At 41.6% G+C, this 121,896-nt stretch overlaps 2 protein-coding genes across 7 annotated transcripts; one reads left to right on the top strand and one right to left on the bottom strand.

Moving 5' to 3' along the window:
- The first annotated feature begins 4,123 nt into the window (after window positions 1-4,123).
- Window positions 4,124-66,830, top strand: PDK3 (pyruvate dehydrogenase kinase 3). Of its 6 annotated transcripts, XR_012830832.1 has the most exons (12): window positions 4,124-4,249; window positions 27,884-28,025; window positions 37,525-37,596; window positions 45,354-45,538; window positions 47,685-47,774; window positions 51,425-51,502; window positions 53,652-53,728; window positions 54,955-55,056; window positions 55,680-55,790; window positions 60,768-60,881; window positions 62,006-62,331; window positions 66,387-66,830. XR_012830832.1 is itself a non-coding variant. In XM_075705069.1 (11 exons), exons 1-11 carry the CDS (start codon window positions 4,144-4,146, stop codon window positions 62,147-62,149), a joined length of 1,221 nt encoding a protein of 406 aa, XP_075561184.1. In that variant the 5' UTR covers window positions 4,124-4,143; the 3' UTR covers window positions 62,150-62,457. The 6 variants fall into 6 exon arrangements, 5 of the variants coding, with proteins under 5 accessions (XP_075561184.1, XP_075561191.1, XP_075561201.1 ...); XM_075705069.1 differs by lacking the exon at window positions 66,387-66,830 and having other exon boundaries at window positions 62,006-62,457; XM_075705076.1 differs by lacking the exon at window positions 66,387-66,830 and having other exon boundaries at window positions 51,425-51,508; window positions 53,658-53,728; window positions 62,006-62,457.
- Window positions 66,831-79,768: 12,938 nt separating this feature from the next.
- On the bottom strand, window positions 79,769-110,099 carry PCYT1B (phosphate cytidylyltransferase 1B, choline). The gene is made up of 8 exons (XM_075722697.1): window positions 109,983-110,099; window positions 97,243-97,342; window positions 95,659-95,775; window positions 92,319-92,470; window positions 91,294-91,372; window positions 87,932-88,074; window positions 85,607-85,795; window positions 79,769-79,975 (listed from the first exon to the last, which is right to left on the bottom strand). The coding sequence occupies exons 1-8, from the start codon at window positions 110,097-110,099 to the stop codon at window positions 79,769-79,771; spliced, it is 1,104 nt and encodes a 367-aa protein (XP_075578812.1).
- Between the last annotated feature and the right edge of the window lie 11,797 nt (window positions 110,100-121,896).

Raw genomic sequence — 121,896 nt, 5'->3', positions numbered from 1 at the left:
GTTTTTTCTGTCATCTTGTAAAGTGTACTTCGGGACTATAATTCTCTGTGTGAATATCCCCTGAATAACTGTTGTTGGTTACTATTATTGTTAGTGTTTCAACTGTATTATACCCATTCTCAAGGAGTGCTTCTGAACTTTAAGATATAGGGATTACAGTAACTTCAATATAGGTGGGGTTTTTTTTTTGTTAAAAAAATTACTATGAATTCCACGAAGTCAATGTGTCTAGAAAACACTAATAACCATGTTTTCTTGGTTTACAGTTTAACATTCCTTTTCCCCTCCTCTGACATCCATACAAAGAAGTTCATTATGCTGAATCCCCTGCAGCTAGTTTATAGACCTACCGAGTATTCTGCAGTGAAGAAAAACAAGCTTTGCTAAGGAGATTACAGCTCTGGTGTTTTAACGATCTGAAATGTTTGCTGTGAATAAATCTTAATTGGATAAAACATTGAATGCAAAAGCTTTGCTTCCTGAAAATGGAAGTCCGTGTAATGCAAAGGTCCTGAAAGAACAAGATCTGAAAATGTAACAAAAATGTGACCGCCAAATTGTCCAGATGATGTTCTGCTACAAATTTCTATATGAGTAGTGAATCTCTAATCATAACCAAGCACTAAGAAAACTCAAGCTTAGGGAGACCTTTCTTTTCCAGTAACTTATTTTTCTGACTACTAGTCATACAAGTCTTCCTTATTCATCCCTGTGGCTCCACTGAATTAATGTATAAAGACTACTTACATGCATAGAGCTTAAGCAGCAAAGGCTCTTCAATGGATGCTTTGCCATTAGGGGACAGCCCCTCCCCATCACAACCAAAGCACAAAACTAGGGGAGGCCAGTTTTTAAATACCGGTGTGGAAGCCAGTGGGAAGCAGCCAGGACTTAAAACTTCGGAGGGTAGGAAACACCAAAAAGCTTTTGGTTCTGTAAATACGCTCTGCATCAGATCCCCTGTTTTAGGGAATCACTCTGCAGCAAAACCTGCTATTGCTTCTCAAAGTTTCTGTGGTTTGTGAGTCAGAAGCATTGATTTTACACCAACTCCTATGCAGAAAACAAAAAAAAAAAGGCAAGATTGGCTACTCAGATTCAATTACCCATCTCCTTTGTCACAGTGATGACCCAACAAAAACTGATTCGATGTGTCAGGGTGCCGTGAAGACTGGGGCTCCCCACGGCGGGGTCCGGGCAGGGGCAGCTGGGCTGGGTGGTGCCCTCAGGGCCAGGACACCCCGGCCATCTCGTTCTCAGCGTAGGGTGCTGGCAAGCGTCCACACCAAGACCCCAATTCACTTACAGGTGCCGAGGTTTCCGATTGCCTGCATGCCCAGCATTTTTTAACTGAACGGGGACTAAGATGTTCCGGCTGCTAAAGGGCCACGTAAAACTGGGGCATCTTTGACCCCTAGCCTCCTTCTAGTTATTCTGGCTTTGAATTAAAATGAAAATAATGAAATATAATGAAAATAATACCCTTGAAAAAAGGGAGATGGTAAGCACCCAAGAAGTTCAGCAGCATTAGCTGTGTTATCAATGTTGTAATTAACTCTTCCTAAGAGGCAAATCCTTTCTTCCCTGCACACCTGTAGAGGCTCTTTATCATATAAACAAAAATTCAAGGAGGCACTTGCGGAACAAGCTGCAGAAGCATTTCTGCACCAGATGTGTGCTGAAATACGTAAAGGCAGCACGTATGAGGTATGAGAAATCCAAATAGACGGAAAACCTGCTCTTAGCAAAACTCAGCTTATACTTTAAGTCTATTGATCCCAGTGACATTTTCTGTCTTGCATGGTTCATGTCACTAACTTCTTTTTATTTAGGTGGATTGTTTAGGAACTAGGTTTACATATATGCTCGTTCCTGTCTTCCTTATCTATCTGCATTTTATGTTCTCTCAAGCAAGTCTTGCAGTCTTCTTATGCACAAGTTTAGGCAGAGTTGTTGGGTGAGTCTGGGATTCATATTTGTCTTAAGTGTGTGTATGAGCAGTTTTCAGAGAATTCGATCCATTGGTTACATCATCAGTTTCTCCAGTGTTGAGAGAAGCTGTCAAGAGTCCATTTGATGGGAATAGCACACCTCTGTTTTCCAGTGACTTGGCTCACATCTTCATTATGGTTTTAGTCCATATCAGCATAGTAAAATAAACAATTCCAATTTTCACATGGGCTGGTTAATATAGGTTTAAAAAAATTCCCAACAAAGCGATGCTGTGACACAGTTTATATTGCAAAAAGGATTTGTGTTTAGAAAGACAGCTCAGTAGTTAACTGTTGTCTTGCTATTTTTTGAGGCAGAAGTGAAATCACACTAGGATTATTTAAAAATGTGAAGGGTATATAAAATCAAGTGGCTTAAATTTTGACAATGTATCATTCCTTGAAGTTGCTAATTTCATCTTAATTTGGGGAAACATTGTTCTGTCTTTAACACAAAATATTATTTTCTGCCAGATAATTGTGCAACTCAGTTCAGCGTTATGCTACAGATAAATCAAAATCAAATCATGAAGAGTATATAACAAAAGTTTTAAACCAATTTTCCTCATCTGCCAAAAAAGCTTCAAAATTAGAGGACATATTTCATTTTGTCAGCCTTGATTACATGGCATGCCTCTTCAAGGCGGTCATTTCTATAACCTGCAATTGAAGTGATTTTAAAACGTTTTCCAGCTATTAGAAGCTATTTTGTACATTAGGTCAGGATTTCTCAATCTCAGATTCTATAAGGACAATCACGATGGGAAGGATGGAGAGAGACTTTCAGTAACTGAAGAGTACCTGTTTCTTTTGTGAGTCAGTTATAAAATTAATGTTATCTTGTACGTGGCTGAAGTTTATATTGAATACATTGGAGAAAAAATAAAGGCATTTGTGACCAGTTATACTAAATTCATTGGAGGAAAAAAAAAAAGGAATTTATGACCGGTTATTTGTCATAAATGTACCTAAACCACATCATAGCAAAGTGGGAAAAAATTAACAGTGATTTCGTTCAGTGGTACATTTTTGCTCTCGAATACCTGGCTTCACTTTTGTTTTGAGCAATCAAAATTAATTTTAATTGTGTTCAGGTGCTTCCTCTGATAAAAATGAACTTTTCAGGCTAAGTATTATCAAGAGGATAAAAATGGACTTTTCAGGAAATTCTAAGTATTATCAAGAGTTGAAACTTGACGGACACTGGACACGGACTAGCCTCACAGGGAGTACAGGGTTGTAAGAGATTCAGTAGGGCCCCAGCTACAGCCATGGTAGGCCTCGTCTTACGATATGGTGGAGTCTTCCCCCTTTAAACCTTCCTCTCTCCATTGCTTAATTCTTGCTGTGTTACGTAAAACGAAGGTGGCCTTTCTTCCGTCGGTCTCACACAGACTGTAAAACCCCCTGAACACTGATGCCGTTAAGGCTACATTGCAGGCTGAAGCCAATCGCGCACACAACATTCGATGGCCTGGCAGACAGGTTAACGGACGCAGCGCATCAACTCCACGTGCCAGCCCAACGCTTGCAGCTGAACGGCAGCGGGTGGGAACGGGCTGCGCCGGGAAGATGCCGGGGGCACCCCGCCGTGCGGGGGCAAGGCTCTGTCCCCTCTCTTTAGCCGGGCTCTCCCTCTTTCCCCACCAAGGGGCCGGGGCCGGGGCCGGGGCCCGGGCCCGCTCCCCCTCAGCGGCCGCCTCACGCCGGCCCCGCCCCCCCCCCCCCCCCCCCCCCGCGGCGACGCGCCTGCGCGTTAGGGCGCGCCGGCCGTTGGGAAAGGACGGCGGGCGGACGGCCGGACGGCACGCGCCAGCCGCTCGCGCCCGCCCCGCCCCTCCCTCCGCCGGCGGCCGCGTGCGCGTGCGCCTGGCCGGGGGGGGGGGGGGAGGGGGCGGGAGCGCGCGCGCGCGGAGGGCGGGCAGCGGAGGGGCGGTTCTTTCCGCTCGCCCCGCCCACAACGCCGCTCGCCCCGCCCCCCTCCCTCCCGCCGGGCCGGGCCGGGCTGGGCTGGGCCGGGCCGCAGAGGGCGACGGGCGCCGCCGGGCCAGGCGCTCCCCTGGCATGAGCGCGGGTGGCTGCGCCGCCGCCTCCCCAGCGCCCTAGTGCCGTGCCGGGGAAAGCAGCGGAGCGGAGCCGGGCGGGCCGCGCCATGCGGCTGTGCGGGGCGCTGCTGAAGAGCCCCATCCCCAAGCAGATCGAGTACTACTCCCGCTTCTCCCCCTCGCCCCTCTCCATCAAGCAGTTCCTCGACTTCGGTGAGTGGCGGGGCCGCCCGCCGCCCCGCCCGCCGCGGCAGCGGGGTGGGGGGAGGCGGGGGTCACACCGGCTCTCCCGGCCGCGCAGCAGCGGCGAGGGCCCGCCCGCGGCGGAGGCCGGTGCCTAGGCCTCGTCTCCTCGCCCAGCATCTGGGCGGCGGGGCCCGCCCCGGCGTGCGGCCTGGGGCGCCGCGGGGGCGCAGTGGCGGCGGGGGGCGGCCGGGCCGCTGCGCGCTGCCGCCGTGGGGCCGGCCCGGCTCGGCTCGGCCCGGCCTGGCCGGGCGGCGGCTCCCCCGCCCCGGGAGGCCCCGCAGGCTGGCGGGGGCCGTCGTGTGCGAGGCGGGCGCCTGCCTGCGGTGACAGCCGGCTGTGCGCGGTCGTCGGCAGCCGGTTGTAAACACCAGCGCCGCTTGGCCTGGGCGCCTCGGCCTCCCCGAGGGGAGGTGGCGGGAGGCCGGAGGGGACGGCTCGCCTCTCTTCCCTTGCCTTATTCCTCGACAGCAAGCTCCGTGGGGGAGAGCGTCAAAACCGGGGTTTCTGGTCTGAAACTTTGTGCGCTTAGCGACTGAAGGAGAGAGTAAGTTACTGATCCGGAATGTGAAAATTTTAATGTGCCACGCAGAGATCGGCTTGCTTAGACTTCAGGCATGAACTCTGACACTACTTGTGTAGGAGACCTGTTCATGGAAAAGTCATGTGCTTTAGGAAGAGCTGCTGATGAATAAATAGCATTTTTTCTTTTCAGAAGCACTGGACTGAAACCTGGGAATGGTTTGTGTTGCTGTTAGAAAACTGATGTTTTGATCTAGATAAAAATAAACTTCTCCTATTTGTATCGGAGGTTATTTGGCTCCTGCTCTCGGACACAGGAGTTGTCTAGATTTTATTATCCTATGAATGTTGCCAGTAGAGTAAATATAAAGGCCGTGTGTGACACCGTGACGCTTAATAGAATGTTCCTTCATTCCCGTAGTACACTAAAGATACAAGAAGGCAAAAATGAGCCAGTGGTGTTAAGCTAGAAAGTGATTAAAAGTGGAAACAATTGCACGTTTATGGCAATGGTATTAGTGAAAGAATGCTGCAAGTATTAAAGAGACAGCGCTGGGCTTGCTACCACGTCTCAGTGAGACAGGGTTTTCTACCATCTTAAAAAACAAAACAAAATCACACCTCATCCTGTGTTACATTAAAAGGAGAACCTGGCTAGAACCCATGCTTTCTTTCTCTGGTCTCTGCTCACATGAGTCTGTTCTCACTTCCGCACCCCTTCCTTTGCTGCTGTGCTTCCCCTACTGTGGCATTTGTGCTCCTTGTGCCATGTCTTTATGTACTGGCAAGAGCAGTGGCCTAAAACTTAGAATATCTTCATTTTAGTTCAGGCACTAAGCAAATCATTTCACCATCGTCTGTTTGAAAGTTGGGTTTGTAAATTGTTGCTGGGGAAATACTAATGTTTGTGAGGCTTTTCAGTTGCGACTAGAGAGGTGTAAAGATTTCAGTCTTTGTTTTAATGACTTGGCTGATCTGGCAAAACTTTGCTTTTTGGTAAGGATTTCTGCCGTTCTAAGTTGTCCCTGCAGTACTACTTGCTTTTGCACATCTCTTGTGTAGCAGCCTTTTAGTAATGCTTTTTTTTTTTTTTTTTTTTTTAACCTTGTAGTATCTGTATTACTTCATGGTTTGAATAGTGTGTCGTGATTCTCCGGGAAGAAGTAGTTTCATTTTATGATTTTTCAGCCTGGTTTATGTTAGTGGAAATGAAGAGAGTGAGAACGGTATGTTACAGCCTGGCCAGCCCTGTTCTTTGGATGTGCTCCAGTCTGTTGTCACTGGATGTGTCTATGGAATCCTGTGTGCGCGTAGGCTATATATTTAAGTGTATTCATGTCTTAAGACTGACAGGAGACTATATAGTCTTTGACATTTAAAACCTCTGAAGAAAAAAATGCCTACGGTTTAGGCTTCTAAGATCACCAGGAGTTTCCAAGATTAGTAGTCTTACATTGCATCAGCCTTGCTAAAACTATCAGCTTGATCTTAATAAGCCTTATGGGCCACTTAACACAGCCACTTACTTTCTCTTTAGTGCCTGTGTTTACTTAGGAGACCTCCAGTAGGAAGATGGCAGCAGTTTAATCCAACAGATGAAAAACAATGCAGTTACTTAACTTGTGTGATCCTAGGTGTTGATGGCTTTGGGTAGTTTGAAGGTCTGTTGGAGACTTCAGAGGCCCAGAGGAGAAATAGACAACAAAGCATAAGATGTTGGTGCAAGAATTTTACCGTTCGAGGCATGGAAGGTCTGTATCAGGGAGCTATGTTACTTCTACCTGAACTACCCAAAAAAAGAATTTGCTGGTGGCATAGGACACAAGTATTCAAGAGGGCAAATATGCCAGGCATAAGGAGCGTGGTACTAAAGGTGCAGTTCAGCTGTGTTTGCCTAGCTTGACTGTTTGATGGGAGGAAGACACTCTGTTTTGTAGTCAGCTTATAGAGACTATCTAATGTCTCACTTAAAAAGACATGTTTTTTTTTTTTGTTGAGCTACATAAATGTAGTGCTTGTGTTACAAAAAGATGTCTAAATTTTCAACAAATGTTGAAGAAGAATAAGCCCAAAGGAAATGTGTGAATAACCCTCTCACAGCAGTCTGTGATTTTGTTGTCTGATGTACATGTGTTTCTTGTATTTAAAAAAAAAATAAAAATAGGCGTTTGTACTTACTGCAATTCACATTTTTTTTGGAGAAGGATTTTTTACTTCATTTCTGACTATTGAAACTACAATATGGTCTTTATGTCTTCTTTTTTATATTGGTTATATTAGTTTAGACTAAACTGGCTTTAAATTTGTCTCTGCAAAATCCTGTTGAGCAGGGGAAGAGAAACTATATTTCTCGTGGGCTGAAGAGTCTCTTCAAACACAGTAGGCAATGTATACTGATGTACAGCTTAGGCTTTTTTTTTTTATTACTGAGTAACTGTGGGTTGTATGGAATACAGTTGTGTGCATAGTGGGGCTGTAGAGGCTTCTATCATTGGAAAGGAATAGAATTAAGGAAGATTATTTTAAAACTTTCTTATGTAGCTTAGTTCAGTTAATTAAACCACTATAAAAGACAGTTTGGCTGTTGAAGCTAACTCACTAGTATTAAAAACCTGTGAAACAAAACAGAAAGCAATACTTCAAGCAGTGATTCTCAGCTGTTTTTTCTAGCTGAGTCCTATTTGTGTCTACATACCATGTTCTGCCATATGTGTTTTACTTTCTGCCAAGCTTGCAGCTATCTTTGTAGCTGCTGCAACTGTGTAAGAGGTTACTGCGTCGTGGGCTTGGGACCTCTGTGTCACAAACGATGAGTGCTCAGATTGTCTGTGCTGCTTTTTCTTTTTTCTGTGAATATTCTTCTTGAATACTGTTCATTTAATTCCTTTCTTACACAGTGCATTTCCCAAGATTCTTGTGCAATCTCATTCCTTTCCAAAAGAATGACCTTCTGTAAATGTGTTTTAATATTAAACAAGGTCAAAACTTGTTTATGTTAGCATGTCATTCTAGGCTTGTCCAGGCCTCCATAATTATTCTGGTCTGGAAAAAACAAAACCAAAACCAAACCCACTGGATTCAGCTCTGGAAGTTATTTTGGTAGATTTCCAAGTGCAGGCATTCCTAAATGACCCAGTCTGCTAGAATTACTAAAATATCTTTTCTGAAATAAACTTGTAAGCAGAGATGTAGTTTAACATTCAGGTACATGAATCTTTGTACACTTTTGGGGCTAGACTGTTTGGAGAAAAAAAATGCCCGTACTGGAGATCCATATTTTGTGTCAGCTCTGATGCAGCATCTCAATTTAGATTTGCTTCAGTGTGCAGTGCAGACCTTGGAGGATGACAGGTTAATCCCAAATAGCCAATAATATTCATCAGCAACTACATACATGGGTAACCAATCGGTCATGTATGCCTGGGGAAAGTAAATAACCCATCAGACAGGTCTGTCTGAGGAAAGTAGAGTTTCTATGTCTAGGGGTGTCCTGCCATTTAACGAAAGGTGCAGAGAGGCTTGGGCTCATTCTGCGGGCGCTACAACTGGCTTGGTAAGGGCTAGGTGTGAGCCAAAACCCTTACAGCCGTAGTAGCGCTGAACTGTGCCCCAGCTAGCAAGCTCCGTGCAACTGCTTGGTTTGGGTCATGTTGGGGTACCTCAGCTGACGCTAAAGATATTAACAAACGTTTCATGAAATGAATGGTTGTACTGAAAAGGTTACATATAAAATAATGAAGCACAAATAAAGACAGGGGTGAACCAGAAATTGCGTAATCCTTTGATCTTGCATGAAAGAGTCATTTGAAGTTGGGCTAGTGCTATATTGTGAATGTATGCCAGTATACTGTACTCATGTAGTACTCTCATTGCTGCTGCGCAGCTGATGGAATGCCTGAGACTTCTCCGAGTCTGAGGTTGTCAAAAACACATACCATGTGCTTTTGGAGCTTGTTTGCTACTGAAGCTATCTCGGCCAGTTGACCTTAGCTATATTCTAGCCTTTTCTGTTTTAAGTCTCAAACTAAATGTTTTGGATGAATTTTGTAGCTGTGAGGTTAAACTTTGCTTTGGGTTAGCTCTTTGTACGTATAGGTAAAACTTAACAAAATGGCACTCACCCCTTGTTATTTGTCATATGTTAATGTTCATATACCACATAGTTACTAATGAATTTGGACAAAAAAAGTCGTGTATATACTTCAGATAGAAGGTAGCGAATCATAGTGAATTCTTGTTGTGGAACGTGGCTTAGGAGACCCTGATTCTGTAGGTTGCAATCAAAATATCTGTGGCAACTGCTACAGCTACTGGCATTGAAAAATATTACAAAGGTTGTAATTTTGTAATCTTACTGTACTGTGAATAGCTGAGCATGCAGCAGATAATCACAGTGAGTGCATGCAGTTTGGGAACTGTTGTGTCCTGGGGCATAGCTGGAGGAAAAGATGAGCAATGGATCCTCCCCATTTTTAAATATCACTTTTGGTATGAAATTGTTTAGTTTATGTGGTACCTATTAAACTTACCTGTCTTGAGGCAACTTGTAGGCCTTTTCCAAAACTGATGTAAACAGTAAGCCAGGTATTGGCATTGCTGTTGATTGCTGTCAGTTGTATGTGCAGTATTAATGGTTGGACTGGATGATCTTAAAGGTCTTTTCCAACCTAAACGATTCTGTGATTAGATCAGGTTTCTGCAAGAAACTGGATGTTTCTGGATGTTGTCTTATTGGCAGCAGGCATGCTTCAGCACTGGAACTGACAGTGTGCCATTGAAAAGGTAGCTAGCAGATAGACTTTGAACAAGATGTGGGAGCAGGAAAGTAGATGTAGAAAGCAGCCTTATGTCTCCAAACATAATTATTAATCTTGTGATGGAAGATGGCTATTAAAAGATTTTTCACACAAGAAGATATTGGAAGTTTTTTTTTTTTTTTCTTTAAACACAACATTGGTGGAGAGACATTGTGTCTAAGACACTCAGAAAGTTTAGGGCTAGAAGATACTGTTAAATAATTACCTGCTATTTATTGCATGCAGCTGTGCTTTTTCTGCTGCTGTCTGTGCATTGACCTTAAAACCTTACGCTTGATTTAAATGCATCTTCAAAAAAAATTTCTTCTTAACATGAATGTTAAGCATTGGTATGCTAACCACTGAATCGGATCAGAAAGATGAATGCTAGTCAGACATTACTGCCTTTTATTTTCATCTGACTGGCTTCAGCTTCCAGCCAGCAATTTTGTTACAGCTTTTGTTGATAGGTTGGGATCCTTTGATGCATGGAATTTTTTCACTGTGAGGTATTTGTACTTGTGATGGAATATTTTGTCTTGATTTTGTAAAGCTAAATACATTCTTTAAATGAGTTATTTCAAGCCTCATGAAAATACCATGGAATTAACTCTTTTGTCTTTTCCAGGATTTTCAGTATTACTCTTTAAAAAGTGTCTGTTAGAGCTTTAAATAGAATCCTGATAAGAGTTTTGCCTAACGCTGGAATAGAATCATTTTACTACTCTTTGGTTTTTACCTTGAAAGACTATCCTTTTGTCACAGTGAAAGGTGGATTGTCTGTCTGCTTTTGTTCTTGAATTATTTTGGGGTTATTGCTTTTCTGTATTCAGTCCTTCTTTCTCTAGATCTTAGCATGGATGAAGTTTGCATTTCCTAATATAAAAAGGGGTTTCTTTGAATGGGGGGAAGCACAGCAAGTAGCTGGAAGCCTTTGTGTGATGCAACTGTTGTTATTTATAACCTGTTACTGTTTACAACTGTGCCAGTCTCTGGCAGGCAGTGATATTCCAATACTATATATAATATTGAAGGTTTTTATTAGGCCTAATATTGATTGGTGTGAAGGTCTGGAAGAGTCATTGTGGTTAGATAACTTTGTTCAGCCGTCACTATTGAACTGTGATGTGGTAGAGATATTTTTGTGTCTGTGTGGGAGTACTATGTAGTATTAGATCATGGTGATTTTCATTATCTGTATCAGTCACTTTTGGAGACTGTTTCAGGGATTAAGTGTGCTTGCTTGATAGTCACTTTTTTTTTTTTTCCAGAAAAGGTTTGTTTTCAAATTTTATGCTGCTAGTTAATTCTTCGTAAGTACAGTTCGGCAAAGTTCTCAAGAAAAATGTTAGCTTTGGTTTAAATTTTTAACCATTTTCATTATGCAATAAAGGAACACTTCATTTCTATAAGTAATTGAGACTTCATATATTCTGAATTCAGTATTGTAGTATAGTTATAGTACAAATTCCATAAATTGCTGTGGATCACCAAGACAGTAGAATTTTTTTGGGGGGGGGGGGGTTGTTATAAAGGTCAAGCACGGGAAATCCTGCCTTCAATAGGTGATTTGACTGGCCACTTCTTGCCTGTAAGCACAGGCTAGTAGTGTGCAAGTGAGTATCCCCCAACTGATGAGATTGATTGTGTTTTGTTTCCCTAAACAGCAGGAAATGTCTTGGTCTGTGTTCTGTTTGTCTTTGGACTGACCAAAGGTGCTGCTGCAGTCCTCTGCCTCCAAGTGCTTTGAAAGGGAGATGCATACATATATGTGTATTTTTTGCATTTTTTTGCTGATGCTGATGTGGTGTTGAAGCAGACAGTGGAATGTCTTTTGGTGAAAGAAGGAAGACAAGAATGCCTAATCTGCATGAAGCAGTAAACAATGTTTTGGATTTTTGTTTTTGTGGGTTTTGGGTTGTTGGTGGGTTTTTTTTTTTTGTTGGCAAGTAACAGAGGTGATAGAGAATACAGCTTGACAGAAGTTGGGAACTTGACAAATCTACTTTCTGGAAGGACAAAAAGATAGGAATTGCAGTTCTTGAAGATCTAAGAATGTTTGGGACACCTTTTTTTTTCCAGAAACTGGTAGAAATTGTTGAAGTGTCTGCTTTAGACTAGATTTGGACTAATAAGGAGGTGCTTGAAAATCTGAAACTTAATCAAATTTTGATGAAAACGATAATGAATTGATAGCATTCCTTCCCCTCAGGAATTGAAGAAATGACAGCTAGTGATTTTAAAGTAGCGTAACTTCTACAAGCTAAGGAAATAGGTAGATAGGGTCTCTCCTAAGACATAAGGAATATAAGATGATCTGTCAACTTCTGAAAGAGAAATTCTGATGCAGGCAGAAGAGAGCAGTAGAGCAGTGTTAGGAATTCCAGAAATACTGTTCATTAAAAAATAATCATAAGAAAACTGGAAACAAGGACATATATCTTGGGCTGCAGTACAAGTAACAGTGCAGGTGAAAAGTCAGGGGATAGAAAAGCAGAGAAAAAGATGCTGAGATAATTTATAGTAATTGGGGGGAATGCTGAAGTATAGAGTTTACTTGATTAAGTACATAATGATAAAGGCTACTGAATTCATCTTTGCTTTGATCTTCAGAAAAAAGATAACTTGTATCCAGAAACTGAAAGGAAATCACAACTGCCCCCTGTCCCTGATACAAATTTTGGGTAAGTTGAAGTATGTTTAGATCCTCTTGTCTTCGTGGGTGCCAGCAGAAGTAAGCCAGTGCTGTGTTTGGTTGAGTAGCTGACCACTTTCTTCTGCACATGGGAGCGCCTGGTGCAGCACAGCTGTTGCTTACAGGCTTCATGGAAATAACCGATGGTGATGGCCCCAGGGCTGTGGAAGTGGGAAAATACACTACTTGCCTTTTAAAGAAAAGGAAGAGAAGGATACTAGAATAAGTAAGGTTGACTGAAGTAGCTGAAACAATGATAGAGCTAATAATGAAGTAATGCATAGATAAAGCACCAAGAGATAATAAGGTGGTAATAATAAAGATAATAAATTGTGTTGAGGCAGTCTGATTTCCAGGTTAATCTGATGTTTGCTAAGGCAGTAGCAGTAGATGCTGTACCTGGCTTTTGATGAAGTTTTGGCATAGTCCCATGTGAAATTCTTAATTAAAAAAACCCACGAAAAACTATGGAATAACGAATAATAATAATGAGATTGCTATATAGTTGATACGCAGTGTTCTGGTGGGTTGACCCCGTCCAGCAGCTGAGCGCCCACGCAGGTGCTTGCTCCCCTCCTCCCACCCCCCATTGGGATGGGGGAGAGAAGAGGAAGAACAAAAGTGAGAAAACTTGTGGGTCGAGATAGAGACAGTTTAATAAGGAAGGAAAGAGGAGGAGAAAGAAGGGATGCAAATGCCGTCACTGGCTGCCTCCCCCAAGCAGGCCGATGCCCAGCTGGTCTTGGTGTAATGGCTGTCTTGGGAGACAGAGCCACCTAGTGTTTTCATTGCTGGGCATGACGTCATGTAACGTGGAATATCACTTTGGCCAGCTTAGGCCAGTTGTCCCAGCTCTATCCCCTTCCAGCCTCTTACCCAGCCCCAAACCTGCTTGCTGGGGTGGGGGCTGAGTGCAGGAGAAAGAGAGAAAGCCTTCATGCTGTGCAGGTGCTGTTCAGCAGTAGCCAAAACACGCGTGTGTCATCAGCACCTGTGGTCACAGACCCGAAGCCCGGCACCTTATGGGTTGCTGTGAGGAAAGCTGACCCCATCCCAGCCAGACTCAGCACATGTGTTTATGACGAACACTCTGCGTTTCACTGGTAGTGACTGATCTTCGCAGTACTGTTCTGTGGAGAGTGAGTAGTATTTCTCCAGTTCCCTGTGGTCCAAACCAATATAATCCCTAATAGAATTTGGCATAGATTTAGGAATTGTTTTATCTAATTCCATAGCTGCTATATTAAAGCAGCTTTTCTTGAAGCCAGTTCTCCTTAATATATTAGTGTTTTTTAAAAGCCACCTTTTTCCCCAAATTGCTAAAGTATTTTATAGGCTGATACTTCTCCATTTTAAAATATGTTTATGATTTTGTGTGTGTTCCTGGACTCAGTTATTTAACTGAGTCCAGTTACTCTTCTTGGAATAGTAGGTTGAAAGGACGGATTAGGGCACTGAACTGTGACTCTGAGATGTACAATTTTTCTCCTTTTCCTGACGCTTTGTGTGTTATAAGAGACTATTATATTGACCCCTTTTGTCCTCTGAACCTTTCTATGTGAATGTGACATTGCCTCATACATGTTTATTTGCCCTGTTTGTTTAAATTATTTTCTTTGCCTGGGAAGAGGCTACTTTTATTCTGTGTGTGTGTGTATATATATATAAAAACAGTCACATCAGTTTGTAGTCAATGTAAAAGAAGTCACACAGTAGTATAAATACTTTCACTGACTTTATTCCTTAAGATAATACTTGTGCAAATTTTAGTTGATATTTTTCAGAATTAGGTTTAAGAATGTGTAACTAGAGAAAGAGGCAAAGTAAAAAAGCTACAAAATTACCTTTTCCTAAAAATAATTTACATTTTAACTGCTACTTCATTCTTTTAGTCCTTGTTTATGCTTTTCTTAAAGATTTTATAGACTGGATAAATACATTCAAACCCTGGTAACTAGCAGTGGCATAGAGGAATCCTCTAATCTTTTTTGCAGTGTGGTTTGTTGATCATCAAAAGCATTTTGTAACAAGATGGTTAACAGTCTGATACATTTCACATCACTGAGACTGAAGGGAAACTGGACCATGTGGTATTGGCAGTATTTTTATGTAATTGGTATTAACTGTGTGAGTGCTTGCTCATAAATGTTAATTTTATTTATGCGGGGGATTTAGAATATCTTTCCCTTTGGCATGTTGACAGGGCCTAAAGGATAAAGCAGAGATTTGTATTTTTCTGGAACAGTTAGTGGGAATTGTGGAAGTTTTCCATAAAGGTTAGGGAAGGAAGTTGTGAAAGCTGTGAAAGCTTAGGGAGAGTGTTAAAACTTTTTGGAACACTTAATTATAACCTTCAGCGTGAAATAGATCTTCACCTTTTATGGGAGGAAAAGGTGATTATAAGCTCAAAGTAGCAAAATTAAATCTTTTCTGGTCAGTTTATTGTAACAGAATCTGATCAGAGAGCAACAAATGGGAATAAAGTTTCTTTGGCTCGGTGTTCTAAGCCTCATCTACATTTAAAAAAAAAAAAAAGTTGTTTTAAATTTGTTTTAAAATTTTGAGTCTCACCAGAACAAACCACTAAATTTGTTTTGTCCAGGATCTCCTGTTTGAAAACCACAGAACCCCTTTGCAGTGTAGGCCAGGGTTGACGTGCTGCGCGGTACGTGCACCTCTCTCCTGCTCTCCGGCTATTTCCTGCTTCGGTCTCAGGAGTGTTAGTGGAAGAGGAGCTGATGTAGTCTGAAGAGCCACCTTCTTTTAGAGGCTCTTTCCGCTTCGTTAGCGGGGGAGCCTTTGGGTTGTATGGGTAGCTCTAGGATCAGGAACCTGATCTGGGCCATGGTTTCTCCTAAGAACGTTGTGGCTCTTTGGCTGTCATGTACTGTGGGAAGCACCTGTGATACGGGAAAGACAAAGCTTAGCTGCTAAAATGATTCGTCTGACTTCCAGCCTGCTCCCAAAATGTCCAAGGGAAAGACAACCTTGGGCCTACATGAGTTGGTCTGAAAAATAATACAGCCTGTGAGTAATTGCTTGAGCACCTCTGCATTAAACTTCCTAGGTCCTTTTGATTACAGTGCTTTCTCTTGGCAAATACTTTAAAATACTCAAAAAGTTATTTCATTAGAACTGAGTGGTGAGCAGGTAAATATTAGTTTTAGATGAGAGAAGCTTATTTTAAAAATTCATGTTTTTATTTTAATTTCATAGAATCGTTTAGTTTGGAAAAGACCTTTAAGATCATCCAGTCCAACCACTAACCTAACATTACCAAGTCCACACTAAACCAATCAAGGGTAGACTAGACTAAACCATGTCCCCAAGTGCCACGTCTACCCATTTTTTGAATGCTTCCAGGGATGGTGAATCCACCACCTCTCTGGGCAGCCTGTTCCAATGCTTGACTACCCTTTCTGTGAAGAAATTTTTCCTAATATCCAATCTAAACCTCCCCTGGCGCAGCTTGAGACCATTTCCTCTCGTCCTATCGCTAACTACTTGGGAGAAGAGACCAACACCCACCTCACTACAACCTCCTTTCAGGTAGTTGTAGAGAGCGATAAGGTCTCCCCTCAGCCTCCTCTTCTCCAGACTAAACAACCCCAGTTCCCTCAGCCGCTCCTCATAAGGCCTGTGCTCCAGACCCTTCACCAGCCTTGTTGCCCTTCTCTGAACACGCTCCAGCACCTCAATGTCTTTCTTGTATTGAGGGGCCCAGAACTGGACACAGTATTCCAGGTGTGGCCTCACCAGTGCCGAGTAGAGGGGGACGATCATTTCCCTGCTCCTGCTGGCCACACTATTGCTGATACAAGCCAGGATGCTGTTGGCCTTCGTGGCCACCTGGGCACACTGCTGGCTCATGTTCAGCTGGCTGTCAACCAACACCCCCAGGTCCTTTTCAGCCAGGCAGCCTTCCAGCCACTCTTCCCCAAGAATAATTTGGGTTGGTTTATGTAATAAGTGGTACTGGTTTACAGCTTTTACAAGTGGTTGTCTGATAAACCATTCTTCTTGAGAGAGAGACAGACATCTTCCCTTTCAGTGAATGGGAAGGCTGTGGCTTTGAGAGTTACAATTAATGCTTGCAGTTTGGCTAAGGCTTTGACGGATATACAGGGTATTCTGCATCTGTAAATTCCTTCTGTTTATCTGTTCCAGTTCAGTAGTAAGTTAAGCTGCTTTCCAGCACAGTCATTCGGAGGACTATTTATTTGAAACAGGCTCACTGGAGTTCACAAGTTACATATTGTAACTTATTACATTATTATTACTATGTTATTTATTATTACATTACTGTATAGCTAATGTAATAATAAATGTAATGATTTTGTCCATGTTGAGCTGTCCAGTTGTGCTAATGACAGCTGTTTGATATTTTGTCGTTAATCTGCATTTACTGTGAACTGACTTTCTCTTGGCACGAGTGGTATTCATCTGTACGGCCACAGTAATACACATAAGACATAAACAAGCTGACTCTTTCAGATATTTTGGAAATAAGTGGAGATAAATATATTTTTCTATGTACAAATTGAAGAGTAGTTATACTCAATTTAAATTTGAACTTCTTAAGTTGCAGTCTAGACCTTTGGCTTGTCAGTGGGATTTGGTCTGGTCATTTAGACAACAGAATCCAGGCTAATTTCTCATTAGTGAATGGTATCCTGAAATCTTCCTTTGGAATAGAAAGTAAATGGTGCAGTTGGCCTTGCAGTCAGAGTGCTAGAATCTGTTAGTTGAATTGCATAAATCAGAAATGGTTTATTAAGCTCAACTGTTTCTGTATTTCAGCTCTGGTAATTTATCTGTATGCTGTGTCACATGACTGTTGGATAGTTTAACTGGAAAGTTAACTAGCATGTGAGCTTGCTAGTTTGGATTGCATTTAGCGATGAAATAGCGCAGAGTGGAAATCAATGGTCGTACAGTGTTAACTACCAGATTCTCATCTATGAACGTAAATGATCTAGATTGAGAAGACTCGGTGTACCTCTATCAATGTGCTTTCCCTTAGACTGCAAAGGTGCAACTAGTAATGGGAATTGGACTGAAGAACAGAAACAAGTTATGTGGGGAAAGCTTACTTGCAGACCCTAATTCCTCTGGCTTTAGCTGGTTTTCTGGCAGTAGTCGTTTAACAAAACTTAATTGTTCAGACTCCATAAATGTGATACATTTATTATAGTTCAGTAAGATCTAAAAATATTTTCCTGTCCTTAATTCTTCAAGTTTCATTTTTTGAAACTTGAGAGTTTCTCCAGTTTCCTTAGTGACAGAGAATTAGTCTCTTAATATGCTGATCATATCTGCCAAGTGAAAGCATGTGCTTAAAACAGGGCACTTTAGTGAAAAAATTGTAGGTGTTGGTGGAAGTAGCCTTAGAGAGCAGTGATGGAACTTGGGCTGGAGCTTAGGTCTGGGATTTCTAAAAACCAGGCTGAATATGTAAGGTTAATGTAGGTGAGATCCTTAAATTTGGCCATCTGCTGGCTAGCTGTGTGGACCAGCTGTACAGGTTGTGGTTGCTATCCTGTAGCACAGCGTGGTAGGTTGGAAAAGGGAATCCAGTTTCAACGCACAGCTTGCTTAGAGGCAGCCTGTGGTAGTGAGTGAGGGTCAGCAAGAGTCAGCATCTCCAGTAACGTCGTGTGTGTTCTTTTTCCCTTTGCTTCATCATCTTCATTGGGTTTTACAAAGCCCTGTCTTTTACCAAACAAACCAGCCCTGTATGCTTTTTGTGGGATTGGTATTTTTAGTGGTTGGTGAGATAAATACCTAGAGAGTATGCTGAAAATGTCTTTATTTCTGTTGGGGAATAGGAATGGCTTTGGAGTTGGGATTATGGGTTTGTTTTTGTGGGGGTGTTTTTTTGTAGCTTTTTTTTTTTTTGTAGCCACATTTATTGGGTTTGTGCAAGCGTAGCTTGTTTGCCTTTTAATATACAGCCCATGCTCCTGAAATGGTGTATAATCAGTGGAATTCATTGGTCCTTCTTTAGTTCTGTTTTCCCAGCCTCAGCAGCAAATTGCTAGTTTTGGCCTTTGCTCAGCCCACTCTCATACCTTGATCTTTTTGCATATTCTTTTGATGATTTCTCCATCCCTCTGCTTCACTTTTTTCCTGTTTGTTTGTTTTGTTTGCCTGTACAAGAGCTAAAAGGTATTCTGGAAGCTCAAGAGAAGAGAGTAGATATGGCTGATCACTCCTGCCTTCCTGTTGTTCTTCCTTTATTTTGCCCTAGCTAAAAGCAATAGTAGTAGTTTCACAGGGATAGGAGGTCAAAGGCTTCTGATCTTGTTTTTATGGATTCTGAATGGAGTCCCTCCTTTCAGGCATACAACAGGTGGGACTTTGCTGCTTTTGAGTCTTAAAGTAGTGCGGTATCTAGTGTCTCAGCTCAGTGTTAGATACATAGTGGAGGGAACTAGACCTCTGGGTGCAGTGAGAAGACTAAGAGAGCACTTAGTTTCTTCTTTTCCTGTCTCCTCTGACGGATAAGTGTTAATACTCAGAAACTACTGATGCTTTTATGATGTGACCCCAGCAGTCCAGTACCTGCTAGGGATGTGACAGCCGTACTAGGTTTTTGAAGTAGGTGACTTTGATCATCATCTGTGAAGGACTGCTACTGTAGTCTGTTCTCAAATGGGTATTTCATGAGTGTGGGAATCTGGCAGCTGAGCTGAGAGCATTTCATAATGTTCTGAAGGCACCAGAGTTCATGGTCTCATGCTGAGTTTCTGCCGCCTTCTGCAGCAAAATCAAGGTTTGTGTACAGCCTTCTGTATGGAACTCATCCTTTTGTACCCTGAATCTTGGACAGCATAGTATTGCTCTGGCAATTTGTAGAATTTGCCAGAATTGAATCGGGGTCTGCTGCATGTGTGTGAATAGCCTCTACATTGTTTGTGCCTCGTCGCAGGACACAGAGCAAAAGTTTTCTCTAGGTCCAGCTTTGCGAGAGTTGTCTAATTCCATCACTGCAATGGAAGGAACTGAAAAGATACTTGTTCAGAGGGAGCACTGTGATGAATGTTCATTCCTTCCAATTGAAAAATATGATCCCTAGAGCCTGAGTGGGCCTTGTTATCAAAGTTACATTTGTTTTCCAGTTCTTAGCACTATGGGGTAAAAGGTGAAGGAGAAAAACAGGGAAGAGATGAGTAAATGTTCAGGGAAGAGTTGAATCCCAGAGAGGGGAAAACAGATTAGTAGAGAAAACTGTCTGGAAGTAGAACTCTGCTTCCTGAATTTCCTTTGGATTGAAGGTCCACTGGTGATAATATTGATGTATAACCCTGAAACATTCCACTTTTAATCTTTTCCCATCTGATGGTATTGCATTTAGAAGACTTAATGTGCTCAAGCCTGGTTTTGTAACTTACATTATCTTGAACCTTGAAGCTTCTAGATCATGTTTTATTTTTACATTTTTCTCATCCTTTTTTTTTTTCCTCTGGTACCTGTCTAATTGAATAAACGGCATGATCTATTTTTGGTGGAAATGTCTAACACCTTTTCACATCTAGGAACATTTATTTTAATATTGAATGCCACCTTCTGGGTGAACTTTTTATGAAATCTTAATGTCTTACTGTCTTATTTAAATAAGTTTACCTATATACTCAACTTAAACTTGAGCAAAGACAGTCAAATGAGTTCTTCATGTGTGTCATACTTCACTGCATAAGCAAATCCACCATCATTTAGAGACACACTCTCTCTCTCATGGATGGTGACCATTCCAAATGCAGCAATGTTTGTGTAGGTACCATTTCTGCTGTATTGTTACGAACCCTGGCTTGTTTCTATCTTGTGTAGGGCTGTTACATGGAAGGTTGTCCATAGAATATTCTTCACTGGCTTTAGTTTGATGTAAAGTCCAGGAGATCACTGCTTAGATCCTTGCTCGACTAATGTATTTTCTCATTTTCACTATGGTGAAGGCTGTACCTGTTGTCAGTCTGTTACATTGACTTGTACTTAAACAAAAGAATCTGAAGATTGGCATCACAATCTTTCTTTGGTACTAGGTTTGAACTGAAGATTTGAAGGTGGCAGAGAGGAGGCCATGAATATGCTTTTCTATATGAGTTTTGTATAGGGTGACTGACTAACCCAGACAGGTAAGATTGTTCAGAAGATTGAAGATGGTAGAGCATTTATTAAACCACCTCTTTTTTTTAAACCTTTTTAAAGACCTACTGAGCAGACACTTGACATTTCTTTCAGTTTTTGTGCTAGGTATGCATCCAGTAGTAATAATTTGAAATAATTTGAAGATTACTTTCTTCACAAATATCCTGCTTTTTATTGCCATCTTTCTGTCCAAGTAAATTCTATTGTATAACTTAATTTATGCAATCTGTGCTGCATTTTTACTAACTCTGACTTGCTTCAGAGTTCTCACTCTTTGCTTGTTTCTCTCCCTGTGTGAAATTGCACTGCTTTCTTTTTGCAGGTGATTGACAAGATATGTGGTGATCATTTTCTTCCTCTTGGGTCATGAGAGAATTAGGGCTACAAAGAATGTTAGGCAGTGTTCAGTCTAATCTCCAGTTCAGAGACTGAATCAGCTAGTTTAATGTAATTTTGGGCAGATGTCTAACTTCACTAGTAAAAGAGATGGCAAAAAACGAGAGCCGGTTGCTGTCTTTTACAGTGTTTACCATCAGGAAGCTTCTGTCAAATTATGACTTGAATCTTCTGCAGTTTAAGTCCGATACTTCTTTGGTCCTTGAGGGACTAGGTTACTGCTGCCTCCTCCGTAGTGAACTGTGAGCCTTTGAAGAGTGTTGCTGTATTCTTTATCTATTTCTTCTTTGGTAAATCGAGTCAGATTCTTTCATTCCTTTGTCACAGACTGTTTTACTGTTGTGGTCATCTGGATTTCTGCTTGGTCCATCTACCCTTTTAGCAGATGCTCAGAAATTGATGTAATTTACCAGTGTTGAGTAGAGTGGGTTATTTACATGTGCTTTCCCTTCATCCTTGTCCTGGTTTCATCTGGGATAGAGTTAATTTTCTTCCTAGTAGCAGGCATAGTGCTGTGGTTTGGATTTAGTAGGAGAATAATGTTGATAACATGCTGATGTTTTTAGTTGTTGCTAAGTACTGCTTATGCTAGTCAAGGACTTTTCAGCTTCCCATGCTCTGCCAGGTACACAAGAAACTGGGAGGGGGCACAGCCAGAATAGTTGATCTAAACTGACCAAAGGGCTATGCCATACCGTATGATGTCATGCTCAGTATATAAACTGGGGGGGGTTGGCCATGGAGCAGCAATCGCTGCTCGGGGGCTGTCTGGGTATCGGTCGTCGGGTGGTGAGCAATTGCATTGTGCATCACTTGCTTTGTATATTATTATTGTTACTATCATTATTATATTGTTATAATTATCATTACTATTTTACTTTGTTTCAATTATTAAACTGTTCTTATCTCAACCCAGGAGTGTTTCTCACTCTTACTCCTCTGATTCTCTCCCCCATCCCATCGGGGCAGGGGGAGTGAGGGAGCGGCTGCGTGGTGCTTAGTTGCTGGCTGGGGCTAAACCACGACAATCCTCTTTGGTCAAATTCTGGGTTAAGTTGTAAGCACTGTAAGTATGATCTGGGAGTTTCTTAATCAGCTTGAAAGTGTAACTTTCATTAAGAAGTGTAAAAATCTGAAGATAATCTAGCCTCTTGACCCTGAATTAAAATCTAGTCCCTTAGAAAACAGAATTACTTTATAGGGTTATTTTCTACCATGAAGAGTAGTGCGGGGCTGCTTTGTATCCTGCAGCAGAGCAGATTTATAACAAAAAGGTAGTATGCTGTATGGTTTGTTCTTTATGTTGCCTTAATGTGATACTCCTCATTGAAGGAAACCTGTTTCAGTGCCTGATTTAAGAATTTGGTCTACAGAGTTTTTCCACTTAAAGCAACAAAACTGAATTATTGTTCAATTGAAATCAAGTATTGCTGTATTACAGACACTGGGAAATAAATGTTGATGGTGTGTGTAAAATTGTGAACCCTATATATCATGTGATATCTTTCTTTTTGGCTTTGTGGATAGGAAGTGTTTCACTTTGAGCGAGTCCTCTAATACTTCCATTTTCAATTTTTTAAAAGCATGCTTTTAAAGAGATCTATTTGCTTTGTGTGTTTCTGGGTATATAAATGTATATGTATGCAATAAAACAGATGCTGTCCACTAGAATGTCCTTTCTTGGCTGCTCTGCCTGCATTAAACACTGATTAACAAGTTGGGCAGAAGGAGTTTTAATGAAGTATAATTAATTCTAGAGATTACTCGCATACTCAATGAAAGGGTCAAATTTGCAATGCTGGTAATATATCTGTCCTGCATTCTTCACAAAGTTGTTAACAAAGCAAAATACTGTTTAATTCTTCTGTGGAACTCTGTCAAAGTTTTATCTTCACAAAAATCAATGCAGAACTTCTGAAAACTGAAATAATTGTGTTTCTGATGCACTGTTCTGAAAGGCTTTTCTTTTCTAAGGCAGAATCTTAGGTGTCTAACAGCTTATGTACCTCAGAAATGTATTTAAAATCTTTAACAGCTAATCAGTTTGAGATGAGAACAGTTATTCCTGATGGATACCTCCAAAAGTGTTGGAGTTTTTTCCTTCATTTTCATTTTTTCCATTAATATGTTCAGGACTAGTTAAACTATGCAATGAAATTCTGTTGGCTTTTGAAAGGATCTGAAGACTTGGACTGTTGTTCTGTGTTCTCACAGGTAGCAAGATATTGGAGGGTGATCTGGTACACAGCTTACTGAAACATTTCCAACAGATATGTAGCTAGAATCAGTCAATTCAAGAAGCAGGATTCAGACTTTTTGGTAAGCTGTAGAGGATCCAAGACTTCCAGGTGCTGTCGTTTCTTGGGCGTTCTCTCCTTTCTAGTATTTCTAATCTCTCATACCTGGCATTGGGAACTTCAGACTCTTTCTTGAGTTGATGCTTCTTTCATGGGTATAATGTAGCATGCAGGCCGATCCACAGATGGGGTGCTAATATTGGAAACCTATGTAGCTGCCAGTTTAAGGAAATCACTTTTTTAAGCTGTTTTTCTTGAAATGAAAATCTTCCCTAACTTCTGACTTGCAGAAAATTTTCAGTATCTTGAAGTATCCCTCTAAAACTTTTAATCTGCTTTAAAATCTTTAAAAAAACCAACCAAAATGCCTTAAAATCTTTTAAAATGCTTTACTTTTAAGTATTAAAACCACAAGTTGAACAAACAACTTTTTGTTGTGCTCGTTCATTACTAGTGCTTGAAGTCTAAATTTAAGTATTTGACAACTAAGCAGAAGAACATCATATATCATTACTGAATCTGTAGAAAGAAACTGCCATGCTATCTCAGCAGATCAGTCTTCGTTTAAAAGAAAATGAATATATGTTTTTATTGAAACACTCTTTGGGATGAAATGTTAACCTAGCCTTTATTCAAGTAACTCAAACTCAGCATGAATATAAAAGTTGCGCAGAAATCCTTAGTTATTAACGGTGTAATATTTTAATGGAGGCACATCCAGCATTCAGAGAAAGTTGAATCTAAAACTTTGAAAAAGTCTTTGGTGGTGGGTTAGCTGTTTTTAATATGAACATACTCATTTTACTTAGAAAAATGTAGATGGAAAGCACTAGTAAAGAAGGTGAGACAAAAATAACCTTGATTAATAACTAACAGTTAAATAATGAGGAGTAGTGGACTGTAAAAGTGAAGGCAAAGGCCTTCCCGTGGGTTTAATATCAAGGTGGGAATACTGCATAGATAATCTTATTACAAACTTTTCGGTCTAGCAGTGTAGATTCTGTTTTGTCATTAGTTGAACAGTGAGGTTGCGCTTCCCCACCGTGGAGCTCAGAGTCTGTTGCTGGCCATTGATGGCAGGATGGCTGTTCTGAGGTGGACCCCACAGCATTTTGTTTCTTCTTAAGCCTTGAATACTTTTCCTATTTATATCTTGTCTCTGGAAGAAACTTACGCACAGTATTTAACCAGTAGTTGCACTGATGTCTGTAGGACTCCTCAAGACAGTAAAATTACACATAAAATATGTATGTGAAGCTTTTTCTTTATGCCACTGATCCTCACGTTGCACCTTCTGACCAGACTCTTCTGCAGTATTCCTGTAGTTCAGCGATTCAGTGATTTATAGGTGAAAATTCATGACTCCTCAGAGTTAAAAATGAACGTTAACTTCATACGATTTAACAAGATAGCATAAAGCTGTATTTGCAATGCATTGCTTAAGTGTAAAAGCAGTGGGCCTTCTGTTAGTAATTCATAACAAAAGCTGTACTCCTAGTATATTATAATGCCGTGCTAGCATTATACTTCCGTGTCATTACATTCTGCCTTGAAGTCTGCTGCTACTGTTGGTCTTCAGTGCACCGTAATTAAACAACTCTGACACAGCAACCCCTGGTTTTGGAAATAAAGCTAAACACAGTCCTTGATGCCTAATGCAGTGTAGTCTGCACTAGGGCGTAAGAATACTGTATTCTTTCTTCTATTTGAATTCGTACAAAGGTAAGCAGGTCATTGTTTTATATATTTGTGTTATTAACTTCTTGGGGGCTGCAGTATAAATAAAGGAGAGATTTTTCGCTTTAAGCCTGAGAGAATGACTTCAAATTCCCTTGAACTGAAACTGATGGTTTTAAACTGGCTTCAGCCTACGGTGTTTAAGACAAAAGCCTGATTCTGGCAATGTGTATTGATGCAGCTGGACTGATAACAAAATCAAGAAGGAATGCTGTACATTTTGAAAAAAGATGTAATGAATAAAGCAAAAATAAAGGCAACCTATGAAAAAAAAAATTATACCTGACTGTAGGCTAAACTGGCAAAAGTGGCATTACAGCTTACTAGAATGCTGTTTCTGGAAAGATCTTTAGAACTTAAGAGTTAGTTGTGTATGATAAATTAGACTAAGAAAACACCTAACTTATAAACTCAGTTTTTATTTTTGTACTTAGTAGGATGTCCCTCATTTTGATGAATGTGGTTGTACAGGTATTGCTGTGAGGAACAGCAGCCAAGGAACAACTGTTAGGACCCAGGATGTTTTTTGCTTTGAAAGCTGGAGGATATCTAATTATTGCTGATGCTAGTAAATAGCCATTCTCTCTTCCCATGCACGTGCTGTTTGGCAAGCAGATAACTGACTGACCTTATGACTCCAACTCTGTGGAGGCTCTTGCAGAAATTGCATACAGCTAAGCAGCTGATATTCTGACCGTGTTCCCCAAACCAAAAAGATATACTGAAGTTATGGTGAAGCAAGCCTTCGAGTTAGGCAGGCTTGAAACAGAACTGCCTTTCAGGCTCCTGCACCGAGCATGCAAAAGGACCCCAAAGGGCTTTGTGTCTTAAAACGTAGCTGTACGTCAGAGCAAGGCAGCTGCTTGGGAAAGAGACAGTTTAGAACTGCAGGAGTGAGGCGGATTGAATAGAGATGTGCCCTTGCTCGTGGGAGGAGAGGCGGCGAGTCTCTTCTGCCAGTCCTGCTTTCCAGTCTAGCAGCTTTTGTTGGCTGCCTTGCAGGAACCCAGGGACTGTGTCCGTGAAGGGCCCCGTGCTCTTTCACAGACTCCCGCAGGCTGTGGGTTCTTGTGCACCGTTTCCTCATTCTCAGTCTGGGCTGTCTTTCATTCCTTCTGGTTCTGATTGCCTAGAAAATAACTCAACTTGCTCTCAGTCACTCTTGGGAAGAAGCAGTCGTTGTCTTTGTTCCTGAGAGTTTTTCCAGCCCAGAAGGTGTAGGGTGAGCTGGTCGGAGAGTCTCTCCTGCTGTCCAGCCACAGTCTTCCTGGAGCCCTACTGTATACAATGACTTGTGAACAAGCAAGTGTGTATCCTCTGTAGTAGGTGAATTGGTATCTAACTTAATTGAACAGTTGAACTCTGAAATCATTACTGTGCTTCACAGAAAACAACAATGTAATGTCTTCTTTCCTCTGTCTAATTTTGACAGGATATGTGTATTTGTAATTGAAGATGTGCAAATGCAAATAAATACAATAGGTCCAAACTTCTGCTGGAAGAACAATAATAGAATTGCTGACACTAATAGAATTTCATGACCCACTGACTGATGATACATAAATGAGCAAGAAAAAATGGAAACCCTAATCCTTCCTCCATATTCCCCCAAGCTTGTGTTACAGTTTGGGAACTAATCTATCAATGCATGCGACCTATGCAAAAAAGGTGAAAACTGTGCTGTTCAGCTGATTATAATGGGACTGTCTTAAAAAATATCATCTTGATTGTGCTGGTTGCATTGTACTTGAGTCTTTCAAATTGCAAATCTCTGTGGTTATGTGCCTAGCAGTGCTTTTAACACTTTCTGGTTTGCTTGAACATAATATAGCTTAGCTCTTGTATTATGCCTTCACTCACAAATTGTGCAAGCGGTTGTACTGGTTATCATCACAAAAGACATATGCTGTCTTTCTAGACAAAAGCAGAATACTGACTGTTCATTACAAGTAAAACATGGATTTTTTTTTTTTCAATTTTAATTTACCTGGACTCTTTAGATATTAGTTTTGGTGGGGAGTTCCTCCACTTGTGAAGCGTTGCAAAATACAAAAAAGTATGTCCAGTCAGGTCTGATCTTCCCTCTGAACTATTTGGGCAAGAGTCTTAACATCTTATACTTTCAAATAGTTGTAGTTAAAGTTTTACAGGTATCTCCAGTAACTAGTTTAGCTTAAGAATGCTATTAGTCATGTCAGTCTTCCGGTTCGTGTAGGGTGGCTCCAGAAAATTATCACTGTTCCAACTAGGTCTGCAGCAAAGTATTGTTATTTTGCTGGATCCCTTTTATTTGCTTTCTGACTGTTTGGGGTTTTTATTTTATTTCATTTTCAAAATATTGTGCTGGATAAAAATCTGTTTTAAAAGTGAAAGTCCAAGACAATCTCAGCTGCAGCTTTTCCAAATGCGAATGTGGTGATGAGCACTGCACTTTCCTTCTAGGTGGCTACTGAGCATCTTGTAGGCTAGTCCTAGGAGGGATGATGATCTTTGCTGGTCTTTCTAGGTGCTGCTGAAATGTTTTAAGTACTTAGGAGGTTTGAAGAGCTTGTGACATGAAACATCAGCCAGCTGTTGCCGTTCTGTTTTGTCCCTTAGTTTTCACTCCTTACCCTCTGTGTGCAGCACACACTTTTTAAAAGCTTGCTTTAGTAGAAAAGTCGTACTGATAAAAGCTAGTATTTTGGGGTCTTATTTCCAGCTAATATCAAGTGTTTGGTACTTGTTGATTTTTATTTATAGGATTTTTTTATTTATAGGAGAGAGGAAGAGATGATGCGAAATGAGGAAGAATGTCAGATAAAAGGGGTTAGGCTCTAGGAAGGTAAAAGTATAATATGTGTTGTGGGAGTGAGAAGGAAGTGAAGGTGGGTACTGAAAGAAATTATTTTAAAACTGTTTTTACTTCTACAAGTGGTTTGTTTGGGTTTTTTTTAAAAGATCTTTTAGCACTGGGAAGTCTAAAATTTGATCTGCTGCAATGGACATCTGTGTTTTTCCTTTCTTCTAACAGGTCGTGACAATGCATGTGAGAAGACATCATACATGTTTCTGCGGAAAGAACTTCCTGTGCGACTAGCTAACACCATGAGAGAAGTCAATTTGTTGCCTGATAACTTACTTAACAGGCCTTCAGTTGGGCTAGTACAGAGTTGGTAAGTTTTAAAAAAAAAAGTGGATAGAAAAATTAGTGTAAAACTAACACTAGGTGTGTTGCTTTACTTGCAATTCAGCTTGAATTGTCTTGAAGTCTGTTTTCTGCTTTGAATTGTTTATAATGCGTGTTTATTGTGAAATTAATTTTAATTTTCTTCTGTCTAATTTTAAGTAAATACTCTAATATGGATCTTAGAGATAAGAATTTGTAAGTTAGTAAAAGCATACTGTTGTCTCCCAGATAAGTAGAATCAGTCAGTAACTTCCAAGAGCAAGCTTTTTAAATATTCCTTACTGTATTGCACCCATGACTTCTTGAAATAGCTGTTCTTTCTCCTTATTCTTCCTATGTCAAAAATACTGAAAGAAAATTTAAACCTTGTCTGTTCTTTTCATTGCTAAATCTTTAAAAACATAACCTGGTATTCAGAGGAAGTTATGGAATGCGACAAAAATCTGGTGTCTTCCAGTAAGTAACATTCTCCATTGTAATAACTAGTGTACATCCAAAGTGATTCAAAGTCCTGTCATCTTTTCCGCAGTAATTAATTTCCAGCATTTTCTACTTGCATGTTCAGTGAGGTTTGGAGACTACTGCCTTGAATGTATTAAGCTCTAAAAAATTGTTGTTCATGGGGTATTTATTGTCTCTCTGCCTGCAAACATTTGATCCAAAGAAGTTATGTAAAAATAGCTTTGCAGTATACAACAAACTAAACAGCTTATCTAACTGTAACAGCAACTAATGTAGGCTTCTGTTAAATTCAGTCATAGCCCCTGAGCCAAGAAATTCCATGTTGACTGTACGTTGACTGCTGGATTTGGTCTCGTATTTGTCAAGCTCCATGCTTAGAAAACATAAATCAGGATGTGTGATATTGCGTACTTTGGTTTAAATACGTTTGTCTATGAAAGGTGATACTAGCTGTCTTGATGACCACTTCAAACGTAGTGATTAAGTGCTTCAAATAAATGTAAATGCTGTGGAGCCACACAATAACAATCACTTTGTGGCTAAGTGGCAGCTTGCAAGGTTTGGAGGCTTGTATCATCTGTCTGATGTTACCGGAAGCTGTTATGCCAAATGGGAAAGAGTGGATAATATGCCGGCCTTTTAGGCTTTTCTGATCTAGATGACTTGCGAAGCTGTCTTTAGTGAAATGTGGACAGATAGGTAAACGAAGAAAAGGAAATAATTTTTCTGTAGTGACTCTACAGCATAATTCTTCTAGTCCAAATATATATTCTGTGCCATATACTTCTGCCCTGCAAATACAGAGTCAAGCAACATTTGGATCGCTTCTGCCAAAGGAACTGAATGGGTGTTTAGAGTGGATGCCCCCTTCAGAATTTTTGCTTAGAGGTTTGAGGACCCATGGGATGACTTCTGTGGCTACAATAGATACTACTGATTTTAAAAAAAAAAAAAAAATTCTTGAGTGTATTAGAATATGTAATGACTGTAAGATACTTGTCCACATCATATATTTTATATGATAATGTGATTTGCACTATCACAGCTGTAGACTGATAGTTTTCTGTTAAATGTGCCAAAATATCAGATGAAGAAGTGATGAAGAAGTTCAAGTGGACATCCAACCCAGAGATGGAAGTTTGAAATAAAAATGTCTGTCATAGTGTTCTTCTAATTTTGACCCTCAGTTAACTAACAATTTTTGTGGAAAGGAATATCTTCACTGAGATTATGTAAGAATATTTTTGTGATCTTAAGTCAGAAGTAACAAAAGTAACTGTAGTATGTTGCTTTACTGACTATAGATGTGGACTTTAAAGAGCTTATTTCTTATTTTTCTGTTTAGAGGTTTTTAATTGCTTTTTTAGACATTTACCTGTAGATTATAAGTCCTAGTGATATACTGGTGATGAACCTTGGGCAAAATTTACTGGATCAGTTAGCTTCTAAAAAGACCAAAACAAAACAGCTTTATTAACTTCAGTGTGAATGACCTTGGGTATTATGCATCTATGCCGATAGCAGGTTTTGAAACATACTTATGATTTCTTAACCTAAAGTTTAGACATATATAGAGAGAGATTTCTGAATTTTATGCAGTAGAATAAATAAATATAAATTTAGCTGTTCAGCTGTTTTGTGAACTTGTAAAATGAAGAAACCTCTTCTTGATGCACTTGTTTGATACTTCAAGAAAGAATTTTTTTCAGATCAGATTTCATGATCCTTTATTTTTACTATGCCACTGGTTGAGGAAACTTGACAATTTATTAATATGTGAACAAAAAATCTCATGTACATTTACCACAAGTGAGCAAAGGCTTAATTTAATGCATTATTCGCCTTAATCTGTTTATTTCCTAATTTTCAGTGATTTAGGTACTCACCAGCATATTTTATTTATTTATGCTACCACTTTGCACTAGAAGCCTATGTTTTTATGCACTTTTGGTGAAACTCCAAATTAGCTGGAGCTTTAAAATTTGAGTTCCTAGTCTATTCCTTAATGTCAGCATGCCAAAAAATACAAAAAGCTTCTAATCTTTAAAATAGGTTTTATTACACTTTTAAAGTAGAGTAAGGTGGCTCTGTAAATAGATGGAACTTAGGTTTAGTGGAGTAAGAAAACAAATTAACCATGCCTACTGTACAGCATGGATCCTTTCCCATCAGTCCTCTGTCCAGCTAGACAGTGACATTCTGGATTGCATGAATTTCCTAGTCCGTTATAGGTCCCTTAGGAAGCAACTTCATCTTGTCACTTCAGGGAATATGCTCCCTGCTGCAGGTGAGCCCTGTTCTCCTCTCAGTTCTCTAATCCATCTTCATGGTCATGCTGTAGGCACTTTCCTTCCTGTATCATGCTCCTTGACTGCACTGCACTGCCTAACAGATTTTACCACTGATTGCTTGATTGCTCTCAGGAAAGGTGCACTTTTTTTTTTTTCCCCTCCTTCCTTTCTGGGTTCCTTAGCCTGACATGTGCAGCAATGAGGATAGGGAAGACAGCTGTCCTTCCTTTGTGCTACTCAGCTATGCTTTTCTGAATAAAGCTGGAATTACCCACAGAGTGAACTATGAACGAAAAAAAAAAAATAGTTTTGCGTTTCAGTCTGTGCAAAGGTAAAACATTAGCTCTGTCCCAGTTGGAGCTTATAACTTAGTTTATGTGTATGTTTTGCATGGAGTAGCAAGGGAAGGACCAAAGTGAATCAAAATAATAATACAGTTGATATGTTCTGGCTGTGAACTGCGGTGATTCCAAGTAACAGAGAGATCAACAACCAGCGTGCTAGGGATCAGCAACTTATTTTCAGTTTTTCAAAATCAATCAGCAACTTCTAGTTCCAAAGAAGTGGGCCTTTTTTAGACCAGCTTTGTGAGGGTACTCTCTAGCTAAGTGCACTGCAGGTAGGATATTGAACATGTGGCAGATTGCATAATAAAGGATATCATCACTAATGTGATATGATGAGGGAAAACAGTTACAATAAAACCTTATAATGGATAAGGCCAGAGCTTGTAAAACATCTAAAGTGAGTGTGAGGTTTGTACAATATGCTACTCAGTTATGTCTAAAATTCACATTTTAATTAACCCTGACCAAATTTCTCTACTTTTCTTTAGTACTTTTCCCTGGAAAAGGCTATAAATTTCCATTTATCTGCTTGGAAAGACCCATTAGAGAAATCAGTACAGTTTGCAGGTTAATAGTTGGTTTTCCTCTATTCTTTACGTTCAGACTATGCTAACAAGATTGTGTTACCATGGAGATATGTTTTGTCTTTTCGGTGCTTGGTGTTAGAGAGATTCTAAAGGAAAATCTTAGGAAATACACATAGGGAAAAAGCAAAGGTGTCTTGCATGAGGGTTTGTTTTTTTTTTTTTTTAAAAACAAACAAACAAAAAACCAAACAAAAAAAACCAACCCCAAACCTGGAGTTGACATTATGGCCATTTACAGTGATTTCATGTATGAAATGTGCCATTCTAGAATTATTGCATTTGGCAGACTAACAAGACTTCAATCTACCTGGCAGTAATTAACAAAAGAGCAAGGCTAAAGGGTGCTTGAAACCAAAGAGCTTGCCCAGTGAATTGTAGTGTATTGTGATAAAAAATGAAACATCAGAAAGGCAACAGATTTGAAAGGCATAGGCTTTGATTTCTGCTTTTGATGACTCAGCGAAGATAGCAAAATATAACTGACATTGTCTTTTTTTTGTCTATGCTGGGTTTTGGGGGTTTTTTTTGTAGATATGTGTCCTGTATAGTTGTATTCATTTACTAATAATATAGCAAGTCATCTGTTATTCCTGGTACTTGTCTCCTTTATTCTAGCTGGCTGGTAATTGTGTGTGAAGTGTGTTTAAAACATCACAAGGTCTTGCTTTTCAGTGCTTGATAAATCCTGTAGTTACTACCTTCATTTATCCTTGTCTGCACCCACAGTTCAAATCAAAAGAAAATTCAAGGAAATAGATGAATTGTATAAAAGGGGAAGAACCTTTTTTTATACACACTAGCTATTACAGGAGCGAACTGCATTGCTGACTGCTCACCATTAAGCAGATTGTAATGGTTGTGGTGAAGATAATGTTGTGAATTATTTATTACAGCTAACCAGAGTTATAAATTTCCTTTTAAACAAGTTTTTACTTAATCTCTTTGATTTTGAGCTGTTTGGGAGGGAGCGTGGGGGGGTGAATTTTGTGTAAAAACTGGGAATCACAACTGGATGAATGGAGACGACATATAGCCCTTGCAGCTCTCAGTTTTTATTTAGAGACTTGGGATAATATGCAGGGTCTTACAACATCCCAGGTTGGGTGACATATAGTGGTAGGCATTGGACAGTGGGTTAGATTTGTTTGACGTAAAGTTACTTTTTTTCTAGCTTCAAGGGATTGGAAGAAATAGTAAAAGTGATGGAAGAAATTTGAGTAACTTAGATTTGAAGTTAATAACCTTTCCTCTGAGCTGGTCCCTCTAACTTGGTGGATACAGTGCTTGTACTAATGAACTTGACTTCGAACGTTATATCAATTTACTTTAGAATCAGAAAGAGACATCTAAATATTGTTGATAACTCTATCTAAAGGGAAAAGCATTACCTCTTTCCATAGTTTCTCCAGCACCACAGAGATTAAAGAGAAATTACTTCAGCATATTTATGAATTTCCTTAGAGCATTTAGTTTGTGTAATTTTCCTTTGTTTCAGAAACTCTCAGTTCCTCCTTGGTGCTGTGTTGAGCCTGCAGCATAATGACCTCAGAAGCTGTTCTGCCTGCTGGTTGTGCTGAAGACTGGTGACCACGTTTGGAAGCTTTTTTTCTGTTTGAGACATGCTTTAGTCTTTTTCTGACTGAGACAGTTTTCTGCACAGTTACTTCCTGCGTTAGATGAGAGAAACACTTGGCCTGATACTCTAGTAGAACTGCCGATCCTTCAACACAGGAGTAGCGATGTTGGATTATTCCAGGGGCTGCAGTCGTAGGACCAGAGTACCAATAAGCTAACAAGAGAGTACAAATCTCAGTACAGCATACCAGTAACGGCAGGCAACCAGTCAAATCCACACAGCACAAAAATCGGGTATTGGCTACCTTCAGTACCAGAAATACTCATTGCTGGTTTATCCTCAGCATCAGCACAGGATTGCTGATGTTCAGGATTTCTGGTAGGAGGTCTGTAGTAAAAAGCACCTGCTGTGTTGCTTCTCAAGTGTGGTAGTTGCCCTGGATCTTCAGAAACAGGACTTTCATAATATTATATGATGACAGATGGGGGTGAGCAGCTTCCTAATAACCTCCTCTGACTTGCTTTGCCACGACAGAAGCTGTCACTTCTTTCATGACATAGATTTATTGAAGCATCTTTTATATGGGAAGAAGCTGAGAGCTGAATATCAGCAAGCTGTCTGGACTCTTCAACCTGAAGAAGAGAAGGCTTGGGGGGGCAGGTATTATCAGTGTGTATAAATACCTAATGGGAGAGAATGAAGATGAGGGAGCCAGACTTTTTTCAGTAGTGCTTAGTGACAGGACAAGAGGCAATGAATACAAATTAAAGCACATGAAATTCCATCTGAACATAAGAAAAAAACTTTTTTACAGTGAGGGTGATCAAACACCACAAGAAGGTTGCCCAGAGAGGCTGTGGAATTTCCATCTGTGGACATATTCAAAACTCAACTGGACATGGTCCTGGACAGCCTGCTCTAGCTGACTGTGCTTGAGCAGGGAGATTGGACTAGATGATTTCAAGAGATCTCTTCCAGCCTAAATGATTCTGTGATTCTGAATTTCCTTGGAAAGCTGGCTTGCAGCGCTGGATATTCTGGGAGGCAGAAAGGGCTGTTGCCTTTATGAAAATGGGTGTAGAAGAGTGGACTGGGGGTGTAGGGGGGGAAAAAAAGAGAGGGCAAGGGAAAGAAAAAAAAAAAACCCAAAAGTAAAGGCCTCCACAAAACAGGGAGGATGGCAACAGAAATTAAAGTAGGAAGGGAAAGGATTTCAAACGAGGAGGAAAGTTTGAAAGGATAGGAGAGGGGAGCATGAAGAGTACAGGGGTGGTTGTTGGCAAACTTGCTGACCTCTACAGCATTTGGTCTTTTATGTAACATGAGAAACACTTTACTGTGTGGAGGGTATTTGTGACAGTCCACAGGTCTCCTGGTGTGTAATGTCCCTGTGCTGGAAAAATCACAGCATTTTGGCCCACCCACTAGTTCAGGTCATGATGGCTGCCTTGGGTTTCACACATTTGATGCAGATCTACAGCAGCTTTCAGTTTCTTCTTTTAAGAACCTGACTTTCTGAGATGTGCCAAAACCACTTTGCAAATATAAGCAGTGTGGATTAAGTGAAGGTTATTGGGGGTTCATTCCAAAACCATACCACAGGTTTAGATAATAAATAAAAATGCTAATGTAGACCAAAAGTCCAGAAAGTCAGTTTCCTCTTTGAGACAATTATGGATTGAATGACTTAAATATGTTCTCATCACCCATCAAGGCAACGGTGAAGGAGGTAGCAAAGACTGGTTGTGGAGTGTCACATATTTACTAGAGGCAGAGCAAAAATTGGGTACAGGAATGGCTCTTAAGTATTGCTTCTACATGGCATTGCCTGGTTTGGCGAGAAGTCAAAAGCTCGTCTTACTGCCTCCATAGAGCCAAACTGATGACACCCTGAATTGCCTCAGTGCCTTGTCCACCACTTTCCCATCTTTCATTTTGGAGTTCCTTTGCTGATTGTTTATTACTGTGCTTTGCTCACTGTAATAATGGTACCTTTTTTCCCACCCTGTACCCACGATTAACTTGATTGACCTTGATTCATAGAGGCAGATGATGTTGAAGAACATGTACCTCTTTGAAACAAAGGAGTGAGGGTGATGATAATTTATTATGTGTTAAGTCTTGCAGGTGAAGCAGCTGAGTTCAGAGAGTAAAGCAGCTTTTTTCCAGTGAGAATTAATAAAAGGGGAGTGCATGCAAGGACACATTCTCAAAGGAGATTAGTTCTCATTCACTCTTTCAGAAACTCAGTCCCTCCTCCAGCAGACAGTCCTGATGATTCTTCCCGTCTCTCTATCGTCCACATCATGTATACTGTCCCTGCATAGTTAGAACTGCTTCAGTATCTTTCTAACTGCTAAATGTTGCACTTTGCAGGAACTCATCTTCAGTGGGTAGTGGGCTATGGCTCCTTAAGTTACTGCCTGTTCCCTGAAGTGACCCTAGACAATTTCTTGAATTCCTGGGAGTGTGGTGTGATGGGTATTCTAAATGGGTACTATCTCTTAGCAGTGTAAAAGAACATGTTTTAAAATAAGCAGTACTAGAGACATCAGCTACTTCCCAAACTTGCAAGTGACAAACATTTGGGGGATTTCTGTAGTCATTTGTGACTATTGCAAGAGGGCAAAAGCAGGCAGAGGGACAGGAGCTAGTGTTACTGTGCTGACCATGTTGAAAATGTCAGTCTCCCTGGAGAAATGTCGCAGCGACCTGTGATGTTTGCAGCTGAAATGGGTGGTGGAGCAGCAGCATGTGGTTCTGGAGGGAGTTGTGTAGGCAGCAGTGCTGTCTTAAGCTTTGCTGTAGTTTGAAGATGTAGGGTGAAGTTTCATAGCCTGCTTAAGCTGGTCTTAACATGGAACTGCTGCCAAAAGAGACTTTATTAAAATATGAAGTTGTCCAAGCTTCAGTGACTGGGATCGGCCTCATAGGCAGTGAGCTTACGCGTAGACCATTCTGTTGAGCTGATCTAATGGGCTGCTGCTACTGAAAGGGGAAAGGCTTGGTCACTTGTTTTGCTTTTTCCTTATGTAGGCTTTACGGTTATCTTTTATCTCGTGCTGGCTTTAGCTGGTTAGACCTTTCTATGAGTTGTTTTCATGTGCAAGAATGATTAAAAAACTCAAACAAACCTATCTGGCTGGCTGTTTCGCCACTGCAGGGAGTTACAGCTGTTGACGGACACATCTGATTAGCATTGATGTTATTGTAGGGTAAGTGGCGGTGCTTAACCAGGAGTGAGGGGAGGGCAAAAGGGAGAGGAATGACAGCTCCTTCTGGTAACGTTGAAACCGTAACTTTTACGTGTGTGATTGATACCTTCTGTGATTTACTTCAAGAAATAGGTCCCAATTCTGTAATCTTTAAAGCTACATCTATACTGCTAAATGCACCTGCTTCAGGGGGTGATACCTGGTCCTCAGGCCCAGTGGTGCGAGGTGGTGGCATTTATACTGGTGTTGGGCTAGTTTCCTACGGAACGGGTTGGCTGTGTTCATGTTGAGTGGTACGTTGCCTTAAATCATCTTTGGGTCCTGTATGGTGCTTCTGTGGCTCTAAGCCTCAGTTCATATCTCATGTGTGCTGAATGTCTGAACTAGAGAGCTGTGTTGTGTTTAGAGCGGTGTTTTTACAAAACCGGGGGTTGTGTCACAGGGCCTGAGGTACAACGTGAGGATATGTGGGAGTGCATGAAGGGGCGTACTCTGCTGGAGTGCTGTGGTAGGACCAGCTTGGTGCAGCCTTGTTAGCATGCCTTCTGGGGAGTGTTCCCTGGAGCTTTGTTTTGGGAGGAAGGTTGGATCCCTCTGTGAGAAACGTGGGAGCAAATTAACATCTCTGCGAAGGGGATGACCTGGAAATCAAGACCCAGGGATGAACTAAGTTACCTGAAATTACAGACCTACCCAAAAGGAGGGTTTGCTCCTGTTAACTTCAGCTTGACTTGTATATCAGTTTTCCTGGATAGTGGACTGTAGGGTCATAAACAATACTTTTTAAAATCAATATAATATATTGTAGTTGTTTAAAATCAATATAATATATTGTAGTTGCTTTCTTTCCTTTTGTTGCAGCGTTCCACTTCATTTTAGCCTTTGCAGAGAACTGTGTACTATGCTTCTGTTGTTTCAGATGAGGTTGTAGTCTTAAGATTAAAAAAAATTCAAAAGTAATGTAGGTTTAAGTATTTTAACTCCTTTATCATTTTTGCTTATTTCAGGTACATGCAGAGTTTCCTTGAGCTTTTAGAATATGAAAATAAAAGTCCTGAGGATCCTCATGTTCTGGATGAGTGAGTAATTTGTTTTCTTGTGGTGGTTCATTTTCAAATAATCTGTCTCAAAAAACAAGTGGTTTTGTACTGCGGGATAACAGTGATCTTATTTGTAACATAGAATTTGTGCAACAAAGGCCAAAATGGTAATGTGGAGCAAAATATAGGAATCAAAGTGCTTTTGAACAATGTATTTTGCATTTATACGGTCTGATAGTTTAAAAAATGGCATGAAATGCTTCCTCCAAGGCTGTATTGAGAAGACAACATGCATGTGAGAATGTACTTGTGTATCAAATACTTATGACTAAAAGGTCATTTTAGTATACACTGAGCTTAGTACTGTGTTGTATATAATGTATATTAACTCACTAATACTTTGAATGTTTTCAGTTTGAAAACATTAAATGTCATTGTTTTTACGTAAAAGCTTTTTAATGGACTTGAATTATTGGTGTTCACCTACCTCATTGAATAATATTACTTAAGTTTTGAGAAGAAAGGAAAGCTTAGCCAATTTTTTTTATCAACAAAATCATATTAAAATGTTTCCTTGAGATTTGTATGCATAAAACAGGAAAAAAACCCCACATGTAAGTGAGAACAACAGGTGCAACATATGCATCAGAGACTTAAAACCAAAAAAACCAAAACATGCCCCCCCCGACCCCCAACACTAAGGTCTGTGGTTACCCTGTACTGTATAGCAGTCTGCTTTGTTTCAGGAGATTACTTCTTGCAAGTTTTTTTGTTCCATTGATTAGTTATCTTAGGGTAGCTTGTCTTTTAAAGTTCAATTTCTTCTTAAGATCTAGAAATCGTGCCTGATCAAGCAGTGCTTTATAGGAAGTGTTTCATAAAACATCTTGCGGTCCAACAAATGCTCTGTTTGTGCAAGATGTGGCCTGTGCTGTTCAAAAATGTTTTGTCTTCGCTAGTTTCAGATACACTAACTGCTATGTTAAATTAAGTAAGGGTTTTACTAGGTGATGCATTTTAGACTTTGTGCTCTTTTGGTTGTGGGCATGTTATCAGAGATCTTTACACTTTATTTTTTAAGTATCAAGCAATACGTGCAGGAGAAACTGAAGTGCATGAGTACCAAATTCCCTGCGTGGCATGACTGTAGAAGGAGCTGTAAGGATTATAGACTGGCTGAGTGAATTGTAGTGCTATTGAACAAGGGGAAAGTAACTATTTTCTCAGTGCAAGTCGTAAGCTGGGATGCTGTCTTCAGTTCTGGGTACTAGCTATTAAGAAATTAAAACACATGTGGTCAGTATTGATGTAAAAGCACTAGAGACTTGGATAGTTCCACCTCTGAATAATGTTGAAAGCATTTGTTTAGACTGGCAAAAAAGAGATTGAAGTGCAAGACACTGGAAGTCTGAGTATGCTAAAAAAAAAAAAGTCACTGTAATAAAGGATGATTGGTTGCTCTAAGTGAAGAATTGGATAATTAAAAAATGGATGACTGTAATAGAAGTTGAGAATTGTATACAGGGCAAAAAGTACAAATTCTAATATTAGTGAGAACAGATGGAAAAAGACCATTTCGGAAGGCTGTAGAGCATCCCATTTTAAAAGCTTTTAAGAATAGATTAGGTAGCTTTCAGTGATGTTCTAGGCATGCTTATTCTGTAGTGGATAAATGAGATGAACTTTTCGACTACCTCTAGGTGTTACATTTTGTGATTCTGTATTTACAGCCTGTTTGCTGATGGGACAAGAATTTCTCTTTGTGACTAGCAGTAAGTTTTCCTACTGCTTGACTTAGAAAAACTTTTTGAGTGGGATTAAGTTACCAAAACTTAGGTGTCTGTTGCCTTTTGAGATGGCATAAGCTGTCCTAGACATCTAAGTGAGCCTGGCAAGTGTAACACAGGTCCTATTAAGCCTATAATGTCCTGGATGTGCAGGTGGAGGCAAGGTGGTTATGTAGCTTCTGGAACCATCTTAGATGTTCTGTATTTAGGTAACTGTATTTCAGCTTTTTATGGACTTCAGAGGTTCAAGGTAGATCACAATATATGTATTTTTAAAAAGGTTGATGAACAGTTTTCTTGGAGATCTGTTAGTCTGTTCATAATTATCAAATTATCTGATGCTGCCATATGGATAACATGCATTCTTGATACTGTTTCATGGCAATTAGAAATATTGTTTGAGATGCTCTATATTAGTATGACATACCAAATATTTGATGATGAACCAAATATTTACTCATTCAATATAACTGTTTGTTAAAATCTTTGAAATTTTGCAATTATTGTATTATATGTACTTAAGTACATATAATAAGAATGTTGGGAATTTTTTGCTACCTGCTGAGGTGATGTCCAGCTAGGAACTTTGACAGTAAGAGTTGTCTTTTATACTGAGTTTGGCCTGTGAAAAGAAAAGAAAGACATGTTACCTGATTAAAGAGCAAATTTGTTCTTCTTGACAGCATTGGACGGGCTACCTAAGATTAGAAAGTCAGATTTATTTTCCTGCACTTTGCATGTCGTCTATTCCTAACTTTCTGAAGGCTATGCCATTTAACTGGATATTGAGCTGTAGTTAGCTATTTTAATATTCTTTGCAAACTACATCTTTCAAAAATACTCTTAACTATGTCCATACTTACCTTGTAATAACCTACAGACAAATCTAACAAATTTCTCAACTCCTGTAGCAGGAGTTGCTGCTCCTGCAACTCCATGTTGCTGCTCTCTAACCCTGTCCTACTTTTATGCCTTATCGTCAGGGGAGAAATATCGGGAACTCTAGCAGTTAATGAACTACATCTCAGTGGAAAAAACTACATAGCTGAGTTCACTCATGTTTACATGACACCTTTCTATTCTTTTGTAATTGCATGTATCATTTAATTTGAGCCATTATCTGGGACTTTGTGGGTAGTGTCTTTAGGGATGCATGAATAGGAATAGTACTTCTCTTCAGCCTGATTGGGTTGCTTAGAGAAGGACACATGGAAGTTCACTCTACAAGCTGTGTCTGCTCCTTTGAACCAGAGCCGTTCTTGTCCTAGCCGTATCTGCGGTGTACGTCTTTGAGTACCTTGGATATAGTAGCATATGAAGAGGGGTTGAAGCATGCTTCATCTCTTGGTTCCTCTCAGCTGTCTTGTTCCTGCATTGAGCGCACTGTGGAAGCATGCATATTACATATTATATACTTCATATTACAGAAGACCCAGTCTTCTGTAGAAGACTGTGCAGAAGACCCAGTCTCCTTTGGTCATAGTAGCGCCCTTGTTAGTGCCCTGTGTGGTATCAGATGGCTTGCACATTTTATGATGGCCCCCATCTCTTCTTCCTTTAGCTTAATTAGTATCACAAAACGCGAGGCTTGCCTGGGTGGAAATAATTCTGCCCTAGTACCACCCTAGCAGCTTTTGTTTGGAGCTGAACGTGGTGTCCACGTCAAGCACTCAAAAAACAGAGCAGCTAATTTTTGGAAATTGAATGAGTGCCTTGGTAGTCTGTTTGTCAGCTGGGGTGGACTTTAGTTTCTGTTATGGCAAATCAAGGTAACAGTAGCACAGCAGAGGAGGGGAGCTAAAATGATCTTTTAAAGAGGTTTGATATCCACAGAATGTTGGCAGTAGTTCTTCAAGCAATGCTTTCTAAAATGATGAAATGACTTGATGAGTTGAACATAAAACTGTCCCAACTATTTCTGTTATATCTCTGCTTGTCTGGGAGCCTGCTCTGGTATTCGCAGAATTTGGGCTCTCTGAGGAAACCATTTTATGTATCAGTGTTACAGGATTATAGATGTTACCCGTGTACTGGCACAACTGTCTATGAAGCCATGCAGTGAAGTGAATTGGGAAATTGATCTAGCGGAAAAATAGCCTACTTTCAGCCCTATGGTCCCTAAACTGCTGCTACCCCATGTGGCCAACAAAGATAGACAGCAGTGCCAACGCAGTAGAGAGGGTGAACGGTTAGGAGTAAATGCAGAGACTAAACTAAAGCTGATGTTTTTCAGAGTGGCCCAACTTATTTCTGCTCTTAGTGTATGAATTTGAGGACAGATGTATGTTCATGAGTGTTACCTTTTTATAAATGCTGGACAAAATCCTTCAAAGGGATTTTTTGTCTCAGCATTTCTGTGATGAAGAGGCTCAGAAGTGCCTCAGTTTCTTTATTACATTCTGTTGGTTAGCAGACCTTATGAAGACTTACTGCAACATCACCGCATTACTGTCACTGTCAGTAGTATGGGCATACGCCAAAAGGTCAGGTTACTTTTGCATTTTTGATAACACAAATATCAAGCTGCAGAGCGGTCAGGTGGAAGTCTTTCCACAGTTCTGTCAAACACTACGATTGCAGGAGTGTTAAGATAAGGTGTCCACGCTTGGTAGAGGGTGTAAGCTGGCAGAAGTGTTGGAAATTTCCCGTTGTGTCAATATGCATCCGGATAAACACACAAGAGGCAGAAGTTGTTTTTAAAAAAGTGAAAGGTTTGTAAAATGTGCTCTTCGCATGTACTTTTAAAGAACACTTACTCCACCCCCTATGCCCATGAGTTTTTTTGCTGATTTTTTCTTTGTGGCCCTCTTGTGGAAAGGGGTGTGGGGGAGTGTCCTGGAACTGAGAGCAACTGGGAGTAGTAAGCTGCCAGTATGTCTAGAGATAACACGCACACAAGAAACTTAGTAAACAAGAACTAACTTTCCTTTCTGCAACACTAAGATTAAAATAGTGATTCCATTAGCAGTTTGAAATAAGTAAATATTGGAGTAGATTTGATTAAGAAGGTGCCATGTTGCTACTTTCAAGCAATGTGAAATGCTACTTCAGTTAGTTTAGCACTTCAAAAGTAGCTGCACTTTCTAGTAGAGGAATCTTTCGGAGTGTGAACTTGTACCTGTCTTTCTGGTGATTATCAGCTACCAGCTAGCACCTCTTTAAAAAAGAGCAGCCAATCAAAAAAACCCCATTGCATGTCTATTTTTTTTTTTTCAGTCTCCTCATCACTTTCTTGTGTTTAATCTTTCAGATAATACTATCCATAAGAGACACACAGAAAAAGTTCCCTTTGTCTTTATATTGATTTGCTTATGACTTCTTTTCTTGTACTGTGATGATAGATCAAAACAGAATAATATATACAGTTATTAGGGAGTTAAATAATAACTTGTGTTGTGACATTCATTAATTGTCTTTGCAGAAGTCTATAAGCTTAATTTATTTAACAGCAATGGTAATGCCTTAAATATTCTTTTGTTAATACAGAAGCCACTGAAGCTCACGTGACTAAAATAGCTTCATATTAATAATTTCTCGTCTGTCAAACCAACTGCATTGTTTATTCATTGTGGTTTTGAAAATATGATACACTGAATTTTGAAAAAACAATCATTGCTAAATAAAATTTTCAGAGCTATTCTGGAGTATTTCCACCCCCAGCTAATCCCATGAGCATTTTAAAAATTACTTGATATGGTCTCCCACAGTTGAGTACAATAAAACCTTTGTGTGTTTCAGGGGTGTGTGGGGTGGGAGGTTGGTAAGGAATGACTGGTAAGATTAAGGAAATATGTTTTGATTTCTGCCCTGCTGCTTTGAGACGTGCCTGTGTACTTCATGCATTTGGTCCTTTAAAAGCATCTGCTTGATGGAAACACTTGAATGAACTGAGTTATCTTTGAAGATGGAACGGGAGGTTTGTCATATCACTGCAATAATGAAGAATTCCTTTATTGTGTGTATTGCACACTAAGCTTCAGCTATGATTTGCTGGTCTGTAGCATATAAACCTCCTAGCCCTTTGTTTGCCCTTTGGCATGCTCTGTGCATTTAAGCACTTTGGTAGTGGGGTGTCAGTGAACAGTTTGCCCTTGTGGAGCATGTAGGCATCATGTTGTATATATTGTGGGTAGTGGCGGTATTTAAAAACAAATAACAAAGCTGTTGGCAAAGAGCAGTTAGTGGAGTGTTGTCAGTTGTCTTTCCAATGTGATTGTAAACGTTGCTTCTCAGCTCTGTTTTTAGCTAGTGTCTTGTTGCTCTGAAACAGAGAAGCAGTATGAGTACAGTCAGGCACTAGTGTTGTCTCAAAAACTAGCATCAGATCTCAGTGGTTACAAATCACACAGAATCAAGACTTGATAAACATAAAACGAGTCTACAAACCTTTAAACCACTAAAGTATTTTAAGCTGTCCAGTCAGCAAGATCAGTAAGTAAGAGAACAGTCATTCTGTACTGTGATATTATTTAGGTTGGGGAATTAGGCAGTTAAAACTTCCCCTTTTCTATGCAACAAAATAGTGGTGAAAGACTACTGACCTGTTTGTTAACATAGAGGCAAAAACTGGTGGTTAGGCTGAGGATGATGAAAAAACTATTAAAAATGAATGCTACATTCCTTTGGAGCTGTCAATGTAGAGTGGGAGAAATAATTTTAAAAGTGTATCACTCATTAAGAATGATACGGTGTACTATCAAATGATTGTCTGTGCTAAGTGGTTATGAAAAGGAAGGAAGCATCTGCTTTAAATGTGGTGACTAAATGGTAGTCTTTTTTACTTTTGGTGGTCTGAATGTTTTTTTTCCCTGCTCATTGCAGGGGGATTGGACTAGATGACTATTAAAGGTCCCTTCCAACCCAAACTATTCTATGATCCTATGGTTCCTTCCTTAGCTAGTGTATATTCTACTTTTGATAAAAATAATTAGTGCGTTTCAGTGTTCATTATAAATCTACTGAGAATGGTTTGCTGTTGATGTTTTTTTTAAAAAGGATGTATAGAATTGCAGATACAGGCATAAGCTGAACAAGTCTCCCAGCTATGCTTTCTTTTGAAAGCTGCATTTCACTCTGTGCTTTTTTTTAATAATGTCATGTAATCATTGTGGTGTTAATAATCATTTAATATTAGAGAATGTAGCAGAGTTGAGTAGTACTGATTTTCCATGTCTAGGCTTTAGAAAGCTATTAATAATATTTCAAGTATGTATGAGTTTGCATGGCAGCGGGGGAAGATGAGCACTTTGGAGATCATAGGTGTTGAGCTGCCTTGGCAGGAGAAACAAAAATCCTCCAAGCCGTTTCAAACTAAGTGCGTGCTTGTTAACAGGGGCTTGTTAAAAGCAATGGAAGTGATACCCTAAAACTTCCCGAGCTACCACAGAGCAGAGCCCGTCAGAGCACCGTTGTATGCGCTCTGCCATCCAGTGGTGTAAAAAGAAACTGAACAGAAGTCACACTGACAATAATTACCTGTCCTGATATTCAGACTTACCAGAATAGATGCCAGGTAAAGGAAATGCATTCAAAAGTTACGCTGCATGGACTGAGGTGTTGGGAAGAAAGTATGAAGTGTAAAACCTCTCAGGAAATTATGAAGGGCAGTCAGGTTGTTTTTCCTGAGTTTCATTTCCAATCTCCCAGCTACTGTAGGTTGAAGAGAATGAGTGTTGCCATGGTGCATATGATTGCAATAAAAGAAAATATTTTGTTCGTCATTAGTGGCAAAGAGAGGTTTAATTTAAAGGAGTGTTTTGGGGAGGAATAACTTAATTTGATGCCCTAAATATTTCACAGATCTCGTGAGTGAGAGGTTGACCAAATAGTTCTCTTTAAATAGGTTTGTTCAGCTACTGCTGTTTTTTTATTTTCTGCCTCTGATATTTTGTTGTTGACTGGGAGCGATAGTAAACAGATAAAATGGTTATGCTGTGGAGAGTTGAAAGCAGAAGTGTTTTCAGTTTAATTATACTTTTAACAATCTGTTTCTAATTTTGTTTCCTCTAGCTTTTTAGATGTTTTAATTAAAGTCAGGAACAGACACAATGATGTGGTTCCAACCATGGCGCAAGGGGTGATTGAATACAAGGAAAAATATGGCTTTGATCCCTTTGTTAGCAGTAACATCCAGTATTTTCTAGATAGATTCTACACCAACCGCATCTCTTTCCGTATGCTTATTAACCAACACAGTAAGTAATTGCTCTTTTCATCTTTGAGAACTCATTGGTTATTGCTTGTAAACCTGAAGCCATAGCTTTGTTTTGTTTTGGTTGGGTTTGGTTTTTTTTTTTCATACTCATCACTAATTCTTAATAGCCTGTGCTAATTATGGTAAAAGATGTACTGGCAACTGGTTAATTTGGTACTTCACAGTTATCAGAAATTAATCCAAAACACCAGTACACTTTCTTCTAGGTTTGTAGGGCTTTGTCAGTGTGGCTGTCGCTTTTTAATTGTGTCGGCAGAGACAGCTTGCATAGCGATACATGAAGTATTTTTAGATAGTAGTAGAGTAGCTGCATCTTTCAGCTCACAAATGTCTCAACATAGTTTGTAGAGCTGACATTTATTTCATAAAGAACTGCAAGGATGCCATCAATTTTGAATAGATTATGCGCTATATGTATTTTTATTGATGTTTTTTCAGCAAGTTATCTAGACTTTGTTGCTTCTAAAGAGGTTGAGTATTTCTAACTTGTTTTAAATTATATCCCTTGTCTCCCTCTACTTCCTATTCGCTATTTATGAATAAATGCTAGAATTAGTCATCCTTTGTCATTAGGTTGTTTCATTTGTTGTTACTAATAAACTTACTTTTTTATATTTGTATCATAGAGTGAAAGGAGTTACTTGCACAGCTTCTATTAACCAGTATGTGCAACCATGCAGAAAGTGATCTGTATAAAGTTAAGGACAATCTTGTGATCTCTTTTAGTGTATCTTGTACCTCTGTAGCTCTAGAGCTTCATTCTCTGCCCAGTATTCTGCTTTCATGAGCTTTTAGAAATTGTAGCACACTACAGATAATGCGGATGCTAGAGTACTGTAGTCTAAGGTACAAGTTGTGTGTCTTTCCAGTAACCTTTTATGTGACTAGCGAATGCCTTGCTGTGTGTGTGCAAATGACTTCCATGTCACAAAGCATACAAAATGAGATAAATGTGCAGCTTATTCTTTACTTGTACCTGAGCAGACAAATGACAGACATAAAACCAAGTTAAGTTAAAAGGCTCTCACAGAAGAGTTCTAGCAATAAGTAAAAACATCCTAATAAAATTATTGGGCTGAGCGTTAGCATAATTTGCACTAATTCTAAAATATGAAACTTACTTCATTGAACTGAAATGGCTTTTCCTGCGGACACTCTTATTTAACTGGTTGAAATTTAAAATCACTTATGGATACTTAGAGTTTAATTAACCTTGTACAATTTCTCTATGGTAAGCAATGTTAGTGATCCATCCATGATGGCAAATACTAATCTTGAAGCACTGATGAAGAAGACAATTGGAAAGCAGAATGCAAAAACAGGTTTTTATGAGCTTACATTTGTTTCATACATTACTGACAGACTGTTTCTTACAGTGCAGTTCTGCAAGGTGCAGTGTGCCAGTGTATTAGCTCACCATGACCAGAATAGGAAAAGCTTTCAGATCTTGTCTTTTGCCTACCTCATACTATATCTGTTTCATACAGAGTTGACTAACTTGCTAAAATAGCAGAAAATCACTTCTGACAAAAAGTGTAAAACCTTTCTACTACTTTGAGAGCTAAACTCTCAGTGCAGGATCTGGTGAGTGCCAGATCCTTGTGCAAAGGAGGGAGTGGGGAGCATACTGCTGAGTGTCAGGGGGAAAGTCGAGTGAGTGAGACCTCTGTGCCAGCTGTGAAATTGCAGCTTAGGTGAGTGTAAAAGGCTTTCAATGCTGTCTTAGAGTTCCTCAGTCATTTTTACTATAACACTTTCATTGTTGTGAGTGCTGCTGTTGCGACATAATGGTATGAATGAAGCATTTTACATTTTAGTTTTATCTAATTTTTGATAGTCCAGTTTGAAATATAAGTTTTCACCTTAACCCTCCTACACCACTATTCACTGTTTCTGTATTAACTAGTCTTAGCTACTAAAAATGAAAAAAAAAAGGGGGGAGGGGGGAGCGAGGAGAAGAGCAGGGAGGCAAGTAGTCTTCCTAAACAAGGATTCTGGCAATTTGCTAAAGTATCTTTTTACAAAATGATGCACTATCCAGTAAGTTTCAGATACCATCAGATTTAAACTTTCTGGGCTGCCTCAGGTGTAATAGACAATTCACTGCCATTTCTTTTTCTCTTTAGCACTTCTTTTTGGCGGAGATATTAATCCTGCTCATCCCAAACATATTGGAAGTATTGATCCTAATTGTAATGTGGCAGAGGTGGTTAAAGGTAAGGTGAAGTTAGTATTTTTGTTGATTTACCCCCCCCCCCCCCAACTTAGAATATGGATAAATACGTTATTGAGATACAAAAGACTGAATGTAATTTAAATTAATTTCATACAATGAAAAAATGGAAGTTCTGCAATTGCTTACAATAAAGCCATGGGCTTAGTGAGGCTTTCTAATGTCTTCGTTATTGAGAATGGAGAAACCTTTGGTATGTTAACAGAACTAAGAAAATAAATGAATTTTTTAATAACTTTAATCTGTCCTTTTAAATATCAGATTAAGTATTTAAGTGTTTTGTTAAACTTTAGATGTTTTCTTCCCTAAAATACTTAGAAGCAGGTTCTCACGTACTGCTTTTTTTATCTGATGCTGGTACTAAAGAAAATTGAGAGTAAGTGAAATTATCCAATTTGTTTAGTTAGGCCTTTCAGTAAAATGTCCTCAGGTGTACAGATATTCCAGTGAAACTCCCTATTTTACTATGTGCATCTGATCATATCACAGCCTGTTCTCTCTTATGCAGAAGACATGTATGTGGTGGTTGTACTTAAATGATCTGGCACAGTCACATTAGAAATCCTGTTTGTGTAATAAATCCTGTTTGCTTAATGTTGTGAATGTCCATATGCTTTCGGAATGTTAGTAAGTAGGCATGAGGCAATGCTGTCTGCTTCAAGAACTTGTTTATTGAAGGTTCACACTCTGGGTGTGTCTATTTACAAATACAGATCTTGCTGTAGAGTGAATTCCACCCTCTATCCTTTACTGCTGTTTGTGCAGCTACAAGAGGGGAAGAATGTATTTCTCCACTTTCTCTCAGCCTTTGGTGAAGTAAGAGGGAGAACCTCCTTATGTCAGACTTTGACCTGCATGATAGCTTGCTTCATAATGTAGATGCTTTTTACTGTTATGATGGCTTCTTGGCTTCTAGCCCTTTTTGGGTCTAAGGTGGTCTTTTTTTCAGCAGCTTGCTTTTCTTTTGATTGATCTTACTCCCTTTTAACCTCAGCATTGTATATGTTACAGTTGTGTTATTTATTTAGATATACCTTCTAATAGCAATGTTTGCATCTATTTTGATCATCAAATCCATAGTTACTGCCTTGGACAGAGGAGTGCATAGTGTCAGAAGGTGCTCAGTCCAGTTTTCAAGCCAGTATCTAAAATAGATCTTCCACATCTGAAGAAATAATCACTAACAAAACGAGGGCATCATAAACAGTATCCAGTGTTGTCTTTCTCAAAGAAATGAAATGTTCTTAGAGACAGAGCCTGTCTGGAGTCAAGGTGATCGAGGCCATTTCCTTGTAGAATTGGTGGAGGGGTAAATTCACAGTTTGTATACTCTGCTAGCTCCAAAATATTCTAGTTCACAGGCAGCATTCTGAGCAATTTGTCTGAGTTAAGATGTTGATTTTGGCACTGTATGGGCAGCTACAAGCTCTGTATGCCCTTCAAACACTGAAGAAATGATTTAAACAGTCAGTTCTTACTTCAAGGAGCTCCACTGAGTGTTGTGTCTGACTGCCTGTGATGGGTCTCTGTATCTCACCAACTGTCCTACAATAAGATTTTTTTGAGCTCACAGCAAATCCAGGTGTGTTCTTGGAGCTGGGATTTTAGAGGTACTGATAGATTCTTCACTCTTGTTGCTACATACCTCCAGCCATGACATGACAAGTGCTTTGAACTTTGCAGTCTCTTTTACAGTCTTAGGACTCTGCCAAAGAGTTGGCTTTCAGAAGAAGGTAAAATGTAAGACTGCACTGAGACTCTGTTTGACACAGTTTTGCTCAGGGCTGGATATTTTACTGGATCATGAAGGGATAGTGCCTTCCTGTTCATCTCAAGGGTGTTAGGGTGCCTACTTCTTGAAAGTGGATGAGAGATCTACATTAAATTTAGGGAGTTTAAACGGATTTATTCAGGGCCTCCTTGTATTCTCAAGGTTTGCATAATGGCTGTATCTGCTCCACATCTTTTGGTTTATTCGCACACAGTTACTGATTTGCTTTTCAGAGGCCTTGAAGTTTTTCTCTGCAGTAAGAATCCAACTCCTGCCCCTTGGATCTGTATCTAATTTTCACTTCTATGATGTAAACTCTTTGAAATGTGCTAACATATTCCTTTTTCCATGTAGATGGCCTTATGGTCATACTAGCTACATTGCTATCTTCAGCTTTTGATGACCGAGTCAAGATTGTGGCTGTGCTTCTTATCACCCTTTTTTTCTAAAGCACAGGATTACTCCCAAGACCATCACAAATTCTGAGATGATCTTAGAATATCGTGTAAGTGTAGGTATTCCTGCATCTTTTTTTCCTAAATTATGCACCTCGCAGGCTGAGGTTCACTGTACAGCTTGGATATTAAGCAGGATTTTGATCTTTTTTCTAGGGCACGTTGTATTGTGTTAATGACAGGACCCTTTTAGAAAGTCTCTGGAGCTGACCATCTTGACACAAAAGATTCCTACTGGATAGCTGATTTTGTGAGACATTCCCAGGACTTGATCAAGAACATTTCCAGTGTTGATTAGCTCCATTTTACTAGACCTCAAGCAGCATTTGTCAGCCTTGTGTAATATGTCCAGCCTTGCAGATGTCAGAACAACTGATATAATTTTTTTTTTTTCAGATAACAGGGCACACTATAGATTATTTCTGTAGACATCTTGAAGGAGAACAATTATAGGTAACCGGCCCTTTCTGGGGACTAGTGATTTTTACTTTTTTGTGTTTGTCACATAGCTCCAACTCTTGGCAGTGACTGTTTTGTTTTGTAGTGTCACTTTGGACAGGAGGAAGAAGATACATGTAGGGTGAGGTCAAATGCAATTGTTATGGTATCTTAGCAAATTTCTCTCTGTCTGCAGAATTGCCCATCTGTTTATGTGCTTGCTCTTAGCCTGCACTTATTACGAGGAAGCCACTTTTGTTAAGGTAGCTTAAGCAATATGGTTAGAACATCTCGGAGTTTGTGGTTTCTCTTTAAGCTAACAATTGCTGCTTTTTTCTAAAACACTTTTGCAAATGAGGTACCAGTGAATATTTAGAACCACTAAGAAAGCTTTCAAACAAAAGATGACTTAAACTTTCTTGCTGTATTTTGACAATACATAAAGCCTGATTTAGATTATGGGGAGGCTTTTTTTTTTATTTTGGCTCCATAGGAAAGAATGAAGAATCTTAAAGATTCCAGCTTTCCCCCCAAAAGACCTTGAAAATAAAGTATTGTAAACAGTATCATATTTGGAAGAACTGAATTTATGGTTGCAATGTCATCCTTTTTTATTTGAGATGGAAAGAACAAGCATTAAATTGTGATTGGGACATGACAAATAAGTAGATATTATGGTCAGCCTAAGATTATACCCTTTTGGTTTTCAAGCCCTGAACAAAGACAAAAAATAGCTTGCCTTTAGTAATCTGCTTTTGTTTGTAGAGCTTTAAATAGAATTTGCCCTTTCTTGACAATTGGGCTATAAGCATACAGAGAAAAAGGGATTAGAATGGATACCAGTTTCACGCTTGTAAACTAGTTAATAAAATAAGTGTTCTATTTGTAGTCTTTCACATACAGGATGAACTTTGCTAGTTGTCTCTAGATGATTTTGATAAATCAGTGTTCTATTCTGTTGTTTTGTAGATGCTTATGAAACAGCTAAGATGTTATGTGAACAGTACTATCTCGTGGCACCTGATCTGGAAGTTGAAGAATTCAATGGTAATTGTGAAATTAATTTAATTTGTGACATATGTAAGAAAAAACCATTTCTAATAGCTGTGATTTCTAGTTTTGTTAATTAATTGTAAGTTATAATTTGAACTCTGCAGTCCTGTATGCAGAGTTACTTTTCTTCTTCTAATGTGCCTACATGGGTACCTGAATTATAGTTTATCATCGTGACATGTTTGTTTACTACTTGATGCTGAATGCAGAGTGCTAGCTGCTGAATTTGCTGTCCCTTTAAGGAAAATAAAGTGGTCAAGAATCCTCATATCTGGGAAGGAAACACACCTGCCTTCTAATTAATCTTGTAATAGAGCTGAAATTTGTTTCATTTTGAAGTATGCTTGTAAATTCCGCTATCAGTCCCTGCACCAGTGGTGAGCTCTTCCGTGTAAGATGGCAAAATTAGAAACTTTTTTTATGTAGTCTATGCTTTAAGTCCTATCATAAACTTCTCACATGAAAATCTGTTTCAAGTTGATTGCAAAGATGAAAATTGGATGCTATGAAACTGATGAGACAGTCCTTGTCAGTGTATTGACTGAATTTCGTTCATCATTTCTATTGACAAAAGGTAGATTTTGGTTTTTTTAAAGTTAAAAAATTAAATTGTCTTGAGTGATCCTCTTGCAAATTTTGGACAGCTGTCCAAACATAAGACTAAGATGTTTCCAAACTTCAGTAGAAGAATTGCGGAAGTCTCAGAAATAGGTAACACTCAAAATGGAGTGTGAGATATATGGGAACATATGTTGCCTAAAGTACTATTTAATATTGTAGAAATACTCCTCTACACAAAGTGATATTGTCAACACTGATGCATTACTACCAGCCCCCTCTCCCAAAATCAAAGGACCTAACCTTCCCCCCTCCAAAACTGATTGATTTTAGAGCTAAAAGTACTGAATGCTGCAGCGGAGGAATCAATGCAAAATTCATTTGAAGGCCTAAGTAAAAAGATCCAGCAGTAGAGAAAACAAGTTGCTGGATCTCATTTAAAAAAAAAAAAAAAAAAAAGGCAGCAAGGAAAGAATTGTTTCTTTTAAACTAGCTTATTATCAACACGAGGAAAGCAACTTTGCATATTACTTCACAAGAGCAACAATAACATGTTTTCTACATGTACTCTATGCCTCAAACAAGTATGTATCAGTCTGCCTTGGTTTTGGTGATTCATAAGAGAATTGGAGTACAGACTGTGACAACATTAATGTAATAAAACAGCAAGTTGCCTTGCAGCTAATTATGCAGAGCATTGTTTTGGCCGTCTTCCTAGAAGTTTTCACTGCTGTGTCTCTTAAAGTAATAATTAGTATTATTGTCAGCCCTCAGTGCCAAAAAGGATGAAGTTGACTCCAGTCATGTTCTGTGTGCATCTCTTCCTGCAATTTATGAAGCAGGCATTCAGAGATTTTTCTTCAATCTGAACTGTTGCTGAGTCTGACAAGCTGTGACTGTATAATTTAATGCTAGTAGATATTTGAACGTTCAGGGATGACTGCATCTTCAGCACCAAAACTGTCCTGGAATATATTGAATGCAGCTGTATTGCTTCCTGCCAAATCAATTAGTACTCTAGCATTCAGAGCTCTGCCAAGCCATACATCTCTGCCGAAACACTAGCAACAGGACAACAGTGGAGAAACAATTCAATTATGATTTGGAATAAGAAAACTGTGATACTGTTTGAAATATGTTTTAATTAAGGGAAAATATGTAGTTGTTTTTAGAATATTTAAATGGTGAATTTTTTTAGTTTAAGAATCTTTTTGCGCAGCAAATATTATGCTTAAATATTGCGTGTGTTAAGAAAAATAAAGTTTTCCACGGAAGTGGGAAAGTTCTCTTAATTAACATACATTGTCAGTATGAAACCAACCACTGCTTAGTTGAAGTTTCATAACTAAACAAAGTCTGCTGGCATACATGTCTGAAAATCATCATTAGAATGTGTTATTTCAGGTGATAGCAGTAACTGAAATTTATGTTTTATTTCATGGAGCTAATTTTGCACTTGGAAAATTAGAACATGCTTACATACATGTCTTTGCCTACAGTTTCATGTTATTGCTGTAAATAGAAATGCTGCAAAATACTGTTTTGAAAAAAAAATAATTTGCCCTTTTTATTTTTATTTTTTTAGCTAAAGCTCCAAACAAGCCTATTCAAGTAGTCTATGTACCTTCTCATTTGTTTCATATGTTATTTGAATTATTCAAGGTAGGTTGCACTTGTTAATATTTGGAAGGGGTTTGTGAACTCAGATTACTGTTGAAATTGAGATTCTTTCCAACTGAATGCTATTTCAGTTTTCATTTCTTGAGTGCATTCTTAAACAAGTGAAAAGGGTTTGAAACTGTTAAAAGCTAGGCTTACAGCCCTCTCTTTGCCCTTGTGTACTTAAAATTTCTGTTTTCCCACTTCTCCTTTTGTGCTTTTGCAGCTGATTAACTTAAAACACTCATGATAATCTATTTTTGCAATGATGATATATTCATTACCTTGCAGTTTTCATAAGCTTGCTTCTTTATTGAGTATTTGAGGTCTGGTTAGGATCAATGTCTTTTGTTTATTGTGAAAACATCCCATATGTCTTTGAATAGTGTAAATGACATGCTTTGGTTTGTTTTTATTTGTGTTTTCTGAATAATTGGAACAACAGTGAAAATGGAACATGTGAGAGCTATTGTATGCTTTTGAATAAGATAGGTGGTCTCTAGGTGGTGCAATTGAACACTAGAAATTCAGGGGAAAAAATGCGTTTGGTCACAGAGAAACTTTTCCTAAATAATGGTATTTTGGGTTTGATTTTTGACATTTGTCAAGTATGTTCATTTAAATCTTCCCCTATTTTGCCATTTGTAACATAAGTTCTAGGGCAGAACAGGTGAGAAATGGTACACTACTTGTAGGTATGTTTTGGTACAAGTCATGAAATGGTATGAAACCACTAAGATGTAGCTGTAAGTAATGGTAAACTGTGATGGACTGGTAGTGGAAACTCTGTTAATAGATATAATAAAGTCAGATTGATAGATGGTAATTTAACAATTATGTGACCCAGGCTGAGAAAATCAAAGCTTGTTCTCTGTGGTGAACATCACTATTGGTGTTCTGCAAGGTGGAGGTGAAGGATGCTGTCATCCCTTATATATAATTACTTGATTTCACACAGAAAAAAAAAAAAACCCTTGCTTTATGTTCTCTGACTATATCAAATAGATAACAGTATGTGTAATGGAGTTCTGATGTAAAAGTTTAACTGGACAATTGATTGACTTGAAAGCACTTTTTGAATTTGTTTTAAATATGGTCTTTTCTGTCTTGCATACAAATGTAGGAAAAAGCATCTAGACTCAACAAAATAAATGCAAGTTCTAAGTTGTCACAAAAAGCAAATATGGTAAAGTTAGAATCAAAGACACTGTTTTTTCTTTTATCCTCAGAATTCAATGAGAGCTACAGTGGAATTGCATGAAGGTAAGAGAGAAGTCTATCCATCGATCAAGACCTTAGTCACTCTGGGGAAGGAAGATCTATCTATTAAGGTAAATGCCTCAAAATAATATGCAGCTTACAAACCTGCTGAGTTCATAATAGTATGACCTGTAATTTGAAGAGGCAAATTAATTACTGTATCACTTCTGACACTTGCTTCATATTCATTAGAACAGAATATTTTCAGTTGGAAGGGACCTACAAGGATCATCTAGTCCAGCTGCCTGACCACTTCAAGGCTGACCAAGAGTTAAAGTATGTTATTAAGGGCACTGTCCAAATGCCTCTTAAACCCTAACAGGCATGGGGCATCGACCACCTCTCTAGGAAGCCTGTTCCAGTGTTTGACCACCCTCTCAGTAAAGAAATGCTTCCTGATGTCAAATCTGAACCTCCCTGACTGATGCGGCTTTGAACCATTCCCTCACGTCCTGTCACTGGATACCAGGGAGAAGAGATCAGCACCTCCCTCTCCACTTCCCCTCCTCAGGAAGCTGTAGAGAGCAATGAGGCCACCCCCAGCCTCCTTTTCTCCAAACTAGACTAGCCCAAAGTCCTTAGCCACTCCTTTAATATTTCTAAAGTCATTTAGATAATGCTGCTTGAGTTTTGCAGGTTTGTTTTTTTTTTTTAAGAACATAATGTTTAAAACTCTTAACTTTTCATTCCTTAGATAAGTGATCAAGGTGGAGGTGTACCTTTAAGAAAAATAGACAGATTGTTTAACTACATGTACTCAACAGCACCCAGGCCTAGTTTGGAGCCCTCGAGAGCTGTGCCTTTGGTAAGCAATTGCAGTATATATTTGCATGTCCCTTTGCACTACGGTGGTTGTACATTTCCCTTCACTGCAATCTACTGGATCAGGTTTTCCATTGAAGAAATTGTTTATCATTAGCAATTCTATGCAGGTAAAACATATCAGGAGAGAATGGGTTCTGTTATCATCACTTAGTCTTCGGAATAGGAAATCACTTTTCTTTGTCTTGACATTATATTCTTGGAAACAAGCATGTCTGCACAAGAACAATATTTTCACAGGTTAATGGACTGGATTTTTAGTGCTGTATTACTGAGAAGGTCGATAACCTAATGAGCTCCTATTTGGTGTGTAAATTACTGTTTATCTAATTTTCCTATAATAAATGTATTGAAAAGGTGAGCCACACTGTCAGAATTACAGCAGTTGAGAAACACCTCCTGGTAATGCACAAGCTTATATTGAACTTTGAAAATTATTTTAATATAAGTTATGAACTGTAAAAACACATTTAAAAAATGTAAATTCCCAAACCCGCGTGCGATATGAACACTTTTTGGTATATTCCTGTTCAGATGGAAGTATCTCACGTAATGTTCCTTTCTGAGATGTATTAGGGTCAGACTTCAAACAAACAAAATTTCCCCATAGTTTCTTCTAAGCAGGGAATTATTTCAGTGTTGAATGTGTAGATTCTTCTAGCAAGCATGACTTTTAAAATTATTACTAAAATTAAATTATTACTTCCAAATTATTTTATTAAATTACATATTGGCTCACTGTGATAAGAATGATATAGCTACTGTTCTATCTGACTGGCTTTCAGTAAGTGGATTAATACTGGTACTGTATTCTTGCCTCTTCTCATCTTTGTTCTCTATTGCTTCTGATGCAATCCTTTATCTTCAAGCATGTCAAGAAAAAGTTGATTTTTTTTTTTTGAGAAATTTCCTTTCCCTATTTAGGAACACTCTCATCTAGCATGTTCTTAAGTGATATATTCCCTGCCTCCCATCCCCCCACCCCCCCGATACTTCTGTGCTTGAAGTGCCTTCAGGCAGCTGATAAAATGTGGCGCAGAGAGTATGTGACTATTTCTGATATAATTAACTGAACTGAGTGTGAAACCAGTTCAGAGTGGTTCAGAGATAATAAATTTCCTTTTAGATTTTTAGCAGAAAGTCTTTATGGTACTTAGTCCACAGTTCATAACACTGTGGCACGTAAGCATACTGCATTGTTTTCACCAGTGTTTGATGCCACCGTGGTAGGTGTGAAACCCAGTTCTGTGTCTGCATTGACTTGATATTAATCCTTCATGGCTCCTACCTCTACAACACATCTTAGTAAATATGTTTCAAACTTTTGCTTCTTCATAGAAAATCTTCTTGAATAGGATGAGTGATAGGGAACAGGCCTTAATTAAAATATAAACTTTTTCCTTTATGTCAAGAATGGTAGAATACTTCTTGATTCATAATCTGCCCTTGTTCTGTCTCACTTTTGATCAGCAATTTATTGTATCAGCCTACAAGGATTTCCTAAAGCTTGTTCTCACGATAAACTTATACCTTGATTACCAGTTGTATTCACTATTAAAATGTCTCTTCCTTTGTGGCTCTCTGATTGTAAAATGTGTTCATTTTAGGATTGACACTATTCTTCCCCCCCTCCCCCCCCGCTTCTTTACCAATGCATTCCTGTGTTTTATTTCCTCACCTTCAAGACCTCTTACTTTGATTCTGTGGCCTTTATACTTAGTATTCTTTTACTGTACCCCATTTTCAGGCCTTGTTTTCCTCTTCAGTCTGTATGTCACTGTAGTCAGACCTGCAAAGTATCCCCCTCTCTTGTGAACCTGGCAGCTTTTGCCCTGAGAGTCTGACCAGTGCCTGTACATGACTGAATGTCAAGAGGAGTTGTTAAGCTCTGTTATTTACACATGTGTGCAGAAAGAAAAAAGTCAAGAACTAGGAGTCTGTGGCATATGTTTCCACTAAGAGGAAAAAGAACTTAGCAGTGAAGCTTGGCACATTATGTGTTATGGCCCAGATCCAGTTATAAAAACAATTATGCTATACTTTGTACGTCAGTCTAGAAATAAAAGTCCTTCAGCAGAAATGTTCCGCATAAATCCTCTTCAGGGTCTGTACAGAAGGAGAGTTTCTTTATTGTTTAGTGCCAAAGACCAAACCACTTAAGAATTATGGTGCTCCAGAAGGTAGGTAGGTCTGTGCTTGTGTCATTCTTGACTTAGATAATATTCTAAACTAAATTGCAGTGCAGTGTAAATAGACATATTTTTCTGTTCTAACACTCCCTCCCCTTGTTATACGATCCCCTATCTAGTTTATGAAATATTCATGGGCTTAGGGAGTGGAAGAGAAGGATCGTCTTGTTGATTGGTGAAAATTATTTCTCGGTGTCATTGCAAATGTTGTTTAAAAACTGCTGAGAAACCTTGTTACCATGGCAGCATTTGGATTCTAGCAGGTCTTGCGTTCATCTGTACTGCTATACACATAGTGGAAATGTTAGAAACACATGGTGATGTTTAATGATAATTAGGTTTTCTTAGAGAATGTAGTGATTCTCTGGCAGCATTTGTCTATAGCGGGAGAAATGTGGCTTAAATTAGGTTGAATTAAACCTGTAGATGCTAGTAACAGAAATTTAATAATTTCCTATCTGTATAATGCATACTGTAATATTTAATGAGAAATTTGCTCTAAAAAGCTTTCCCTTCTCAAGGCAGATGTGCTGTCATTGACTATATTCTGTCCTCCAGGTCAAGCACAGACCTATGTAGTAATCACTTCTTGTTAACTGTCTTTTGCAAAATAGACCTTTTGCAAGGTCTTGCCTTAACAAGGTACTCATCTGGGATCTGTTGTCTTCATATTTCTTAGAAGTTATCTGTTTTGGAAAATACGTTGAAGACAATGTAGAGAAGAGACTGACAGGAAATTTTTGGAAGAGGGCAGTATGTAATAATTATGTGGGCTAGCACAGAGCGTAAAAAGATTTTCTTGGAAGGAACAGGAGGCAAACAGAAGTCGGGCATGGGTTTTAGGGAGGTGTAATTCTGGAGAGACAAAAGTATAATGTGTTTTCAGGATTGCTTGATACTGCCCTTTAACTTGAGCTGTTCTGGGGGTATGTACTATTGGTTGCTGTGCTTTTTAATTTCTGTAATGTATTTATTGTCTGGTCTCCAGAAAAGATGTAAGTCAGCTTTTGGAATTTTTTTTTTTAGTTCTTGGTAAGACAGTCAAATAACTTCCATTTTTTAGAGGTTAAGAAAGAAATGCATCTAGGTTCAACACCAGATATTTGAAAGCGATGCAAGTGTGTCTAATGCGAGTCTCTGAGAATTACGTTTTTAAAGCATATTGTTTGAAAAAGTGCAGCTAAGCAACTGTTTTAACTGTGGAAATGGACACTAATAACTATGACAAGTGGTGTGAGTAGAAAAGGGCATCTTTGGCATTTCTGTTTCTCATTTTGCTCAGAAGAACTGAGTGAGCAATTCTAACCAATTTAAGATCACTAAATTTAGGCTTCTGTAAAAACAAGGCAAAGAGGTCAAAAGATAATGTAGAGACAGTAGATGACAGCAAGAGAATTTGTGATGGATACTGTAGTACAACATTCTTTAATGTTTACCCCTCCCTCATGGGATTTCCTATAAAGTGATAGCATATATTAGCTGTGTATATTGCTCGTAAGTCCTTCTTCTTAGCCTTCTCTTTTTTTGTATCATTTTGGGGCTTTGTTTTTAAGATTCAGGGCATGATTCTCAGTTACCTGTCAGGTTGCCTTTGTAGAAATACTACGGTGTAATGAGTTTATTGATTTTTCTGAAAACTTTAGGTGTCTAATTCTTGTAATCCACCCTTACGGAACAGTTGTATTACTCCATTGCCTTGTATATCCTTGTTTTCAAATGCTTGTGTGTCTGGAATCCTTCCTTTATTGCTCTGGATAGTCCTGAAAAATGCGGGGGGGGGGGTGGGGTGGTGTGGTGTGCGTGTGTGTGTGTGTCAGGTGAATAATCAGCCACTGTGATTCTCAGCACATACTTGGTCATCTGGAAGAGCCGATGTGTAGACCAAAATCTTGCTCCCTGGCTGCAGTGGGAGAGGCTTGGAGTTTTTTATAATTCTTTCTTACAAGAGTGGGTTGGAAAAGGTGTCAAGTGTTGACCTTGTTGCAGCTATGGTTATGAATATTAGTATTGTAAACTTAAAATCTAAAATTTGTACCTGTCGAGTCTACTATGCTTTGAAAATTATGTGGTCTGTACAGGGTCTCAGTCCTCAGTAGATCATTCAGTGCTGTGGAATCCTGATCTTTTGTTAGGTGGGTAGGCAACAGCGAGGATTATTTGCTGTGTATTGTTTTGTATGTTGTCTTCTGCAGTAGTCTTCTGATCTCTATTGCAGTATGGCATCAGCAATCACTTAATAGTGTGACCTAGATGAAGTACACAGAGTTGTCTCTGGCTTTCTTGTGCAGTCTCCTAAGTGTGGAGACATTTGAAAAAAATAATCCCAGGCTTGGGGGAGAAAAAACATGCTGTCAAAAATCTGATTTTTACCAAAGAAAGAATGGAATATTATAGCAATGGTAATCCTGGTGAGAAAGCAGTAGAGAGTATCAGTTTGCCTTGACTGGAGGCAGCATGTACTGTATGTTACACCTACTCGACTCTTTGAGAAAATGCAAAATGGACAAAGTAGTCCTAGCAAAGGACTCTGATATTTTTTTCCTTTTCTGTACTTAAACTAAAAAATTATGCCTAGGAAAAAAGGAGGTTTCTCAAAATGCTGAATACCAACTTATAGTGTAGGCTGAGTAGTAAAGGAAAGCTTGAGAAGTAATTTGATGCAAATCTAATATTTAGGTATCTTCTGTTTTATAAATTATTGCAGTCATCTGTTGCATTTTTTTTTTTAAACTTTCAATCCTGTTTTTCTTTTTGTTTTCTTGGTTTTGTAGGCTGGGTTTGGCTACGGCTTGCCAATTTCTCGTCTGTACGCTAGGTACTTTCAAGGTGACCTTAAACTCTACTCAATGGAAGGCGTTGGTTCAGATGCTGTAATTTATTTGAAGGTATGAATTTGACCTTTTTATAAGCTAGTAATGCAGTGCAATTTGTTTATAGCAGGCTGAATAACTGAACTTTTCACTCTTCAACTTGTTTTCAAATTTGTAATTGCTATCTTTGTTATATTTTATCTAAATCAGTTACACAGAATCCTAAAAACTAAGGCTATAAATGCTAACCCGGCACTAATACTAGTTAGTTTGCTTTGATTTTGATTTTTTTTTTTTTAAGTCCCCTGTGTTGGATCTTTGCATTTTGTTAATCCGTCATAAGTGCTGAATTTTCAAAGAACTCTGTGTTGAGAGATAATTTTGGTTAATACTTTTTGATTCTAAAGGTTTTGACCCCAGTAAAACTGAGAAGACTATTGACTAACTCCTGACTAGTACACTTGTTTTTTTTTCTACACAGTTCTTGACCTGTGTGCAATAGAGTGTATTGATCCTGTTGTCATTTTTTGGGAGATCCCAGGCTACTCAGGGACTTAAGGTTGAAACTAACTGCTTGAATTTCATCAGGGATTTTAAAAAAATATAGCGTGTAGCTCGTGTGCAGGTCGTTGACTTAGCGTTGTCACTGTGTCTTGCTGTATGTAGCGAGTGAGTTGTGGAATCCTGTGCTAACTTTTAGTTTCTGATGGGTTTAATCCTCTGCATGTATGTGTGGAGGGAAAAGGCATGGTCTTTCTCAGAGGAAAAAGGCATGCTAATGGACTGAACTAGATCAGTCGTCACAGATCAGTGTGCTGACAGAGTCCGAGTCTGTTGAAGTGAAATGTTGAAGTAAAGTAGCTGTCTGCCCTGTGTCAATGACAAATCTCCTTAAAATGTTTTTGACCAAAACTTTTTTTCTTACTATCTTTGTAGACATCACTCCCTGCAAAGAAGGGAAATATTTTAAAGTGCTATTATTTTCTTTAACTTTTACTATGACTAGTACTTTGACTACGACTAGAGCAATTAGTCACAGCTAAAGTGTTCTCAAAGTAGTGTTGTGACATGTAACACTTGGATAATTGAGACACTTGTTTGATGCAGAAGCTGTAACTGTAGAACTCTCTCCAGGGTATCTTCTTGCTCTTGCTATCTCTAATGATATCTTATCATTGCTTTTTTTTTTTTTTCCATAGGCCCTTTCAAGTGAATCATTTGAAAGACTTCCTGTTTTTAATAAGTCAGCATGGCGACACTACAAGACCACACCTGAAGCAGATGACTGGAGCAATCCTAGCAGTGAACCAAGGGATGCTTCTAAATATAAAGCTAATCGATAATTTGCCACCTTTTGTCTCTGTTGGAGATGACCTCTGCATCCAGTATAAAGTCTCTGCTTTGTTCCAAAATCCTTCAAACCACAATAGCTAATTACTTCCAAACAAAGACCTAATCAGGGCATTGAAAAATACTAAGAACAAAGTGATGATTGGGACTTAAAGGAAGGCACTAAGCACGTTTGGTATGTGAATCCTGTCTACTTCACGAGAATATGCTTGGTTGCTTCAGTCATGCATTGACAAAAGGGATTGCACTGTGATTGCACTTAAGAATACAATGTTGTAACAAAAAAATTTGAAATGGCCAATTTTTATTCCAATATAAGGATTGGCAAGATGCGCAGAATCCCTTTAGATGGTGAATAGTATCTTGCACAGCAATATGGTATAAGAGAAAAATTCTAATGTAGTTAAACATATGCTTTGAAAATCCACTCTTTGCTGCATTTTATATTGCACAGTGTCACCTGTAACAGAAAATCCTTTTGAGCTCTTCAGATCTCGTATCTAATGAGCTTATAAATGCATCGTTCTAAAAAGGGTTGTGCAGCTTTAAACTGATGCTTTCCCCAAATTCCCAAATGCATTTGTCAAGTGCATACAAAAATTATGTTGTTTTAAGACATTGGGACTTCCACTTCCTGGTATGCACCTTAATGATTTTCTTGACAAGCAAACACAGAAATGCATTTCTATACATTTTTCCTTGTTTTGAGGAAATATCATAAGTAGTTAGATCATCTCTCCATGCAAGAAATTCTGTCAATACAGGGGCAGGGAGTAATTCAATTTCATGTTTATTGCCTATCATTTTTGGGAGATTGGGGAGGGGGGAGAAATGCTGAAAGGCCAGACAGCCAGTCATACAAATGAATTTGCCTTAAGAGTGTTGGTTGCTTGGAACCCGATTAGTTTAAAACCTGTAAATAGTTTGCAAAGTTATTTATATATTCAATGTCTGACTATAGTCTGGTAACCTGAATTTGTAGTGTATATAAAGATGTTGTACACCAGCTTTTGGAAAGTGTCGTTGGTCTCAATACATGAAACTGGAAATATCGTAGAAATGGGAGGGACAAAACACAGCTGGTACACAGCTGGATTTAAGGGGGAAAAAAATCAAAGAGAAAAAACCTAAGTATTTTCCCCTTAAATTTGTTGTAAGGGTTATTGCTGACTATTAGGAAACTGTTACTCACCAACAGTCTTTGCCAAATACTGTTTCTGATACTATGGCCTTTCAGAAAAATTTGTGAAATTTAGTTCTGGTGATAACCTAGCCATGGGAATAAAGGAGATGAGTCTTAAGCAACTCTGATGCACCCTCGGTTTCTCTTAGGTGTTTTGATATTTTTTTAAAAGATATTGCAGATTTTAGCGTGGAAAAACAAAACTTGTTTACTAAATTTGTGGGGGAACTGTCCCTTTTGTCCTCCCAATATTTATTTTTATAAAGAACTGATCTATTGGGTAAACAGGGAAACACTGGGGAATTCTTAGGTATTTTTAAACAAATCTTAGTTTGACTTAACGATAGTCCTTTGCACTTACATAGCACGCTTCATCAAAGGATTGCAAAGTGCTTTGAGCAATAAATTTCATATAGCCCCATTTCTGAAGAGTCGGAGTCCTTGCCTTGCAAACCCTTACTCTTATCTGTTGCAGTCAGTTCAAGAATTTGTGAGTAGTTCATGAGTTTGCAGGGCTTGAGGTTCTGTGGGCTTCACTAGGCTGTGCAGTTAGGCACGTTGGAGCACCGGGTTGTTTTAACGCGTGCTCGTACACGTCTCTGCAGAGTGCTGCCGTGCTGCTCGGAGGTGGAGACGCCAGGACAGGTGCTGAAGGCTGGCTGACTTGTCAGCTGGTGAGCGGTGCCCTGCTGAGCCCCCTCTGCCAGCGGGTAGGAAGAGGGAGCACGCTGAAGAGAAGTCCTCTTCTGTTCCCAAACCGGACTCGTTTGACCCTGCCGAGGGGATCTTTGCATGGCACAGTGAGGGTGTAACGCGTGTGGCCTCCAGAGCAGTAATTTCCCACAACTGCAGGCACTGCTGCAGTGAGAAGGCAAATTGCTATTCAGGAGATACAGCTATGCTGCTGGGGTGAAATCAGAGTAACAGTATGACTGAAACACCAGTTGGAAGTCACATCTACTAAAATTTAGTCACTTAACTTCTGCCCTCACCCGTAACTTCTTGCTGTTTTTTAAATTCATTTCAAGTTGTGTATTTTTTTTTTTTTCTAGTAATTGCAGAGGAGGTCTTGCTTAAAAATAGAAATTTGTGTGAAACTAACATTCTCCCAGTTGCGTGTGGTCAGTTTTTCCTAGAATATTACCTAAAACATTCCAAGGAATAAGGTGGTTTGTATGAGAAGCAGAGTTTCAGCTTTTGTTGGAAATCGTATTTTGAAGTAGCAGATCCTGACCTAGTGCTTCTTTTTGGCTATCTCCTTACACATGAAGAGGAGAGGGAACAGAAAGAAAAGAAAGGATGCAGGCATATTGAACTTGTTTTCATGAAGTGAATGTAACCATGAAAGCTGAAGATACCGTGGAGGATGTTACGGGATATTAGTCATTTCACTTTATTCACAAAAACAACTGGCTGGCTTTCAGGACTGAAGTGCTCTAGTACTTGAAAACCGAAGTCCTCTGAAACGGCACCTATTTCCAAGAACCCTGAGCGTGTACGAACAGCTCAAAGCAGGAAGGTAGAGCCCAAGGAATGCATTTTCTTTCCATTTCCCAAGGTCTGTTCATGGGCATTATGGTGAATATGAGCGAGAAGCAACTTTTCTCCTCTCCAGCCTCCTCTAGGCAGCCTGTGCTTTAGTGGAGATCCCAGGTATGCCATAAATTCCTCTTCACTCATTGTCCTCATGCCATGTTTCTACACAGGTCTATTAGTCTGAAAACCATGTTAGGAAACAACAGCAGCAGACCTTCAATTAGAAGAGTTTTTCAATGGGTATGCCTGAAAAATGAGAGTGGATGGGGTTTTAATATGGCTAGTTTAACTACTGATACTGATCTTTTTTTCAGTTACTTCTGCCTTTGATTGGAGTCTGTTAGAACTATTTGGTTTAATATCTTGGGGCTGTTAATTCCAAATTTCTGATGAATTAAAAGTATACTTCTTTTTTTATGGATTTCAGATGTATGGCCTGCTAACGCATGTCTTGAGTTACAGGACACATAAATAGAAAAAAATGTTTTCAGTGAAAATGCTTCGTATCAGTTGTGTTTAGTGATTAACAGAAACAAACTGAACATGAGCTGTTTGCTCCTTGATTCTTCCTGAGAATTTACAAACAACTTCTGTGTGTCATAGTGTAGCAAATGGTTTAACTTTTTTGTCCAGTGTGCATTTTTCTAGTGTGCGTGTCTTGAACGTAATCTAATAATCCCCTGCCTAGTTTAATATTAAGAGATACTGAAGTACCTCCAAATCATATACATATCTGTGCTCCCGGCTTTTCTAGGCTTTGTTCTGAGGCTAACAAGGGGTCTTTCAGAGTCAGCGCTTGATGAGAAATATTCAGAAGATACTGAAATGCTTCTTTTACAACTCAAATGCACAGTCTTTGCCTCTGTACTTGACTGATGACCTAGGATAGTACTGAGAGAGTCTTTGTCCTGCTGCAGTTTGTGCTACCTCCTGGGCAGCGTTTAAAGCAGGTCCCTTGACACATGCTTAAAGAATATGGATATTAATCGTAGTGTTCTTGGAAAACTCAAGCTACTTTTTGGCTATGTAAACTACGCTTGCTGCTCCAACTGGATAACATACTTTTCTTTGTCCTCAGTGGCATGTAGCATTTTCTTTGAAACAGCTGTTCACTTTCTCCAAAAAGTGAGCAAGAGTGATCTTTCAGTGTAGTGCAATCTCCTCTTTGCTTCCACCCAAACTTAGTATTTAGGGTGAAATCTGGACCTCATTGACATGGAAGACATTCTCCCCCCTATCCCTTAATAAGCACTTCTAGATCCTTATGTGTTAGGTGCTGCAAAGTGCAAAGTGGTCTTGATTGATGTAAATAGTTTTGTAGAAAACAGCCTAAATGTTTATTGTTAGGATTTATCTCTTGAGGATAACCAGGTCCGATTGTGTGGTGTTCAGTTTCCTTGCATGTTTCCTCGGTTGCCATATAGATGTTGTGGTTTCTAATAGCTCTTCATCTCTTCTTCCTGATGTACTCACCTGCCTATGAATTAATATATGTAAATGTGTTTTTGCAGAACTTAAGAGAATATGATGGCACATGACAGAACGATATATTACTGAGTTCAAAGGTGAGTTTATTCGTAAATGAGGAACGTAGTTATAAATTGTGTAGTGACTTCACAGCTGAATCTTGCAAATACTTGCACAAGTAAACCATGTGTGAGAGTAATCCCACTTAAATGAATCGGTTCTCAGGATCAGGACTTAAGCTGTTGACGTGAATTTGAAACAATGAAGATTTGTGTAACTGAAATGGCTTTCTAATTAAAAATAAATACGAAAATTTAAGGTTCACGTGCTTTAATTGCAGTAATATGTTGCCTTAAAAGATCTCAGAAATTGGCATAGAGAACTTGTTTGTTTCTTAAATCTAGAGATTTTTTTTTACGTAGTATCAGTAGGACTGATATGTTTTGCGATAATTCTGACATTGTCAAACTAGTATTAATTGCTATATTAAAATGTTTCCTTTGAAATGAATACTGCCAAGAGGTGCCAGATTGAGAGTCCTTTGAAGTTCATACCCTCTGTAGATGGTATGAGGCGGTGGCAGGGCATGTTGCCACGCGGTGCGCTGTGGGTGCTCTCAGCTGGTCAGCAAGGACTGTCCTTACGCGAGGGACCTGCTGGCTGTTTCACGCTTGCCGTCTCCGATGAGCTGTTAACAGTGTGCTAAACGTGTATGGGGTTTTATGATGCACGTTTCTGACGTGGGTGGAAATCAAGCCAATTTGTTCCCAACATCAGTTATGGGACAGAACTCTTACTGGTGAGCTGACCTGTATTGCACCTGGCATCCAAGAGGGAAAGAGGTCTCGTGTTGCCTTTCCTCTGAGGTGGCAGCATTTGAATCAACTGAACCTATAATGGAGGAGTGGGAGGCTAATTTTTCATGAGATCACTTGGTGATGTTTTCATTTTGAGTCTTCTGTAACTTGTTTTGGAATTGTTTCTAGTCCAATACCCGTGTATCTAATTTGTGTATACTCTTAATTTTCCTTTTTTCTTTCCGTTGCTGACAAATAAAAATATGTAAAAACTACATGATGACATTTTCAAGGGACTGTTTCAGTTTCACACACTGTGGAGCTTAGTTTGTGATTTGGCAGCCCAAGGTCAACTTCACACAGAGGAACACCCTCAGAGAGCTGCAGTTGGGAGCTCAAAGTAATTTTAGATAAAAGTGTTTTTCTTGCCTGTTTTGTCACAAAGCAGGCTGCAGTCTTCTATGGAAACATACATTTGAGTGTCTCCATGTCCACCCCCTCCCCCTTATTGTTAATATCTCAAGCATAATTTATTTTTTAAGTGGGCTCTAGAATTATATATAAATGCAATTGCGTCTGTGTTGTATTACTCTGAATTTTCCAGTATATTTAATCTGATCTGGTTTGTATCAGATTTCCAGGTGGATTTTAAGACTTTAAAACTTTTAAAGTCTTTCATAAACATGTTTTATTCCTGTCAGGTTTAAGTCTTTATGAAATGCTTATTTTCACAAGAAACTCAAGTTTTCATTCTGAAGTTACCTTTCAGTGATTCTTGTGGCGCAAGACTTGATTTGTTTTTAAAAAGACAAAATCACATGCTAACATAGCTGAACTTCACAACTCTTGATTTTGCTGTTATGCCAAGGACCTGGTATCAAAATACTTACAAGACAGCAGTTGTATGGAAAATAAAATTGCACTTCCTAAGAATTTTTTGGCTAATTGTGTATCTGAAGATGTCTCTTTCTACAAAATAATGGAACTGCAAAAGCATTTGTGGGAGACTGGCTTCTTGAAAAACTAGGCACTACAGAAATTACTCTGGGTCCCTCACTTCTGCAGATATTTTTTTCTATGTTACTCCTTTCTCTATACAGATAAGCTCCCTGGTTTCTGTAGGTTTGTAGCTAGGCGGAGGTGGGGGGGTGGGGAAGGCAGGAGCTGTAGGTGGGAATGTGTACCTTGAAGTATTTTGGGATAAAACTTAATTTTCTCTTTTGTAGTCTTGAGAAAATTGGGTTAACCTAGTGGCTCTTGGTTTAGTCTCTCTTTTGAACTAGCATTCGTTGCTGTTCCTCAGAACATTGAGGTAAGAAAAGTTCAGGCCACTTACCTAGAAACGGCTGTTTCTGAATAACTGCCTAAAATAGAACGTCTGTGGCAAGGATCCCAAATTCTCCTTTTCTCACTTTCATAGAGGAATCCAGAAACGGTTGTAGTTTAGGAGCATTAAGTTGAAATAATTATAAATTCAACTTATCTGGCGTCTGAGAACTTTGCCATTTGAAAATATGAAGTAATATTTCAAAAAATGAGTTTCGTTTCATGTTCTCCAAATTCTTGGTTTTGAGGGAACACACAGGTTTATAAGCAGAAAAGGTCTTAGCATTAGCAAAACCTAAGAGCTGAATTTTGGTACTATGCAGACGCTATGTGTGTTTCAAACTTTGCTTAAATTTAGCTCGACTGTTGTGGTTTCACTAACCATTTTGCTATGTAAGCATATAGGTGATTTTTTTCTTTGGTTTTATAGCCCTATTTATAGTTGATCAAGACTTAATAATTTATTGGTTTAATATATCAATGCAAGGAACAGAAGGGAGTATTTAAGCCCTTGAATCATTGTTGTTACTGTGGTAGGAGCACAGCACTTCAGACTGCTGGTTTACGGAAATACGGGATTTAGAGGGACCAAATTCAGTGAGATGCTGGAGGTAGGGATTGAGCTACCTGTTCTGGCAGTGCTGACGCTTCCTCTGAAGTGAATAGAGGTGAAGCCTACAGCTTTAGCCACTTCCCAATACTTCTGTGGAGTATGACATCTCCTTTAATGTTCAGTATTATTAAGGATTGCCTCTAATGCATCCTTGCTTCCCGGAGTTTCTGATTTTCTGACACTGAAGCAGCAGAAGCTCCTATAGCGGTTTAGAACCAAAAGCGAGTTATTGGATTTCTGAAACTCTGGTATCCGATTGATCTCGGTACATCGGCACGGTTTGTCACCACATGTTGTTTTCTTTGGTTTGGATTTGGGTTTTTTTCTGCTATGTAAATCTCCCTAAAGCTAAAATTTCCTGAATTATTCTTGACATTTGAAAAGTCTTGTACAATAACACCCAAGGCTTCTACTTTGGAATTTCTTCAACTTTATGGAAAGTTTTATATGCATTTGTAACTTACTAAAGAAAATGAAAAAGAAAGTTTCTTACCAGGAAATTCCAGAGCAGGAAAATGCCTGGAGACCGAGATTTCTTGACTCATTAACTTTCTCATTAAGTAATAAATGACACTCCAGTTGATCAGAACTGTTAGAACTGAAATCTAAGTTTCTTTCTGATGAAGAATTTAGTTTAAAACTTCAGATGAGAAGAAATCTCTGTGGTGTACTTCCTCAGTGCTCACCACTTGCCATGATAGGATATTCACAGGAGCCGAGTGGTTAAGTAAGCAGCTCAAAATTGCAAAATCCATCAGCACGTACTGCATAATATTTGACAGTAGCTGTCTGTAGAATGTGAAGCAACTAGTTTCAGCAGCAGCAGCAATATAATGAAGATTTATGGCTCTAGGACACAGGCTTATGTGGGAGAACAATTTGTAATAAGGGATCAGTTTGTCATTATACATTCATGTCTCTTTTAGATTGTCGTAGACTCATTCAGTACTTAAATTTGTTACTTTCAGTGGAAACAAATCTTGCAGTAGACAGTTTTTAAATACAGTCAAGCATACAAAACATGTCAGGCATGTTTAATAGGAAAAATTAAGGGGTTTTTTTGTCAGATTAGTTTATATTCATCATCTAACTCTGAGGCTGTTTTTACTTTTAGCTTTTGAGCTATCTCCTCTAGTGGTAAGAATAAAATTAAGTGAGTTTAGTAAATAATGCCTGCTCTATTTTGTCTAAGAGCATCAGCCATGCAGAAAACTTGTTACAGCAATCTGAAGACCCTTCTCCATCTAATGGCTTGGATAATTTTTTTTTGTCTTTGGCCCAAACTGTCCCCCTTTGTGTCTTCTAGTCCAAAGGCAACAGGCAGGTCACTTTGCTGCTACTAGCATGCAACTAGGAGACGCGATTTGAAAGTTGTAAGATGATTTTCCTTCTTGATCGGCTACTGTGGATTCTTTTCTTGAAATTAATAAACGAGCAGGCGCCTGCAAGTACGCCGGTTTAAGACTTTTCAGAAGGACGCTTCAGTTCTGCCAGCTTTCAAGGTCGCACGTTGATCTGTGTTTTGGTATTAGAAAGCTTTCAAAGGGACAGCTTCATGAACGTTGTCTTGTGGTTACGGGGACTGACGCCGGCTTGCACTGTTGTGAGATGGAAGTTGTTAAAATGTAGGAGCCATCCTGGCAGGCTTGAGGGCGCCGGTGCGCGTGGCTTCCCCTGTGCCTTCTGTGAGCACCTTCCTTGCCTGTTTCGCCTTGCTCTTTATTCTTGTGTTAATAAATCTCTTCGTAGACATAAGAATACGTGATAAAATCCTTGGGGCTGTGGAGGACCAGCAGTTAAGGCATGGGCAGTTTTGCATTCAGGCAACGGAACCTGGGTTTTTGTGCGTGCGAGCTGTGGCTGTGTGGTAGTTTCTATGTCTGTAGATGTTGGTGGACTAAAGGTTAAGTTTTACCACCAGGGAGACAATATTCTTTCCTTCTTTATTTTCAGATATGGGTGTCCACTTCAGTAAACGCGTGTCCGTTGTCAGTACGATGCAGTGTGCTTGAAAACTGCCTGCTACGTTATGCGCTAAGTAAAATAGCCAGGACCTGTACGTTATAATGTACGCGTTTACCAGCTTTACAAAATATTTCGCAAACAGCCGTTTGCGATGGATGAAGAGGTTGGAGTTCTGGTATATTTAAATACATTTTGTCTTGCTGTTACTCTGTGGACTTAATGATGGAGAATGCCGGCATGCTAAACACCATGTTTTACAGCAAGAGAACTGAAGTGTCCAGATTTTTTTTTTTTTTTAATGGCATATGAACATATTTTATCAAGGTGCTCAAATATATAATTAATCTAACTTTTTGTTTAAACAGTTGAACAGTTGGGTAAAACATGCAAAAAGATCACCTTGGGCACTTCCCTGTAAATATAATTTCATTCAGCTAATGGGTGAAGTCAGTTCTGCAGATGGCATGGTAGTACCACCTCTCTTTGCATAATGGCCAACTGCGTTTTAATTAGCTTCTGTGTAGTTTATGTTCCTAATGACAAATTGACTTGAATTCCCAGAAACTGGAAGTCGAAAGGTGTGAGAATAGAGGTGCTTGACCTCATGGCATCATTTTTTCTTGCATTTCTTTAAAAGATGCAGACTGTCAGCTTGCTGGTGTTTCCTGACTGTTCTCCATGTTCTCTGTGTGTCTATGATACAAGTATGTGCTGTGGGGTGCTTTGAAGAAAAGGTACTTTGAGGGGGGAAAATAAAAGAAAAAAATTAAACCACCCAAGGTTTGCTACACTCTTTGGATTAATGTTTAATTTGGAACCAGCTATTTTGGGGGGAATCTTGTTAGTTCTTATACAGGATATGCCTTATGCAGTTTTCTGTTTGCATGTGAACACTATGAATATTTAAAATGTCCTTTTTGTTATTTTCTGGAATAAATGCAGTCATTTGGGAGATGCCTTTTAGATAACTGAAGGGGATAAAACCCAGAAATTTTTCTCTAAGGGACAGTTTCATATTTTGTTTTGGCATTTGGTTTTTAATCATGTATTGTAGTGGTACAAGCCCAGGATACCGTTAAAAAATGAAACTGGTTAACTTTTAAACTGGTGATACAAAATATCTTATAGTATGGCCAAGTAGCAAAGTAACTGGGTTCCTACTATTTTTATGCATTAGTTTCGAAATGAAAAAGCTAGAGACTAGTATGCTAAAACAACACAACCCTGTTGGTATTCAAAGCTAGTCACTTGTAAAGAGCAGGTTATAATTAATCTACTTTTCTTAAATGGATAATGGCTTTGCAGTTTGTAGTAACTTTATTTTGCAGAAACCCAGGGTTTGTTTGTAGGGAAATACGATTAGAGAATGATAGAATAGAGTTAAAAAGTATCACAGTGTGCTGATAATTTATTGTAACAAAGCTGTTTCTAGAATTTGAAATAGGTGCGAGACTTGACGTGCACCTGCAGCCTGGTCAGTGCCGCCGGGTAGGATTTTCCCTTTGAGTGTTCCTGCCTTCCTATGCTTAGGAACAGGAATAATTGTTTTGAGATGACGGACCGTTTTCTTCTTGATTAGTCCAGTTAAACATTTTAAAAAAATAATTTACTGCTAGGTTTTGTAAATGTGAAAACTGGGTCTTACAACTGTATTTTCACTTCTGTTTACCACAGTCATTTAAAGCCAAAAAAGCCAAAAAATCTTCACATTCCTGGATCCCAGAGCTTTCCCTTGCCGGAGTTCTTGTTTGCATCTTTCTGCAAACAGGGGAAGTCCGTCACAGGGGTTTAGGGTTTACTGCACTGCTCGATCCCTGAGGACCGAGCTCGCCAGCCGGGTGCCGAGGCAGCGGCTGCCGGCCCTGAGGAGCTGCTTCGAGCCCATGGGCTCGCTCGCTGCCGCGAAGGAGCAGCGACTCGGCGCCTGGGCGCTGGCGCAGCGCGGCTCGCCGGCCCTCGCGGGCGCGTTTCTGAGCGTGAGCGTTGCTGCGCCAGCGAGTGCGTCCTCTGTGGATCAGGGAACTTCAGGCTGCTTTAAAAAGGGAGAATCCTGCTTCTTTCCCGTGGATCTGCTGAGGTCACAGTTGATGGCAGAGAATCGGGCAGAGCATGGGTTTGGGGTGTCCCCCCCTCAGGTGCGTGTCTGGGTTCCGCCAGGTGTTGTACTGCTGTGCTGTGGTTATTTAACATAGTTTGCTGGGCAGCAAAAGGAATCCCCCCCGCGCCTATGGAGATGAGGCTTATCCAAAACCTACATGTAAATGGAGAGCTGAGCTACCAAAATGGTGAGAGGAAAATGTTGTAAGTAGGTAAGTCTTGATGACTCCACACAGGTCGCTTACTTCATGGTCTGCGCTATACATGAAATATTACCAGGGAAATTTGGGATCAAGCCCTGTAACCTTTTAATCCTTTTTAGGGGACAGTTGTCTTTTCATAGGGTGAAACTGCCTTTTGACAAGGGTTAAAGGAGGCGATACTTCCAAAGGCATATTTTCCTCCTTAAATTTGTTTGGCCCTTTTTGTCTTCAGACTATATTTTGCCACGCTGCAGTATACAGAGCAGGCTCTTGCATTTGTGTGAAAGGCAAATCTGCCTTACTTAGCTTATGAACTTGCAGTTCACCGTGTCTCATTGAAGGGCGGATGGATGCCGTTGGAGAGAATATCTGAAAAGGGATGGAGATGCCAATTGTGAAAGAACTGTTTGAACTGAAGAAGGATATTGGCCCAACCATAAGCTGGCCATGAATAACTGCTGGCTAGGGGAATGCAAGCCTTTTATTTGAGGAACTGGTTTTAACATGGGAGCCTGCTGCACGCAGCTGGGAGGTCCAGCAGAGCGACTCGTCTTAGGGAGAGCCTCAGTTCTTGCTGGAGCCTTGGTCCCACGTTCCCCAATTAGCACAGCAAAGATGCGTTTCCAAAGGCTCTCAGCTATTTTTACTTCATTCCGCATCTGTCTCCTCTCCCTCAGGCAGAGCTGTGAGGCGTTGGCCTTGATTTCCATTCAGATTAGAAATGCTAATGCCACCTTGCGCACACTGGGAAGGGGCCTTCCTTTCGGAAGGAGAAGGGTAGAAAATATCTGGGGAACATGCGTTGTATCTTGGGAGGAAAAAAAAAAAATCTCACTTCAAAATAAGATCAAGAGTGCTTAAGATAGCCTGCTACCTGAAAGGGTCTCCACATAAGAGGCAAAGGCCTAGGTCCATTTTCTGGTCCACTTTCAGCTCTGTTTTAGGAGGAGGTCAGACGTCTGCACCAGACTCAAGTGAAACTGCTGCTTAATTATGTGCTATTGTATAGATAGGACTTTTTCCCATGATGGTTTATTATTACCCTTTTTTTTTTTTTTTTTTACAAGCAAATTTGATGCCGTGTCAAGCCCTTCCTTTCTGCTGAGCTGAGTTGGTAGGTAGGCCTTGTGTTGATTGAGGGGACCTTCTTGTTCCCCAGGGGGTTTGCGCTGCACCGAAACAAGAATCTCCTCTGACCTCAGGCTGGGCTGTACGCGGCACGGGCCACGCTTCCGAGGGTGCGTGCCCATGGGGACGCGGCACCGGGGACCCACCAAGCGGCTTCCGTTGGCAAAAGTCGTTCCCCTGAGATTTTGGAGTGGAGAAGCAAGGATTGCAGTTGAAGAAGCAAAGCCACAAGCCGAGGGGAATTTAAACAGCTTCAACTTGTTTAGTGAAGGCTTTGGAGTGGGGAAGGAGGTACAGGATCCGCCACCGAGGCTGGGCTGTGGAGCTGGTTTAGTTGCCTCGTAGTTACTCTTCCAGCGTGTGTCTCCGGCTGCTAGCTGGGCAAGGTGCGAAGCTTGTCCAGCCGCCAGACCAAGAGCACCTCCGCCTTTTATTTCAGGGGAGAGAAGGTTGAAGGTGAATAGCAGTGGTTCCGGCAGGATGATTTTGAGACGTAAAAGGGAAGGCTCAGCGGACAAGGAGAGCAGCAGCAGCGTTCAGGAGAGATGAGAATGGGCAATGCTGGGGACTTACTACAGCCATCTCGTCCTTGCGAAGCGGTCCTAGCTCCGAGCCGGTCCCCTTAGGAAGTCAGGATTCCTTTTCATGAAAAAGCATCTCATTTTCTCGTGGCTTTATTTGAAGTACCCGTTTCCTGTTGTTAACTTGGTCCACCTTCCAGCTGTCAGTACTGCTTTGTGCTACTCTAAATATTGTCTGTCTTTTGAGAATTCCATCCCTCCAGTACTTGGAAATAATTTTTAATATGCATAAAAAATTATGATCCGGGGTTTTTTAAATGTTTATCTTTCTTGAGCCTTGTGAGTTAAATCACCCCTGTGAGTGAGCTTACACAATGTTATATTTCATGCCTAAATGATGGAAGGATTTAAAACTAAGGAAATACTGTAGATGTTTCGCAAGTGCTGGCCTTGTACTGCAGGAAATCATCTCTGCTTCTGCAGCCGCATTTCAAACATTCTCCTACCTGTTTTACATAAACTCATATGAATTTACAGCAGAGACTTTCTGTTTCCAGTCGTGGTCTTTGTTAGTGTTTTCAGGGTTTCTATGGTGCAATGAAATCCCAGTTAAAAAAAAATGGAAAATGCTTTTCAGTTCGCTTTGTTCCAAATCTAAGTCGGTGCTTGTTTTGCAGTAGAGGGAGACGCTACCGCAGGGTGCTGCGGCTCTTCCTTTGCATTGCCTGGCTGGGAGGGTCCGACTCAGCGGCGGCTCCTGTTGTGCCGGGGTTTAGGTCAGGCACGTGTGGAGTCCCTGTCGTCCTTTCCCAGCCTGCGGTCGGCTGCGCGGGTCTTTGCGCGTATGGGACTGGCACCTAAAAGGCCGTGAGATTGCGGGGAGGCGTCAGTCAGACGTGGTTCCTCTCCACGGGGCTGCGGAGGCAGCTTGGAGGCAAGAGAAGCGGGACTGCAGCCGGGCTGACTTTCCTGGTCCTGGGAGCGTACAAGGATGTCTCGTATCTCCCAAGTGATGCCAGACACTGCTAAAACAGCCCCAAATCCATCTTAAGTCATAAAGCTTGTATTACGAGGGACCATTTTGGTGTGGACTCTGTACCTTTAAATAGTTCCTCTGCCATGCTGAATGACTTTGAAATTTGTTCTTATTCTGCAGTTAAAAATACCTTCAGCTTCTCCCTGCCCGAGGCAGGACTGACAATAACTAAATAAATAATTTAAAAAATCTTCTACAGCTGATGCAGTAACAATTTCTTTCTCACAGAAGGGACAAAAGGGAAGGAGCGCAGCAGGAGCATTCAGGCATCAGACTGAGCTGGAGGAAGAGTCAAGTCCAAAGGCCAGAGTCAGGAGTTGTCCCCATAGCTAATGTTTGCTGTTTTGCATAAATCTGCCACAGCCGCAACCCATCCTGGCCCACGCAGGAGCATCGCAGCTGCTGGGGACGGTTTGCAGAAGCAGGACCAGGATGGCTGCAAAAGCACTGCCCCTTTCTTCCACTTGGAAGCCAGAATTAAAATAGCGGCTCCTGATTCCACTGCGCTGGGGCAGAGGGGAAGGGAGGTCTCAAACTTGCTGGCGTCTGCTGCTGCGCCTTGCCAGCTGAGGCAGCCTTTCCCTGCCTTTACCTTGCAGCCAGAAAAATCTGAGTGAAGGTGCAGAGAGAGGTGATCCTGTCAGAGCAGAGAGCAGCAGCGGTAACTCCAGCAGCAGGACTTTGGGCAGGCCAGAGAGGCTGCTCTGGTGGCATTTATGGGGGCGTGAGGATGGGTGCTTTCTAGTGGGGTACAAAGGATGGGGGTAACAAGCACTGTGCTATCTGTGCGGCTGACGCTGGGGGCTGTGTTTTTGTCCAAAGGTGCTATAAAATGAAGGTGAGAGGCAGCAGTATCTGTTGTACACTGTTTATTTTTCATGTGGAGCTTGGCTTGATAAATAGGACTGAATTAAAGCAACACTCATAAAAAATAAAACCCAACCATGACTCAGAAGTGCAAAATTGCTCTCCACGTGTCCAGAGACAATGAGGTTCTGGTTTGCTGGAGACAGCACGTGGATATTGGTGTCTGTACCAGCAGGGCAAAGGCTTCAGCTTATTGATATCCTAAATGCAAAAGGATGTCTGGTACAGTATATGGCTTTGTCACTGGGTAGCCACGTGTGGCTCTGAGAAACAGCTTCTGTTAAGGAGAGGTCACTGGTGAGTTTTTCTCCCGTTCCTATTTACAAGTCGTGGTGCTGTCTTCCACTCAAACCACTGAACAAGGGCTGCTGAACACTAAGCGCTATGAAATTAAAACAAAAAGCAAAGGGTAGAAGCCAGGGACAGCAAAAACCTGCCCACCTCCATTGCCTTTGGACGTGGCTTGTCGTATAAACAGCACCAGTAGAGAGCAGACGGTTCCTGTGGCGGAGGAGTGGTTTGTGATGGGAAGACTTAAGACTTGCAAAGGATCAGAAAAACTAAGAAGTGCATCCCAGGTATGAAATTACAGTAACAGGTTGCCTAAGGCTGAGAAAGGTCTTAATTGCACCGCGGGCGCACAGCTGGCAGCAGCTGCACTAGCTGCGGCTCTCCCCTCGCACCTTCTAGTGAAAGCGGTAGTTCATCCTGTTCCCTGCTCACCTTTTTTGCAGCTCTGCGAGGAATGAGCTAGCTTGACTCCAGAGGACAAAGCATGCCATCAGATACTAAGTACTCGGTCTTGTGGTAGTCAGAGAATCTGCATCTGGCAAAGTGTTCCCAAAGAAAAATCAGTTACCCAGTGGTGGGAGAGGGATGAAAGCTCTAGGGAATGAACAGAGCGTGGGGCTAATTTGGTGCCTGGTACAAGGGTCTGTAATTTACCTGCCCGGCAAAGTATCTGGAAGGGAAGGAGTGAAAGGGGTTTACCTACTCGGGCGGTGAGCTGAGGATTGTAGCCTGGGGGGGACTGCTGCCAGCAGGTACTACCACCGACATGCTCTCAAGCACTCGGGCCTCTCGCTCCTTCACAGTTCTTTATTCCGAGAGCTGCTCAGAGCCTTCCCTCTCCCAGCCTTTCCTGTGCTGCCTGCGCAGGGAACCGGCAAAGTGCTGACTGGTGCTGCCCGCGGCAGGCTGCGGGCCCTGATGGGATTGCAACTCCAAGGAGCGGTGGCACAGTGCTGATTTCGCTGCTGCGACCCCCTGCCCAGGCTGCCCGGGGTCTGCGGTGCTGCCGGTGAGAGGGGCAGGCGGCGGCACCCGTTACCTCGCTGGCCTGCCACCAAAGCTGGTGCTGGGCTGGAGGGCCTCCAACGTGCCCGTGCACCGAGGCAAGCTTCGCCAGGCAAGCCTGGAGCGAAATCGCATGGTTGCTTCGCAGCCCTACCGTGGCGATGCAGGCTGGGTGTTTCCTGGGGCTTTCTGAGCTGCGGGGCAGGGCAGGGCGCCCCTGGGGGCCGGGGGTCCCGCACGCTCAGAAATCCTGGAAGTCTGCAGCCACCTCACCGGGTGCCGGCCGCGGGACTGCATGGTGGAGCCGGGCATCGGGCAGGTCTGGCTTTGCCAAGCTGGAAGGAGATCCAGGGGAGGGGAAGGCTTCACTTGTGCCACCCTTTCTGTGGTTCTCCTTGGGGCTGTGCGGGTGTCATGGGCGGAGAAAGACAATCCCTGTGCCTAATCCTGTTTAAAAGGTTTTCGTTGTTTCTTCCAACTTTTTCTCCACATTAGGGTAGGGGAATGGCCTCGGGACCCCTGCGGGGCAGGCCGTCTATGAAGACATCTTGTGTACAGTTTGACGAGAAATTGTTTAACCGGCTGAGTAGCATGTGAGGACAGCAGCACTGCCGCGCTCGTCATTTGGTGATACGCAACAGGGAGCAGCAGGGTTTCCTAGGAGGCCACATCCAGAGGCGTCAGGATCCCGTGTGTGTTTTAGAATTCACCAGTAAAAATCACCAACGTCTTCAAACTACCTATTTCCTACAACAACACGTTCCAGCTAGGGCTGTCTTTTCATTTACTTTCTCGCCTCCAAAGTGCAAAGCCAGGGAGCAAAACAGAAGTTATCAGGTAGCTGCTCAGGCACTAGGAACACGGAGAGCGATTTGACAAAGCAAATACAGCCTGACTCTTTACATACAGCCCGTACAGAGGCTTGGTCAACAAGCAGCAATCAATAGCTTGAATATATTAAATGGATTTCCACCAACTCAGCTGGAGAGCTCTCCATTTCACTGGCATGGTTTGGGGTCTGGGGGAGATTTCATTCAAAAAGAAAAAAAAAAAGTAAAATTTTATTTCCTGTTCCTGAATGTATTTGCTGCAGCAATGCCATTCCTTCATGTGCCAGAAGAGCTCAAAGTTAGCAGGGTCCGGTACAACTGCATCTTCTCCATCCACGGGCCGCAGCCGTCGCCTGCCCGTGTGCCGGGTCCAGATCGGGAGCCGACGGGGCTCCTCCCGCCAGCCCCACTCGGTGCAGAGTTCCCCGCCGACCCGGCCTGGCCACAGCAGCCATAAGCAGCAGCACATGGACAGGAACTTGCACAAAGGTGTATGTTTTTCTGTTGGTCCCCGGTACCGTGTCTGGCAAGCGCTGCTGGCTGGGCCTGCAGGCACCGCGAGGGAGTGGGGATGGGATAAGCTCTTCCTGAGATCTCACTTGCTGTGCTCCAGTCTGTTTTCAGCGTCTTCTCCCAGAGCACGTTCCCTGCTGTCAGAGATACCCCAGATGTTCCTCGCGCTTCTCCCCATCCAGCGGTTGAGTTCATAGCTTGTTCTTCTGTCTCATGGTTAAAAAAATATATATTTTACTTCTCATCCTCATCTCCCTCGCTCATGCTGCTGAGGGAGGCAGAGGCAGCTTTTGGAGAAGAGGGAGGGGAGGCTTTATTGAAGACCCAGGGTGGAGATGGAGAACGGGATGGAGAACGGCCTCGCGTAGGACTGCTGTTTGGGCTCTGCCGGGGAGAAAAAGCCTGGAGCATTCGGCCGCTTCGTTCCTGGAACATCTGCTTCTGCAAAAGCAAAGGGAAAAGATGCTCTTTGAGTAACGCACCGAGGGGAAGGTATGTCTGTGGGCGGGCAGGGGCTTTGCTGCACTGTGCCTCTCACCTGGGAGACAGAGGATAGACTTCTGCTCTGAAGCATGGCCAGTTCAGCCCACGCTTAGCCTCTGCCTCCTCTGTTGTGCTCGTAATAACCCGCTTTTTACATGACAAGGCTTTTTTCCTTAGGTAGGACACCCCTAGTGTGAGAATACTCCGTGTATTGTCCTAAGCTTGCTAGGGGGAACTCCCTTTGGACTTTTGTACGCGTCGGTCACTGTGTCTCAAAGTCAGTTTTCTGCCTGAACTCCCAATGTCCCTTGTTCCCAGGACCTTTGCCTTTTAGGGTGCTGGGACGGACCACCCATCTCGTGCTGAGCTTCCAGGCTGGCCCAGCCTTTTTTCCTCCTTCCCTTCTCAAGGGAGGCAGCCCGGTGCCTGCCAAATACTGGCAGCCACTTCGCCAGCTACCTGGAGCAGGCACCACCCAAACCCTTAAACTGAGGGTGGGAATGTCAGAGTTCAGGTGTCTTTGTTGAAAAGAGAAACACATGCAGGCTCTATGTTCTGCTTTGGGCTTTATTGTTATTTTTGCTTTGTAAAGCTGAGTAGAGGCCTGCCAGAGCCGGTAGGGTGGAAGAGACCACCTTTTCAGTCAAGCAATCTGCTACACTAAGGCAAATGCGGCTACTTGTTAGCACCTACGCGGCCTTGCGTTGGGCTGCCGGGCTGGGTTACGGGAGATCTTAGCACGTCCTGCGCGGCTGCTGCGGGCTTCATGTGGAAAATGTCGAATGCGAGTGCCTCGCTGCTGCTCCGGGGGATGGGGAACGTGAAGTCTCAACCTTGGCTGGAGTACTGGGAGTCGGATCGCAGGCGATGCTCGGCTGGAACGGAAGAGCCAGCCCGGACAAAGTTAAGTTGCCGCTCAGGTCTGAGAGCAGAATATTTCTGCAGAACGTATTCTGGGTTTGCCCGCTTGGTCAGCTGCAGTCCAGACTTTCTCAGCATGAGTTTTCGTTTTGTTCCTCCTCCCCTTCCCCCTGCAGTGACTCTGCTCTGTGATGACCTTCCTCCCAGCCGAGGAGCATGTGGCTGCCTGTCTTGCTTTTCCTCCTCCTCTTTGAAACTCAGAATTCCCTGCCAGCAGTGGGGCAAATGCTAGGTTCTCCCGTCAGGTTTCTGGTGTTTGCTAATCCCGGGGGTTAACGATTGAGCACAATTATCAAGTTTTACTACTGTTCTGTGACCTCCCTCACCCAATGTATATCTTTATCACATGGGTCTTTATTAACTTAGTTTTAGAGCCTGGATGTCGGCGCAGTGCAGAACGACAGAACAGTTCCTGCCTGGAGCCGTGCTTAGCCACGCTCTGATGCATAAAGACCCACGGCATGTAACCTACCCCTGCAGTACGCTAGGTCCAAAATAGTCAAGACTTCCTAAAATCTCAACAGTTAGCAGATGGTGGTTGCTCCTGAAGAATGGTGCCAGGAAGCATTTGGGTGGGGGAGGGTTCCTGCAGCTGAGAGCCATGAGGATGTCACCAGGGCTGGCAAAGCCCTGGAGCCTGTTGAAATTCAATGGTGGGGGTGCAAAATTTCTCTTTAGATCACAGAAACCGAGGTTTTGTTGGCTTGACTTAGTCTGTTTCATCCTCTCACTGAAGATAACCCCCAACAAAAAAAAAATCATGTTTGATATGAAATATCTTTTTCCTGGCCAAGCAAAACACTTCGACTCCCTCCTGTCCCTGGCGCCTTACCAACCACTTCAAGAAGTTCAGTGACGTTGCAGTGGTTCGTGGTGTTGTACCGGTGCTGGGGGACATCGAAGTGTCCCAGCTTGGCTGGTGTCCCACGTGGCAGGGGGTTCTTGACTGCACCTTGGGCCACATGGGCCAGGGATGGAAAGGAGAACCCCACCTTCCTGCGAAGACCCTCAGCCAGGCTGTAGGACACCCGCTTCCCGATCCCTGCTTCAGCAAAGAGTCTGTTGCTTGAACAAGCTGGTGCACTCACACCTTCAGCAGGGTAAGTGCCCAGCCAGCCCGAGTTGCCTCCTGCATTAGTGCTTTAGCCACCAGCCCGCTGGCTAAAGCCACAACTGCTGCAGGAGGTGGTGGTGGTGTAATTCGCCTGCTTTCGGAATGACTCTTCCCCTCCAGCTGTGCTCTAGCAGGGTCAGTAAGTCATGCCCTTCGCAGGCAAGGTCTTCCTAACAGGGGGGTGCTCCTGGGGCCGTTGGGTGCTGAAGAAGCAGAACAAGTGTTAGTGGCTCCCCTGAAGTGCAGGAGGGTTAGACAAGGCTTGGTGTGCTCTGGACCTTTACCAGAGGTGGGAAGATAATTTCAAAGCCTTGGTTCAAGCAAGTTCAGGTACACCCAACCGGTTTAGGGAGATAATGCTTTGCTTTTGGCAAACTTGCTACTGGGCAAAAACACTTTGCCTATTTCTGAATTTTATTGCCTACATGTTGATATTCCTTTGCTTTACAAAACAAGTGCCAGCTGGGCGTTACGGAGGACTGCTGCTTTTGAGCTGCTGATTTTTTCAAGGCCGTGCTCAGGTCCAGGCTGCAGACACACAGTGCAGCCTAAATGGCAGCCCTGGGTTCTAGTCGCAACCTGTAAGGTTCCTCTGAGCCCCCGCAGATGTCAGTTGTGCTGCAGCCATTTCCTGGCGTGCCCATTCCCGACTCCCTCTGTGCACTGAGTAGAGGGAAACGGGCCCTCGGGAGGGAGACCTCGTCTCCTCCGAGAGGGAGGTCAGCATGGAGACCCTGCCCCGTGAGGCGTGCTTTCTCTCCGCTGACCTGAGGTGCAGCTGCCTGCTCGCACGTGTCTGAGAGAAGCTGGAATGAACCCCGCTGCTTTCCGCTTCCGTGGAGCGGCGTCTCTGCCATTAGGGCCTCCGTGCCGGGCTGCGCGGTGGTCCTCTCTCAAGCCGGAACAAAAGTTTCATGCCATGTTAATCGTTGTTTCTGACCGCTCTGTGACTCTCTCGCAGAAAAAATACATGCAGGGGATTGCACAGGTGGGCAAAATTGCCAATGAATTATAGGCATCTTGACGTTTCAAAACTGACACTTTGACCTTTTTCAGAACCTGGTATTTTTTTTGTGGGTTACGTGGCCCTTACTTTTAGAAAATTGATGCTAGCATAAAGCGTATTATAATAATTAGTTGTGAAATAATAATAGCATATTAATGGCATGCAAATTACTGATCTAGGAATCTAGCATGTCCATAACGATTCCTGTACTTTTAATGTCAACATTAAAAGCAACATCTAACTAACAGTGATAAGGCAAATTAACGTTAATAACCGTTTTGACAGTAATAGCAAGTTATCGTTATTTTAAAAGTCTTTCCTGTTGCAAGGCTCAAACTGATTTTAAAAAAGCCACAACGCCTCTCAGCTCACTGTCACTGCCGCTTTTCCTACAACACACTGCAAGGAGATTTCACTCTTGTTCTTAGCAAAGCTCTCTGTGGTTGCACCAGATTTCCTACTCTGTGGTTGGGACACTAACTCAAGTCAATAGCAGGCCACCTCCACTGCCCCCCCCCCCCCCCCCCAGACCTTCGCAGAGCAGCTTTTCTCTAATTGAATTTGGTAAAATGTTTTACCAGCAAAGGGTTTTTAAAAACGCCATCACTGTGCAGTGTTGAGTGGGTAGAGCTGGAGAATGGGATCAAGGCTTTGAAATTCTTTTCCTGTCTCTGCACAGCCAAACTCATCTCACCTCCTGTGGGTTTCACATGCTCTGTTAGCCTTAGTTTTATTTATTCAGCACCTATGGCCACAGGACCATCCCACATGGAGAACACTCACCAAGCTCTATAGAGAATAACTTACAGAAAGAAGCACTCTTCACGTGGATGTGGCCGATGCAGGTAAACCTGGGCTTTTCATCAGAAGAGTTTACCCTCTTCCCCTCCCCAAGCAAAATGATACTGTCAATGAACAAATTGCTAAATAAGCTATTTGTTTATATGGCTGGGATCGGTGTAATTCAGAGAGCACCTGCCTTTGCACAGGACAGACGTAGCTGTAAGGAGATTATGAAAATGCAGTCTCTGTTCTGAAGCCTTCACAGCCTATTTTTAGGCTTTTCTCAAATGAGTGGTAATCAACATGGCAAGTCATGGTGGAGAAAAGGTGAGAACTCCAGCAAGAGGCAGGTACTACATGCTTTGGTGGCACTGAGTTGTTACATGGCTGTGACGTGGGCTACTTAATTCACCAGGGGTCTGTGAATCTTCCTGAGGGTTTGTTAATAAACAAAAATTCTGCTGAGATCCTTTCAACAGAAGGTACCTTTCATGATGGGAAGTTGTTCAGGTATGAACTGATAAAAGTGACAGGAGAGAACATTATGTGTGTTGGCTCTTTAAAAATACTCCAATAGTATCTGCTTCATGCTAGTCCTAAACTGTTTTTTCTGGCTTGCTGCCTCTATTGATATTTTGCCTCAAACCGTAATCCATGAGCAGTTAAAGCTTTGTACAAGCCTCTTGCAAAGGGTTTGCTCTCACGTGAGGAGGGAGCTGCCTGTCTGCGCGCCACAGTCTGAAAACGTACCTCTGAACCATCCTGCTGTTCTCTGGGATTTTTTGTCTAGCTCTTACTCTGCTCCCCTCAATTCACCCTGCACTGCTTGCTGCTCTCCTCTGTGTTGGAAAAGGACTGACTCCCACCAGGAAGGTCTAAGAAGGTCTCTTCAAACAAATGGTAACTTTTACATTAAAAATAAGCTTTGTTGTTGGTTCCAAGTAGCAAAGGGAAGTAGTACAAGAAAACAAAGTTTCTCAAGGTTTGGCAAGCTATCGGAACTGAAAGATGGGGGGCCAGGACTCTTCTGGGGCTCTGAAGTGTCACCAACTCACCACCCACTCCGTGCATGACTTTGGTTTGAGCCGGTCAGGCCATGGGGTTTCTCCCCAGAAGGATGCTGTTACAGACTCTCAACTGCCTTTCCAAGGCACCCGGGGACCTTTGGTAAGTGGGCTCTGTGGAGCCAGCATGTACCAAGGAGAGATTCGAAAGTGCTTCAGTTCCGCCCGAGCGTTCCCTGCAGTCAGTTAGATGAGCCTGGCCACTCGACATGTAAAATCATTTCTTGGAACTTTAAATCAGTAGTTTTCAAAGTTAGAAAATCATCATCTTCTACTGCTGAGTACAGAGCATGAAAAGAACTATTGAGAAACTTTTCAGCATCCCTGTTTCCCTCACTACCTCCAGTGTATAGTTCCTCCCTGACGTTTGTGTGGTCCCATTTAGTGCTAATGGGGAGAATAGACTGTATTAGCCTGTTTGTTTGTGTGTTGCTGTTATGCAGCTCTGCTGAATGCAGTATCACATTCAGCATCGCACCTTCACAAAAGACAGAAATTATCTCAAAGAAGCAACAGCCAGAAGTGGCAAATCCTCCCGCTGCAGTATTGGCATGCGTTATTGGATTCAGCAAGCAGGTCTGGCGTTATCTTGCTGTGCTGGCTTTCAAAACAAAGACTGCAGCAAAAGAATCTGTTCTTGATCTGCATTACAGAAGACAAATAAAAACCACTCAGACTTCCTGGGATGGCAGAATACCTACCCAGGCTCCATCGGGTCCAAACAGCTCTAAAAAGTTGCCAATAAATTCCCTGGACTTTTCTTCCCATTTCTGAATGAGGTCATGGCTCTTCTCTTCCACCTTGTAAACAAATTCCTTTGATTTTTCCTCCACATTCTTGACTTTTTCTTTCATTTTGTCCACTTGGTTTTGAAAGCGGTATTTCTTCTCCTGTTTTAAAAGTGTGGACAGAGATTAATATATAGGGACTTGGAAATAATTAGCCACTGACAATTGAGAAGAAGAAAAAAATTGCATTAATGTATCCTAATAGATATGGCCTTGGTTAACTATTCCCACATTGTTTTTATAAATGCAAATTTAACATTTGTGGAATGAAGTGCAGAAGGTACATCTTGGAAAGACAGTCTTGTGTGATTACTGTGTTTAATTTGCTACCTGAATCGTTCAATATTTTCAAACTGAATGCACTTTGAAAATTTTACGAATCTTGTGAAGGATATGAGTGAGAAATTAACAGCTCAAACTTAAGCAAAAGGCAAATCTCCCTCGGTTTTCTAGCAAACACACCCCACTGCTGACTTGCCAGCCTGGATGATAACTTGGACCAAAATGTCCCTTTGGTCAGATTTCTGTAGAGCAGAAGGAAAATTCTCTTCACCTCCAAGCCTGGCTAATGCAGGAGCTTCTGGCTGCAAGAGAAAGATGTGCATGGGCCAGTGGCTTGGGGCCAGCAGATTTGATAGAAAAGAGAGCAAAGTCCTAATTGCTAAGGCACACAGAAAAAGAGAGGGACAGGGAAGATAACGCCAGAGGGCTAACATTGGGCCAGGCTTCTAAAATACTTCAGGGTTAAAGGGCTTTTGTCCTGAAACGCTTCTGTGCTCCTCAAATGTACAGGACTCGCAGCAAACTAATGCTGTGCCCTTGAAGGTGTAATGGTCTCTGTCGAAGCACAGATCACCACAGGCTTTTAATTTCCTGTGAACTTCATTTAATGGGCACTTGGATTTACTCTTAAAACAAACACTGTTTAGGACTGAGCTGGGGTTTTTTTCTAGCTCGTGAATCACTAGAAGAACCATCTTTGCGGGCCACAAGGCCAAAATAAATCCTCAAGGTGCACCTAATAGGTGACCAAGCCTTTCTTTAACAAGGAAACAAGCACTTTTCTGTCTTGGCAAAATCCTGCATTTTTTTTATTTTGAAACACAAACAGCCTCTAGTGCAAATTAGTATTTCTGCATTTAAATTACTATAAGCTAAATAACCAAATGCCAGGAGGGACTTCAGGATGCATCAGCATCTGAGACTGGGGGAAGCATACCTTATGCAACAGTGTCTTAACCTCAGAGCCACTAAGGGGTAAATTTGAGAACCCCCAAGGCATCCTGCATGCCTTAATTTAACGGGTATTTGCAGTAAGCAGTGATCCTTCTGGATAGAGTACTTACAAGCAGGATGTTTTAGAGGTGTAGAAGACTGAAAAAAAAGCACAGTGAAATAAATATTTATGCCCTGTGATCTGTGATTCATCTGCCAGACTTCAAAATAAGAAACAAGTAAACAAAACCCTCATGAAATGACACAATTCAGTCCTTCACAAGGGGGTTTCCCAGCTCCAGAGAAGGAGGGAGAAGTCCGCCCGTGAGCCAGTCCAATCACAGGAAAGATTTCAGTAATGTGGGTTATCTTGAGGCTTTAAGACTTGAAACAGAAAATGAAGGAAAGTAAACCTTCATTTCTGTTAAGCATTTACTCCTCACTGGAGGGTAAGGTGCAGCTCTGTATGTGGAAGCTGAATAATTTGAGCCATCCTTTTAAATGGCGCTCTTGCCCTACCTATTGTGGCTCAGCTTCCTAACACACTTTATTGTCTCTTAAAAACCATTTTAGCTTCCTCTAGTAATCTCACTGCTCACTGGTTGGGTTTTTTTGTTTGCTTGTTTTTATCCTGTCACATTGTAGAGAAAGTTTGGATATCAAAATCTTTGCTCTCTGTGCTGCCTTATCACAGTGGGAATAAAGAAATTGTGTTTTGGGTGGGTGGCTGAGAAGCCTGTTGGGGGGGTGGGCTCCTTCCTAGTGTGTCATTAAGTCATGTACAGCTCAAGGAGGAAGGGGGAGCAGCAGCTTTGTCACAAAAGTGAAAGCTTAAGATGGAAATGAAGCTGCTAATTAATAGGAGCAATTAAAACTGCCCTCAGCTTACCAGTTTCTTTTAAATTAAGTTCTTCCCAGCTATTTTAAAAGCAGCAGGAGGAAGATATCCTTTTTAACCTTTACTCTACATTCAGGATCCTAGAAGAGAGTGTTTCAGAAGCAAATGCAGATCAGTGTACTTACATTTATAAAACTAACATTTAGCTCTTTGGCAGTGTATCCTCGTTGGAGGTTGCGCCGGGCGTACACATCGTAGTCCCGGACGATCCTTGTGATGATATCCGATGTTGAGATACCTTCGGTTCTCTGCGTTGGTACAAACATTCCTGAGCAAAGCGGGAAAAGAAAGCCTGCTGAGAAAGCATGGCAGGACCAGGCACTGTGGCAGGCAGCTGAGGATGAACACAAAAATGCCTGACCAAGGGTAAGAGACTCGCAATTCTGCCTGTCTTATTCCTAGTTCTTTCCTGTTGTTCCTGTGTGAGCTTACGGAAGGCGCTAGGTTTCTATACCGTTCATTTTTCTTCAAGCCTTCAGAAAGCCTAAAACTTGCCCTCTTCACAGTTCCAGCTGTGATGTGGAAGTTATTAGACTGGCAGGGGCTCCTGAGCCAGGAAGGCTAAACCTTGCAGTTGTGACAATTCACTGAGCAGTTCTTTCTATAAGCCTGGCACTTATTTAATGTTATATAAAGGAGTGGGGGGGTTGGCTTCCACTCCCGCTATTGAAAGGCCATTTGCTGCTCTCCTGTGTATTTCCACTCTCCCCTCCCCTCCTGTGCGGCACCATCTGACGGTCTTCATTCTGCTCAGTAAAACAGACTGGCCTCTGTCCTTGGCCAAAGCCAGGAAGCGCCTTCAGGTAAAAGATGCATTACAGTAACTGGAAAACACCCTGGAGGTGCCAATAGCTTGTACCAGGAAGATGAAGCGTAACGGTGGTGTGAACAAACACAGATACACCGTGGGGACTGAGGGTATCAGTCTCCATAGCCCCCATCTCGTGTCCACCTGGCCGTGTCAGTGGCTGCATAACCACTCTCCCTGCTCCGACAAGAGCCATCCCTAATAAAACTGGCCATTTATTAATACTGCTTGTATTTTCCTCAACACACCTAAGGATTATATACATATTTTATATATATATCTCAAGACAGGATCACTTAAAGCAAGTCACAAAGGCAATAACAGCAGAGTGCTAGCACACCTTGGTTTAGTAGTTAGATAGGGCTACAAAAAATTACTACTATCACTTATATGTAATTGCAACATCAAGCTGCTGCTAAGAGAGAGATGTAAGATAAGACTGGAAATGGGTCTGCAAAACAAAGTAGTGCTTTGTCTTAAAAGGGTGGTATAGCTACTGGCAAATTAATCTTCATGCGTCCACTTGAAGTAGGCAGGCATTGCTAGCTAATTTCACAGGGTTAGAAAAAGACCTGCAGGAGGAATCAAGAAGCTTTGCAGCCACTTGTGACTAAATGCTATGGGATATTTTTTCTTTCTGATCTCTAATTAATACTCTGTGAAAAAATAGATTATTTTAATCACGAGCAGAGAGGTTTCCCTGATCGTGCTTTTCAGGCTTGCAGCAGTCACTCAGGAAGCTATTTTTGGAAGCAGTGAAAACCACTTTAAGCCAGAAGCCTTTATAGGTAGGAGCTACAAGAATATATGAACAAATCCAAACCCTACCCTTGCTAAGCCAAAAGTGGAATTGTTTTCAAGTAGATGCATAAACCCATGTATGAGAACATTACCTTTAGTCACCGATTTTGCTTTCATATGCTTCGTGTGTTGGGCTGATTCATGTTTTCCAAACTAATTGTTCACAGATGTGCAGAGGTTTAGTCAGTGCACCATCACCCAGCTCACTGTTGTCCATACGCCCTCCCACCCACTGAAGGCAGCGGGGAAATGGGAGCCCATGGGAATCTACACAAGAAGTTCCGCAGTTCCCATCTGCTTCTCTGCTCCCCAACAACCCGATGTGGGAAAATGGGAGTACTGGAACTAAGGGAAATGCGTAAGTGCACAGCATTGGTCTATTTAAAACAAAACACCCTAGGAGAAATTCACTATTGGAATAATGCTGTTCTGGAGCATTAGGACTATTACAGCACTAGATCTCAAAACTTCACAAATAAGGTAACTTTATTCCCAGTTTATATGTAACAAAATTCAGCCATACAAGACTGAAGTCACTTCTCCAGCATCTCGCAGTGATGGACACGGGGCAGACCACAAGTTCCTGAAGCTGTAAGTCCATACTCTATTCTGCAGACAAAGTTTAGATTTCCCACCAGGACGTGTGTGCACTGCACCTATGCCCAACAACAGCAGAGAAGGATGTGCCAGGTTTGGACACTCTCCAGCTCAGCCTAGTAACGATGCAGTGACACCAAGGGCTCCTGTCATGTTGTCCTGTGCACTCAGCACCTTATAGAAGAAAGGCAACGTAGCTGCCTGGCCAGCATGTATGCTGTATGTCCCTTGGTGTCCTGTCCTTCCCACAGGTACCTTTGTTCCACTGCCTAGTGAAGTAAGCTGGTGCTGGCTCTGAAACTGTAAAACAGCAGTTCCCAAAGGAGGGTTGTGAGTCTGACACCACAGTGAGGTTTGCAAGTGGAAAAAGATCAAGAACTGCTGCTATAAAAAGCTTATTCTTTCAGCTCAGGTCAATACCTGGTCTACTGCTGTCATTGTACAGCTTGAGAAGGTCGCTTTGCATGACAAATTGCCATCAGGCAGATCTACTCTAGAATTTTTTTAAGCCTCCAATATACATGTTTATGCAGACCAGGAAGAGGATGGATTCGCTGGTGTTCAGGGCAGCACCTCCAGGGAGCAGGAGGAGAAAGGTATGATCGGTTCCTCCTGCACTGTTCACTGTGTTAAGACAGCTGCTGCTGGCAAACAGTGGCTTAATATTGTCACCTCGGATTTAATTCAGCTTCCTTGAACTGATGAGATACAAACTCCTGATGACTTCAGCATGGTCATGTTCAATGTAATATGGTAGTAAACCAAACTGCTAAATAGTCATGGTAAATTAATCACTCTGGTACTGATTTAAACCCTCTGCCAGTGTAGTAAAAAGAACCCTCAGTGCAAATCAGAAGTGGATCCTAATGAGTCCTGAAGGCTCCCTGTGCTTGCCCATATTCAGGACTGGGCTGTGTCAAAGAGTCACCAGTTTGCGGTTATCAACAAACCACTGAAGTTGGCTGGGCTGCTCTGGGAACTGAACTCATTTTCATCGGTTCAGAGCTCTTAGTTGAGCACCCTGAAATTGTTTAAAAAACCCAAATGGGATTCTTCTGTGACAGATCTGAATGGTTTCCTGGGGGTTATGGCAGGAATTCAGCCAAGGACATCCTTTGTGGTTTTACAAAGTGAACCTTTCTGCCGAAGTCAGCAGTACCTACCATTAGGGCGTAAGAGAATATGATATTATCTCTACTGCTACTCTTCCAGCAAAAGGCAGTAAAAGAATTTGAGCTGAGGCTGAAAAGGAAGGTGCCAAAAATGTAAAGTTGCCCTTACCTGCCTCCTTTATGTGTTTGTATACATCATCCGAGCCAGCGGAGGAGTACGGGATGTCATCATGGGCTACAAAGTCAATCTGCCAGTGAACAGAAGAAGAATCACATGCCACCATCACAGAATTTTGGTTCAGTGGGGGGTCGTTGTGGAGGATCATCTCTTTTCTCGACTTCAGCTGACTTGCTTTTGACATTCTCATCCTAAAGCGATCACCTAGAATATTGCACTAGATTTAGGCCTACAACTGCTGGGTTGTATGATCAATTATGAAAGAACAGAAAGCTTGTCTCCAGAAGCACTGGCATTAACACATCACTCTGGCTCGCTCTGTGTGTGATTCTGTAGAAAATCTAAGACAGCCGTTTCTGCTTTTATTGCTACTGGAAGAGCTCAGACAAGTGGCAAAGCCTTGGCTTTCAAAACCATGGAGGCAGGATTGTTGATTCTGCCTCCATAGGGCTGTGCGTACATAAATGTATACCTAATACTGTCACACTGTGCATTTGGCACCCAGTGATGTGGATGCTAAAATACATCCTAGTTAATTATACTTTTGTTAAGATTTATATATATTGCAAGACAGCCAATAGCACGTAAGAAATTCTATCCTGCCTTTTAGAGATGACATTTTCATGTATTTCTGGCCACTTGTTGCACCTGTTGACATTAATAAGAAACGTGCCTTTAATTCAGGACTTTAACAGAGCTTTAGTCACTATGTCATAACTTTTCTGGTTCATGATCTTCTTTCCTGAAAGTCAATTTGTGAAAAATTCTTCAGTCTTATTTTACTATTCAAAAATCCCACTACAGAAATAATTTCAGCATCCTGAGACAAAAAAGGCAAGACAAATATAACATTTTCTGACAAAGATGGAGGCAAGCAATGCTATGTACCTAATTTCAGTGACTGGAATTAACTGAATTAAATAATTTGCTCCAGTTAACGGAATTTCACAGGCTTGATGTTTTTTCTCAACTGCCAGTCTACAAAGGGGAAGGGAGGGATAAGGGGAGAAACGTACCTTATGTTTTTCAAGGAACTCGGGTGTCAGTGTCCAGGGTGCATCTCTGATGACCTCATCCACATAACGACAGTGTCTGAGGGCTTCATATCGCTCAGTTTCATTCATCACAGTGAAGCCTTTGAATTTATGAGTTAAATCATCACTGCAAACTAAAATATGGAAGTATCAACAAAATGGCTCCACACTCAGTAGAATTAGCATGACCAGCAGTTATTTATTTCCTGGTAATTCCATTAAGCACTTAGTTATTAGCTTAGCTAATTTTGGGGTGCTCCAAGGCATCTACGAGTTATGCTCAGGGTTGGCAGGTACAACCATATACTTATGAGAGATCCTTCCCTTTCTGGAGCTGCAGCCAGAGCCCAAGTGAGATATTGTAGGATATCTCAAGCAGTACTATATGCGCATAAGTGGGGATTTCATGGGCAGTGAAATTTCAGGGATGACGGACAATGCTTTAAAAAAAAATCAAAAAGTGCAGTGTTACCAATGACAGAATGCTCGCAAATGTCATGTAACACGAAATGGTTGAGGCAGGAAGGCACCACTGGACATCACCTAATCCAAACCTCCTTCTCAGGGCAGGGTCAACTACAGCAGGTTGCTCAGGGCCATGTCCAGTTGAGTTTCCAAAGATGGGGACCCCTCAGCCTCTCTGGGCCTCCGGTTCCCACTTTTTTGTTCTTATGCAAACGGTGTTCTAAATGTTGAATTTGCCAACAAAGCTCTAAATCGCAGCAGAACAGTTTCTCACTAAATAAACACTGATGGAAAACAAGTCATGGCAGATTTTATAGGAATCTGTCTCTGAGTTTAGCTTTGAGTTCAGCAGGTTTCATAGAAAGAGAAGTAAGGCTTGTGCCATATTCAAATTGGAAATTGCAGAAGGAAGCCCCATGGAAAGGTCTGGGAGAAGCCACATGCTCTAGTGGAATGAGCGAGTCCAGAAATCCTGCATCTTCAACTCTGAATGTACCAATACTTTTGTCACATTGCTTTTAAAATGAGGGGAAGCAACGCCCATGTTACCAGAAGACTATAAGGTTAGGTATTATCTTTCTACCCACATAACATTTCATAAAACACAGTGGCCTGCCCCCCCCAGCTGTAACTCTGCCCCATATTATAGCTACAACAGTCATTTGACACCCCACATGGAATAACATGATACCCATTTATAGCTGGGTCGACAGTGGTTGTCCTTCACCACAGGTCAAACCTGTGCCTTTGGATCTCACGTCTGTGTGCCACCGGGACAAATAGTAAATGTACTTGACAAATAATAAATGCAACACTATTAGTGCTGCAGGGAAGTGTAAGAGCAGCCCTACATCTGCTGCTTCTTTCTAATTTGAAAACATCAACCTATCAGGCAAGGCGCTGGCAAAGATGCAGTCTTTTTTGAGATCTAAAATGGATGTTCTTGCTGTGATAGTCATTAAGGACCTTTAAAGTAGGAAAAAAAAGTAGGAAGGCTTAGATAGCCCTGGATTTTGTGCAAAATTCAAAGCCAGATAATAATATACATATGAATTTCAGCTAGCAAAATGCTACTCTGTCCTATTATGTCATTTTTTGATGCCTGCTGACAAGAAATTTAATGCAGATCAAAGCATTTTCAGTAGAAAGATCCCTTCCGAGACTGTATTTATATTTATTTACAGCCTTTATGCCACCTTAAAGCTACCCTCTCCTGGAAGAAAGGGTCTACCAAAATTATTGGAAAATAGTAATTTTTGCTTGAATTCTGTAGAAAGGTTTGATTTCATTTTTTGATTACTCTTTGTTCATGTACAGTGCAGACACAATATCTTTGTGTTTTCTTTTGATTCTGTCATCCTGTTCTAATGACTGATTTGGGAAGGTAAAAATATCTATTAAAAAAAATTTCTTAGCTCCAAATAATTGTCTTGACAATGAGAAATAAAAGGGATTGGTTGTGGTGCCCACAAAAACACATGACACCAGTGCTTTTGCAGCACAAATTGTATGTGGGTGTGGAAAGGTGCCCATTTTTTAAACATGCTAAGATGTAGAGTGCCTTGCTGGGAAGAGGTGCTGATGAGTGCTGGCTGCTTTGTCCTTCACTCCAAAAATAAGGGCAAGGTGAAACTATGCTATGAATTTCAAACGAGCCAGACTTTTGCCCCAGAGCTCCTTCCCTGATCTGGGACACCCCCCACTCCTTTAAAAGCAACAACAAAACCTACATAACTTGCATGGGTTTTTAAACCTCGCAGTCTTGCACCTCCACTAGCTTCTTCTGCAAGCTCTCTGGCTCAGCAGGAAAACAACAGAGTCCTAAATGTTTCCTTCATAACAAAGGGATGTTTCCTTTCCCTCCCAGGAAGCTCCATGGGAATTCCCACAATTCATAAACTTAAGAGTAAACCCAAAAAGTATTGTTTATAAGGAGATTTTGCTTTTCCTCTGTGTTGGGTCTTTTTTCCCCCCCTTTCAACTGATTTGGGATGAAGGTGCAAAATAATGCATCTTATAAAGTGCCTGAAGATTGCATTCACATTCGCTTTATCATCACTGCTGTAAGCATTTGAGCAGCGGAAGGTTGCTGTGAAATGTTTATGCGAGGCATATCTCAGCCCCAAAGGTGCAGGGAAACTGGAACTGAAATGCATGTTTATGAGGCCTCACGAGAGCAGGGCTTGCACAGCCAGCTGGGCAGGACACAGCCACCCTCCAGTGACTCCTCAGGCACGTACCAACTGCTGAACAGCTGTTAGCCAGCCGCACAGCAAAAAAAAGAAGCTATTCACAGCAAAAAAACCTGATAAGAAAGTAACCTGCCCGGGGACACTTGTGAGCTGAAAACTACATTCAAATCATGACCTACATTTGGGTCTCCAATGCTAACGGGCTGGATTTAGCTTCTCTGCTGATGTTGAAGGCTGGGTCTGCACACACAGTACTGACCTGGCAGCCAGGGGACGTGGGCTGTGCCTGGCTGGCAGAGGGACCGAGGAGCCAGAAATAAATGAGCGATTGATCTCATTCACTCATCTCCATCTTTGAACAATTTTGAGTGAATAACTGAAAAAGGTAAATTATTCATATGGAGCTATTCTAAGCTCAGGCAGGCACCTGCTTTAACTAGAATGGGAATTGTGCCTGTGCTGCTGAGGACAGAATTTGACTTTTACTTTAATTGATGCAATTGTAAGACATAATTCAAGGCAAATCGCCTATAGAAAGCCCCCAGAGTGAAAGTAGCATTCAAAGTCACAGTGTATAAACAGCTGGGGGTGCGAGCACGGCAATAACTCTCTGATACTGAAGCACAGAAGCAAAGATCCAGCGCAATAAATAACTCTGATCTTACCTCCTACTAATAAGTAGCTATTTGGGAATAGAGTTTTGGCTTGCATAAGAGCTCTAGCATGGCCAGAGTGGAAGAGGTCAAATATCCCATCTGCATACACTCTGACAGGTCTGTCAACTGTGGAGAAAGAAACACAACAGTGATTTTTCAGACCCAAAACAAGTTGCACTTAATTCTACTGGACAGGTTTTTGTTCCCAGATAACACGATTGCTGAGATTTACCCCAGTTCTGATGTTCAAAATGCACGGTGGGTGAACTTGCAGTGTTTTATCCTGCTCGTTACTTGTTCTTCTCTGTACTCTCTGCTGTTTTCTCTCAGACTTAGCCTATTTCTTATCATCCATCATCCCCGTATTCTAATTTAGCAAAAATGTCATCTTCCTGCCTAATTCAGAGTTCTACCATATGTCTTGTTCTTTTCTCTCTGCCTTTCTAGTCGGTTCTGCCTTCTGGATTTTTTCAAAATTTTCCTTATTTTTTCCTATCATCTCCATTCTCCCCTCTTGTCTGTGACGTTCTTTTTTCCACAGCTTACCGCTGTAAAAATGTATTGCTTACCTTACCTTATTGCTTACATAAACCTTTCACTTCCCTATTTTCATACTTCTCCCAAGCTCAGCCCTTCTTTCTAACGAGCCTATCATTTCTTTTGGTCACCATCCTCCTGCTATCACCCTTATAACGCTTGCTGTTTGTACGACATCTTCAGCAGCAGCCTCCAGACAGAAAAAGGACTTGCTTTACCAAATGACACACCTGACAGCTGTGGACAAAAGCAAAAGGACAGAGGAGATGAGAGCAACAGAGTTCCAGCCTCCATGGACTGTGCTTCAGTGCTACAGAGAGATGTCTCTGCTGTCAGGACATCCAAGGGTCCACGGGAGAACACTGTTCCTCGCAGAGCTGACTGGAAAGCTGTGGCTTACCCCTATGAAGTGTACAACCTTTAAAAGCTTATTTTAAATATGTGAAATAAGTATATGAAGGCTTTTTTTAAAGAACCTCTTGGAATTTGGGGGGGGGGGGGGGGGCTGAATTATGTATTTGGGATTTTATGTGAAATCATCCTGTTTCCCCAGCCCAATCACAAAGGTAGGTCTGGAAAAAATGTCCAGATAGAGAGTTCCAAAATTGGGCATGGTTTCTTTTCAAAGGCCAAATGGCCTTTAAGGCCACTTAAGGTCTGATGTGATCAACAAAAATGTCAGTGAAAGAAGAGGTTTTCCAGCATACAGAGGCAGTATGTGAAGAGAATCCAGGAGGTAGCCACTACACAACACAATTTTCAGGCTGGCTGGAGTGGGCTGGCAAGCCTGCCTTAAAACCAACATGCAGACATCCATGAAAACATCAAACGCTAACTTGAAACCTTTTCTCCTGTTGTTTCTCTAGCAGAAGATAATGGTCCTCTAGTTACTGGTTTCTTCCCCATTACCTGATAGCACCAGCTACCAGGCTGGCCCTTCTGCTTCCAAGTGGAAGGCACAAGTGAGCGCTGACAGATGTTTGTAAGGGAGAGGCGGCGCGTTGGCCCCACGGTCCCAGCACCCATGGTCCTGCCAATGTTGCTCTCTACACATACCTGGTGTTCCCAGGCGGGCTTGTGCAATCGTTAGCTTCTCATGGGGGGCTTGGCACTGACAGCTTGTTTCATCTGCAAACGGAGCAGGTGCTGTGAGTGTCTGGAAGGGGAAAAAACCATAAAGAAAGTAAATTTGTTTTTTCCATCAAATAGTTAAAAAAGAACCATCTAACTGTGGCAGGATGCTGTAACCAGGCTTAATGCTGTTTTTTTTCCCTGGGGATTTTTGCTTTTTGGTCATCCCTGAGCACACAGAATTCACACAAGGTAAAATGATGAGGAAAATAAAGCTTTCCAAACACATCATGCAACTTAACTCTTTGTCTGTTGAGAAGCTCAAGCACTTTTGAGGTAGGTGCAGGTACATGATTTTTCTTTCGCGGGGCAAAGTCAGGTTTGATGGCCCAAGCAGCTTAATCCTTGGTTTGGTCTCAATGAGTCCAAAGGCCCAAGATGCAAAATGTGTTCTGCTATGTGCAATTAATAGCTGGAAAAACTAATTGGGATTTAGAAAGCTGCAAACGGGCCGCCTCCTCACAAGCACCAGCTCCTCCAACTGACATCAGTACAGATGACTGAGACTACAGGTTGTATTGTTCTGTCTTTGATCAGAACCTTGTATAATTTTGAGGAGCCATTCAAAATAAAGCCAAGACTGCAACCAGAAGTCCCACCTAACTAGAGCTAACTGAGCTGCAACTCCTTTCTCTGATCTGACACATACTCTAACAGTACTAAAATGCTCTAAGTGTGATCAGAGCACCACAAGGGTACTTGCTCTGAAGAGCTTATAACCTAAAGATATAAGAGAGAGAGAGTGAGGATGTGTGAAGAATGACGTGGCATTATCTGTCAGGAAACCTGATTACAGAAATCGCATTTTCTGCCCATGCCTATGTAGGAAGTTATCAGCGATCAGAACCTCAGATATTTATTATCTGCCATATGGTCTGATATGAAAAAACACGCTTCTACTGCTCTTGGCTTGAAATCTTTACGAAATCACAGAAGCAGCAAACTACCATGAGCTGAGTTTTAGTTTGCTTTGGTTTTGTGAGATGAGGTGGTAGCTGAGACAAGCCGAAGGAAATCAATCCCTTACTTTGCCTCCACCATGACTTAGCTGGGACCTTGTGGCCTTGCAGCAGTGGCTTGGTTCGGTTTTGACAGTGACCACTTGTGTGACGTACAGTTGTCACACCAATCTGAGCACCCACGGCTGATCGCAACAGACTCTCTCTTCCCCGTTACACTTTTTTCAGCTTTCAGATGCCAAATGCTTAATCACTGAGCATTTATTTTCTTTAGCATCCCTGAGACACTTTAAAACGTGCCATGCCTAATTGCTGCTGACCTCTGGGCTCACTGGCTTGCTGCATGGAAAGCTCAGAGGACAGTAGTAAAACAGCAACAAAGACTTAAAGATTCCTATCCAGCTCTTTCTGCTGATTTACTAGTCATTTTGTTTACAGAAAGCACTACAATTTTATGTAGATTTCGTGGTTTTTCTCCTTCCATTTTTCTTTCCTTTTTTTCATAATCTCAAATATTGCAGGAAATCATCATCATTAGTATCTTAGTGATGAAAATCACAGCATCTCTGCAGAGACAAGGTTAAAAATGGAGAAACTATGACCAAGTCCAAGTTCCTGTCTGGGTTTCGTTGACAGGAACTGTTCGTCGGGCCACCCATGCCGCACAGCATAGAACATTACACATAATCATACCGTGCCAGCTCCCTCCTTTTTTTTCTAAATACTGTCTTTTTGCTTCTGGCTTTGCGATCGCTGTGTGCTAACCTGTCTTTTTATCTCCAAGCAAGGTCAAGTTACATGGCAGCCCATACAGCCTGGTACCCGCTGGGATAAAGAGGAAGGCAGAAATGTTAAAACAATAATAGCTATGGTCTGAGGCCTGCAACTGGTAATCAGATCCTAGCTTGGCAGAGGCTGTTTCCTTGGAGATTATTTGAAGAAAATAGGCCTGGTTTGCAGGAAGATATTTTTTTCCCCCAGGCAAACACAGTGGTGCTTTTTATCCATGTAAACGCCTTTGCAACACCAAGATATTTCTTTCAGTCTTTGCTCAATGGAGAACAACCTCTATTAGCTTCCCATCGGTCCACCTTTTGTAAACACTCATCATTAAAGCTCGCTTTATGGCCAAGGGCTTAGAACCAGACCTGTCAATATTCCCATTACTCTGTGACCCCTCAGTCACTGGATATGAAAATACATTAAATACAATAGATTAAAATCAGCAATATTCTATCAAAGCCTCATAGGGAAATGCATAAATACCATATGCTGACAGATCAAGGGAAATAGAGCAATAGCTTCCCAATGAGTATCCAATATTATTTCATTTTATCTGGCCTAGAAAAAATGTTACTGAGCTTAACAAAAACATGAGTAAAATGAGACTGTTTGGTTTGTATATTATAGCATAAGATAAAATATTTCAAGAAATTATTAAAAAACAGAAATAATTTATCAAGCCTCTTTCAGTTTGTATTTAATTACTTGTATTCTTTCCAGTTTCTTGTCAGTAATAACTAGAATTGGGAGAAGAAAGCATGTAATTTATATAGCAGCTTTTTCATTTTGGTTAATCCATTAAAGTACTTTTAGAAGTTCGCTATGGTTTTGCCAATAATCAGATGGTTAGACAAAGACTTTGTGCAAATGTACTTCTGTCTTTCTCTGACAGATTTTTCCCTTCATCTGTGCCTTCATTATTTTCTAGGCACTTAGATTTTGCGATTAGTCAAGCAAGTCAAGTTAGCCTCGTCTCTTGGACCAAGGTGAGCTTCCGAGATCTGCATCATTCTGTAGCAGGGTGCTCTATAGCCTAAGCGTGAGTTCAGTGATGAATTATCTCATTTTGTTTGTTCAGCACCTGCCTCCTCCTTGTATTATTTGATATTCTTGTATTGGAAGCTTCAGTAAATTCATCCAGAGTCACCTATTCCCTGTCCCTCATGATTTCACAGTCCTCTCTCTTTTCTCCGCTCAGTCACGTTTTCCAGGCTGAAGAGCTTTATCTTGTTTATTTGTTCCTTGTATGGAAGCTGGTCCACAACTTTGATTATTTTTGTTGCCCTTCCCTGTTAACTGCAAGGTGGTTTATATGGTGTTCAAACTGATAACTCTTCCAATTTCTAAAGCTTTAATAAATAGGAATAGAAAATTATTTACGTGCTGCTCACACTTTGCAGTTATCTTTGATGACATAAGCACCTTACACCTGGTGTCAGCAAGGGAGAACTTACTTTCATTTAAGCAGCCCAAATGCCACATTGTTACTGTATTATTAATACGTGGTGTCTAGAGAAAGCCTATTACATGTCATAAATGGAGAAGTCATTGTAATGTTAGGACTCATTAGTGATGTTTACTTCAGAAGATGTTAAAAACCTCTTGCAATGCAAGTCCTATTTCCTGGGAATAAAGACGCTGCATTCAATTATAACTAAATTAACTTCCTAAAAATGAACGTATGCAAAAACATCATATCCAATAACCCTAGCGTATCAGAAGCCATTCATTCTATGACAAGTTTAAACAGTGTCTTATTTGCATTCTCACAAATTTGCAAAATAAGTTAATGATGCTCAATAAACTTCAGGAAATTAAAAGATGGAAGGTAGGTCAAAGGGGGACTTCCTAGCAAATGCCTCACAGCTCCATTTGCACCCAGTAACGTCTTTGGAACCCCCGACTACATTTAATGAGACACTAGCCCAGAGAGGAGAGTACAGTGTGGTAGGCAGCACTGAGCTGGTTCTGTGGCTGGGATACTTTGTGAAGAAACCCTACATGACAGCTAGAAGCAGCTTATTTTCAGGTGTATCTTGATGCTGTCTTTTTATTATCACTCTTCATAGTCTTTTAGGCTACTGTAGCCATTTAACTTAGCCGCTAGTCAGCAGATAAACTTTCGTAGCTCATGTTTCCGAAAGATTAAAAGGAAAGTAGTCTGTGGTTTGCAGAGGAACAGGGTTCATACCACTGAAATAACAGGTCAAAAGCACGAGCACCTCCACACCCTCTCTTTTGTTTACAGCCTGTAATTGGAAATAATTAGTTGTGTTATTGTTTGCTTGTTTTCTATATGGTTGTTGGGTTTTGGTTTTTTTTTTACATAGCAGCAAGGAAGACAGAAATATTTTTTTAAATGGGCAAATGTAGACGCATCTATGCTACAGTGCATCTGCCATTATAACTCTGCCTAACTCTGCCTGCAACATGTGCTAATGGAAGGAGCGACTCTCTTCTTTTTTTTCCTTTTTTTTTTTTTTGAGTCACACAGCTACACTACCTCCCTCACCACATGACATAGACAAAAGCATTGCTCTCTTGGTAGAGAGAATAGTTGTATTGTCATCTAAGATTTTGCCATCGACAAAGGTCTAAGAAAATTTCAGCTCTTGAACCAGTACAGCTACGCAGGCAAAACTTGATAGAGCAGGCTGGGCCTGTGCTTATAAAACAATAAAGCTGGTAGGCAAATTCTGTGGGAGGTCTGATGCTGTAATCTCCTTTTATCTCAGAGGCAGTATTTAAAACAGATAACTGATTTCACTGGAGCAAATCACGTGGGTAAGATCTACTCATATGAGGAAAGATTATTTTGGGAACCTGCTCCTGATGTTGGCAAACAATAATTACAGAGCAGGAAACACTGACATTAGTTTTAAGGAACATTTAAGAGAAAAACACTATCAAAACTCTTGAGAAGGAACTAAAAATACATGCTGAGTTTCTGAAGTATGAATACCCTTTGGAAGTGGAAAGACTATGTTAAGGACTACCAAGGTCTTCTCTTCGAGGTTCAGGGAGACAACACTGTGAAAAATGAAAACCGTGTTGTCTCATGTATTACCTTTGGTAACCTTGACCCAAACAGGTAAACTTACGAGCAATTAAGTTGTAATTGAATGTTACTGGTGGGTGCCTCCACGTAAATTTTTCATTTTTCACAACAGTTCCAATATTAATGCATGTATCAAAAGAAAATCTAGCCTGTTCTGCTGACTCAGGGAGGCAGATGTAAACTGAAGGTAAGGCAAACTAACCTAGTAAGATTAATAACCTAAAAAAAAAAACAAATCCAAACTATTTGAACTATTTGCAGGCATTCCAACTTGCCTTATTCTCGGTTGCTTTTTCTGGGCTTTATCTTCAATCAAATATACTTTGCTTGTCATTACTACTAAGTCAGTAATGATGAAGTGCAAGATGCAATTACAGATTGAAGATATAATAGAAGAAAAGCAGCTTCCACTGCCTTCTCAAGAAGCACAATGATGTACGTATGTACAGATTCATAGATTATGAAACTAGAACAACTATTATATAATCTAGTCTAATATTTGCAGAAGGCCAAAGAATTTCGTGACGAGATTCCTGCGTGACAGCCGTGACTTTTGACTGAACTGTAACACGTTATTTAGAACACAAAATCCATCCTAGAGGTAGGATGGGCTCCAAGCCAAGCAGAGCTCAAGCACAAGAACCACCAAGGAAGCACCGCATCTCCATGAACACCAGCTGGAAAAGAAATGCGGCCCTTGGCAGCTCACCCACCTGAGCCTGCTCCCCCGGCACAGCTGGAAGGAGCACTGCATACAGGTGAGCCAGGTAGGACTCACTGAAAGAACAAACCGCAGCTAAGGCGGCGTGCAGCCTGTGAGCCTAGATGTCCTCCTGTCCTGATGGCTAGAGACTTAGCCAAGCCGTCAGATGTCCTGGCACTGAGGAGGGATATGCAGTATTTCACGATAAAGAAGTATGCGGCTCCTTCAGCAGGGCTCTGGTTACCAGGAGGCAGCCTGCAGACGCCATGGCAAAACGAGGATGTTGCAACAGGACTGCAGAACCAAACTGGCCATAGTGCCTTTGCAATTAAAAGCTGAATGGTAGGTGCTTGCTGGCCCATGAGTAATGCTGAGGGTTGGCCATGGTCAACAGACCAAAAACGTGTAACCACTGCTCTAATGCCACTCTGGGTTTTACTGATCATTCCAGAAACTGGAGATAATGTCAGTTCGTATTTTTTTCTAATACCCATTTCTTTTTACTTGTATATTAGTGTACACACCTGATGGATGGCTGAAAGGACCTAACTTCAGCTTGAACATAGGCAAGGGTTAATCTAATGAAATGAACTGAGTTATAGCTAAGATATTGGGTGAATGTGGCCCAGTATTCAATCTCTACTTCTGCTTCTACATAAAAATACTTAACATGTATCAATTATTTCACGGCAGATGCAGGACAGCATTTTTTTACAAACCATTACTCAAAATAGAGCTCTGTTGAAGCAAGAGAAACCCCATTTTTTTCTTCCCATGCAGGAGGCACGTACTCGCTGTGGTTCCCCAGCTGGCAGGCAGAAGCACCCTGGGAAGAACTATTTTCCCATAAGGAGTGCACAGGGCGTCTCTATCAGATCCCTGATTCATCCAGTGCCTTTCACAAGAGGTTTTCACCTTATGCTGTCTGCCTACGTGCGTGTAGGAAAAGAAAGCAGATTACATGGAAACAAAGGTATAAGCACATACTGTGATAGACAGTTCGGCTGCATTGAGTGTCTGTGCACGATCCTGGATGGGTGGTTATACGCAACGTGTACTTCTTGCCCACGTAGTTAGTATTTGGCTCCTAATTCTGTATTTCTTCTGCTCCACATCCATGTATGTGTTGGGTTTCTTTTTACATTTTATATTACATATGTTACTTTATAATGTTGTTTATGTTTTTGAGGAGGGAACAGAGAGAATCTATTTACAATGGTTTTCTACTCCTTTTTAAAGATATGATACAAACCTTCATAGTAATGACAACAGCACAGTTTAAGAAATTGGTAATATTCTCCTAATAAAAGCTGCTTCTAAAATAGCATTGCATATATGCATTTGCAAGCAAGGAATACAATACATGGAATGTAATGTTTGCTCTCCCTGTGTTTATGTGTCATTTGTGAATCCTGCAAAAATATCTGTAGTTCTCTATGTGTGACGAATACATATTGCAACATGTTTTTGCAGAGACTATGGCATTCTGGAACGTATGCCAATTACACGTCCTTTGATGTAGTAAAGGGGAATCACAGCAGATATTTGGTGTCTATGGGCAATTTTTTTTTTTTTAAGTGCAGTGAAGATTGCTACAGGTCCCCAAGCACCAACCACATTTGACATGTTTCTAGGGGTTTGCCCTTTCATGTAGTATCCAACATTTATGAAAACTAAAATTAATCCAGAGCAGAAACTGAACTTGTAAAGGACCAAAAAGATATTCGGTCAAATAAAGTGATTTGGGGTTCCTCAAATGTAAAGCTGTTTACATATATATTTATGCTTAGTTCCACTTTGAAGCAAACAGATGGCAGACCCCCTAAGTCATAACAGCACGTGAGACAGAAACAGATGCATGGGACACTTTTTAATGACAACAAAACCCCCTAAATTCATCATCAGATCCTCTCATTAAAACTGCATGTCCCTTTCAGTGATACAGGAATGATAAATATGAAGATCTATGGAAGCTCGTGGAAATAAAATATCTGAAATAATTCCAGAGGTTGCACCAGACCCTCTCAAAACACTGTTTGCAAATACAAAGGGAGTAAGGCATCCAGGGATGAAAACATAGGAATCCAAGGCATGCACACTTTTCTTGCAATTATTTCAAATTTTGTGCTTAACATTTCATTGCTTAACAGCAGCAACAGGAAAATTGACTACAGGAGTCTAGTGCCCCCCTAAACCAGTACAGAGCTCCAGTGAACGAAAGTACTGAAACGTTCTCCTCTACTCTTCAAGAAAATTAAAAAAATAAAACCAGTGTTTTCCAAATGCACTTGAATGATTTGAAAAAATTAATTCATGTACTCTCTTCTAAAAAAAATCAATAAAATAAACAAAGTGGCTAAAGCAGCTGATTCCTAAAATGACATGAGAACTGTGATCCTCAATTATACCTGAGTCTCATTCTCCAAAGTATTGTAGGTTCAGTGGCCCCAAGATATTTGATACCTAATTCTTATTGAGCTGTAAAAGTCTGTAGCCTCTGAATCTCAAGACAAGGCAGCAGAAGTAAATCCAGGCTTGGGAGCAAGCGCTGGGATTTCTCCAGAGTGAACCTCAAATGGCCCTGCTGCTTATAGTGCCTTGGCAGAACATGTTTTATCTGCCATATGGATAGGTCCAAAGTCTCCAGCTAGTCTGTCCTTGCAATGGTGATGCTAAGCAAAAAAGAAACTAGCCGGGTACTTTCCACGCAGGGCCCTGATGCCCCTTCCTGCACAGGCAAATGGGATCTGGCCACAGCTTGAGTTGTGTAAGGACGCCCGATGGTAGCACGGATGTCACGTAACCATGATCTCGGGAATAGCCCGGTACTCCTGGGATGGCATTGCCAAGGACAGAGCAGACACAGCAAAAAGCATCTATCTGCTTCTTTATGTCATCTTGAAGATAGATTCGCTTTACTTTAAATTCATGAAAACTGCTGCTTAATCCCTGCCTGGCCCTGTACCAACCACCATCCCCACAAGCACAGACCAAACCAACCACCTACGTGTCTGCTCCCTCTCCTCCCATGTAGTTCACCTTGGCTAATTCAGGTGGTTTTCTGCTTAGCTGGTTTCTTAAGGTTCCTTAGGTTGTGCCTGACTTTCCCTGTGTGTTGCAAAGAGCCTGTATTCCTGATTCGGGCTCAATCTCACATTAGACTCAAAGCACAACGAGGTAGGTACTGTGAGGGAAACGTACGTTCCTGCATTCCCTCAGCTGACCTAACCCTAAGGACTTCAGCCAGTTTTGAAAATAAGACATTGGTACCCAGGTCTCAACAGTACTTTCCCAGATGTTCCCACTGAGGCCTGTGATGGATGACAGAGACGTGAAATATGAGGAAAAGAAGCTCTCAGCCTGTTCAAGGGAAAGATGAGACCAAGCAGTAGGTTTTGAAGTTTGTTTTCAAGTAAGTTTCGATGTGTATTCAGTTTTGCTTTGTCTGCAGCACTGTCCTTATAAATTGCCATTGTTTCCTTTCATGAAAGACACTATCTGGAATTGTCTTCCTGAACAAACTGTGTTGAAATGCCTGTTTTTTTCTTTTGGGGTGAGGATTAGTAATGCTCAAGGTGCACACTGATCCTTCAAGGAGCTGCCCACATGTGGGACCAAAGTTAAAGTCTTGATCCCAAGGGACATAAATCAGTTATAAAAAAAATAAGCAAATAATTTCACAAGGCTTTGTGCTTACTCTTTGGTATTTCCTCCTATGGTATCTCTGCCATCCAGTTAAACTAAGAGCTTGCCTCACTTACGGGCCTTTTTAGTACAGACGCACACAGGCAAACCCTAACGCTGGGATTCCCAGGCTGAGATCCACAGCCCAGCAGTGCTCTGCAGCTTGCTGAAAGTTATCCGGGGGCAGCTGCCATACTTTGAATGTGTGGCATGACATGACCGGCAGCGATGTTTATTCCATTTAAAACAATGAAGGCCCCCATGACCAAACCATAGGTATCCTAGGGTTTAAGTAGGAGAAGCAATTTCACTTAAAAAAATGGATGGGACAGTGGTAGATGAGAAAGTGGCCTAACCCAGCAGTTTGGTCCAGACGAGAAACGGATAAATGCAAAACTACACAAACCAGGACTGGAGAAATGCTATTGCGTGGGGTTTTTTTCCTTGACTACCAAACTGCTAAAATCACCGCTACGGATAAAGCCTGCGACTCTAATTGGTTTGTTTCTCCGTTGTGCATTGAGACTAAGGTACGTACGTCACTCAGGGAGAGATTTTCCTGGCATTCAGATATGTGGAAGTTGAGAACATAAAGAAGGCAAAGATTAAGTGAGAGATGGACCAGGGGAATTGACTGAAGCATGAACGCTCATTAATGCTCTAGCTGGTTAAGAAAACCCAAAGAGTGTCTTGGGAAAAAATTAATGGCAATTTATATCACAACAGTACTAGGCACTGGAAAAAATCAGGTTTCAATACACATTGAAACTTACCTGAGAATTGCCTTCAATGTCCCCTGTTTTCCTGCTCTTTGAAGGATACAGGGATTTTCTTTAGTCCTACTGTGACACTTCCTGCCAAGCTAGCAGACTCCATAGCCTAAAATCAGAGGATCTAGTGGCAGATATCCATTAAAAACATTCACAGTTTTAAGGCTTTAAATAAATAATTCCTGTTTTAATGAAAAGGATGACAACTGTTTCAGAAAAGAACCCACCCCCTTTTCATCTTCTAAAATCTGAGCTGGTTCTGAAGTTATATTTCTTTTCTTAACAAAAATTGCTTCCTACGAATGAGCCTATATTAAGAACTTGAAAGCCCAGATAATTAGAGTGAACTAATTAGAGAGACGCGTAATAACCAGTGAACAGCATTAAAAAGTCATCTGTAAATACCACAGACTTTCCTCGCCACCAGTTATATCACTCTGAGACAGTGGAGCCATCCTGAGGTACCATCCTGAGGTCCAGGATAATAAAATGATACTAAAATGTTAACTGAGACCCTTTTTCATTTATATCAATGAAATGACTGGGTTACTGGCCCACCCCTGTACATGCTGCCTTCAAAGGAGTGGGATCAGAGAAAGTACTGAAGATCTTAAAAACGATCTGATAGGAACTCGATATCCATGTTACTAGATTGTCTGTCAAGGGGTGGCTCACTTTAACTCTTCAGGACCCCAGCTCTGAATTCTTCTCACTTAAGGCATTACTTGACTACACTTGCTCGCATCACTCCTTATGCCCCAACAAGTACGGTGTACTGTATTATACTTCAGCAGGCAATTTTTTTTTTTTTTTTTTTGCCTGAAGATAACGTAGATCTGCTGACTGACAAAATATCACTTTATAAGGACACATTTTCCATAAATCTTTATTCAAAATGCCTCCATTGTCCATTATTGGTACTCAGGAAGATCTAAAACATCGTAATGAATTCCTGTTTTATTCGTGTACTCTAGCTGTCACCTTAATTTCCACAGAAATTATACTGGAATGCGTGATACTGTAAATACTAGCATCATATTGTCACTTCTTTCTTTAAAATCTTTTAAAATGTCAGACTACATGGAGTAATATATTCAAACGGCTTGTTATATCTGAGCTTTTGACAGAGAAATCTTAGACAGCCTGTACGAACACACTGCAGTAACAACACGTGAGCTAACTTTCCCTATTAAAACAGCTCCAAAAGCCTTCCATGAAGAAATTAACAGTCGTCTTCAAAGCTGATTCTAATTATAAGTAGAAAACATTAATTTAGGTCAGCTCCAACAACTGTTGCTATATCTTGTCATATCATAACAATGTCTCAAGTACAGCGTTGAATTTAATTACCGAGGTTTGATGTTTAAATAGGTTTTAATTAGGACTGTGACTGAATTCTGGTGTTAAATGATGTAATTTCCAGTACTAAACTGTTGCATCAGTCATGTGCTTTCACACCTTGATGCCGGCTCTGCATTTCTGTGTGTGCAAACTGGTTACTGTTATTACTTTTCTACCGCCTCACCAGCGGTGCATACCACGTCGGAGAAAGGAGCGATCATTCCCGACAGGATTAATAAAAGGTTTCGATAAAAAGCAAGGAAACATTCCAATTATTTTCAATTAGCACATGAAAAACGGGCAGCTCCTAGAACCTCAACTCTTGGGACGCAGCAGCCCTGTAAAGTTGCCTGCACGATGTGAGGGAGCCTGCCCTCACCTGTAACCACAGACCATGGAAGGAGTTTATTTTTACTATCACTCTCCTGGCTCTTCCTCATCCTCCCCCCCCCCCCCCCCCAAAAAAAAAGAACCCAACCCAGCCGCGCCACTCTCCAAGACTCTCTTCCTCACACACCCCGAATGAACAGGGGACCAGCTCCTCGCTGGGCCCAAGGTGGGCGCAGCGGGTCTCGCCGTTCCCGAGGCCCCAGAGGGGCGGAGGGGCGGGCGGCGGGGCTCAGCGGGGCGCGGGGGGGGGGCGGCCGGGGGGCCCCGGTAGGACGCGCCCGGGGGCCCCGCGGAGCCGCACGGCGGGGCCGGGGCCGGGGCCGGGGCCGGGCATCGCTCCCCGCGGCCGCCTCCTCCGAGCGCACGCTGCTCCTCGGCATTCATTAATAAAGTCATGCGGGTTTGGGTTTTGGGTTTTGTTTTTTTTTTTTTTTAATTGTAATACGGCTTCGCCGAGTCACATGCTTCCCGTTTACCTGAGCTGAAACCGTGGCTTTGTACTCCGGCTGCTGCACGCCAGCCCTGCGCGAACGCGGCACACCTTGCCGCGTCGTTCCTCAAGCGCGCCCTTGCTCGTCGGGGGCTCGGCAGGCGGAGGGGGGGGTGTGTGTGTGTGTGTGCGTGTGTGAGGTATTTTTTCTCCCTTTTGAAGAAGGGACCCGAAATTCTGCTTCGCTGTCACTGCACTCCCCGAAGTCCCCAAGCGACAAAGCACCGCAAGGGCAGCCCGGGCGGGATGCGCAGCCGAGGGGCCAGCCCCCCCCCCCCCGCGGCAGCCTTTGCTCTGCCCCCCCCCCCCGCGGCGGCGCGGCGCCACACAAAGGGACCTGCGGTCCGCCGGCACCCGCCTCTCCCGCGCTCGCCCCCCCCCACCCCCGGCCCCCGCACTCGCCCCGCGGCCCCGCAGCGCCCGGGGAGGCTCGGGCGGGGGGGGCGAGGTGGGGCCGAGCCCCCGCCCGGGGCCGGGCCCGACTCACCAGGCGAGGCTGGGGGCAGGTGTGCTCCAGCTCCTCCATGGCCTCCGAGCGCCGCGCCTCAGAGGGGGATTTCGGGATACCTGTTTCTGACTCAGCATCGGGCGCCAGCACTGGCATGGCCGGCGGCAGCCTCGCCCCCCGCCGCCGCCGCCCGGGCCCGCCCGGCGCGGGGCTCCGCCGTCACGCGTGTGCCCGCCCCGCGGGGGGTCTCCCCGGGAGCCGCCCGGGGGCACGGCCGCCGCGCGTCGCCATGGCAACCGGGCGGCCGCCGCGCCGCCGCCCCCTCCGCGCGGGGGCCGGCGCGCTCATTTGCATGCGGCCTGCTGGTTGGCTGCCGCCCCGCCGCGCCACCGCGGCCCCCGGCGGCTCCCCGGGCGGCCCCGGCGGCGGCGGCAGCAGCAGCAGCAGCAGCAGCAGCAGCAGCAGCAGCAGCAGCAGGCCCGCCGCGCCGCGGCCCTCCGCCGCCGGCAGCCCCCGGGGGGACCTTGCTACTGGAACGGCCCCGAGCCCCGTGCTCCCCGCTTGGGAGGCCGCGGCGGGCCCAGAGCCGCGCTGGCCCGCCCCGCCCCGCCGGCCCCGACCCCGACCCCTGCACGGCCGGGCCGGGCGCCGCTTCAGCCCGCACCTCCGGCGGGCCCGCCGGCCCGGGCCGGCCTCGGTAACTCCCTCCCGGTGACCTGCGGCCGAACTCGCCTCCTTCAAAAGCGGCCGCGGGAGCGAGGGGCGGCGGCGGGGCGGGCGGGCGGGCGGGGGGGCGGGCGCGGTGCTGAAGGGACAGCTCCGGCCGCCGCGCGCCTTCCCGCGGGAGGGAAGGGGTGCTGGGAGCGCCTTTTCGGGGTAGGACTGAGGTGTCTGGGCGTTGCCGGGTATTACGTGGTTTTTCGGTTGGTGACGTCAAAAGAATCCAGGCGGCAGGGGCGCGTTTCTTGCAGAAATACATATTTGCTTGGGTTGAGTTCCTAGGCAATGCCTTTGCAGACTTGCGGTGCTAAAGACGTAATAGTTGCTTTTTAGTGAATTATGACACGTAACAGTTTTGGTAAAAATGTCATTCTCTTCTGCCAAGGGATGGATAAAAGGACATAGTTGTAACAGGAGCTGCTCCGTCTAAACGCAGTGAAACCTTTCTGTCGCGGCCAAATCCGTGACAGGGTTCCCAGGCCCTTAGCGAGCAACCTGGCTAATGCCTGCCTGGGAGCCACAACCACATCTTCACCACACGCGGCTGCGGCTACGACATCGCCGAAATGAAATACCTGGCCTTCTTGCTCTCAAAGAACATGAGAGTATGATCAAGATAATATACAGCCAACGCTTTTTAGAATGGAGAGGCTCCGCTGGCTATCGTTAACCTGGATAGATCCATTAAAGTGGATTCCAGTAGTACTTAGCTGCGGTGGGGACTGTGAGGCGTTGTTTTTAAAAATCGAGCTTCATCAAGGGCCACAAACATTTAAGGCCATCCAAAACCATGAGGAGCTACAAGAGAATTGCGCCTCAGGACTTGAGAGCTTAATTTCAAACGTCTTATCTTTCACACATCTGCAAAGGAGGCGGAGTGCAATACAAAAACATATACGAGCTATGTGAAAGGGAAAGAGGTAGGTAAGTGAAGAAGAGTAGATGAGAAAGACAGTAGAAAGAAAAGAGAATGTGAAAAGAAAGAATGAGAAAGAAGTCAAGAAAAAAGGAAAATACATGCCAAAAGAGGTGACTGAGCAAGGAAGACAGGTAGCCAAACTAACTAAATCTCACAGCTGAACCTTTTCCTCATAATTAAGTTCCTTTATCAGTTATTTTGTGAGGACTACTCACACATTATGGAAAATGTACTCCAGGGAAATGATTAAGGCATGATTAATCCAGCACTCTGCCCAAAATTTTTTGCTCATTTTCTTAGGAAAAATATTTGCAGGAGTGTTGTGCTGTTAGAATAATATTTGGACAGTGTGGCTGAGCAGTGTTAGGACTAGAGCAGCCAGAGGTAGCAGGTAGCCTTTTTTTAAACCCAACCACAATTCCCAAAGTATGAAAAATATAAAACAGTAATATGTTTAGGTGTTACATTTAAATCCTCTCCTTTCTCAAAATGAAAGCATTTTCTCTCTCTCTGAGCTTTGGGGGCAGATGAATGCTATAGAGACAAATATTCTGTGTAGATTCTTCTATATCTTCAAGCTCTTGTTTTTAAATATCTCTCTGCTTTTTTTTTTTTTTCTTTTTTTATTTAGCCATTCGTATTTTTTAAATCTTTTAGTGGAACACTGATTAGTGCCCACAACTGTAACTAAGCAAACTTCAATTCCTGTAGACACCAGCACCTATAAAACCTCTGTCATGCTTTTACCATATTATGCATGTGAAACTGATTCTAACAGACTAGCACTGGTAGGCCAACATGGCTGAAATCTGAACATGAATTAATGTGTCCACTTCCCTCAGAGGGGTTCTTTTCTCTGTATTTGATGGATTAAGATAAGCAAGAAGCTTACTTCATCAAACGTACTACATTCGGGTTCATAGCTATGCTGTTGAATGCACACTAATTGCATCCTTATCTTAAGGCAAAATCCCTAGAAGGAGCAACCTGTACTTGGAAATTGTGAAGAAACCCATTAAAGACCTCAAACTGCCTGAGCAGGGAAATGATATGCATTTCACAACTCCTTAACAAGGAGTGCTTTCTGCTCCTTCTAATAGTAAAGCACTTGATACAGCCTGCTATCGGCAGCAGAATATAATGACTTACATCCAAGCCACTTGCTAACAAGGTATTTTGGCTTAGATGCCCACAGTTGTCCAGCAATCTTACTACTGCAGAGCAGTCTGTAAATACTCAACAAAGTCTCCAGGCTAAGGACCGCGACATTTGCTTTGTGAAAGCAAAGATACTCCATTATTCTGATGTCCTTTGTAAAAGCAGGGACTGGAATGCATCGCAGCCCTTGGAGAATATTCTCAAGTGTCTGAAGTGCCTCAGTGGATCTCAAGCACTATTTAGCACAGCAGAAGTTGTATTTAAAATGGCCTTCGCATGAGAGAGGCCACAAGAGTCTTCTGACTTACAAGCGAATCATAATGAAGAGAAATAGACCCTCACATGTTTTCTATTCAAAAGTCAGCGGGAAACTATGGAAAACTAAGGACTGGTATCGTTAAACAATGTTTGACTTCAAAGTCAAACATCTGCAGAAAACATCACAGAATAAATTCTTGAATATTTGACAGATGACATCTAATTTTGCTTCAATGTATATATTCTGGATCCTGAAGGTTTTAATGAGTGTCAACTGCAAGACTTTGTAAGATGGAGGAATGGCTTGTGTCTGGAGCAAATTAGTTAAAATACTGTGTTTCTGTGTATGTATCTATGTATCTATCTGTGTCATACTAGTTCTAGCTGTGCTAGAATTACTATTAAAAAATAGCAGAAAAAGATACCTTATTGCTGAGATGATCAATTACTTAAATCACATATTTTTAGACTGAGATTAGAACCCCACAATGGCAGAATTTTTTTCCCCACTTGCATACATGGGGAAAAAAAAAAGGCAGAGAAAGAAAGGTATGAATTTAAATACACCCTATTGGTTTTCACAGCCTCCAACACCATCGCTTTGCTGCTTCCATGTAATGTTGTCTGATATTGCAGCTTTAATTCATTTTTAAGTTGTAGTTCTTCATTCCAGTGGGAGGCAGAGTGCTTACAAACTACCACCTTTTTGTTAGAATAAATCCAAAATATTTCCTATTTATGAAAGAGTCTTTTAGAATTCTATATGGATTTAATCCATAAGGGGTTTTTATATGCAATGACAGTCCATAAATTATGAAAAGTAAGAACATAGGATTTAGTATAACATAATCTTATACCTGGTTCTTTCCATAATTCCATAGTGGCAATGTGATTTTTAATAGATCCTATATTCTCAGGATACTTGTATAGAATCAAATTAGTCAGTCTTTATGTAAGAGTTTAATTAAAAATGCTGTGTTAATTCCAGTATGGTTTATAGATAAATCATCTGAAATCCATAAATTCTTGAAAATAGTGGCTTTTGATAATGACATATAAGCACTGTTTTCAATAAAAGGGGCTACCCACTTTGGGGGTAGGTTCTTTGTGTTCTTGCTCTTTCATGAACTACTTTTATAAGCACTTTTAAAGAAAATGGTGAGAAATTATGGTTCATTTTTGACCAAGAGGCTATCTGTCTTCATTTTATTTTTCCACAGTCAGAGAGACAGTCACTTAGTGTGGGCAACGTTAGGCCTGTCTGTCCTGTTATTAGATTGTTCTGTTGTCCTTGCTAATTTTAACAATCAAGCTTTTCATTATTGGGTTGTCAGGGGAGGACGAGGGATTTCTGGCAGTGGGACTTTCCTGCTGGATGCACAGAGGTTGGGAAGTGCTTCGATTAGCTAACCTCTGCTGGTCATTCCCTTCGCAGAACCCCAACTATCTAGTCAATCCACTCTCATCATAGAATCATAGAATGCTTTGGGTTGGAAAGGATCTTTAGAGGTCATCCAGCCCAACCCCCCTGCAGTGAGCAGGGACAGCTTTAACCAGATCAGGTTGCTCAGAGCCCCATCCAACCTGACCTTGAATGTTGCCAGGGATGGGGCATCTACCACCTCTCTGGGCAACCTGTTCCAGTGCTTCACCACCCTCACTGTAAAAAATTTCTTTCTTATGTCCAGTCTGCATCTGCCCTCTTTTAGGTAAAAACTATTACCCCTTGTCCTACCACTACAGGCCCTACTAAGAAGTCTGTCCCCATCCTTCCTATAGGCCCCCTTTAAGTACTGAAAGGCCGCAGTAAGGTCTCCTCGCAGCCTTCTCTTCTCCAGGCTGAACAACCCCAACTCTCTCAGCCTGGCCTCATAGGAGAGGTGCTCCAGCCCTCGGATGATTTTTGTGGCCCTCCTCTGGACCTGCTCCAACAGGTCCATGTCTTTCCTGTGCTGAGGACTCCAGAGCTGGATGCAGTACTCCAGATGAGGTCTCACCAGAGTGGAGTAGAGGGGCAGAATCACCTCCCTCAACCTGCTGGCCATGCTTCTTTTGATGCAGCCCTGTTCTTTCTTTCTTATTAGAAAGTTTTTCTTAATGTCTAACCTGAACCTCCATTACTGCAATCTGTTGCCCCTGCTTGTTTTTCTACTGGACACAGAGAACAGATTTACTCTCTTTTGCTTTTTGTATACTTGTATGGTTAAGATTGTGAAACAATAGTTTGAGGATTTGGAGTAGAGAGCTGACATTCAGCAGGTAGGTTGGTATTTTTGTCACATCTCTCACGACTTTTCTAGACTAAACTGCCCCAGTTGTTCCAATGGTTTCTCATAGGTCATATTTTACAGATCTTCTCATTATCCTCCCTGTTCTATGTTGGGTTCTCTATAGATTTCTTGCAAAGTGGTGCAAGTACAGTACTATAGCTGCAACTTTACCGCTACCAAGATACATAATGCTGAGTATTACAGATCTCACTCCTTTATGTATCTCAGTATAAACTTTGCCTAAATGAGCCATATTCTATCTGTCCTGCTTCTTACTGTTACAGATAAAATATAATTTAAGAAAAATCTCTTTCCTATTTACATTTAAACTATGCTGTTATCCCTCCTTCCCCTTTTCCCCCTCTTCTGGCTTTCTAGATATGCACTGCAATCCCCTTAAATCCACACAAAGCTAAGACTGCCTTTCCTGCACATATTTGTATTGCACTCACTTCTACCCATTTTCAGTCTACCTGGTGCCTTCCTTTTCTCCCAGATCAATTTCAGACTTCTTGGATTGATCTTCAGTATTCTGTCACACTATCTTTTCCAGTAGTATAAGTCTCCAATACTTTCATTTCCCTCCACTGTTCTTGTCAACCTTTATCCTCCCATTTGTCAATTTTTCATGCAAATGCCTTCACAGTATTTTTTCCCATACTATCTCAAAGGCAAACCTGCCAAGTAAAACATAAAAGAAATCATACTGTAAATTGCATTCAAGTGATTGTTGGGGGGCTCATGTTTAATATTTTGGGTACCAAAAACTTAATAACTGGAGGTTTTCATAATCTGGGTAGACATACACACTTCATTTAAATAAAACATGTACTTATGCACTGTAAAATGATCATCTGCTAGCTAGTGTAGCATTTACTAGTTCTTAAGATTTTTTGACCCTAAGATTTTATTTCAGATGCTTATAACTTTGCCACCTTTGAAACTTTTGATGTGACGTGTTACCGGCTGGGCATCTTCTACCCACTGAGCAGTTATGGACAACTTCTACCAGTATTATGCAGCTGTTTCTGCAAAAGAGATTGAGAATACCCTGCAGATATTTTGGGGGCTTTTTCTTTGAAAAACAGGACAACAAAACATCTTTTTTTTTTATAAAAACATCCCAAACCTCATTTAGTCAAAGGCTACATTTGCTACTTTTTTGATAGACCAATTTAAATAAAAGGGGGGAGGGAAGGAGCGAAGACTTCCTGAAGAAATTCTGTTTTGTAAAAACAGAATGAGGGAAGATAAGATGTAGACTGTAAAGAATCAACTACAGGAAAAGGAGAAAGAACCTCACATGCTTTCTGGATTTACATAGTTAAACACAAAGCCAAGTTGTCAGACTTGTATGAATTCCTACCTACCTTTAAGTATGTCAATAAAATTATGAATCCTTTCACTGAATAATTTCAGTAAAGCTTCTCAAACCTGACCTATGCGTGCTTACCGTGCTATGAAAGTCCTAGGACTAAGTTCTCACTCTTTGCTCAGGTATGGTACTGAAATGAGATTACCATCACTTGTTCTCGTATTCAAGCGCAAAATAGCGCTGGCGTTTCTGTGGGCTCTCTGCCGTGTTTGAAAGGGGGTGGTATGGGCTGGTATGTCAGGCATGTTCTTTTCACCTTTGGACAACTCAGAGGAGTGAGGCTTCACCATTTTCAGAAGTGGCCTTCTAGAAGGCCTGTGGAGCACAGAGAGATGGGGGAGAGGGAGAAGGTAAAGCCACTCCACACATTGTCCTGACGCATGGAACGGGAGGTTGTGGAATCTCCATCCTTGAGACAGTCAAACCTTGACTGGACATGGCCTGAGCAATCTGCTCTGTCTGGGCCTGATTTGAGCAGTGGGAGGACTAGAGATCTCCAGAGGTCCCTTCCAACCTGAATTATTCTAAGATCCCACATTTAGACAAGCTAGCTACAGCAAGATGACAAAATTATTTATGCTGTGATCTTAAGGGGAAGAACACTGACAGTGTAGGAGACTCAGCAAATCTGGGAGAGGTATTAAAAATTGGGGAAGTAGTTATGGTTGAAAGATGAGAGGGAAAGTGGAAAGTCTTTTCCCAGCTTCTGTATTATTACTTGCAGATTAAATAATTTCTAAGCAGCTCATCAGTTTTTGAAAAATACACGTAAGAATGAGAGAATTAGTGACCCTTAGTAACAGCTAAACTGTAGTTTCACTGCCCTAGCACAGTGAAATGTTAATGACACCAGAAGGCCAAATATAAACATGGGAAGTTGTCCTGGTTTCGGCTGGGATAATTTTCTTCCTAATAGCAGGCATAGTGCTGTGTTTTGGATTTAGTAGGAGAAGAATGTTGATAACATGCTGATGTTTTAGTTGTTGCTGAGTACTGCTTATGCTAGTCAAGGACTTTTCAGCTTCCCATGCTCTGCCAGGTGCACAAGCAACTGGGAGGGGGCACAGCCAGCATAGTTGATCCAAACTGACCAAAGGGCTATTCCATACCACATGACATCATGCTCAGTATAGAAACTGGGGAAGTTGGCCGGGAAGCAGTGATCACTGCTTGGGGACTGGCTGGGTATCGATCGGCAGGTGGTGAGCAATTGCATTGTGCATCACTTGCTTTGTATATTGTTATTATTATTATAATTATTATATTGTTGTTATTATTATTATTACTACTATTTTACTTTATTTCAATTCTTAAACTGTTCTTATCTCAACCAGGAGTGTTTTTTCACTCTTACTCCTCCGATTCTCTCCCCCATCCCATCGGGGTAGGGGGAGTGTGCGAGCAGCTGCGTGGTGCTGAGTTGCTGGCTGGGGCTAAACCACGACAGAAGTACTTCAGTATGTAAGAGTTTGTTATAATAAATGAAGGGCTCTGGCCATGCGATTAGGTTGATGTGGGATCTGTGTCGGTGCCCTGAATGCATTAATAGGCTTTAGTAACCCTGACCACCCTCAGCCAGGGTGTCCCCACGTCCCGCTGCCTATGGGCCAAAGAGCCCCACTTCAGTTCAGCCCTGGGCCTTCTGTCCATGCCTGACCTATGTTGCAGGAGTGGGTGGCTGTGGTGTTCCCGGCCATGGACCCTCTTGATCTTGACCTCAACCCATGGACTGACTTTCTGCCCTGGCCTAGGACCTGCCTCATCACCATGGACTTGCCTGGTGATTGCTGGGCTGTGTCTGACCCATGTCACCATCACCGGACCTGACCCTGACTTGTGTTTCTGGCTTGCCTGTGGTGATGGGGCAAGTCATCGCCTGAGGGCTGGCCTCCAGGGTTCCTGCCACCCGCAAGTCCCCCCTGCCCTGGCCCTTTCCCAGGCCCTTGTCCCCGCCCTGGCTCAGTGTTCCATGAAGTAGCCTACTGACAGCCCACAGCAACTAAATCACTCTACAGCAAACCCCCTTCTGAGCCCAGATCTCTGTAAGGCGTGAGGACACACCTTGTTTGGGAGGGGGAGCTGCTGCCAGGGCCCTGAGGGCACTGAGAGCCCCGACCAGCCTCACCTGGGTCCCCTGTCCTCTGCTCGGGGGCTCTGTTCGAGTTCCGGCCCACGCTGTCAGTCCTTGCCAGAGCTGGGCTGCAGGAGCGCCGGTCTCCAGCTCAGCCACAGCCATGCCCCTGCCTTCCTGGCCTGATTTTGGACCTGCCTCATCACTACGGACTTGTCTGGTGATCCCTGGACTGTGCCTGACCCTGGTTACCATCACCGGGCCTGATCCTGGTCCCCAGCCACGGGCCGACTTCATGGCTTGACCTTGGACCCGCCTTGTCACCACGGACTTGCCTGGTGATCACCGGGCTGCGTCTGGCCCAGGTTACCATCACCGCACCTGACCCCACGTCGCGTTTCTGGCTTGACCTCGGAGCTGCCTCATCACCACGGACTTGTCTGCTCTGGGTTCCGGGCTGACCCCGACTCCCACTCCCAGGCTGCCCTGGCCCTCAGGGCTGGGGGACAGGGCCCCGACTGCCCTGCCAGCCTCGCCATGCCGGGCTCCTCGCCCGTAGGGAGCAGTCGGCCATTGCTGCTTCCCCAGGCTGTGAGCGCAGCCTTTGCCAGCACCAACCCAGCGACAGAGAGTTGTCAGGATTACAACGACACCTTGCAGCGTATCATGATGTTTTCCTCCTTTCTGCCCAAGAGACGTAAAACAGTGAACGCCGCGAGCGTTCGCCAATGGAATCGCATTTGATCTTCAGCCAGGTCTTGAAATGTAACAGCCTCTCTGCAATAATGTTCTGCTTATACATTAATTGTTAATTTTTGTGCGACTGTAAAGAGAGAGTGCTGAAAGTAGTTAAAACAGAGACTTTCATGCTGTGGCAATAACTGTATGCTTTTGAATACCACTGGCATCAGACTTAATTCTTAGACATTATAATTATGTGAAGGCTCATTCTCTGTGAGTTTGCTCTCACTTGTCTTCCCTATTTAATTTACATTATAATATTTTGTACTTTTCTTCTAGGCTTGAATAGGAATATAGTATTAGGCAAGCAGGTGATGAGATTCTGCTCTCTGTTCCGGTTAGTGTAATTCCACCAATTCTAGTCGACTTACTAGGATTTGCTGTAATTTAACCGCAATCAGAATTTAATGTGTTTGTTTTTTTGGGGGAAAAAAAAAGTATGTCTGGATGTTCATTCCATAAACCTTTTTTTCTGTCAGAATGGAAATCAATGTGGTGTTCTAGTTTCTATTTCACATTTGCATTTCAGTGACTTTATTCTCTTCAGTCTGATGTTAGCAGGTAACTCAGGTAAGAAATTAAAAAGAGCTATGCAGTGAAAAAAAGACATTTACAGGCCTGGTAAGCAAGGAACATAAGCTTTGAACATAAATGTCTGCATTATCTTTATTGATAAACAAATGGAGAAGCATCTATTTCTTCATATTTCTATCAGTTAACTACCTGTGAATAGTTTTGAAAACAAAGACCTCGTGGTAAGTATTAATTTGAGATTTTTTTCTTTTTTAATTTATGCAATCTGTGCTCCTCTAGGAGTTTAGTCCCCCACATCAGTAATTCATGTTGAAATGTCACGTGAATAGCACATTTTAGTAAGCAGCTGCTGAAGTGGTCAGAGCTGGATCATATTAGGTGTAAAAACTTTAAGTTAATTGAGTGATAACATGAATTAATTCAGACCAATGTAAGGATTGAAAGTAAGAGAATTAAATACTCCACATTTGTAGGAAACATACACACTGAGCATATACACGCATATCCTGAGCACTAGCGTGCACACACACACACAATTCTCCATGAAGACAGTCTGTACTTAACGATATAATAATGTTTAGGCATTTTGAGTTAGACATAGCACAGGTGAATTTGCTACCTCGCTATAATTCATGGTTTACTCACATTCTGGTTTTTATGCCACCCCTCTTAGTTTCCAATGCATTTTTTCCATCATCAAAAAAATTACCAACCATAAGCTTAACATGTAATGCCTGAATCTGAGAGTTTTAACTTTTTGTCCTACTGTCTTTGAGACAGATCAAGTGTGCCCTAGACATAAAAAGGAAGACAAGAATAATCCTCAATACAGTAATTATTTTGTCCATTTAACCTAGGTTTGTTACTATACTCCATTTGTACTTTCATATGTGAATATATACTACTGTTTATATTATCTTGGAGCTCTTGCAATGAGATTTCAGTATTGTCTATTCATATCTTACATATTTAAATTACAGCTCTAAGAAAACAACATGGAAAATACATCTTTGTCACCTTTCGTTGAAATCTGGGAGTTTCCTGAGGTTCCTCTTCTGTACCGCGTTTTTTGCTGCCTACCATCTTCGTTGCTGCGCTTCTCTTGCACTTTTCTCTGCAGCTATCACACTTTCCTTGAGAGAACCTTGGGTGGCTCTGGACTGCACAGGGGAGTTCCCACTTATTGTCCTTAAAAGACAATTAAGCAACAGTCACGCCAAGTTGCTCCTGTATGACTGTCCCAAGGGAGGTTAAAGATCAGCTCAAAGTAATCTGCTGTGATAAAGCCATTTAGCAGAGGATGTCCCAAATCTTGATGATTTATTTTTCTTTTCCAAAGCAAAGCACATACCCTGCCCCCCCGCCCCGCCCCCCCCCCCCCCCCGCCTTTTTTCCCCTGCAGCATTTAAATATGCTTGTTACGCTGTGCTGTGGAAAACAGATGCATTCTTGTTATGGGCAGAGATGAATGTCAGGATTGAACTAGCATTAATGAAAAAGGCTTTTGTTTGATCTGCACTGTCCCACAGTGGAGCTATGGCAACAACTTTGGTTTGGTAAATTAACTGTATCATTGTGTACTGGCTCAAATCATGGCATCACCTGAATGACAAACATGCCACTGTTTGTATGACAGCTCACAAAGGGTATTGTTTTATTTTAATCAAAAGCATTAAAAACCAGTCAATTCAAAATTCCAAAGCATGTGAAAGCTAGGTGTATGTGCAATGCAGTATCACCTTATTTTTATTCAAACTGAACAATTTCATGACATTGTTATTTTATAAATGTTTCTCTACCTAGCTTAAAAAACTGAGTAACTTCTGAATTTGAACCCCACATCATGCTTGGTGATGTGCTCTTGTTTTCAGTGTGTGTTTAAAAAAAGAAAGAAAAAAAAACCAAAC

Source organism: Pelecanus crispus, chromosome 1 (genome assembly GCF_030463565.1).
Source record: "Pelecanus crispus isolate bPelCri1 chromosome 1, bPelCri1.pri, whole genome shotgun sequence".
NCBI lineage: Eukaryota > Metazoa > Chordata > Aves > Pelecaniformes > Pelecanidae > Pelecanus > Pelecanus crispus.
This window is presented reverse-complemented; position numbering and strand designations above follow the sequence as displayed.

Coding starts and splice junctions, on each gene's coding strand:
- PCYT1B (XM_075722697.1), bottom strand. CDS start 110,099: ATGCCAGTGCTGGCGCCCGATGCTGAGTCAGAAACAGGTATCCCGAAA. Junction 92,471..95,658: donor TAGCTACTTATTAGTAGGAG/GTAAGATCAGAG, acceptor TCCATATTTTAG/TTTGCAGTGATGATTTAACT. Junction 88,075..91,293: donor CAAACACATAAAGGAGGCAG/GTAAGGGCAACT, acceptor CGCTTTGCTCAG/GAATGTTTGTACCAACGCAG.
- PDK3 (XM_075705069.1), top strand. CDS start 4,144: ATGCGGCTGTGCGGGGCGCTGCTGAAGAGCCCCATCCCCAAGCAGATC. Junction 45,539..47,684: donor TATGCTTATTAACCAACACA/GTAAGTAATTGC, acceptor TTTTCTCTTTAG/CACTTCTTTTTGGCGGAGAT. Junction 53,729..54,954: donor TGTTATTTGAATTATTCAAG/GTAGGTTGCACT, acceptor TTTTATCCTCAG/AATTCAATGAGAGCTACAGT.